The sequence below is a fragment of the Prionailurus viverrinus genome, chromosome B1, assembly GCF_022837055.1.
Source record: "Prionailurus viverrinus isolate Anna chromosome B1, UM_Priviv_1.0, whole genome shotgun sequence".
Classification (NCBI taxonomy): Eukaryota; Metazoa; Chordata; class Mammalia; order Carnivora; family Felidae; genus Prionailurus; species Prionailurus viverrinus.
Genome location: NC_062564.1, coordinates 137,714,187 through 137,827,987, shown reverse-complemented (window position 1 = coordinate 137,827,987; position 113,801 = coordinate 137,714,187). Strand labels below are relative to the sequence as shown.

General features: G+C 39.3%; 3 protein-coding genes, 1 non-coding gene and 2 pseudogenes across 10 annotated transcripts; 3 read left to right on the top strand and 3 right to left on the bottom strand.

The window, feature by feature from the left end:
- Positions 1–30,342: 30,342 nt before the first annotated feature.
- Positions 30,343–30,599, bottom strand: LOC125164843 (60S ribosomal protein L39-like; annotated as a pseudogene).
- An 8,022-nt stretch (positions 30,600–38,621) lies between these two features.
- On the bottom strand, positions 38,622–80,260 carry HELQ (helicase, POLQ like). 5 transcript variants are annotated; one of them, XM_047855005.1, is made up of 19 exons: positions 80,072–80,260; positions 77,629–78,343; positions 73,702–73,880; positions 72,204–72,404; positions 71,663–71,735; positions 69,081–69,178; positions 67,521–67,619; positions 65,855–66,000; positions 63,251–63,490; positions 59,093–59,234; positions 58,545–58,649; positions 54,304–54,356; positions 52,443–52,549; positions 50,314–50,471; positions 49,032–49,130; positions 45,989–46,162; positions 43,077–43,190; positions 42,039–42,173; positions 38,622–38,830 (listed from the first exon to the last, which is right to left on the bottom strand). In XM_047855005.1, exons 1-19 carry the CDS (start codon positions 80,258–80,260, stop codon positions 38,726–38,728), a joined length of 3,132 nt encoding a protein of 1,043 aa, XP_047710961.1. In that variant the 3' UTR covers positions 38,622–38,725. The 5 variants fall into 5 exon arrangements, 4 of the variants coding, with proteins under 4 accessions (XP_047710961.1, XP_047710959.1, XP_047710962.1 ...); XM_047855003.1 differs by lacking the exon at positions 54,304–54,356 and having other exon boundaries at positions 52,443–52,665; XM_047855006.1 differs by lacking the exons at positions 54,304–54,356; positions 80,072–80,260 and adding an exon at positions 76,737–76,973 and having other exon boundaries at positions 52,443–52,665; positions 77,629–77,762.
- A 261-nt stretch (positions 80,261–80,521) lies between these two features.
- On the top strand, positions 80,522–85,602 carry MRPS18C (mitochondrial ribosomal protein S18C). The gene is made up of 6 exons (XM_047855011.1): positions 80,522–80,798; positions 82,032–82,084; positions 83,639–83,722; positions 84,731–84,788; positions 85,324–85,383; positions 85,469–85,602. The coding sequence occupies exons 1-6, from the start codon at positions 80,699–80,701 to the stop codon at positions 85,543–85,545; spliced, it is 432 nt and encodes a 143-aa protein (XP_047710967.1). The 5' UTR covers positions 80,522–80,698; the 3' UTR covers positions 85,546–85,602.
- A 3,055-nt stretch (positions 85,603–88,657) lies between these two features.
- ABRAXAS1 (abraxas 1, BRCA1 A complex subunit) lies at positions 88,658–105,399 on the bottom strand. Of its 3 annotated transcripts, none has more exons than XM_047855008.1 (9): positions 105,232–105,399; positions 102,952–103,042; positions 98,746–98,782; positions 97,606–97,672; positions 95,886–96,079; positions 94,384–94,503; positions 93,355–93,439; positions 90,333–90,447; positions 88,658–89,945 (listed from the first exon to the last, which is right to left on the bottom strand). In XM_047855008.1, the coding sequence occupies exons 1-9, from the start codon at positions 105,316–105,318 to the stop codon at positions 89,512–89,514; spliced, it is 1,230 nt and encodes a 409-aa protein (XP_047710964.1). In that variant the 5' UTR covers positions 105,319–105,399; the 3' UTR covers positions 88,658–89,511. The 3 variants fall into 3 exon arrangements, with proteins under 3 accessions (XP_047710964.1, XP_047710966.1, XP_047710965.1); XM_047855010.1 differs by lacking the exon at positions 105,232–105,399 and adding an exon at positions 105,066–105,131; XM_047855009.1 differs by lacking the exon at positions 105,232–105,399 and having other exon boundaries at positions 98,746–100,495; positions 102,952–102,968.
- Positions 105,400–111,397: 5,998 nt separating this feature from the next.
- On the top strand, positions 111,398–111,504 carry LOC125164988 (U6 spliceosomal RNA). The gene has a single exon (XR_007151897.1). It is a non-coding gene; the product is annotated as a U6 spliceosomal RNA (small nuclear RNA).
- A 1,753-nt stretch (positions 111,505–113,257) lies between these two features.
- LOC125164663 (vascular endothelial zinc finger 1-like) overlaps positions 113,258–113,801 on the top strand; it is a 1,419-nt pseudogene continuing 875 nt past the window's right edge.

Sequence of the window (113,801 nt, the reverse complement as noted above, 5' to 3'; positions counted from 1 at the left end):
AGTTGAGCCTTCGTCACTCCCCCTCGCATCTGGCTCAGCAACACTTGCTTGTCACTTGATTAACCGTGTGTCCTTTGACCAGAGAGCTGTTTCCCAGGCGTATTACTTTTACGTGAAAAAATCTGACCTGGGCGTCGGCTCACCTACAGCTAGAAAGAGATCAACCCTCAAAAATTCCTCACCAATTTAACCATGGAAACAGTACTGGGCAGAGCCTTAACGTGTCAGGTGCTCCAGCACCTGAAACTCAGGCCGTGAAGCCTCCAGACAAGTCCGGGGTAGTGACTGTCTCTTGAATTTGGAGCCATTGCCAAATTCCCCCTCTGTACATTTGTCTTTAGCTGTTGGGCAAACTCCTTCAGTTTTCCCTTGATGCCTTACACTGATAAATAAGGGTGACTAGCACCTCGCACGTAGGGCTTACTCTAGGCCAGATGCCCTAAGAAGTGCTTTACTTGTATTCTCTTCATTCCCACAACTCTGCCAAGTGCACTTTATGCCCCGTTTACACATGAGGGCCTGGGCTCTGTCCAAGTGTCAAATTGGGACGTGAAGAAAGTTACACAAACCCCTAGCAAATGGCAGCCTGTCTCAGCTGAAACATAACTTCCTCAAAGAAGCTATGCCTGAACCTCCAGGCAGCTGAATGTCCCCAGGACACACTCTCACCGTACCCCGAATTGGCTAGAACTTACCACATTTGCTAGTATTGTGACTATTGCTCCCATATTGGGCTCATCTGCTACATTACAGACTCCATGAAAGCAGAGATGGGGTTTGTCTTGTCCATCGCACTCACTAAACCTCATGACTTTGTGCTTGGCACTTAGCGGGCTTCCAATAAATATTTGTTGAGTTAACAAGTGACACCAAAACCCTTAGAATTTTCTACTGAGATTGCACCACCTATAAAGCAATAAATAAAAATGGATTGGGGGCACCCGGCTGGCTCATTCGGTAGAGCATGCAACTGTTTCTTGATCTCAAGATTACGAGTTCAAACCCCATGCTGGGTGAAAAGCTTACTTTAAAAAATAGGTAAATAAAAACGGATTCTTTTAAAATGTATATCTAATTTGCATAGATGTGTATATTAGGGAACTTAAGTTTAACTATACAGTTAGTTGAGGAAGGTGACGGTTTCAGAATTGTGTGTATCAGTTACTACTTTGCAACTTGAATGAAATTTATATCCTGCAACTATACATAAGAAAAAAATTCATACATAAACCAAGTTACCAGGACATCACATGCAAGTGGAAAAGCAGATACCTTGGCTCTTTCTCTGCCTTGCCACGACATTGACCCTACATGCCATCCCAAAGGGCAAAAGTCACAACAGTTTCTTTGGAATATTTGGGTGATTTGAAAAGTGGATCATTGCCAGTTTTCTAAACAGTGAGTCCTCGTGACATCCTGAGATGTGGACCAATGCAGTTGACATACAAGTTACTAATATAGAAACTGAGAAAACATAAATGAGGAAGCTAAGGAGAGCAACTTGCACGCGTGATGGTCTGTGTTGTAGATGACATGAGTTTCTGGCTCCTGGATCTAAGTTAGTTTGATCCATTATGCCAGAGGAAAGGACTACATAGGCGCATAGCAGGGAGGGAATATGCAGCGAAATTAATAGAAATTATCATTTCAGAGACACTTTGTAATTGGATACCTTACTTTTTTTTTTCAACGTTTTATTTATTTTTTGGGGGGACAGAGAGAGACAGAGCATGAACGGGGGAGGGGCAGAGAGAGAGGAAGACACAGAATCGGAAACAGGCTCCAGGCTCGGAGCCATCAGCCCAGAGCCTGACGCGGGGCTCGAACTCACGGACCGCGAGATCATGACCTGGCTGAAGTCGGACGCTTAACCGACTGCGCTACCCAGGCACCCCTTGGATACCTTACATTTCGATGGCAAGTTCCAGCTTATATACATCCTAGCTAGAGCCCTTCTACATGCATCCTAGACCTGCAGCTTGAAAGGCTGGGTCACTTTTTCAAACTCCCAGAGCCTCAATTTCCTCATCGGTAAAGTGGGAATAATAATGCATATTTCACAATGCTTTTTTTTTTGAGAATTTACTTAATATATGTAACACTTCTAGCTCTGTATACAATATGAAGTAGGTGTTGGACAGATATGTTTTTATTATTACTCCATGTAATCTTTTTTTTTAATGTTGATTTATTTTTGAGAGAGAGAGAGCGCAAGCAGGGGAGGGGCAGAGAGAGGGAGACAGAATCTGAAGGAGGATCCAGGCTCTGAGCTGTCAGCACGTGGGGCTCAAACTCACAAACCACGAAATCATGACCGGAGCTGAAGTCGGATGCTTAACCGGCTGAGCCACCCAGGTGCCCTACTTCATTTGATCTTGACAATAAACTTGTGAAGTAGATTTAGACCCAGGTTTCTGATTCCAAGTCCAGAGTTTTTCCACTATGTCGCACAGATTTGGTGACTCACAAATTATGTGATGATAATGATTTAGAAATAAAAATCTCAGGGGCGGCTGGGTGGCTCAAGTGTCTTCAAGGACACTTGAAGTCAGTCAAGTGTCCGACTTCAGCTCAGGTCATGATCTCATGGTTCGTGGGTTCAAGCCCTGTGTCGGGCTCTGTGCTGACAGCTCAGAGCCTAGAGCCTGCTTCGGATTCCATGTCTCCCTCTTTGTCTGCCCCTCATCTGCTCATGCTCTATCTCTCTCTCAAAAATAAATAAATATTAAAAAAAAGAAATAAAAATCTTCAAATGAACTAGGACAGTTCATATGGATTATTTAATAATTATAAAGTGGTCTTTGGACTGACTTTCTCTAGTGGCATTGGATTTTTAGGGACTCACACAAGGTTTACATGGTCAATAACGATAAACACTCATAAGACAATAGGCTGATTTCAGGGCATCTTCAGAAAAGAATAATCTCTTCACTTGCCTATCTAGAAAACTAAGATTTTTCTAACGTAGAAATCCCTGAGTAGGGGCAATTTTTGAAGCATATTTTGTTCTCTCTAGGCTGTGTAAATTGTTCACATAAGCTATATTGCTTTGAGTTATTGGGTTAGACTTACTAAATTTAAGTTTTTGTTTAAATTTTCTGGTTATTGAACTATACTCTGAAACAAGGAGAAACTCCAAGCAAATGTGTGGTAGGGGCTGGAAAGAAGGACATTAACACGCATTCGGTGCACGCTGTTTGTTCTTCAAGGTGCTTTCACGTATTTGTCTATTCATCTCATCAAATATCTGTTGGGTGCCTACCATGTGCCAAGCACTCAGCTAAGTAGCAGTAAGCTTACATTCTCTTCTATTGAGTTAATGTCCATATGTATACCCTATAGATATATATTTTTCTGTAGGAAAGTGGCTACTTGGAGCCAGTAAGTAAGCCAGAGTGTGCCAGAGAAAGCAGGAATGTCCCTAGAATAAGGACTCCTAAGTTCCAGGGGTCACACACACACAATAGCCAGGTGGGTTATTATGGTGTAGGCTGAAAGATTATTCAAAAGTCCCCAGAGAAGAGCTGACTGCCCAATTCTGGTCACCTGTCTCTGGGATGATGAAGGCCCTGGAGACCCTATTAATTAGACTCATGCCAAAAAGGCACAATAATGTGAATTAAGCGGGATGTTATTTGTTGTTACTCCCAGGCTTGGTAAATGGTGTAAACAATATAAACATGGGGCAGAGAAGGGAGAGTTCCAGGAAATGCATTGGAAATAGGGAAGTGGTTGGGGTGGGGACATAGGGAGGAGATGTCCTATCCTAATATATGTAGGCAAGACTTTCTATTCTGTTCTTCACTTTTGACCAGGCAGCTAGGTAGTTTTGGGCTCCCTCAAGAAATAACTGCTATGCTACTAGGTATTTACCTAAAGACTACACAAACACTAATGCAAAAGGATATATGCACCCTTATGTTTATTGCAACATCACTTAAAATAGCCAAATTATAAAAGTAGCCAAAGTGTCCATTGATAACTGAATGGATAAAGAAGATGTGGTACATATATACAATGGAATATTATTCAGCCATAAAAAAGAATGAAATCTTGTCATTTGCAACAACATGAATGGAGTTAGTATAATGCTAAGCAAAATAAGTCAGTCACAGAAAGACAAATACCATACGATTTCATTCATATGTGAAATTAAAGAAACGGATTCGTATGTGAAATTTAAGAAACAAAACAAACAGCAGCAACAACAACGAAAAAGAGCGAGAGAGACACAAACCAAGAAACAGACTCTTAACTGTTGAGAATAAACTGATGGTTACCGGAGGGGAAGGTGGGTGGGCAGATGGGTGAAATAGATGATGGGGATTAAGAGTACACTTATCATGATGAGCCCTGAGTAATGATGTACAGAATTGTTGATACTAATATAATACTGTATGTTAACTATACTAGAATTAAAATGTTAAAAACTTAAAAAACAAAAAGAAAGGAATGCTATGAAGAGAGCTGAAAGTATTTCCTGCTTTGTTGGCTCCAGTTAATCAGGAAGATGAGGCCTATAGGAAATAGTCCTTGCAGTGGAAGCAATTTAGCGGGAGTGACTGAAGCCTTATAAAAGCTACTGTTTACATCCAGCAGAAGTGCATGTTGATTGGTCAATGAGTTGGGCAGACAATTGCTTCTACAACTTATTTTTTATTTTTTATTTATTTTTGGGACAGAGAGAGACAGAGCATGAACAGGGGAGGGGCATCGAGAGAGAGGGAGGCACAGAATCGGAAACAGGCTCCAGGCTCCGAGCCATCAGCCCAGAGCCTGACGCGGGGCTCGAACTCACAGACCGCGAGATCGTGACCTGGCTGAAGTCAGACGCTCAACCGACTGCACCACCCAGGCGCCCCGCTTCTACAACTTTTATTGAACAGTTGGTTCAGGCATGATTCTGCAATTACTTGAATATTGCATAAGGCTTTGTCCTTAGTTAATAAAATGAAAAGAAAATGGAAAATACTATGCATGAGAAACATGGTCTCATTCACTTCCTTCTTTGAAACAGGTGGGAAATCATTAGGTGTGCTGATGGAGACAAATCTCTATCCTTGATCTGATGTTCTTCAGATGTAAGCTGACCAAATGTGCATTTACTTCTGAAGGAAAAACTCATATTAAAATACTTACTCAAAAATGCTAGAGGGGCACCTGGGTGGCTCAGTTGGTTAAGCCTCTGACTTTGGCTCAGGTCATGATCTCATGGTTTGTGAGTTCAAGCCCCACGTTGGGCTCTGTGCTGACAGCTCAGAGCCCGGAGCCTGCTTTGGATTCTGTGTGTCCCTTTCTCTCTGCTCCTTCCCTGCTCACACTGTCTGTCTCTTTCTTTCAAAAATGAATAAACATCTAAAAAAAATTTTTAATGCTAGAAATAACCTTATTATAATTTCAACTTAGACAAATAAACTTTATTTAAAAATTTATGAGGCAATTGGGGAAACATGGACTGGATAGTTAATGACATCAAACAAGTTATTGTTAATTTTCTTAAGGTGGGATAATGGCATTGTGGCTATATTTCAAGATTCCTTATCTTTTAGAGATCTAGGCTGAAGTGTTTGTGGGTACACTGATGTGGTGTTTGGGATTTGCTTCAACATTAGCTCAGCAGGAGAAGGGAAGTGGGTACGGGTTTGGGTGAAAGAAGACTGACTGTGGGCAAACAATTATTGCAGCAGGGCAATACGTATGTAATGCTTGTGGCATCTCGGTTACCTGTGCGTTAGGAGGAAGTGTGTGTTGTCTTTTCCCAAAATGGAAATGGCTTTGTTTTGTTTCTGTTTATGAAGTGAATCTGTGTTCTTTCTTAAAAATTAGTATACCGAGAAGCAACTCAAATGTCCACCAATGGGTGAATATGATATAAACAAATGTCGTATATACTTACAATGGAACATTACTGAGTCTTAAAAAGGAAGGAAATCCTGTCATGTGTTACAACATAGATGAGCCTTGCAAGATAAGTGAAATAAGTTGTGTGATTCCACTCATTTGAGGTTCCTACGTTAGTCGAATTCATAGAGACAGGAAGTAAAATGGCGGTTGCCAGGGGCTGGGGTAAGTGGAGAATTGGGAGTTGTTTAATGGGTACAGAGATTCAGACTTGCAAGATGAAAAAGTTCTGGAAATCTGGTTCACAGCAACATGGATATCCATATCACTACTGGACTGTACACTTGAAGATGGTTGAAATGGTGAATTTTATGTGATTTTTTTTACCACAATAAAAAAAATTTAGCTAGTACTTTTAGAAAAGGAATAAAGAAGAAAACAAGTATCTCCCTAATCTTGCAGCCTAGAAATAATTAGCATTAATGGGTATGTATCCTTCCATACGTTTTTCCTGTGGATACACACACACATACATATACACACACACACACTATTTTAATTAAATATGGGATCATACCCACTTAACAATAAAGAAGATACCTTTTCATTCTGTAAATAGGTTTTCATGCTCTATTTCAATGGTTGCAGAGTTTTCCACCAAATTAGATGTATGGCAGAATAAAACTTTGGCAGTTGTTTCCAAAATTTTTGTTCTCAGGACTCCTTAATGCTATTAAAAATTATTGAGATCCCGGGGCGCCTGGGTGGCTCAGTTCGTTAAGCGTCCGACTTCAGCTCAGGTCACGATCTCGCGGTCCGTGAGTTCGAGCCCCGCGGCGGGGTCTGGGCTGATGGCTCAGAGCCTGGAGCCTGCTTCCGATTCTGTGTCTCCCTCTCTCTCTGCCCCTCCCCCATTCATGCTCTGTCTGTCTCTGAAAAATAAATAAAAACATTAAAAATAAAAATTAAAAAAAAATTATTGAGATCCCAAAGAATTTTTTGTAGGTTATATCTGTGATATTTAATGTACTATATATATATATTTTTTAATTTTTTTTTCAACATTTATTTATTTTTTGGGACAGAGAGAGACAGAGCATGAACGGGGGAGGGGCAGAGAGAGAGGGAGACACAGAATCGGAAACAGGCTCCAGGCTCTGAGCCATCAGCCCAGAGCCCGACGCGGGGCTCGAACTCACGGACCGCGAGATCGTGACCTGGCTGAAGTCAGACGCTTAACCGACTGCGCCACCCAGGCGCCCCTAATGTACTATATATTAAAACTGGTCAAGTAAAAAGACTTATTAATTAATTTAAAAATAACTATAATAAATACATTTCATATTAATATAACTAACATTTTTAGGATAAATAGCTATCTTTTCTCTAAAACAAGAACATTAGTGTGAAGGGTGGCATTGTTTTACATTTCTACAAATCTCTTACCTAGCTTAGTAGAAGACAGCTAGATTCTCATATCAACATCTGTAGTCAGTTATGACATTACATATGCAGCTTCTAGAAAATTGCACTGTACTCTTATGAAAGAACGAAAATGAAAAGATCAAATAACATCTTGATATTATTATGGAAAGAGTTTTGACCTTGCAAGAATGTCTGGGACCTTTCATGGACTGTGGATCACATTTTAAGAACCATTGTTTTTTAGATACTACTCTATGTCCTTAATTTTTTTTTTAATTTCAGCTTTATTAAAGTATAGTGACAAGTAAAACTGTAAGATATTTATGGTGTACTATGTGGGTTTTTGATATATGTACACACTGTGAAAAAATCCCCCCATCTAGTTAATTAACACATCCATCACTGTACATATTTACCTTTGTGTGTGTGGGGGGGGGCATTTAAGGTCTACTTTCTAAGCAAATTTCAATTATACAATATAGCATTATTGACTATAGTCACCATGTTTCACATCAGATCCTCAGACCTTATTCATCTTATAGCTGAAAATTTGCATCCTTTTACCAACCTTTCCATGTCCTTTTTTTCTTTCTAGCCTTCTCTTTTGAACAAGTAGCCAGCCAGACTCATTGTGGGGGCTGGGGGTTGGGGGTGAAAAGGCAGGAGAAAGGAAAGAAAGCTTTCATTTCCAAAAGCCTAAACCTAAACCCATGAAGGAGATTGTATGAGGAGCATCAGAGGTGACATTTCACTACAGTGCAGGCTTCCGACCTTGTACGCATCTTGACATACATAGACAATTACAGCATTTGCAGGGCATTCTGGGGAAAGTGAATGCCCTGGAGGAAATCTATATATACACTTGGTGAAAAATGCATTCTATTTTGGATGTTATATAATTACGGTAAGAAAAATAAGTACAGAGCATATGTTTGCTAAATATCTGATTTATATACAACTTGCAAATACTGTCTCTTCCATTTTTTTAACAAAAGACTGGAGTTTGATTTCATGGACAAAACGTTTGAATATGCACGTTTGTGTTTCAAATGGTTTCTCCCCATCTTGATCAAAAATTTTAAATGATAATCTCTTCAAATTATTTAAAAAAAATTTTTTTAATGTTTATTTATTTTTGAGAGAGAGACAGAGACAGAGTGTGAGCTGGGGAGGGGCAAAGAGAGAGACAGAATCCGAAGCAAGTTCCAGGCTCTGAGCTGTGAGCACAGAGCCCAATGTGGGACTTGTACTCATGAAGCGTGAGATCATGACCTGAGCTGAAGTCGGTCGCTTAACAGACTGAACCACCCAGGCGTCCCAATTCAAATTCTATTTTTATTGAAATATAGTTGACACACAATGTTACATTAGTTTCAGGTGCACAATGCAGTGATCCGACAAGTCTATATGTTATGTTGTGCTCACCGCAACTGTGACTACCACCTTGTCACCATACAACGCTATTAGAGCACCACTGACTATGTTCCCCAGGCTGAACCTTTTATCCCCATGACTTATTCATTCCCTAATTGGAAGCCCGTACCTCCACTCCCCTTCACCTGTTTTGCCCATCCCTCTACCTCCAAATTCTCGATAAAAATTTTTGCTCACATAAGTAGATAAGACGCAATTTTCATTTTTTTAAAAAAAATTTTAATGTGTATTTTTGAGACAGAGAGAGACAGAATGAGCAGGGAAGGGGCAGAGAGAAAGGGATACACACAATCTGAAGCAGGCTCCAGGCTCTGAGCTGTCAGCACAGAGGCCGGCGCAGGCCTCGAACTCACGAACTGCAAGATCATGACCTGAGCCGAAGTCGGACGCTTAACCGACTGAGCCACCCAGGTGCCCCGCAATTTTCATTTTAAAAACAGTTGTAATTATATTTAAAGAATCTCACAGCAATTCTTTCTCTTTCATGGCAAAGATAATGTTGGAATTTTCCGATAAAGAGAGTGGACTTTTAGATACAAAGAACTTTTTCACAGGAAGCATTTCAAAATCCGATAAAGAGAGTGGACTTTTAGATACAAAGAACTTTTTCACAGGAAGCATTTCAAAATAATGATGAAGCTGCAATTGTTAGAAAGAGCTTGCGGATGACCAGGCAGCGATGGCTCAATAGATGTTCCAGCTGACATCAGGGTGGGCGGATGCCTGGAGGACACGTCTTGCCCATCCCCTGTCTGCTCCCTACATGCACCGCACCTTGGCATTGCCTACAAGCACCCAGCACTCAGATATTACCCTACAGAAGAGGGAAAAGTCTTAATTGACAAGGATTGCATTTACCCACCTCCTATGCAATGGGTTCGAAATAAAAGTTGTTACAGAAAATGTTCTGAAGTTTTATATTTAGTGCACACCTCAGTTTGTGCTCTGAGACTCATTTCTGCCACAGTGTTTATTTAGCTGGTTTCCGAACATTTTGTTATGATAAACAACACTTTGGGAAACTTCTTTCCACACACTTGTTTTTCAGCTATATTGTGATTATTTCCTTAGATTCAGTTGCTGAAGCAGATTTGCTGGATCAAAGATTTGTGGCCTCTATCTATCTGTCACCTATCATCTCTTTACATTTTGCTTTTTTTTTAAAAGGTCTTTGTTACATGTTGGTCGAATAATCTTTAAAATTTTTTTTTCCAACGTTTTTTATTTATTTTTGGGACAGAGAGAGACAGAGCATGAACGGGGGAGGGGCAGAGAGAGAGGGAGACACAGGATCGGAAACAGGCTCCAGGCTCCGAGCCATCAGCCCAGAGCCTGACGCGGGGCTCGAACTCACGGACCGCGAGATCGTGACCTGGCTGAAGTCGGATGCTTAACCGACTGCGCCACCCAGGTGCCCCGGTCGAATAATCTTAAAAGTTAACTACTGGGTCACCTGAGTGGCTCAGTCAGTTGGGCATTTGACTCTTGATTTTGGCTCAGATTATGATCCCAGGGTCGTGGATTAGAGCCCTGAATTGGGCTCCTTACTGAGCATGAAGCCTACTTAAGATTCTCTCTCTCTTTCCCCCTGCCCTTCTCCCCCATGTGTGCTCTTTCTCTCTTAAAAAAAAAAAAAAGTTGTTAACTGCTTAAAAAAATAAAAATAAAAATTTAAGGAGTGCCTAGAGGGCTCAGTTGGTTGAGCACCCAACTCTTGATTTTGGCTCAGGTCATGATTCCAGGGTTGTGGGATTGAGCCCTGAAATGGGCTCCTTGCTGAGCATAAAGGCTGCTTAAGATTCTCCCTCTCTCCCTTTCTCTATCTCTATCTCCCTCTGCCCCTCTCCCCAACTTGTGCTCTCTCTCTCTCTAAAATAATAAGAAAAAAATGTTTTAAGTTGTTAACTACTCATATTTTTTTCTATCATTTTATTGAAAATTTGCAGATACATAGAAAACTTGAAAGACTTATATAGTAAACATACATGTAACCACCACCTCAGTTCTGCAATTAACATTTTGCTTTTTGTTCTATCATGTCTATCTGCCTAACCATCCTTCCAACAGTCCATCTTATTTTTCAGTTGGGATACAGTTCTCATATAAATTCACCCTAAAATGCACAATTCAGAGGTTTTTCGTATATTCACATAATTGTGTGGTCATCACCACTAATTGCAGAATATTCTCATTACCCCATTAAGCAGTTGCTCTAAATCTCCATCTGCTTTCTGTCTCTCTGGATTTACCTATTTTGAAGATTTCATACAAAAAAAATCATACAATATGTGACCCTTTGTGTCTGGCTTTTTTCACTTAGCACAGTGTTTTCAAGGTTCATCGGTGTTGTAGCATGAATCAGTACTTTACTCATTTTCACGGCTGAATAATATTCCATTGTATGGATATACCACAGGTATTTGTCCTTTTATCAGTTGGCAGACATTTGCATTGTTTCAACTTTTGGCCATTATGTATGATGTTCCTATGAACACTTACGCAAATTTTTGTGTACTTGTATGTTTTCAATTCCCCTGTGTATATACCTTGGGAGTAGAATAGATGAGTCGTACAATAACTCTATGTTTAACATTTTGAAGAATTGCCAAACGGTTTTCCACAGTGACTATATTACATTCGCATTAGCAGTAAATGAGGGTTCCAATGTTTCCACATCCTTTCAAACACTTGTTATTTTCTGTCTTTTTGATTATACTCTTATGGAAGTGAAGCGATATTTTCTCGTGGTTTTGATTTGTATTTCCCTAATGACAAATGATCCTGAACATCTTTTCATGTTCTTATTGGCCATTTGTATATTTTCTTCAGAGAAATATCTATTTAAGTTCTTTGCCCATAATCTTGTTCTTTTTTTTTTTTTTTGATATTACAATGTAAATTGCAGAATCCAACATGCATTATAATCATTTACCTAGAGTTCAGTATTTGTTTATGGTTCTTTTTCTTTTTAGGTAGAATTTACAAACAGCATGTTAAAAACAAGACAATAGGCCTCAAATGGAGTCACTTACACTAAATCCCATATCACCAAATCCAGACTTAATTGCAGTTTCAGCTTTCCCGGAGACGGAATCTTAAACCAATTAATCAGGAATCACATGATTGGCACTAGTTAGGTAATCTGCCTGAGAGACCCCTAGTATCCCCTAAAGAAGAATGACCTTGGGGCGCCTGGGTGGCTTAGTCGGTTAAGCATCTATCTGACTTCGGCTCAGGTCATGATCTCACAGTCTGTGAGTTTGAGCCCCACGTTGGGCTCTGTGCTGACAGTTCAGAGCCTGGAGCCTGTTTCAGATTCTGTGTCTCCCTCTGTCTTACCCTCCCCCATTCATGCTCTCTCTCCGTCTCAAAAATAAGTAAATGTTAAAAAAAAAAATAAAGAAGAGTGACCTTGCAATAACTAATGCACTTTTTTTTTTTTAAACCTGGTGTAAGTTCCTTGTTCCCACTCTTTCTGCCTATAAAAGTCTTTCATTTTGGGGACGCCTGGATGGTTCAGTTGGTTAAGCATCCAACTCTTGATTTTGGCTCAGGTCATGATCTTGCAGTTCTGGGTTTGAGCCCTGCCTGGGCTCCATGCTGAACAATGAAGTCTGCTTGGGATTCTCTCACTCCCTCTCTCTCTCTCTGCCCCTCCCCTGCTTGCACTTTCTCTCTTTCTCAAAATAAATAAATAAACTTAAAAAAACAAAAAAAGGTGTTTAGGGTTGCCTGGGTGGCTCAGTTGGTTAAGTGTCCAGCTTCGGCTCAGGTCAAGATCTCACGGTTTGTGGGTTCGAGCCCCTCATCCGGCTATGTGCTGAGCTCAGAGCCTGGCACTTGCTTCAGCTTCTGCGTCTCCCTCTCTCTCTCTCTCTCTCTCTGCCCCTCCCCTGCTCATTCTCTGTCTCTCTCTGTCTCTCAAAAATAAATAAACGTTAAAAAAAAAAGTCTTTCATTTTGTACTGCACCTCGGGATCCTTTCTAGATCCTTGCTAGATTGGATGTTACCCAATTCATGAATCATTGAATACAGCCATTAAGATCTTTAAAATGGACTCAACTGAATTTTTTTTTCCATAAATGCACAAACCCTAAGTGTAACATTGGATGAGTTTTGACAAATCTGTGAACCCCAACCTCTATCACTTCAGAAATTTCTTCAAAGCCTTTTTGGACAAACCCCTGCTCCCATCCCCAGAGGTAATCACTCTTCTGCTTTTATTCATCTTATATTAGTTTGGCCTGTTCTATAAGCACATATTACATAGTCCTGTGTAGTGATCCTCTCGCTCAGAATACTATATTTGAAATTAGGCTGTTGCATGTATCAGAGTTCAGTCTCTCTCTCTCTCTCTCTCTCTTTTTTTTTCCTAAGCAACCTCCATTATATGAATATATCCCAGATTGTTTATCCATTTTCCAATGGATGGGCATATGAGGTTGTTGCCCATTTGGGGCTATTATGAATAAGGCTGCTAAGAACATCCTTATCCCAGTCTTGTTGTGGACATATATTTTCATTTCTCTAGGGAAAATAGTTGGGAGTGAAATTGGGTCATAGAGTCTTGAGTGAAACCGCCAAAAGTTCTTCCCAGTGATTGTACCATTTCACACTCCCACAAACAATGTATCAGGATTCTGGTTCATTCTATGTCCCCACCAACACTGAGCATTGTCAGTTTTAAACACTGTAGCCTTTATATGCCTGGACAGAAGTATAGTCCTATCTCATTGTGGTTTTAATTTTCATTTCTGTGATGACTAATGTTTTTATGTGCTTGTTTGCTATTTGAATAGCTTCCTTTGTGAAATGACTGTCCAAACTTTAGTTAATTGCATAGCATTTTAACATATGTTGGGTTGTATGCCCTTCCAGATAGTAAAAATTAAAAAAAGAATACATGGTGCTATGAATTCACATTTTTAAATGTCTGAAGAGCCAAAGAAATGCAAAATGTATTGGCAAGATGGGCCCGCCTAGGTGGCATGTCAGAGTTCTGTAAATTAATGTTAAGAATCAGGGCCTGATAGAACTCACACCCAAGGATGTGGCCTGCGACTGGAGTTACATGAGGACTTTCAGAGAATCTGGGGCACTTTTGCCTTTGTGAGAAAAAACATTAGAAGTTGTATTCTACTCTTGTATTGGTATAAAGATGACTACAATCCAAGCTTGATTTGGTATTACATATTCACTATTATTACATAAATATTTTTCTTCTTATTTTAAAAGAAATTCCAATTAAAGTATATTTGTGGGCACTCAAAAGTATTGTAGGCCTTAGACCCTGTGCCACTCTCAAAAATGAATGTCATTCTTGTTATTGAGCACCTCTTTCTTAAATAATGGCAGAGAACACTATGGTAATTATAAAAGGGAACTCACCCTAGGTCTGGGTTGTCAAAAAAAAAAAATATATATATATATGTATGTATATGTATACATATATACACACACACACATACTGGCCTGGAGGTCTGTAGTTCAGGCTCACTGTCCAGGCTGAATCTTCTGGCTGTTCTGCCACCTTTCAAGCATCTAAGAAGGTAATTGCCTAAAGGGTGGGACAATGGAATCTTTTCCTTGGTGGGGAAGCATCAGTATCAGAAAGCATCACGTACAGGAATGTTTAGGAAAATCACACCTATACATGAATATTTCGGAGTGAGAAAATATTTGTACATATTTGTTACTTAAGGGTTTAAGCGATTTTGGCCTGTTGGAGTAATACTTTCAGCTTTGTAATTCCCAGTTAAATGTATCATCCAGCAACTGATTTAACTCATGATTTTAATTTCAGATGTTATACGGTTAATCTATTAGATTTTAACTTGCCTAAGAACATAAGGTTTGTTGGTTTAAGTAGTACTTGACAGAAAAATCAACTACATCAAATGTATAAATATAGTTGGAGATACTTAAGGGGATCTACTCACTCTAAAAGTCCTTCTTTAAGGTGAGGGTTAAAATTGTCTAGATTTATCAAGAGAATTATACATTTTTTAAAACTGTGACCTCTTAAAAGCTTAAGAAATCGATTTTGAGTAATTTGGATACTAACTTTTAAAATGAGAATAACTCTCTGTGCACAAAAACCACCCATGAGGACATTTAAAAAATGGCGCTGACCGTGTACATTGTGACAGTGAAGGAAACTTGCTATAGATAAGTGGTGAGGACAGGCTGAGTAAAGCAGGGATACCAGGAACCAAATGCAAATAGGAGCCTGCTCCTCCTCTTACCCAGGCCTCATATGTGCCATTTTTGAACCTTAGTCCCAAGCTCAAACACATGTATCTACGAAGTCATATGGCATATGCCCTAGATACTCACACCCCAATGTCAAAGTCCTGTGTCAATTTGCTATGGTCACCTTCCTACAAAATATATTTAAATCTTTCCATCAGTACCTGGTCTCTCAAATATGGCTTCCTTCTTGGCCCAGACTCTCTGCTTTTGTATTATTTATCTGTCTATTTATTCCACCCAAATTCTTCTTTTTACTCCCTGGGTGCAAATTAGAACTTTTTGAAGCAACCTCAAATTTTTGAGTCACTAGGGCCCTATTTACCCTCATTTAACAGAATAATGATTCCTTAAATGATGCCCTAGTGGCCTGAATAAATAGATGCCCCCTTCGAATTGCCTAATTTGCATCCTGAGCATGAGTTAGCCACCCAGCAACATCTAGAATTCTATTTTTATTTATCACATTAGTTAACTTTCTAGTTACTTCGAGAACTATTCTCAGAGTAGCCATATCATGTTGCTTGGATAAGGGAAATACTAAAGCCCCTGAGCCAATGTGGGTTAGTTTAAGTTGCTATATGAGGTAAATGTATATGTATAATACATACATATTCATATGCAAAAAGTATCATTTTTTAAATGTGCTGGTCATGATATTCCAATATGCAAGCACGTTAAGATATATTAATTTCAGGGGTGCCTGGGTGGCTCGGTCGGTTAAGCGTCCGACTTCAGCCCGGGTCACAATCTCACCGTCCGTGAGTTCGAGCCCCGCCTCGGGCTCTGGGCTGATGGCTCAGAGCCTGGAGCCTGCTTCCGATTCTGTGTCTCCCTCTCTCTCTGCCGCTCCCTCATTCATGCTCTGTCTCTCTCTCTCTGTCTCAAAAATAAATAAACATTAAAAAAAATTTAAAAAAAAGATATATTAATTTCACATTAAAGTTACCAAGTTTTTGTTCCCTGGGATATTGTCATGTGCACATACTCTTCATGCTTCTGAGAACTCCTCTTCCCACCTGTCCACAGAGTTGATTCTGTGCAGAAAATTTGCACCACGTGCTGGCCACTGTTTCTTGCCACAGTTGATTAACCAAGGATGAGAATGCAATCTCAACTTGGTCATTCCTTCTTGGGAAGTTTAGAGACACAGGAGAATGTTCTCTGGTATGCACGTGGAAGACCCCATGAACCGAGTTTGGAAGCTGCAACTGGAGGACAGCCAGCCTGTACCCCATCCATAGAGCCCAAGGAGCCCATTTACAGAGAGTGGGGAGAGAGAGAGAGAGAGAGAGAGAAGCAGATGTGTGGAGCAAAGTAAAGGTAGATAAGGTCAAGGCAGCAAGGGAAAGAGAGCAGTTAATTGCTGATGGTTTCATGGTTCACAATCCCTTGTGAACCTGAGTGCACATCTTGTCCTTGGAATCTATGAAATGACCCGGCATTTTATAATAAATTCTCCTGTTCATCCTAGGTTACTTTGTTTGGGTTTCTTTTACTTATAACCCAAATAATCTTGACACAGAAATAAAGGCCACTTACTACATAGTAGGTACAAAATCTGAATCATTTTTTAAAGTGTATTTATTTTGAGACAGAGAAAGAGAGAGTGCACGCATGCATGCAAGTGGGGGAAGGGCAGAAAGAGAGGGAGAGAGAGAGAGAGAAAGAGTCCCAAGTAAGCTCTACGCTCATCGCCGAGCCCAACATAGGGCTCTATCCCACAACCCTAGGATCATGATCTGAGCTGAAATCAGGAGTGGGATGCTTTAACCCACGGAGCCACCCAGGTGCTCCAGAATCTGAATCTTTTTTTGAAAAAAATTAACTTATATAGGAGAAGACTAATGCAATCTCTTTCTGGTGTTCTGTAGGCTTTTTGTTTGTTTGCTTTGTTTTGTTTTTATTACATTTTTAATTTTAATTCCAGTACAGTTAACATGCAGTGTTACATTAGTTTCAGGTGTACAATACAGTGATTCAACACTTCCATACAACACCCAGTGCTCACCACAAGTGCCCTCCTTAATCCCCATCACCTATTTCACCCATCCCCCACACCCTCCCCTCTGGTAACCATCAGTTTTTTCTCTATAGTTAAGAGTCTGTTTATGAGCAGTGCAATTTGAAATGAAAGAAAGATCATGATCTAAATGGTTTTATTAGGTTCAACTGTTGTTAGGATTTCCCTTCCTATCTTAAAGTAAATAAACTGCACAGTAAGTTCAACCTAAAATACTAGCGTGAACATTGCATAAATATAAGCACATTGTCATTTTCCCTTGGTTTCCTCAGAAGCTTTTCCTTTTCAGTGGAGATTTGTGAATTCTGTAATATACCCTGTTCAACAGCAAAGTTCAGATCTTTTAGCCGACGCTTAATAAGCAGATAAGAGATTGTGCTGATATTGGGGATACAAGATGAACAAGACTGGTTCTTGCCTCTATAGGAGCACCCAACACATGAAGAAAGAACACCAATGCTTGTAAGTTCCCTTTCTCCCCTTTCTCTGCTGTTGGGGCTCTATGGAAGATGGGGTGTGGTCACCAATGTCAGCTAGCTGGTCTAAACAAGCCACCTTCCTTGGAGTCTGATCTAGCAGAAAAGCACTGAATTAAAAACCTGCTTAAAAAGCTGGGCTTTGCCAATACTAACACAGCTCTGTGAATCCTTTTCCTAAGCCAGTTTCCCTGTTTATTTTCACAACTCTAACTGGGGCAAAGGGAAATTGAGAAAGGGGCTCACAGGGTTCGGTTGTAGGAAACAAATGACTCCATGTATATTTTGCAGAAAGGGATTTTTTTTTAAAAATTTTTTTTTTCAACGTTTATTTATTTTTGGGACAGAGAGAGACAGAGCACGAACGGGGGAGGGGCAGAGAGAGAGGGAGACACAGAATCGGAAACAGGCTCCAGGCTCTGAGCCATCAGCCCAGAGCCCGACGCGGGGCTCGAACTCACGGACCGCAAGATCGTGACCTGGCCGAAGTCGGACGCTTAACCGACTGCGCCACCCAGGCGCCCCCAGAAAGGGATTTTTAAAACGGCAAGTAAGCACTTACAGAATTGCTGCTGGGGCCGTAAGAGGGCTCTTGGCTGGACCTCTGGGATGATTCTCAAGGACATCTTGCGGAACTGGCTCACCGGGGAATCAGAGGCTGAAGCGGGACTTGTTGATGTCATGGACACACTTTTCTAGCCTTGGTCCAGGACTAAGTGCCTCTGGACACCCATGAAGCCAATGATGGACATAAAAATGCCGCTACGGAAAACCCCAGGACAGTACTCGCCAAAGGAAGAAGCTAGAGAGCAGGAAGATGGCCTGTACCTCACTTCCACCTTCAGAATAACGATTATAATAAAGCTAACACTTACTGATAACTATGCACCAGGCTAAGCAATTTGTAGGATTTAACTCAGTCCTCTTAACAACGCTATGAGGTAAATGCTTTCATTATCCACATTTTACAGACAAGGAACCTGAGGTAAAGAGTGAGTAAACATATTCGGGTCACACAGGTAGTAAGTAACAGTAGAGGTGTGCATGCATCCCATTGGTGTAACTGATTTCATGTCTGGATCCTAGCTGCAAGGAAGTCTGGGAAGCAGAGAATGACTTTTGTTTTTCCCACCCCTGCAGCTTTCAAGGGAGTCGGGAAGGCAGCAACAGGGTTCTTCACCACATCTATCCCCACAAGGCAGCTGCAGACCCAGGGCAAAAATGCCACAGCAACAGTGATTCAGCACAAGTAGATTCAATGCGTTGAATCTGTCATCTGTTACCCAAAGATTAGCTCCCCACAAAACCCTATCAAAGTGATACCAGCAGCTTCTAGATTGTTATCTGACGCAACTCCTGTTTGAACAAGGCTTCATGTAGTTGGCTGTGTTTATTTCATTCATACAAAGTTACGAACTAAAATTTAGTGTTTCAAATTTACTCATTCTTGGCAAAATACGAAGCGTTTTTCTTTAAAAACAAGCAAGCCAACTCTGAAAAATGATCACGAACTCATTGGATGTCAACAACTCCCCTTCATTTCTCAGAACCAAACTCAAAAGTTGTCTCTTTTGTGACAATTTCCTTCTAGTGTTGAGTACTTTTGTGCATTAATTATATTATCTTCTATGAAAATATAATGTCGGCATGAGTTTTCTAGGGCTGCCATAAAGTATTACCACAGACAGAATGGCTTAAAAACAGAAATTTGTTTTCTCACTGTTCTAGGGGCTGGGAGTCTGAGATCAAGGTGTTGACTGTGTTGGTGTCTATTGAGGCCTCTCTTTGTGGCTCATAGACAGTTGTGGCTTATAGACAGTTGTGTCTTCAGGCAGCCTTCCCTCTGCGTTTCTGTCCTAATCTCCTCTTCTAGAACCAGCCATATTGCATTAGGGCTCACCCTAATGACCCCATTTTAACTTAATTACCTCTTGAAATTCCCTCTCTCCAAATATAGTCATATTCTGAGGTACTGGGAGTTAGGGCTTTAGCATATGAATTTAGGGGGCACAACAGCCCATAACATGCATCCCATAACAACGTCCTTTGCCGGGGTACCTGGCTGGTTCAGTTGGAGAAGCATGCGATTCTTGATCTCAGGGTTGTGAGTTTGAGCCCCACGTTGGGTGTAGAGATTACTTAAAAATAAAATCTTTAAAAAACAAACAAATAAGAACAACAACAACAACAACAAAAACCAGTGTCCTTTGCCAATTAAACTATTGTACTCTCAGCATTTTTCATACCAAATGCATTTTTTCCAAATCTAATTTTATTTTTACATACAGGAGTTAAAATGTTTTATGTAGACAAACATGCCCGTCTTTCCTTCAATTCTTCAATTATAGTTTCTTGATTTTTTATTCTATTTATTTATATAACTAAAGTCTCTCGAGCTTGTTTTGGGATTATTCAAGTGAGACCCTAGATGGTTTTTATTTCTCTAAAATTTTAACTAATTATTCCAACATCACCTTTTGAACATGCCTTCCTTTTTTCATTTGTAGGTGATGATGTCTTCTTTATAATGTCATAAAGTTATTCGTATGTAACTCTATTGCTTGGAATCCAAGACCTACATATAGGTTTAGACTCGCACCAGAAAAGGGAGAGTGTTCTTCCATGTTTTCAGTTGGGGCACCCCTCAGCCTGTGAGGGGACAGCTGAGGAGGGTCACTGCAAATCTACTTCCCTCCTTGCTCTGGTCTCCTCTATTGTCCCCCGGGGTCCAGACTCCATTTTGCTACACTCTCAGTGGTTGAGGCTTGTGAAATCATTTGCCGTTTGCATCAGAGGCAGGCAAAATAAATTTTTCTCTCCATCCCGAAGGGCGATGGGTCTTTACATCCTTCAGAGATCTGATGGGGGTGGAGGTTCGAAATAGCCATTCTGGCAAGTAAAAGAGGGGACTAGTTGGTCAGAGAAATATAATATGATTCCCGGGCAGGACTGAACCCCATTTAAATTTGGTGGCCATCGGGACGCCTGGGGGGCGCTCAGTCAGTGAAGCGTCTGACTCTAGATTTCGGCTGAGGTCAAGATCCCACGGTTTATGAGTTTGACTCCCACATTGAGCCCCGCATCAGGCTCTGTGCTGGCAGTGTGGAGCCTGCTTGGGATTCTCTCTCTCTCTCTCTCTCTCTCTCTCTCTCTGCCTCTCCTCACCTCGCTCTCTCTCAAAGAAAACAAATAAACTTAAAACAGAAATAAAATAAATTTGGTGACCATCAATTATGGTGGAAGCCAGCAGCTCCATTATGTGCATGAGTCACTTTGGCAGGGACTAGGGAGATTTGAATTCCTTTGCCTGGGGATTGAAAACAAGAAGAGTGGAGAGGCTGAGATCAGAGAGATGGAGGGAATGGGACATTATCTAGTTCAAAAAGATAGGAATTAGGCATTTCAAAGAAGTCAACAGAGTGAGGACTGAGAACAGGCCACTGGATGCAGTTGCAGAGAAGCCGCTAGTGCTCAGAACTCCACGCTATTCTCTCCAATCTGCTCACCAGACTTACCTGTATCATCAAATTGACAAATATTTTATTTTATTAAAAATTTTTTAAAAATATTTATTTATTTTTGGGAGACAGAGAGACAGAGTGCAAACAGGGGAGGGGCAGAGAGAGAGGGAGACACAGAATCCGAAGCAGGCTCCAGGCTCCGAGCTGTCAGCACAGAGCCTGACGTAGGGCTCGAACCCACGGAGCATGGGATCATGACCTGGGCCAAGGTCAGACGCTTAACCGACTGAGCCACCCAGGCGCCCCAACAAATATTTTAAAGCATTTGTTTCATTCACAAAAGTAAATATAACTAAATAGAATAACATCAATGACATTTTCATTAGATATACTGTATTATGTTTTCCACTAATTATCACTAATCCTCTAAATGTCAATATTCCAGAAAATGTAAGAACATAATAATAATTTCTAAAGTCACCCAATAAAGATGAAGGCATTTAAAAATTTTTAGTACACTTTTTGTTGATCACTAGAAAAAAATGAATAGCTTTTCTCATGTTTGTAAGAGCACAATTAAAAGCTAAAAAAAAAAAAATCCAGCAGCACAAGTAATATAAAGATATCACCCTAATATATAGAAATAGGAAGTGTGTGGGGTGCCTGGTTGGCTCAGTTAGTGGAGTGTGCGACTCTTGATCTTGGGTTTGTGGGCTTGAACCCCACATTGGGTATAAAGATTACTTAAAAATAGAATCTTAAAAATGTAGGAAGTGTGTAATACCAGTAAGCAGTTTGGATTGTGTGTGTGTGTGTGTGTGTGTGTGTGTGTGTGGTTGACTATAGATGAGCTATTTGCCTGACAGGTTCACTCAGCTCTAAAGTCTAAGTTAAGGCTGAGCGCATATGAAAAACTGACTTTGGAAGTCAATTATCACAGACAACAGAAGGGAAAAGCCCTTACCCGTGCTTTACCCTCTGTCTTCTGTATCTTCTGGGGATAATAATGACAAGGCATTATCTTTATGACAATAGAAAAGATATTATTATTAGAATGTCATTGTATTTTCTTCTGCTAATTTCTTGGAAATTATTTTTAAATAAAATTTCAATTTATATTTTAATATAAATATAATTTTAAAATATTTTCATGAAAATGTATAACAACCCTGTTTGCATCGCAAAAATTCATAAGGATGAAAGAGAGACACTGGCTACTTTGATGACCTTAAGGAAGACTCCAGGAATGTGCCCAACAGCATGACCTTTGAGACCCAATCCAACAACCAGAAGTTCGTCATCTTAGTAAAGTTTGAGCAGCCATAACTGCTTGAACAATGTATGGCAGAACCTGGCTGTGTGGCTTCGATTCCCCCTTTCCCCAGCACCCCCAAAGCAGTTGGCCTTTGGGGCTGTGCCCAGATGGGTTTTCTCCTACTGTTTATCATGCCACACTGGTCCCATGGGTGGTTCAGAGCTTCCTGGCAGTGGGAAGACTGAACGTTGGCCCATCCGGTCCACATCGTAGGCTCCAGCAAAAGAGCCAGGCAGCACAGACTCTTCTTTGCTAATTTTTTTGGTTGAGCATAATGAACACTCAACAAGGATGGAGAGAAAGAAGAAAAGCAAAGGAAGGTTTGTTGTCCAATTGTGATCTTAGTGGCTGTGCCAGTTATCAATTTATTGTTACTCGCCTCAAAATCTACTCTTTATCGTCTGCTCTGTGATAGTGGGCTAGACTGTTTAAGCGCTTCTTGTTTGCAGTGAGCATTTGGTTAGATTTTATCAATAGAAGGAAGGTGCTGGAAGGACACTGCAGGAGGAAGGAGCTTCTCCTTCCTGTCTGTTTCTTCCATTTTATTTCCCCCAGATTAGACACATTTGCCCATCCAGGCAAAAGCAGCACTGGGCCACAGCAGGCTCCCTGAGGTAGGTGGTTGGTGTTGGGGGGCCCAGATCCCCCCTGCCAGCCGGCGTGCCTACCCCCCACTCTGTAGCATCCACAGTCGCTGCCTTGGCTAAAGTGACGGACTGATGAAGGGCACTCAACTCCATGATGCAATTTGTGCTCCAGAGCGTCTCCAGGGGATGAATCTGAGCTAGGCTTCCGTGGAGACCACATGCTTGCCTCACCGGATTCCCCTATTCTGCTCTGCTTCCCCCATTCTGCTTCTCCTGAGACGCTGTTTCCCCCATAAAGCACTTGTACGCGAATTCGCATCTCAGCTCTGTTTCTGGGAGCTCAGCCAAAGACCCACCACATAGACCCTGCCACATAGAATTCACTCACCAGATGCTTGTTGAATAAAAGTAGAATGATTCTAGGCTCTCTGATACAAATTGGCTCAGATTATAGGGTCTGTTGGCTTCCCTCTTCTGAGCCTCTAGTTTGCTATCTGTAAAATGGAATCAAACCTAACCTGTGGAACCGTTGTGGATAAAGCACCCGGCCCAGCCCTATGGTTCAGAGAGTGTTAGCTTCCAACCCCTCCTTTTGTTTCGTTTCCCTCTTTGGAGATGTGGGGACTCACTTGGTGCGTCCAGGGTTGGCATGAAGATGATTTTAAGCTGAAGATAGTTGAGATTCAACTGATGTAGAAAAAAGGCTTCTTGGAGCTTCCCTTACATGACTAAAAGCAGAAACTTCTAAGAAAGGAGCCTGCCATAAATTCTCTTTGGGGTGGCTTCTACTCCTAGGAGCAGGACCAGTAATAAACTTACCATAATTACCCCCTCCAGGGGTGTTTCAAGGCCACGAAGAAGACAGAAAGACCACTGCATCTGTATAAACACATAATATCACAGTTTTTCTTATCTCCCATTTGTTCTCCTAGAAATCCATTTGTCTTTGCTAAAGGAATCTATTTGTTCTTCCCATAGAAGCTGTTAAATATATAAAGCTTTAACTTGAACCATTCAACTAGCCAGCTGCTTCTTTGACTGGCTCCTGCGTATACGCTGAAAAACCTTTTTCTCCTGTTAATGTGTCTTTTGCCCATTGAATTCACAAGCCATGGGCACTAAACCTAAGAGACTAGAGGAAAACGTCTTTCCTCTCCTACAAAGGCTTTGGAAAAGAGCTATTTTTTTCATTTGTTGCTGTGTGGCTCGACTACGTACAAATACAAACATCCTGGAATATTATCTTAACAAGGATGGATGATTCTGCCAAAACAAAACAAAAAAGCAAAACCAGTGTGATCATTATTGTACTCATCAGCTTTTAGCAACTGCTGAACCATGTCGGAACCACAGATGTCCACAGTGACCCCTTTCTCCCTTACACAGAAGGAATAGGCAGCACGTTTAATTACATTGTTAAAATTTGCAGGGGAAGTTAACGTTTGCAAGGGAAGAAGGAAAGAATACAAACCAAAGTGTCAGCATGAGTTATTTTTGGATGAGGACATTTTAAAATTTCCTTTTTTTTGGTTAATTTTTCTTTATTTTCTAAATTTTCAGCAGCGAATGTTAGTTTTATGATAAAAATCCTCTTTCCTTCTTAATAAATAGTATAAAAACAAAAACAAAAACAGGGACACCTGGGTGGCTCAGTGGGTTGTGTCCGACTCTTCATTTCAGCTCAGGTCATGATCTTGCAGTTCATGGAATCGAACCCCATGTCGGGCTCTGCGTTGACAGCGTGGAGCCTGCTTGGGATCCTCTCTCTCCCTCTCTCTCTCTCTCTGCCCCTCTCCTGCTCAAAAAATAAAAAACAAAAGTAATTAGAAATACAAGGTAGGCAACATTTCCTAGATCACTCTTACTTGCTGGATTTTTGTCGTTGTTTGTTTTGTTTTGTTTTGACCTTCAATCCAGATTTGACATGGCTTTTTAAACATATGCTGCATATTTAGCATTCCTTGCTTGCTGGTTACATAGGCAGCAGGAGGTAAAGTCATTTCCTCTGCGATTTTGTAGTGGATGCAAAGGTTAAAAAAAGAGACAACAGGCCCCAAATGGAGTTGTAGCAAATGGAGTTTGCTCCAAATGGAGTTGTCTCTCTCTCTCTCACAGAGTCGTGACACCAAGACTTTTCTTTCCAGGAAGAAACTTTATTCATGCTGGCTGGGCTCAGTTGGGTGTGTACCTGAAGAACTGAGCCCCAAACGCCACATGGCCTACTTTTTTTTTTTTAAATATATTTTCTATTTCTTCATCTCCCATATATGGTAACACACAAACATGCGGTCTGATTAAATGGTCTCATGTTCCAAGGTCGCGAGGGACGTTGTCACGTATGCATATGCCTTGAGGTTTTTTTTTTTTTTCTTCACATTCCTTAGGGAGGGGACCCTACCACAGAGTCACTTGTGCTAAGCCCACATCACCAACCCAAGACCTAATACCTAACTTAACTTAGAGACCTAATACCTTAACTTAGTACCAATTATGGGTACAGATTAATTGTAACCAGATTAAAGTGAGTCTGCTCCTTGGTGAGTTTCAGGTAGAAAAGACTCCAGGCAGAGGGGTCACATGAAGGAAGAAAGTTTATGTGCATGCAGCAAGTAACGAGATCACAGTTCCAAAGCTGTGGAGTAAGTTCCAAAGCTGTAACTCCCAGAGCAGGGGCGAGTGGGTTTCTTTTATTTAGAGTCAGGATAAATATTCGGAAAGGGGAGTTTTGTTATCTTATGTCGAGGTAGGCACGAGGTTGTGCATGCGTCTTAAGGAAACACGACTGTAAATACGTTGTAGGTTGTGTTAGGGAGGCTTGTGCTCTCCTTGGGTGGAGATTTTAACATTACAATAAGGCGGAGGTAACTCTGACGACAGGATGTGGCTGCGGGCCTGCTCCAAGAGCAGGTATAAACTAGATGGGGTCTTGGGCTCCAGATCTCAGGTAAGGCAAGCAGGGCCTTGCTCACCTTTGAATCTGCACTTGGAGTTTAACCACTGGTTTATTGTCTCTGATCAGGTGTGGCTATTTCCAAGCCTGGTAGAGTCTTAGTTTTTGCATTCCCTTTGTTCCCTTGAAATCCTTTACTGCGGAGGTTTCTGCATTTCTTTGTAATTCAGCACCTCCTGGGAAGTTCTGCCAGCCTTGTGCTTGGGCAAGCTGGGCACAGACCTGGGAGAATAGCTGCGGGCCTAAAATGACTTCTTTTGTTTCACAAAAGCTTTGTCTCATCTTTTCTTTTTCTGGTTCACAGCCCTCTCGGGAGCTTTCCTGGTGCAATCTGAAACCTGCCGCAGCAATCAGAGGGCAGGGAGAGACCGAAGAAAGAGGCAGGCCGCCCTGGGTTGGTAGGTGGCAATTTAAATAATAGCAAAGGGAACTTACCTAGGAGGCTTGTCTTGGGCCGCAGCAAGATGAATAGATCCCCACACCGTCGCCCTCCAAATCTTAAGAGTTTTATAAAGAGGCCCTAACTGGGCCAGTCAAGTGTATCGTGCAGGTGTTTTCAACAGCACATCACCATCTCAACACTGTCCCTGGAGCAGCCTCTGGGAGCTGGAAAGGCAAGTGGAACCCGCATTCCAAGGACAGGGGAGGGGGGAGGAGTCTCCGGGAGCCCCAGTTCAGCTCACAGGTCTGTTGGTGGTCACATCTTTTTGATGATGTTACCCAACATCTGGGGACCACTAACTCTTTCTGCTTACATAATGTCTTAACCTCTCCCTGGAATGGAATCTTAGACCAGTCAATATGGAATTACCTAATTAGCACTAGAGAGGTAATCTGCCTGACAGACCCTTGTTGTTCCCAAAAGGAGGGGGGTGACCTTGCCACCAAAATTCTGCTCTTTGCTGGCAACTTCCTTGTCCTGCCCCCTTCTGCCTATAAAAGTCTTTCTTTCATTTTGCACAGCTCTTTGGAGCTCCTTTCTATCTGCTAGATGGGATTCTGATTCATGAATCAAATAAAGCCAACAAGGTCTTTAAAACGTACTCAGTTGAATTTTGTTTAACACAAGGGTTCAGCATTCGCCTCCCCAACCTGAAACCAGAGCTCATTTTGTTTTGTCTGCCAGAAATACTGCAGCTGGTCACTACTTCTCACTAGAGCTCAGCTCTGGGAGCTGTTTTTATCAAGCAGAGCTCCTATCAACAAAGGAAAGGAGAAATTTAAACAAGAAGGGAATAGAATGATTCCTTGGGAAGGACTATGAAATACTGACATGTCCTTTTGAAGCAAAGGTGATTTTAAGATCACATACGAGTTGTTTGAAAACAATACTAATGCTGATTGCAATTCGATTGAGGACAAGTTCTAAGACACTGATACAACAGAGAACTTAATCTTGAACTGAATGAAGATGAAAAGAAAAGAAGAATAAATTGGGGTCAAATAGCCTTATTGGGAAATGAGGAATGCGTGTCCACATCTCTGACAGACTTTGCTTTTTAACTATTCTAATAAACTAGCATGTGTTGTGGAAATGTAATTAAAAGTGAAATGTCTTCTCAACTCAGAAAACCTCTCTACAAAGAAGAGAAAGAAAGTAATTTTTTTTATTGAATAAGCATTAAACCAGAATGTGATATGCATCTCTGGCCATCTGCTAAAGAGATGGCAGACAGCGGGGAAATCTTGCGCCCTTCCAGCTGAGCGGATGCCCCGGTGACATTCGGCAGGTTTTGCAACGTGAACTCAGATGATAGTTGAAGTTAAGTTTGTCTTCTCCTAGGAAACTGCGAGGCAGGGCACCATCTTCCTTGAGGAGTACATTTCATAGAGATGGCTCTTGGTCCTCGGGGACACATTTCTGAGCTGTGAGACTGGCAAGAGGCTGATGCAGCCATTAAAAAAAAGAAGAAAAAAAGATTTACATACGTTTGAAAAACAGAGAAAGAAATTGTGAAAGAAAAGGGAAAGGAAGGTCTCTTTCCTTGTTTCCAAAAGGTAGAATTAAGCCCCTTATCTTTAAGCCCTTTACACATACGGTGGGGTAACTTCTCAATTCACCTAACTCGGTAGATAATGAGGCGGGGGGGGGGGGGGGGGGGGGGGGGGAGTAATTCAGCGAATGTCAGGTATGCAGTTTTTCCTCTTTGGCAAAACAGCAGAAACATACTCTTTTTCCGATTGCCTAGACCAGGGTTTCTTTTTTTTTTATTTTTTTTTATTTTTTTTTTCAACCTTTATTTATTTTTGGGACAGAGAGAGACAGAGCATGAACGGGGGAGGGGCAGAGAGAGAGGGAGACACAGAATCGGAAACAGGCTCCAGGCTCTGAGCCATCACGGACCGCGAGATCGTGACCTGGCTGAAGTCGGACGCTTAACCGACTGCGCCACCCAGGCGCCCCTGGACCAGGGTTTCTTAACCACGGCACTATGAGCATTTTGGGGGGCAGATGATTCTGCGTGGTTTGGGACGGGCCTGTGCATTGCAGGATGTTTAGCAGCATCCTGACTTCTCCACCCACTAGATGCCCGTAGGACAACCCCCTCCCCCAACTTATGGCAACTAAAAACGTCTTCGGTCATAATGAAATATCCTAAGCGGAGTGGGGGTGGGAATCGCCCTCGGTTGAAAAGCACCAGTGTAGACAAGTGATCAAAACACATGAACCAAAGAGGTAGGTGAGCCTGGGCTGGGATGCCAACAAGCCTTCTGCCCTCACTACCTGAGCCACACCTGTCTGAGGCATGCTGGAGCTGTGGCCTGAGCACGGATATCCCGTGGAACTGAGGGTCAGTCCGCTTAGTGGAAGACATCTCTGTTTGTATCACCCAGCCACCAGTCTCCTTCCCCCCCCCCTCCCCCCCCCCCCCCCCCCCCCCAGCACCTCTGGTCATTCTTTCTCAGTCCTTGTGATGCTGGGAGGGTTGACCTGAATCATTGTAGCTCCAGGGCTTGTCTTGTGTCCAAGGCCTTGTCAATCACCGCACTCTATCTTTCCGGCTATCGTGAAAAAGAGGAAAGAGGAATGCTTTTTTGGATGGTTTTGCCTGGCTGTGAGAGTATGATCCTGCAGGCAGCCGCCTGGCCACCGTCATGGGGGAGGCTGACTGAGAATGGAGCAATTCAGTGGGAAGCAGAATTAAGATAAAAGGCGAAAATATCCTGGACACAAAATTGGAGCCCTGGATCTAGCCATGTCTGAAACCATTGCTTCTGAATTGTCTGTTAATGTGAGTCATCAAAGCTGGGGCTGGGAATCTAGTGGCCAACCTGCACACAGCACTCACAGACCCTTCGAGCTTTCCGTTCTCCCCAAATGGATGGGGACGTGAGGTGGGTCTTAATCCTCTTTTTTTTTTTTTTTTTAGTTGCAAAGATTTTACCTCAAAATATTTACAGTTAATTTTTGTGGTGGTTTTAACACATTTCCACAAATACCTTGATACTTTGCCTTCAAGCAACGGGAGCTACAGCTGTCTCCCCTAAGTTATGAACTAAGTAGACAGGGTGACTCACTTGTAGTCAGTAGAGAATGGAAATGTCCCAGTAGTAACTACAATGTCAAGATCTGCAGACGTCACCTGAACTAAGTAGTCAAAGTAAACATCTCTAACAATAATGAAGGATGGTATCATGTCCCCTCCTCCCGATAGATGCAATGAGGAGGGTATTATACATGATATTTCTTCCAAAAATGTACTACCCCAGTCTAATCATGGGAAAATATGAAACAACCTACCATGTGCGGGCCTTTCACAAAATAACTGAGGTCTTCAGGTCAAGGTCATAAAAACAAGAAAAGACCAATAAATTGTCAGAAACCAAAGTTAATTACGCAGGCCGGATGACTAAATGCAATATGGAATTTCGTTTGGTTCCTGGAACAGAAAAAAATATTATTGGAAATACATTATTGGGGCCATTGGCGAAATTTTAAAAAGTTTTTAGTTTCATTAATAATTTTGTACCAGTATGAATGTATTAATTTTCATAAATGTACCCTGATTATTAACATTCTCTTCTAAACAGAGCCCATACTAGATAACCCAGTTGAGGGAATATGATGTAGGCAACTGCTTAAAAAAGTGTTGAAAGACTTGGAAAGTCAAAGAAAGGATAGGGGAGAAGGGAAGGAGGAGCAAGCCACATATTTGCAACAGCAGAGAGCTGCTACTACCCGTAGGACTAGAGACATCAGGGGAGAAGGTGGTACCAGGAAGCCAGGAACCAGACCCACCACCATCGGTGGGAACAGTAGGGGCCAAGAGCAGGCCACCCCAAGATGGGCCACTTTGGCATAAAGATTATTTTGAGTTAAAAGCAATCAAGACCCAGCAGATTCGGAAAAGCTCTTTACCTACCCCCCCCCCCCCGCAACTGCCTAAAAAGAATGTATTTATTTATATTTATTTATTTCTCTATTTATTTAATTATTTTCAGTCAAAAGGTCTCACGTGTTTATTACTGAACCAACCTACAGGTGCAGAAGCATAATAACAGAGAAAAGTCTTTTCCGTGATACAACAGATCAGGTAGTAGGGAGGTTTGGAGAGTGACGGAGTAGGAACACGTGACCTTCAGGCGGCATAAACGTGTGCCACCTCAGGTACAATCCCGTACAGACCCGGCTTCGTTCTTCTCCAATGCCACCTCTTGGAGTTGTAGCTGGTGTTATTACCAGTTTTCATCCGAATCCCCTGAGGAATGGGACGATTCTGCTTTTGGGTTTCTTGGCCAGGAATCGCTTGATCCTGAAAGTCTTGTGAGAAGACATGGCAAGAAACAGTCAGCAGCACACGCCATGATGGCGGAGAGGAGGAGAGACCTAAAAGGAATTCGGATTGAGGACCTGCTCCAGGTGGAGAGCTGTAACCCTAGATAACTACATTATACTGTGAACTAGGCGTGGTAGACAGGGAGGAGCCAAGCAAGGCCTGTTTGATGGAAGCCCTCCATGGCCCATTGTTTCTCGGTGACCCAGCAAACATTTGTTTACCACACATTTACCTTTTTTCATTCTTCCTAAAGACCCCATTCCTTCCCTTTGGAGACCCAGACCTTTGACGACCCCGTTCTGCTTGGTTCAGAATGACATATATACTTCATGCTGCCTGACTGTGTTTGGAATTTCCATGCCTATGTGGATGCTCCCCAGGTCTGTAACTAAACATGATTTTTCTCCTGTTAATCTGTTTCATGTCAGTTTGATTCTTTGTCTGGCTAGCAGGACCATGAAGGGGACAGGAATTCTTGCTTCCTGACAGAACTGGCCACACTGCCAGAGGAGCTGAGACTGAAGAGGGGGTGCCTGACAGAAGCTGGAGCCTCGGGGGAGCCATGGCCAGAGAGGCCGCCCAATCGCCTCCCAGTGACTTTCATCGGAGAAATTGGAGAAGAAAATCTTTACCCTCTCAGGTTCAGTAACTGGGGGGCTGAGAATTTAACTGATGAAAGGCAGATTAACAAGAAAAAAAGGCAGAGTTAGTTTGAGTGTGCAATCTGATTATATGCCAGAATGCTGTGAGGAGTAACTCAAAGAGGAGGTTAGAATTTGGGAGTTTATTTACCTAAGTTAGTAGGGGAAAGGGAGGCTGGAAAAAAAGCTTCTATTGGAAGAACAGATAGGTTTTTTTTTTTTAATGTTTATTTTTGGGAGAGAGAGAGGCAGAGTATGAGCAGGGGAGGGGCAGAGAGAGAGGGAGACACAGAATCTGAAGCAGGCTCCCGGCTCCGAGCTGTCAGTGCAGAGCCTGATGTGGGGCTCAAACTCATGAACTCGAGATTGTGACCTGAGCCGAAGTCACTTAACTGACTGAGCCACCCAGGTGCCCCAAATAGAGTTCTTTAAGAAAGACAAATGGAGGGGCTCCTGGGTTGCTCAGTCGGTTAAGCATCTGACTCTTGAGCTCAGCTCAGGTCTTGATCTCAGGGTCATGAGTTCAAGCCCCGTGTTGGGCTCCACACAGAGCATGACGCCTTCTTAAAAAAAAAAAAAAAAAGACACATGAACAAATAAGAGATAAGAACAAATAAGAGATAAGAAAATGTGTCGTGATGTTTGTTTATATAGGTGCAGGTGGTCTTTCCACCATGGAATTCCCCCAGAGAGGGGAAATATGGTAGGTTTACTCTTGGTCTCTCTCCTGGGAGCAGACCTGCCCCTAGCAGGAATTCATGGAAGTTAAATTTCTCAGAAGTTTCTCCTTTTAGTCAGGTAAGGGAAGTTCTGAGGGAGCTTCATGCTGTATCTGTTGAATCAAATATCTTCAAGTTAAGTTAACTCTGGGGTTTATACCAACTCTGGGGTTCCAAGCAGGTCCTGAGGGGGTTCAGGACATGCTCCTGTCAAATATGACACCCTAGCATATTGAATATTTTAAGCTGAAAGGGTTTGAGAAAACAGAAGCAGTAAGGTCACTGTGAATTTCCTTCTGCCCTTCTCCCAAAACAGGTAATAAAATCCCCATGTGAGAGTTGCCCTCCCTGTACCCCAGGAGAAGACATCCTTATCACCAAAGACAAAGGGACATGGAGAAGCATCTGAACAAATAGGCCTTACTAAGTTTCCCCTGCTGTACTTACCCCATACTCTTTTACCTGCCGTGTTTCTACACGACTGCCTACTCTTTGTTAAACCTACCATAAAAATACTCAGGTTTAACTGTTTCTTTGGGCATCACATAAAACCTATATTAAATAAATGTGTGTGCTTTTCTCCCGTTCATCTGTCCCTGTTGGTTTAATTTTCAGCCCCAGCCAGGAACCCTAGGAGGGTCGAGGAAAACTTTTTCTTTCCCTATGGTCCCCACAGGCTTAACCTAACGGAGGGCCGGTGGGCAAGAGAGCCCGGGAAAAGGAAGTATCCAGACTCTGGGCCCTGAAATTCAGAGAAACAAGAAGCAGGGAATGATTTTAAGAGCAAACGCACAAACGACTGGCCCATCTCTTTTTCTGTGGTCACCTGTGATCTTACCTTACCGTTTGCCCCATCTCGAGTCCTCCATTATGAAGGAAACAATGGCCACCCCTTAAACAGCAAGCCCAGTGGTTCATTTCTGGGTCTACTTAAATTGCTAACTTGGTGGTACTGCCTAAATAGCGAGCAGAGCTTTGTATTTGAGACACCTCCACCATGTCCCCAACAGTCATATACATGAAAACTACCAACTTACGTTGGTTTATAAGCAACACCAAACTGAGCGGTCATCATGAAACACCCGAATAACACTTGGAAGCTTCTTAATTCACAGTGTAGATGTGACAAGTGTGCCCAGAGATACGGAATGAAACCATCGTACCTATGGGACAATTGCCCTGCAATTCTAGCAGAGACCAGCCAGGGTACCTGTTTCAAGGTGGGATTCCACCTTCTCTTTCCCCAGAGATCACTGAAGTTCACAAGGGAGGAGCAGAAATCTGGAACGGGATTCTTCAGTCTTAGCCTGCTTTGTGGCTTGGATCTGACATAGGAATCCAACCAGCCACTGTGAATGAAACCACCAGCCATTATGAATCAGAAATATCCCAGGTATGCATTGGGATAAATAATGGGAAAGGCTCTCTGCCGAACTGACAAGAAAGAAGTTTTGGCAGCATCTGCTAGAACCTGCTCATTCTGCAGGAAGAGATAACAAAGCATGCCCTGCCCTCACTAACGCAAGAGCAGAGGCCGCCACTGCCCAGCTCGCTCTTCTCCTTCTGCTTCCGTCCTTACCTTTCCTAGGAGTGTGTGGATGTGGGCTTGTGTCCTTCGTGCTTCTCTCAAGGACTTTCAGCTTCTCCTGCAGGAACACATGTTCCTCCAGCCCAACATCTTGGCAAAGATGAGTCTTTTTGCAGCAGGGCCATTAATGATAGTAGGAGCTGGTGTAAATCTAGGAACCAGGGCACAGGGGAAGGCGGTGACCCAATTACTGACAGCTGTTAGAGCCTCGTTTCTCTGCGTTTTAGTTTCCCCAGCAGAGTGGCACAGACACCACCATCATTAACATTTAATTTTGATTTAGTATGTCTGCACTGGCTGGAACAACTAAAGTGCAGCCTGTTGCCTATAAAAGTTCAAGCCCCTTTGAGGTCAGTCTGATCCGCACCTGCTCAGGCCCAAGCGAGGGGGAGAGGACACCGTTCAAGGTCATTCCAATTTCTAAAGGCTTCTTCCTGCTGCAGGTGTCTTGAAAGATAACTAAAAAGCTATTTGAAGAGCTGGGATTACTTACGCAAAACCCTCTTCCTCCTCCCCTGTGGTCACGCTGAGAAAAAGAAGAACTAAGGTTGTGTAATATAGATAGAAGGAACCCAAATACCAACCTTAGTGATGGCAGTTTTTTTAGGTGGGCTAAGTGGTGCAATTTGAACATAACTAAAGAGTGATAAAGATCCTCTCCTTGACCATGCTTTAGACAGGCTCCTCTGAGCCCTCTTTTTGACCAGGCCTGCACTTTGACCTCTAGAACCTGCAGGCTCCCAGCACAAATGATTCCATCCATTTCCCAGCCCCCCAGAAGCCCCTGCCAACAGACTTGAATATACACATAGTTTCTAACTGCTGGAAGCTGCATGCTTAGGATGACCCCAGCCCCCTTTAAAGTATCTGCCTGAGGAATTCCTGTTTCAGCCCAAACCTGGTAACAAAGAGGCCCCAGGAATACCCCCACCCAAAACAGTTACTTTAGAAAGCTTGCAGTTGTGAATCCTTTCTTTCCAGCTTTGAGATGCAGACGTTCCACCACCCAGAACTGCAGGCTCAAGAACCCAGAGCTGTCGAAAAGCAAACCGGCAGGTAAACAACTCAGGCTCTCCCTCCCAGGCGCCGGGCGGCTTGCTCTAACTTGCACCACTACCTCCTGTCACAAAGATACTAGGAGTTAGCTTCTCCTCCAGATAAGCACCCAAGAGTGAGTAATCCCAGTCTGCTGGGACCCCAGCTTGGTCCCCTGGCTACTCCTTCATTCTGACTTTAATACATCTGTCACCTCTGCATGGATAGAAGTTGAGCTCAGTTCACACGGGCCCTCTTCCCCACTGCAGTGGTTATTAATGAATAAAGTCTATCCTTGTCACTTCAACTAGCGGCCAGCTTATCTTTGACAAAGGTCAGGTGGTAGGGTCCCCTCCCTGAGGGGAGAAAAAAAACTTCAAGGCAACCTGGCTATATGCATATATGTATGACAACATCCCTCACGACCTTGTAACATGAGACCACCTAATCAGGCCGCATGTTTGCGTGTTACCATATATGAGAGACAAAGAAATAGAAAATGTATAAAATACTACGCCAAGTGGCATTCAGGGCTCAGTTCTTCAGTGGACCCAACTGAGCCCTACCAGCACGAAAAGAGTTGCTTCCTGGAAAAAAAAAAAAAAAAAAGCCTTGGTGTCATGATTCTCTGTGCGAGAATCCTGCTACAGTCAAATCCACATGTTCTTGCCCTAGGGAGCAAGGGTTGTTAGATCGCAGTGCTAACAAGGCTAAGGTTATGAACTTGATCTCTGTATGGCTCTGTCCATATCATGGCCGCATGCACACACCTCTATCAGGTGTTTCTTTTTTTTAATTTTTTTTTAATGTTTATTTATTTTTGAGACAGAGAGAGACAGAGCATGAACGGGGGAGGGTCAGAGAGAGAGGGAGACAGAATCTGAAGCAGGTTCCAGGCTCTGAGCTGTCAGCACAGAGCCCGACGCGGGGCTTGAACTCACAGACCGTGAGATCACGACCTGAGCCGAAGTCGGACGCTCAGCCAACTGAGCCACCCAGGCGTCACCCTATCAGATGTTTCAAGAGTGCCTCTCGTGGATCAGGAGAGACACCAGATTAGAAAGTAGAGATGGCCCAGCACAAACCATTTACTGCTGGCTTTGTTTTTTTTTGTTTGTTTTTTGGTATCTCATTACTGCTTTAAGAGCTCAGATATCCAGATGGTGTGGCTTGCAGCCTTCACTCAGCTAGAAGACCACCTTCATGTCTGCCTTCCGCCAAACGCCCTTGTCCCTCTGTGTTAGACATTCCCAATTGCCTTGCCCTTTTAGCATCTAGCTCATGGTCTCTTTCACCAGGTCTTTCTCAAAAACTCCACCTCCACTTCTCTGCCTCTAGTGCCTATAAGCATTTATCTTTGGTACACTGTCTCATTCTGTTACCATCAGTGGCTCACGGTTCATGTAACTGTGTAAGAAACAAGGACCGAACATTCCACCTTTTGTTTTCCATCCATGTCAAGCATCAGGCTAAGTATATTGAAACCGATCAGTTAAATGCATTTAGATATTTTCATTGAGCTTTCGAACAGCTTTGACAAATCTCAACAAAATGAGGTTGAATTCCTTCATAGCTTCTAGGATGGGCAGTGGGCTGTTATTATAATGCTCAAAGTGCTTACAAAGTTACACAGAATCAAATGCCTGTTACTGCACTCTATATGGAGTAGACAGTCTATTGCCTGTGGAGTTTTTCCAATTTTGTGTGTGATCAGGCAATACTATAAAAAGACAATCATTTAGCATGTAGCATTGTAACAGCTAGGCTTTTACATTTACATTGTTGTTAGCCTACATTTTCATAGCTGTACACAGATCTCTTAATTATGATAACACACTTTATGCCCATTTAAGAGAGAAAAAAAGGGGCGCCTGGGTGGCTCAGTCGGCTGGGCATCCACCTTTGGCTCAGGTCATGATCTCATGGTTCATGAGTTCGAGCCCCATGTCAGGATCCGTGCTGACAGTTAGGAGCATGGAGCCTGCTTCAGATTCTGTGTCTTCCTGTTTAACTCTCCCCCACTCACACTCCGTCTCTCTCTCTCTCTCTCTCTCTGTCTCAGAAATAAATAATAAACATTAAAAAAAGAAAAAAAAAGTTTGGGAAGATGCCATAGACTAGATGGCTTGTGAAACTCCTCAGAGTTAGGGCTTCAAACTTCCAGTTTCCGTGGGAAAGTTGTTTTCTCTGTGTCCGTTTACTCATGGACATGGAAATAATAGTATGAGCCATACAGTGTTGTTGTTAGGATTAAATTAGTCACATGAAAGACTTACAACGTACTTGGCACATAGAAATTACTAGGTAAATGACTTAAAATAGTCGAAGATGTTAAGGCACGAAGAACTTAGAATGTGGGTCTTTTTGCAAAGTTTCCAATGGATGGCTCAGGTGAATAAAACTTTAAACTGGTCCGTTACTCCAAATCATTGCTACGGGCGCCTGGGTGGCTCAGTCAGTTAAGCCTCCAACCTTGACTCAGGTCATGATCTCACAGTTCATGGGTTCGAGCCCCGCATCGGGCTCTGTGATGACAGCTTGGAGCCTGGAGCCTGGAGCCTGCTCCAGATTCTGTGTCTCCCTCTCTCTCTGCCCCTGCTCATGCTCTTTCTCTCAAAAATAAATAAACAGTAAAAAAAAAAAAAAGCTAGAAGGAAAAAGAATCATTGCTACTTACTACCTTTTTTTCCTACAGATAACCAGCTACGTACATTCGAGCTATAAATCTAACAAGGGATGGGAGACAGGTGATATTTAAGTTGTGTTTATTTATTTATTTCAATATATGAAGTTTATTGTCAAATTGGTTTCCATACAACACCCAGTGCTCATCCCAAAAGATGCCCTCCCACTCCCCATCAACCCTCCGTTTGTTCTCAGTTTTTAAGAGTCTCTTATGCTTTGGCTCTCTCCCACTCTAACCTCTTTTTTTTTTTTTTCCTTCCCCTCCCCCATGGGTTTCTGTTAAGTTTCTCAGGATCCACATAAGAGTGAAACCATATGGTATCTGTCTTTCTCTGTATGGCTTATTTCACTTAGCATCACACTCTCCAGTTCCATCCACGTTGCTACAAAGGGCCATATTTCATTTTTTCTCATTGCCACGTAGTACTCCATTGTGTATATAAACCACAACTTCTTTATCCATTCGTCAGTTGATGGACATTTAGGCTCTTTCCATAATTTGGCTATTGTTGGGAGTGCTGCTATAAACATTGGGGCACAAGTGCCCCTATGCATCAGCACTCCTGTATCCCTTGGGTAAATTCCTAGCAGTGCTATTGCTGGGTCATAGGGTAGGTCTATTTTTAATTTTCTGAGGAACCTCCACACTGCTTTCCAGAGCGGCTGCACCAATTTGCATTCCCACCAACAGTGCAAGAGGGTTCCCGTTTCTCCACATCCTCTCCAGCATCTATAGTCTCCTGATTTGTTCATTTTGGCCACTCTGGCGTGAGGTGATATCTGAGTGTGGTTTTGATTTGTATTTCCCTGATGAGGAGCGACTTAAGTTGTGTTTAAAGAGAATCTTTGAATTGTTAATTCGGGTAGTACTCATTCTTAGCACAGGTTCCTACTTGGTGTGTGACACTGGGCTTAAGTGCCGGGTGGCATCCAAAGAGGATAAAAAAGGTCTTGGTCCTCCAGGAGGTTTCAAACTAGCAGTATGAAAAAGGACATGGGCATAATGAAGAGCTCAGAATACTTACAGGAGGGAAAGAAGCATGTATGGGGTGGGGATCAGGACGTACTTGGACAATTTCAGCCAGGAGGCAGTGTTTGCGCATCTTTAGTTGACAGCTGGGGCACACCGTACATATTAAAGATGCACTGGGTATAGCATTAAAGCAATTAGGAAAGGAAGAGTTTGGAAATCGTGGGAAAATTTTGGGATTTAGTCTAGTCTGATGAAAGGAGGTATTAAGAGAATAGTAAAAGGTCTAGCAGCAAAGGCAGGCCGGAGATATGCTGAGGCAATTGGATCTCATTTTGTGGAGGACACTAGATTTTTGAGCAGAGAAATAACGTGCAGGTATCGAAGAAGATGGATTATTAGTGGGAAGGGTGAGAGGTATATTCAAACATCATCCACAGTTCTTAATGTATAATTAAAATGTATTTTTTCATTTTTAAATTATAGAGTCTTTAAGAAAAATATGTCTACTGAGTCAGTCATCTTAGAAAATGCTTGTCAGATGGCTTCATGCCTTCTCGGTGGAAGAGGTAATTCCGGGGAAATCAGAAGGCAATCTCAGCAACTCTTCCACTTCTTCTTGCAAAGCCTCTGCTTTTTCGTGCAACAGCATCTGCAATAAAAAATCAAGGCATGAGACCAAAATATGCATTGCCAGAGAATAGTGAACATTTTTACCACCGTCTATTAGATACTTGAATCTTAATACATCAGCGATGTAGACATTAAAACTAATAATGAGACTGAAAAATAGCCACTTAAGAACAAGTGATTATAGTAAATGGAGCTGAGGCTTTGAGTTAAAGCCATTTTAGCTGAGCACTGCATTTGGTACACCAAAAATAAAGGAGGTTTAAGACCCTCAAAGATTTGTTTTATTGAAGACTCAGCCACTTAAAAATTAACTTTTAATCTATAAAATGTAAGACAATTTTGCAAAAATTTAATTAGCTCTTGAAAATGTTATCCTTTATATATGCTTTTTATTATTCCTCAAAGTTTAGTATGCTATCTTTTAAAAACCTATCAGTGTTTCAAAGAAAAATTTTATTCAAGCTTCTAAAATTAACATGGCTAATTTCAAAAGAAACATAAAGAGCCAAGAAAGTAGTTCTAAACGTGGCGCATAGTAAACGGCAATGAATATTTGCTGAGTAATGATTTTCCCTCTTTCTTTTAAAAACCACAAGTAGGGGCGCCTGGCTGGCTCAGCCAGTAGAACGTGCAACTATTGATCTTGGGGTTGTAAGTGGGTATAGACATCACTTAAAAAAAAAAAACAAACCTAAAACCCAAACCCAAACAACAACAACTTTAAGAACAAAAGCCCAGAAATCGAGTGTTGGTATTTGTGCAGCTGGGTTTTGTGTGTACTGGGGTGTAGTATTTGCATCACTTCTGTTACAAAAGTTTTATAATAAAAAGTTCCGCAAAATCACGTGGAGGAAAAAAATCATACGACAAACCCACTCCAAGCGTGGCATTACATAGCATTATATACAGAAGAGATTAAAATGCCATCAAGGTAAGCTTTCCAGTAGGTGAGGTAATGGTGATCACCTAAAACTAATCTCCCAATAGATCCTCTAAAAACGATACAGATCAACAAGACCAAGTAAATTGCCCAAAACTCACGTGTCAGCATTACTAGAATACAGAGAACACCATCAGCTTCAAATTACTTGTAGTTAAAAATACCTGCCAATTTCCAGCAGAACCATTTTTTTTTACAATTTTTTTTTTAGCTTATTTATTTTGAGAGAGAGAGAGCACGAGCAAGGGAGGGGCAGAGAGAGAGGGAGAGAGAGAGAATCTCAAGCAGGCTCCACACTGTCAGTGCAGAGTCTGACGCAGGGTTTGAATTCACGAACTGTGAGATCATGACCTGAGCCAAAGTCAAGAGCCAGACGCTTAACTGACTGAGCCACCCAGGTGCCCCAGGAATCTGTCGGTGAAATTGTGCTCAAGGAACATCACCTGCACCTAGACTTGATTTAGAATATTAGACCTTGAGCCTGAGTCTGATGCCATAAAGGAATAAATCTTGTAGGGATGAGTATATTTTGCATGTGAGAGAAATGTAAATTATCTGTGACCAGAGAGCAGACATTGCAGATGACTGCAGATTATTTGGCACTCCCCTCATGTACAGGTGGGGTCTAATTCCTCTTCCTTTCAATCTGGACTGATTTTAATGGCCTTCTAGTAACAAACAATATACAGCAAAAGTGACACTACACAACTTCCGAGGTTAGTTCAGAAGACGTCTTGCCTTTTCTGCCTCAATCTCTTGAAATGTTCACTCTCTGGACATTTCCTCTTGAAACTGAGCTGCCATGCTATAACAAAACCAAGCCTCATGGAAAGGCCATATGTAGCTGTTCCAGTTGAAAGCCCCAGATAACAGCCACTTTTCAACTGCCAGCCAAGTGAATGCGCCATCTTGGATTTCCAATTCAGTCAAGCCTTCAGATGACTACAGCCCCAGTCAAAATCTGACTGTAATTGCATGAGACTCCAAGTGCGAATCATGCTGCTAAACCTTTCCAGAATTAGGATTCTGGAAACATAAGCAAAGTAAAATAGCTGTTTTAAGCCACTAAGTTTTTGAGAGAGAGACAAACACACACACACACACACACACATACAGAGAGAGAGAGAGAGAGAGAGAGAGAGAGAACCAGTGGGGAAGGGGCAGTGAGGGAGGGAGAGAGAGAATCCCAAGCAGACTCTGCACTGTCAGTGCACAGCCTGATGTGGGGCTTGAACTCATGACCCTGAGATCATGGTTACTCAAGCTAGTTTCCAAGCAAGTTCAACAGCACACCCTTGGGAGTTTCCGGACAGTTTTGTCAGCATCCCAGCGGGCAGTTTCCTGCTTGCCAGCCTCGGCTGCAACACAAGGAAGGAACTTATCTGCTGTCCATTGAGCCACAGCCACACCCTCTCCAATGAAGTCTGAATCCCATCCCCAGGGGGTGGTGTCGGGTGAGGGTGAACATGCTCCTCATGATTCCTTCCCATGTTTGTTGAAGTTCTGTTTACCCCTTAGAAAGCAACCAGTAATCTTTGGTACTAGTTACTAATTCTTTATTTTAAATGTTCCTCTTCAAATTACTGTGTGGTTTCCGTTCCTAATAATTACAGCCTGACAGATATACCCCCCAAAATCAGAAAGTCCAATAACGATGGGGACAGGTCAACAAGACAAATTGTCCTACATCTAGAAAAGGGTAAGTAGGATAGTAAATCACCTAAAACAAGATTATTTAATATGGATGAAAGAAACAGAAAAGAGAAACCTTTGGAGGCAAAGAGAGCTGTTTTCAAATATGTGAAAAACCACCATATGAACAAAGATAACAGAACAGTACTTACAATGTAATGGTAGACATTGTAAGAAGACAACATTTAGCCTCACTATCTTGAGATGCTTTTTGTAACACTACAAGTGTCCAAAAATAGAACTGCCTAATTTTTGAGGTTCTAAGCTCCATGCCAATGTAGGTGCTCAAAGTGGGAAGGCCAGATGTCAGGGATGCTGAGGAAAGGACTTCTGCAAAAAAAGATGAGGAGGCAGAACTCGGTGAGATCCAGCCTTCCTTGTACTTCAGTGAACTCTTGAGATTGTCTAATTTTCAGGAGGTCTTTTTCTCTTTTTAGGAAGCCTTGTATCATAACAGATGCACAGTTTTTATCCACATATTGTGAGTATATGCCTTTGTGTCTTGTAGTTAAATGTTTTTGTTTTTATGTCCAAAGTATAAGGCGATAACACTACAAAATATCATGAAGGTTAAAAAAATGGTTTGTTTGCTTACCTTTGCTGATGAAACAATTTGCTTGGCCTGGCGTCTTGATAAATGATCGATTGTTCTTATTAGCACTTCAGGATTTGCATTAGCTAAGTGCGTTAGACTTTTATAACCTGCATTGTACAACTGTTTTGCTCGACCCTAAAAGGTATTACAAAAATCAGTAGGATCAGAATTTGGGATTAGGAAAAACAATTAAGTGTCTTGCTGAAGGGAAAAATTTCACATGCAAGAGACAGAAACAGACGAAGGTAATAAAGTAAATAGGAAGAGAGAACACAACAGAACCCTGAGAAATTTTAAAAGATGAATTTGGGTGGTTCCAAACTGCAAGATAGCTTTCTGTGTGGCTTAAGTCAACTGATGTGTGTTGCAATCAGGAATGAGAAACCCATTAAGGCACTCAGGTGAGGGGCACTGGTTCAGACTCCCCATCAACATGTTCTAGTCCAATAGCCTTAAAATGTGTTCACCATCTACTCAGGGGACCACTGGGGTCTGTGTGTGTGCGCGCACGCGCGTGTGTGTTCCCGAGCAGAAGAATGCTTCTGATTGAATAACAGAATAAGCTGAAATCAAGAGTTGGTTAAAAACACAGAGCTGAGAAAACAGCTGAGGATGCTTTCTTCTCACTCTCTTAGGAGACGGAAATCAGCCTTGTTGCCACCAAATCACCCCTTCCTGAAACAAGCATCTAGTCTAACCTGACAGAAGGTAATTCGTCATTAGAGTGGAGGAAGGGAGAGATGCTAAGGACGAATGGAAGCACACATATACTTGGGGAGTATCAGTTTTAGCCCTACTGTTACTCTATTTTCACAAGTGTGATTTTTCATCAGGGCTGCTGCCAGATTAACAGTGGATTTCTGGGAGGCCATGGCAGCAATTTATTTAAAAAGAAAAACCATCAACTCTCATGGCAAATGAGGAATAAGTCCGTTATTATGATTTACCTCATAATAACACTTCACAAAAGAGTAAAATCTGATTTTCCTGTTAGTTGAAATCATCCCAGTTGGGAAACTGGGATGGGAAGCTACTAACCTCTAAAACTCCAGTCACTTCCATGAGGGGAATGAGCTCTGCCTTTACACAGTAAGTCAACTTCTTGGTAAGTTCTACCAAAAGGGCTTTATAAACCCAAAACTCCTCAAGTTCCTGCAGAACACAAAGAAACATACAGAATTAAATCTGGCAAGTTATTTCAAAGTTTGGTTGGTGTGGTAATGGGCTCAGAGAGGATGTTTCCTTATGTAAGTTCTGAAACTTGGGGTAAGCCGGAGATGAACAATTCCAGGCAAAATTATTCTAAAGAAACACTGCAGAGACAGAGGAATCTGATGAAGTGGTTTTGGGATGAGGAAGAAGATTAAAAACTGAAAAATAGGTCAGTAAGAAGAGTTCTGTTCATTTTTATCAAAACACCAGCGAGTGAATGGATAGTTTTTCTTTCCCAAATGACTGAAAACAATTCCCACCTCTGGGAATTTATCCTGTAGACAGAATATTACATGTGGAAGAATTCTGATGCAAGATGCAGCAATATTTAAAGCAGCAAAAATATCAGAAGCAATATTTAAGACAATAAAAATAATGGAAACCCTGGGTCAATAACTGTTAAAGCTGGGTGGGTATTTATTACATTGTCTAATTTTATGTTTGAGATTTTCTAGAATAGTTTTTTTTTAAAGGTCACTTTCTAACCTTGGAGTGTCATTGTGAGCACATGTGATACATGGAACAGCATTAGCTGGCTATTTTGTGGTCCCTAGAAAAGCAGTCCGTGCACTAAAGATGACACAGTGAAGAGAAGAAAACCTTGGACAGAACTAGGATCCAGAAGCGCTGGCACCGCCTTTGCTCTAGCTTTCCTGTTACATTTGATAATCTTTTTTCCTCACTAAACTTTATTGGGCTTTCCCATTACTTATAGTTAAAGGTACCTTAGCTAATACTATTGATTTTATACTACTTACGTAACTTTTTAAAAAGAAAAAAAAAAACCACTTTAAAATACTGAAAATACACTCATGTGAGCACAAGTTGTCAGGTAGATCGTTTCCAGGATCAGACATCCAATTATAGTTGTTTTTCAAGTTCAATGTATACATTCTTTTACTTGAACACTTCTATGCAGCTGAAGTCCTTATAGTCCTAAGTAAACTAAGGATGGAATATTAGGGGAAGTGCCTTTATATACGAAGAACAACAAACATAGAAAACTCAAGAAAACACATTTTAAAGGCTAGCCTCTCCTTATTACCCATAGTTTTTGTCTATAGCTTAGCTAGCATGTGACTAGAGAATGTGAGCTAATATCTAAAACTCAGCATAAGTAGGAGATATTTAGAAATGTGAATTTGCTAAAATAATTATCATTCACCCCAAAGTCAAGTATTTTGGATTATTTACTCATTGGTACGTATTATAGAGTTAATTGCCATTATACATACACAGAATATGGGGATTTCAGATGGGGAAAGTGAAGATTTTAAATTTAAAAATAAAATTCATGGGGCAGCTGATTGGCTTAATCGGTTAAGTGTCCGACACTCAATTTGGCTCAGGTCACAATCTCATGGTTCATGAATTCAATCCCTGCATCGGGCTGTGTGCTCATGGTGTGGAGCCTGCTTGGGATTCTCTCTCTCCCTCCCTTTCTGTCCCTCCCCCAATCACTCTCATGCTCTCTCTTTCTCTCTCAAAATAATAAGCTTTTTTAAAAACCATAACATATATACTTTAAAAAATAAATAAAATTCATGGGAGGAAAATGTTTTTAAAAAATTGAGTATAGGAACAAATACGGAAAGGATTATTACACCGCTCAATTAGAAGAAATTTAAATGAGCAAAAAAAGGCTTATATTATAAATTCATCAATAAAATTATCCAAGAAAAAAAATCTGATAAGCTTTGTTGTGTTATTTAAGGACACTCTGAAAGCTTCTTTTAGGAAAGTCTTAAATCCATCCCAAATGCATATGGCCAAAATAGCTTTCTTCTTGAATTATCTTATAAACTAAACACCTGACATAGAAACCTAAAGCAGCTGCCAAATGCTGGAATCAAAAATGACAAAATACTATGGAAATCAAGAGAGCATGGTCCCACAGAGTCACAAAGTAGCTGCCGGATATTGGTAACACACTAATGAAATACTTTACATGGTTATCACTCATGAGAAGGAGTCTCCCACAGATTCTACATCAATGGAAAATTGTTGTTTTAAAAGTTGATTTCAAATACTTGTAACTATTAAAATTTTTTTTTAATGTTTATTTTTATTTTTTGAGAGACAGAGAGAGAGACAGAGACAGAGAGTGAGTGTGAGTGGGGGAGGGGCAGAGATAGAGGGAGACACAGAATCCAAAGCAGGTTCCAGGCTGTAAGTTGTGAGCACAGTGTGAGGCAGGGCTCGAACTCACAGACTGCGAAATCATGACCTGAGCCGAAGCAGACGCTTAGCCAACTGAGCCACCGAGCACCCCTTTAACTTTTTTTAAGTTTATTTATTTATTTTGAGAGAGAGAGAGAGAGTGAGAGAGAGAGAGACAGAGAGAGATTGGGGGAGGGGCAGAGAGAGAGGAAGAGAGAGAAAATCCCAGGCAGGCTCTGCATTGTTACATGGGGCTCGAACCCACAAACTGTAAGCCGAAACCAAGAGTCAGATGCTCAACCCAATGAGCCACCCAGGCGCCCCCAAATACTTGTAACTATTAACAGTGGTTCTAAGAGTAGGGATAACTAGGTGCTTTCTACTTGTTCACTATATATTTTAGTTGATTTTGTCATTTTTGTATCTTTACTGTAAGCTAGTATATGTAGTACTTTTTAAGCAGATAAAAACAAGTATAAGTCAACAATGAGAAAATAATGACTAAATGGTTTATGAGTTTGGTAGCAGTTAAAACAAAAAGATGCACAAAGCATGTGTCATCTGTTTAATAGAATTACCTCACAGAAATGTAGCACACAAGAGGAGAACGTGGCAGCTCCAGTAAGAAGACTCTGTATATATCCTCGAGGCATGTTAAATTTTTCAGACACACTCCAAATGTTGGTCTCTTTGAGCAGGGCATAAAGAACAAAAGACAGGTATAGTCTGTTGACAATGTCCTTGTCCACCTTCTAGAAAGACACAAATAAATTTATGTACTGGACCTGCTAAAAATGTACATTATATTGAAATTGGACAAAGGTAATGGGAATGAAGTTATACTACAGGAAAGTAAGAATAGAATGATTCCACAGAAATAAAACTAAGTTCTAACATATGTACTTTCTAGTAATTCAAATTACCATTTTTCCATGTATAAAAAAAAGAAATGTGCCAAATTATTTCCAATTTAAACTTCCTTCTACAGGGAAGGTGGAGTGGGCTGGATTGTGTTTGTTCCCCGCCCCCCCCCCAAAAAGATATGTTTAAGTCCTAACCTGTGGTACCTGTGAATGTGATGTTATTTGGAAATAGGATGTTTGCAGATGTAATTAGTTAAAGATCTTGAGATGAAATCATCCTGGATTTACGGTAGACTACCTTTGGGGCTTTGTATTCAATGACTGGTGTCTTTATAAAGAGGAGTGGACACAGAGTGACACAGACAAGAAGGCAATGTGAAGATGGCACTGTCCAACGGAGACACTGGGTGGGGGGATGCATTTACAAGCCAAGGGATGCCACAGATTGCCAGCAACCACCAAAAGCTAGGAGACAGGAAAGAGGTTTTCTTCCTCAGTGCCTCCAGAAGGAGCCATCTTGATTTCAGATGTCTGGCCTCCTGAACTGTGAGAGAATAAATTTCTCTTAACACACTGAGTTTGTGCTAATTGTTACAGTAGCCCTAGCAAAAAAGGACAGGAAGGGAAGGAGTTGGGAAGGCTTTTACATTTACTGTGCTATTTGTAGGTTGTATATATGTGTGAATGTGATTAGACAAATGCATTTATTTAGAAAGGTATGTTAATAAGTTGTCCACATTGTAAACTAAGAGTAAATGTTGGATTCTATGATTTCCACATGGTTATGATAATTAATGTTTCCAAAGTTAAAACACTGACAGGGAAAAAGGCCTCCTATAGTTGACAATTTGTGTACCTGCTTTTGCCTATGGTGTCTAGGGACCAGTTCATGTGTAAAGTATTTCATAGTCAGTATCAAGCTACCTTAGAAACTGGGTAGCTCATGCTTAAAGTCCGAGTAAAGAAAGGATGAACTTGAGAGAGAAAAAGTCAGTACAAAATATAAAATGATATCCTCTATGATAATAAAAGAATGTTTGGGATGAGAACTTAGGGTGGCATATCGAAGGCTGCATGAATTACAGATTCTGCATGTTGATACTGGATCACCTTTTAAAAAGCATTAAGCTGAAAAATCATGATAGCTGAATTGCCAGTAGGGAGAGATTGCTTTTTAATTTCCAATTTTAGTGCACCTTCATTATTAACTATAATTTGAGTCAAAGTAGATTTTGCTTAGAATGGATTTTCTAAGCCAAGAAAAGCGATATAATTATATTACATGGTAAGATAAGATGTTTTATGCCAATTTCAAGATCTTTTACAAGAAATGTGTAAAGAAAAGTGGAGATGTCATTTTCAATGTGGAGAAATAAAGTCGATTTTAAGTAAATATGTTTTCTAGAATTTAAATCAACTGAACATTTATTGACTATGTTTCATTAAAATGCAACAAAAATAAATTCTGATTTAAGTTTTAAAAGATGTATTATTCTAATAGGATTTTGTAAATGTTTATTATTTGGTAATGAGTTCTAAATTAATATGATTTTGTTTTCATTTTATATTTTAAAGTTGGATATAAAAGGTTTGTTTTAAGAAATATTTTTATTTAACATTTTAAACATTTAAAACAATGTAGCTATTTCTGAGGTAAAAGACCCAATCAAAATACTGGGATGACATGAACACTGAAACATATATTTATAATTTTATGATATAGTAGTACCTGAGACAGGGCATCAGTTAATTCAAATGTGAGTGAACACCACTTTCACTTTGCAAAATATAATTAGTAGTATTTATGTAAATTCAAAGATATAGGGGGAAATGGTAGGTAAGATAATTAGGTTTCAATAAAGATTGGATTACCAGAAAAAATTAAAAATGAAAAAAAGTATATTATAAGGTGGAAAATGATATTAACTTAAGGAATTTGAAGGTATATTTGCCAGAGAATCATTTCCATTCCTCTTAAAGTTAGTGTATTAGACGCTTCATATGTGTTGACTAAACTTCAAAACCCCTAAATATAAGATATTGCACAAAAAGTATTAAGTTATCCACTTCAACCTTCTACAGAAGATACTTCAAGTACTAACTAGACTGGGAGTTCTTTAAGGACAACAAACAACAATAACAAGACCCTCAAACCCATCCTGTCTTAGAAGCCCTGACACCAAGCAGAAGGCCTAATAAAAAGTTTCTAGGGGTGCAAAAAAAAATAAAGGTTTCTAGAGGGGCACCTGGCTGGCTTAGTCAGTAGAGTGTTTGATTCTTGATCTCGGGGTTGTGAGTTTGAGCCCCACGCTGGGCATAGAGATTATTTAAAAAAAAAAAAAGTTTCTAGAAAATACCTTTTTCTCCCTTGAACTGAACTTATTTCAGGATTATATACTATGATAAAAACATTTTATAAGTATTTTACAATTTTTATAATGTAAGGCATCAGTAGCTTAAGAAAAATAAGGCTTACTTTCTCCTATGACAAGAAGCTTATATGTGCATGACAGTGTTTCAGAAATACAAAGGTATACCCACAAAAAAAGAACATCACATCATCCAAAAATAAATACTATTTTTAAAAAATGCCCAAATTTCTGGTCCTGAGAATGTTTTAAAAAATAAACTGGGAATTATATTAACTTAAAGAAAAAAACCATGAAACAAAAAGATCAAATCAACAAAAGAGATGATATAACAGCATTAATTTTGTTAAATCAACTTATTTAGGAAGAGAAAAAAAAAACTATGGTACCTTCTTTATAGCTTGACCTGATGCTTTCTTCCCAATAAAGTTTTCAGAGACTCCAAGAAGAGCAGCTACATTTTGTTCTGCTGGACTGAGCTGGCTAAACTACATTAAAAAAGAGTAAACATAGAGAAAAATCAAACTGTAACTTTTAAAAATCCACCACTTGAACCAAATCCAGTATTTCCTGTGATATTACATTTTCATGGTTTTAAAGGATAGGAAGAAACAACACAAATTTTATTAACACATATTTCAAGCTCAAAAAATGTTACTAAAATATAACATATATTAGTAGAACATTTAAAGACAGAGTCACAAGCACTATGACCATGGACTATGGTTATGTTTAATACTGAGATGTTTGGGGGAGAGAGAGAAGAGAGTTAGGCTTTTGAAAGTAAATGCATTGTATAGTACCACTTAAAAAAACTTAGTTACAGGATGCATGGGTGGTTCAGTGGCTTAAGTGCCAGACTCTTGATTTTGGCTCAGGTCAGGATCTCATGGTTTGGGAGATTGAGCCCCATGTCCGGCTCTGTGCTGACAGCGAGAGGCCTGCTTGTGAGTCTCTTTCTCCCTGTCTCTCTGCCCCTCCCCTGCTCGTGAGCGTGTGCCCTCGCTCTCTCAAAATAAATAAACATCAAAAAAAAAACCCAAAACACACAACTTAGTTACAATTTAAAAATATGACATTAAAAAGAAAGCTAATTTCCTGCAATTAAAAGCCACATACTGCCTCTGCCTCATACATGTTCATGTCTGCCCTGTTATAGTAGAATCGTAACAAACCATACTCGACCACCTGGTTTTGTGACAAGCAGGATCAGTTCCACCTTGCTATTGGTGATAAAACTGACATTCCTTCTCAGGTGTTAACATCACTGGACCCATCATGCTTGGCTTTGATAGAGCTGTCATATAATTAAACTCTCAAAAAACAACTTTCACAATTTTCTTCACATTCTAGGCATTATAAAATTGAGTGGTCACCAAATCATAACAATAACTATCTTTGGGGAATGGGACCAGGGATGATCTTCTTTTCTTTTTTGGACCTTTCTTTATTTTTTCTATAATGAACATGTTCATATTTAACAGAAAAGTACTATTTAAGTTAAATAAACTAAAAATGCTATGGCCATATTACTATTTTAAAAACTGAAACATGAAAGGCCCAATTTCATATATATTTTAGCAGAGAAAAAAAAGTGAATAATCACTTAACAAAAATTACATCGTCATTAATAAATAAAATAGTCTATATTGAAGAACCTTGTATTCTCACCTGTCTGAAGTATATCATCCAGTCTGGGTCACACTGAGAAGCCATATCATAGGGAGTTGTTAGGTAAATTAGGTGAAGAAGGCTTTCCAGTACAAGTCCTTCGAGACCTTTCTTCAAGTCTCTGTAGAGAACGTCACAATAAGCTAAATCTATAGTTCCTAAAAGAAAGATACACACATTTATATCTCATAATTGCCAAAGAGGAAAAAAGGTGAATTTTAAAAAGGTCTTATTTAGAAGTTACCTAAATGTAGCAAAAAGTCCTTAAAATCTCTTTAAAAAATGTTTTTTGAGTCCAGTATAGTAACTGTGTTATATTAGTTTCAGGGGTACAATGTAGTGATTCAACAATTCTATATATTACTCGGTGTTCATCATGTTGAGTGTACTCTTAATCCCCTTCACCTGTTTCACCCATCTGCCCCACCAAAACCACTTCTTAACTAATTCAGCACATTTGGAGGCCATTTTGATTGTATATATCAACATTTAACAAGTACATACCAACTACTCTGTTTTTGGAAACCTAACCCAGAGAAACATTTCCACACATACCAAAAATACATACACGGAGATGCACACTGCAGCTTTGTTTATAATTGAGAAAAATAAAAAACAGTGCAAATGTCCGTCAACAGGAGAATGGCTAATTAAATTACAGAATTCACAGTATGGATGATTACAGTAGAAAAAGAAAAATGAGGTATATTTAAAGGGACTGACATGTTAAGATTCTCCTAATATTTTAAATGAGAAAAGCAACTGCCAAAAAATGCTTCCAGCTATGATTTCATTTTTAAAAATAAAATATAAAATAATATGTAAATTATATGCACAAATAGATGCATAAAATAATCTATACACATGTACACACACACACACATATATATACACATACACATATTAATCTATATATAAGATAATACATGGGAGGATACACATCAAATTACTAACAGTGGTTGCCCCTGGGAGAGTGGAAATGGGGCAGGAGAATGGGATTTTCCTTTACATAATTCTAAGTTCTAAGGATTTTTTTAAACAATAGAAATGTATTATTTTTGGGGCGCCTGGGTGGCTCAGTCGGTTAAGCGGCCGACTTTGGCTCAGGTCATGATCTCGCGGTTCATGAGTTCGAGCCCCGCGTCGGGCTCTGTGCTGACAGCTCAGAGCCTGGAGCCTGTTTCGGATTCTGTGTCTCCCTCTCTCTGACCCTCCCCCGTTCATGCTCTGTCTCTCTCTGTCTCAAAAATAAATAAACGTTAGGGGCGCCTGGGTGGCACAGTCGGTTAAGCGTCCGACTTCAGCCAGGTCACGATCTCGCGGTCCATGAGTTCGAGCCCCATGTCAGGCTCTGGGCTGATGGCTCAGAGCCTGGAGCCTGTTTCCGATTCTGTGTCTCCCTCTCTCTCTCTCTGCCCCTCCCCCGTTCATGCTCTGTCTCTCTCTGTCCCAAAATATAAAACGTTGAAAAAAAAATTTTTTTTAAAATAAATAAATGTTAAAAAAAAAAGAAATGTATTATTTTTCATTAAGTAAATTATGATGTAGCCATTAAGAAAAAACTATTCACTGTCATACCATGGAATAATTTCCAAGATATTATATTAAGCAAAAAAAGCAAATTCTGGAATACAAATGATTGTTTATTTAAAAGCAAAAGCTTAAGAAAATCTTAAATTTGTATATATGTATATATTATGTTTTGAAATGAAATGTACAGAAAATGTCGGAAAAGACATACACCAAATGGCTATTCTTGGTAGGATATTCAGATTTGTATGATTGCTAGGGGAGAGGGGTATGAAGGGGGATGACCATCTTTTCCCTCAAATACTTCTGCAGTACCCTAAATTACTTGTAATTCAACTTTTTATTTACTAAAAAAACTTTTTTTAAAAGTCAGCTCTACCTGCAAGAACTCATGACCCCAAGATCAAGAGTCGCATGCTCTACCAACTGAGCCAGACAGGCTCCCGTATTTTTCAACTTTTAAAAGCTAAAGTAGTTTGACAGTTTATAAACTTAATGTTATTAATATGAACTTACAATTCCAATTTAAAGAAACAGAATGATGTAATTTCTATTTTTTTTCCCAGCACATTTCCTCAGAAAGTTAGGGAAACTCTTACCCTTAAAAGAAGCTCGTCCCAGTTTTGTAATATGAAAATTATGTTGGAAATCTTCTTCAGACTTATCAGTAGTGTCTTTTTGTAGGAGTCCTTTTTCTGTCAGGTACCTAAGTGATTCCACAGTTATTTCCCACAGGCTTTTTTCTTTCAACAAAATTTTTTGCTGAACACCAAAAAATGTACCATTCATAAAGTGATATATGTCATCAAGATTTGTTGCAATCTGAAACAATTCAGGACATCATTGGGACATTGTCCTTAATTCAAGGCATCATTTTGAATGCATGTTAATCTCCATACCTCAAAATTATTGAAATAAATTATATAAAGTCAACATACTTGCATATATAAAGATAATTTTATAGTGGGATTTTGAAATTAATAAGAAACAAGTTAAAGAAGTTATCATATTCATACTTTTTATGAACATCTACAGTTTTCATTAAAAAACTGCTCAGATTTTTGAATAATTTTTCACAGTAATCTCCAAAGCTGTGCTCTCTGTTTACTCTCCAGCCAATTATCCCAAATTCCCACTCAACCTCCTTCAGAAATCCCTTCACCTCTTCCTTTCAAGCCACCTGTGCAAGCATTCTTTAGCAATAAAAATTGTATTAAAACACACACACACACACACACACACACACACACACACGTAAAACACAACTGAAAGTCTCCTCTGAAACAGGATCAGGCAATACCTCCAACATATCACCTAAAAATAAACAGTTTTCTCTTTTTGTCTCTCTTACCCCTGCTCTTTTGCTGCCTGTCTCTCCTCCCCCTCGTAGTCACTATTTAAAATCTATAATGGCAATTATAAGTAATACTTAACCCTCCATTTGGTATTCAGATGTAGAGTTGATGCTAAATTAGAATAATATTATATTAGCCAATTTCAATGAAATCAGCATATTATACTAAAATATAGTCAATCAATAAGCATATTTTTCTCACAATTCTGGTGATAGTTTCAATTGGAAAACTTAAGTAGTTATTTCATACTAAACCAATATGAGGGTTAACAAAAAAATATGAGGCACAGACATTTCCTATTGCTTTTCTTCCTTTTAATAAAACTCATTCTTTTTTTTTAAACATTTATTTATTTATTTGGGAGGGGGCAGAAAGAGAGGGAGAAAGATAATCCCAAGCAGGCTCTGTACTGTCAGTGCAGAGCCCAATGGGGGGCTTGAACCCACAGACCGTGAGATCATGACCTGAGCCAAAATGAAGAGTCTGACGCCCAACCGACTGAGGCACCCAGGCACCCCTTAATAAAATTCATTCTTAATATAGTATTCAATTAAGCCAAAACTTCAGTTTTAAGATATTCAAAACTGATACTCAAAACTTCAGTTTTAAGATATTCAAATCTACTTTGTAGATTATTACTTAATTCAAAGGTATGCAGGAATCAGAGATAAAACATACAGGGTGTCTGAAATATGGCTGTGATAAATAAATGATACCTAGAGGCTCCCTGAACGCGATGGCCCAACCACTGTTAGGTCGTCTCATTAATTCTGGAGTTTCCTTCTCTTCTACTAAAGCATGGATCTAGTCTCTCCAGGGCTGCTCATCTGTACCTCCCTGTACCTGCTGCCCAAGTCACAGACCTTGCCCTTCTTGCCTCTCACCCCTCTTCTACCTGGTTGTTCCTGTCCAGAGGACTTGATTTCTGCTTCAATTCCAACTCTAAAGGTTTTCCTGTTCTCTGCCTTCTTTCACAACTGGAGCCCTGTTGTGAACCCCTTCCCCAAGGTGTAAGAGGACCCCTGATGACCTGTCCCTCTCACGACTGGGTCCAGTTTCTTGAGTTCTGCCTCTTAAGGGCAGGCGTGGAACAACAGCCGCCTACCTGCTAGTCTCCTGAACCAACTGCTGCCTGGACTTCTTGCTGCTGTACTCCAGCTGTTAAAACAGAATTTAAATGCAACTGTTGTTCCCGGTAGATCTTGCATTGCCAGGCCCATAAAACCACACCCTTGTGGCCAAGTCAGGTCTCCCAGTCTCCCTGTTACCTGAGTGTGCTTGTCTTAAGTGAAGTCCCAACTCCCTCCCAATTTCACTGCTTTTTGCTGAGTCCTAACTCATATACGTATTTGTCAGGGTATGTATTATGAATATTTCCTCCATGCTTTTCATTTTTTAGCAGTGTCTTTTGAAGATAATTTAAAAAATTGTGATGAAGTCTATTTCATTCATTTTTTTTCTCTTCATGGTTTCTGTTTTTTGTTTCCACGTAAGAAATCTTAACCCAAGGTAACAAACAATTTACTCCTATATGTTCTTCTAGGAGTTATATTTTAGCTTTTATTTAGGTTTATGATCCACTTTGAGTTCATTATTTTGGACAAAATTAGAGTGAGGTAAGAGTAAAGGTTATTTTGTTGTTGTTCTATGCAGATATCTTGTCGGTACAGCACCATTTGTTGAAAAAAAACCCCTATCCTTTGTCCATTTAAATATCTTGGCACCTTTTGTTAAAAACTGATCATATATGAGGAATGCCTGGCTGGCTCAGTTGGTAGAGCATCGACTCTTGGTCTTGAGGTCCTGAGTTCAAGCCCCAGTTGGGTATAGAGATTACTTAAAAAAAAATTGATCATATATGTGTGGGCCTAATTCTGGACTTACTAGTCTATTGTTCTATATGATCCTTGCACCAATATCACACTGTCTTGATTACTGAAGCTTTATAGTAAATCTTGAAGTAATATGAACACTTGTTTTTTCACAATATTAAATTTTGGCTATTCTACTCCTTGCATTCCCAAATAAATTCTAAATCAGCCTCCAATTTCCACAAACAAGCTTGTTGAGATTTTGACTGGGATTGCACTAAATTTAAAGACTTTGGGATGTAACATCTGATCAAAACTGAAAATTCCAATTCTTGAATATGGTACCTCTCTCTATTTATTTAGGTCTTCTTTAATTTCTCTCAGCAGTTTTACAGTTTTGAGTACATAGGTCTCACACACAGTAGTTAAATTTATCCCTAAGTGTTGCATGTTTTGGATGCTATTGTAAATGGAGTTGTTTTTCCAATTATTTGTAGTGAGTATACAGATACAATTGAGTTTTGTACACTGACTTTGTATCCTATGACACTGCTGATTACACTCTAGCTTTTTTTGTACATTCCTTTGGGTTTTTCTTGAACCTACTATCAGCAAATAAGACAGTTTTACTTCTTGCTTTCTAATCCATGTACCCTTGTGTTTCTTCCTGTCTTGTACTGGCTATGATTTCTGATATATCCTGAAAAGCAGTGTGAAAGTAGACCTTTTTTTTTCTTTTCTGATCTTAGAGGGAAAAACATGTAGTCTTTCACCATTAAGTGTGACGTTACCAGCAGTGGTTTTTTGTTGTTGTTGTTTTGTTTTGTTTTTAAATAAACACCCTTTATTGAGTTGATGATGTTCTCTTCTAATTTGCTGAGTTTTTATCATGAGTAGGTGTTGAATTCTGTCAAAAAAAATAACAACATTGAATTCTGAATGTTAAACAACTTTGCAATACTGGAATAAACTCTGATTGTGTTGCTGTATAACTAATACTTTGATAAGGATTTTTATTATCTATTTTTACTATAGATATGTAGTTTTCTCTTCTTGTAATATCTTTGTCTGGTTTTGGTATCAGGGTAATGCTGATCTCAAAAGATGAGATGAGCAGTGTTCCCTCTTCCTCTACTTTCTGGAAGAATATATGTATGATTGGTATTATTTCTTCCTTAAATGTTTGATAGAGTTTACCAGTGAAGTCAGTTGAGCCTGGAATTTTCTTTGTGGTAAGTTTTAAGTTGTAAATTCAATTTCTTTAATAGATATAGGACTATTTAGACTTTCTGCTGCTACTTCAGTCAATTTCAAAAATTGTGTCTTCCAAGAATTTTCCCATTTCATTTAAATAATTGAACTCATTTTTCAGCATTCAAGGATACAATTATTTCAGGATTATTCATTACTATCCTTTTAATATCTCTAGGATCTTTAGTGATGACCCTCCTTTCATTACTGATATTGGTAATTTATGTGTTCTCTCTTTTCCCTCTGTTATCAAATCAGTCAATAATCTTACTGATCGTTTCAGAGAGCTAGCTTGTGTTTTCATTATTTTTATTCTCTAGTTTGTCTATTTTTTATTTCATTTTTGCTTTTACTAATTATTTCCTTCTTTCTACTTGGGCTTTCCCCCCCCCCCACGTTCCTAAAGTAAAACTTAGACCCTGAATTTAGATTTTTCTTATATTCTAATAAGCATCTAAAGTTATAAATGTCCTTTTCAGCACTTCTTTGGCTTCATGCCACTAATTTTGGTATATCTGTTTCCATTTTCATTCCATCGTAAATATTTTCTAATTTCCCTTGGAATTTCTACTTTGACCACTGGTCAAGTGTGCTATTTAATCTCCAAATATTTAGGAAATTCCCTGTTATCCTTCTATTATTGCTGGTATACTATAATTGCTTTCATTAGACACAATACTATATTGGATTTCAATCCTTTTAAATGTATTGAGACTTGTCTATGATCTCAGAATATGGTCTACATTGGTGAAATATTTCCCATGCACTTGAGAAATATTTCTCACACACACACACACACACACAATGGTATACTGGAAAGAGTACAGGCCAGCATGGCAGGGAACTAAATTATAGTCCCATCTAAACCATAATTCACTGAATGATCTTAGACTACTCACCAGTTTTCTGAGTCTGTTACCTTATCTAATATATAAATGGAATAAGACTTGATGATCTTTATGATCTCTCCCTCCTTTACTAATTCCTTAGCAACCTCCCTATTGTAAGGATTTATTACATTATACATGGATTACTACAATTACTTTTAAACAAGTCTTGCAATACTTCTGCATGCTATTATCCCCATTTTACAGATAAGGCAACTGAGCAAGGTTTACAAGAGAGCTAATACCTTACCCAGGGTAATAAGAGACAGAGTTGGGACTGGGACACAGGTATGTGTGATATCAGAGCTCTTGCTCTCAACCACCACACTTTACTAATGCTCCACTGATACGTGACAGTGTCACAACTCTTTAGGCTACTATTTAAGCATGCTCTCCTATCTTCCCCAATTTATAGCACACAATCTGGCCCAACTTTTCCCACCCAACCTTCACCTCTTCAGGATCTGTAGGCCTTCTCTAGAGCTACAGAATCTAGTCTGTTGACTGATACCCCACATCATCTTTAGCTTTCTCATCATTCATTCTATGTTAAGTACCTGGAATGGCTTATTCTTTCCCTCTGCTTATCTACAACTTCTACAACTTCTTCTTTTTTTTTGAGAGAGAGAGAGCATGCGAGCAGGGGAGGAGCAGAGAGAGGGAGAGGAGAAAGGGAGAAAGTCTTAAGCAGGCTCCATGGTCAATGTGGAGCTTGATGTGGGGTTTGTGGGGCTTGTGGGGCTCAATCTCAGGACTGTGAGATCATGATCTGAGCTAAAATTAAGAGTTGGATGCTTAGCCAACTGAGCCACCTAGGTGCCCTGACAACTTCTATCTCCTTCACTACCTAGCACTGATTTCTTTTCTTCCTTATAACCTTTCACTACTCTGAAAAAGAATTTTAACCCTAAAAAAGAATTTTAACTCAAGAGTAACCCTAAAAGAGAGCTAATCTCTAAGAAAAGGAGTGTTTTCCTAGTGTGCCTTTTCTTTTTAAATTTGTTGTCTGATAAAGGCTATACTGATCTCACAAATGTTTATAATATCCTAGAATGATCACAGGACAACAGGTGAACCTTATTCCTCACAAAGGTAGAGATGATGGATTACCCCACATCAGGACCCATGTCTTTACAGCTTCTTATAATCCCCAGAGTCTCCAAAAAGTCTCTCACTTGTAATGATGCCCAGTTATGATTTGTTGATTTTTCATATTTCATACAACTCAAAGCATTAAAAATGCACATATAAATCTAGATTCAGATTTAGCATGTCAGGCTGTTCTTTTCCACATTAGATTAGAGGTTAGCATTTTTTTCTACTTTACAGTTCTCATAACTTTTAAATCTCTATTATCTCACATAACAGTAATAAGATTTAAAAATATTGAAAAATACCTTCAAACCAATTAAAGAGAGAAACAAAGTTTGGATTCCCTTAGTGAATTCTTGAACAAGATGGCTATAACAGTTTTCCAATGGTCTGCTTATTAACTCCAATACCTACAAAAGTTAAAGCAATATTATGTTTTGTGTTATTATAAAAAAATAAAGTGTTCTATATAAAATTTTCTATTTTGCATAGATCTTGTAGAAGCAGGGGGAATTTAAAGACATAAAAACAAACAAATAAGAATTTAGCAGGTGTTTTCATGAAAATGGAAGAAAGATAAATAGGGAAAATACTTTTTATTGCTTGTCTGAAATACAAAAGTGTTCAAACTACTTGTTCTAGTTCTTAATCATAGAGGAGAAAGAAACACTATTTAAATAAATATTAATAAATTTTAATATTTTATAATATATTACTATTTTATATAATATTTAATATTATAAATATTAATAAAATTAATAATTTTTTAAAGGATGATATATATCATAAAAGAGCTACAACCAAAGACCAAAATGAGACAAAATGATTAACCACCAACTGGATTGATTATTACCTGTTGCTTGTCTTTTTCTTGCAGTATAAGGATACTCTCCCCAATAGAATCTATCCCAGCACGGCCAGCTCGGCCAATCATCTGTTTATATTGGTTCCTCTTTAAAAACTCCTTGGCAACATAGGGAGCTCTTAAAATAACTCTATGGAATTGATAATATTAATTAAAAGTGATACTCCATCTATGATAATAGCATCTATCTTTTAAATTCTGTATTATTTATCTGGTATTAAATTTAATGACATGTTAACTCAAAATAGTAAGTGACTACTATTTACCAAGAACCTGTGATGTCCTAGATTCTTTATGTACATTATCAGTAATTCTTACAAAATTCTTGGTAATAATATTCTTTATTATTTTATTTTATCTTATTTTTTTACAAAGGGGCTAACTGAAGCACAGACAAGCTAAGTGGATTACCTCAACCCACAAAACTAGTAATTACCAGAACTATGGTCTGAACATGTTGGCCTAGCTACAAAGCTTATGATTGTCACTAGAACAACAGTCTCCAAAGATTTTTGATTCCATACTTCATAAATGAAAAATCTGACCATGCACTATGAACATATGCCTGCTTATGTATGTATGTATATATTTATATTACTGTCAACTATATAAAATTACAAGTTTCAACCATTTTTGATGTACAAACATGGTACTTTCAATCCTGCTCATGTATATGAAAGTCTGTAGCTAGTTTTCCTGCTCAAAAGTGAGAGGAAACCTGTCATTTATCTACTAACCAACCTACTCTTTTATTTATAAATCTCTATGGACAGCCAAGATTATAAACACTTGAAGAAAACTAAGGACATAAAAGAAAGACAAGAATATGCAGAAACAGGGAACAGAAAGAATTCTTAAAAATTCTGATCAGTATTCACAGAAAATTCTAGAGGCTATTATATTCACAATATGAGAACAGACTATTACAAATGAAGAGCAATAAGAGAAGATAGTTCTTGGAAATTAAGAAAAAATTTTAAATTCATTAAAAAATTCAAAGACGGACTGAATAATGAATGAACACAGTTAATGGGATACAATAAAAAACTGATCTTGTCACATAGAAGTAAAGTTGAAGAAATCACATAGCTCATATAGACTGAAAACTGTGTAAGAAAACTTGAGAGATTTGAAAGCCCCATCTACCAGGCTTCAACCCTGTCCAAGGGAAGTTACAAAAACAGAGAACAGAGATAATGGAAAAAAAAGAAAAAGCCAAACAAAAAGTAAGATGAAGGCATAAAACTTTTTTTGGGGGGAAGGGGGGAGAGGGTGCAAATGAGTCAGGGGCAGAGACAGAGAGAATCCCACGAGAGGCAGAGAGAAAGAGAGAGAGAGAGAAAGAGAGAGAGAGAGAAGCGGGGCTCACCCGGGGCTCCTGTTTCTGTTTCTGTTTTTTTTTTTTTTTTTTTTAATTTGAAGTGGGGCTCATGCTCACCTGATGCAGCACGCATGCTCACCCAAAGCAGGGCATGAGCTCACTTGATGTGGGACTCGAACTCACCAACTGTGAGATCATGACCTGAGTCAAAGTCAGATGCTTAATGACTGAGCCACCAGGTGCCGGAGGCATAAAAGGCATAAAACTTTAGACTGAAAGCATTTTCCCAAGTGCTAAGATCTTCTATGAATAAAAAGTAGCTAAACTGGGATGGTTGGGATTAAGAATTAAATTTCCAGGGTTTCAAACCTTGGTTTTTGAAACTCATTTGTTGGCATGAAGTTGGGTACATTATTTAATTGTTCAGTGTCTCAGTTTTCTGTTCTATAAAATGTGGACAATAACATATAACCTTCTTCACAGAGTTGTCTATTAAGTCAATGCACGTAAAGCTGTTATGACACAGGGGAGGGAGTATAATAGCTGCAATTATAATTATACACTATGATGAAATTTTAAGGTAACAGAGAAAAATCTAAGTTTCTGGAGAGGAAAAACCAAACCTATGTAAAAACAAAAATGGGCAACAGTGGCTCCTAAAAGACATGGAACAATACTACAAAGTCCCCAAAGGGAAAAAATTGAAACTAGAATTCTTTTCCTAGCAAGATGTTCAAGTGTGAAGCTAAAATAAAAACACCTTCAGCTATAAAAAGACTCAAAAATTTCTACCCCCCAATCTAGCATTTAAAAAATAATTGCTCAGCAGTCAGAGAAAGACAAATATCATATGACTTCACTCATATGAGGACTTTAAGACACAGGGCAGATGAACATAAGGGAAGGGAAGCAAAAATAATATAAAAACATAGAGGGGGACAAAACATAAGAGACTATCAAGTATGGAGAACAAACAGAGGGTTAATGGAGGGGTTGTGGGACGGGCGATGGGCTACATGGGTGAGGGGCATTAGGAAATCTACTCCTGAAATCATGGTTGCACTATATGCTAACTAATTTGGATGTAAATTTAAAAAATAAAATTAAAAAACGAAGAAGATAAGAAGTCTGCCTGTAAGGAAAAATAAAAGGATGAAAGTAAAAGACAAGAAAGAAAGAAAGAAAGAAAGAAAGAAAGAAAGAAAGAAAGAAAGAAAGAAAAATTACTCAGGAGGTGCCTGGGTGACTCAGTCAGTTAAGCATCCGACTTCGGCTCAGGTCACAATCTCGTGGTTCATGAGTTTGAGCCCCTGCATCAGGCAGTGTGCTGACAGCTCAGAGTTTGGAGCCTGCTTTGGATTCTGTGTTTCCCTATCTCTCTACTCCTCCCTAACTCACGTGTGTGCATGTAGACGTGCTCTCTCTCTCTCCCAAAAATAAATAAACATTAAAAAAAATATTACTCAGGGCACCTAGGTGGCTCAGCAGGTTAAGCATCAGGCTCTTGATTTCAGCTCAGGTCATAAAATCATGGTAGTGAGATTGAGCCCCACTTTGGGCCCAGCACTGACAGCGTGGAGCCTGCTTGGGATTCTCTATCTCCCTCTCTCTCTGCCCCTCCCCTGAACTCTCTCTCTCACTCAAAATAAATAAACTTAAAAAAAAATTAACTACTCAAGGATGGCAAAATTAAAAGTAAACCACAGAAGGAATATGTGAAATATGAGGTAGTGGTAAACAAAAAACAAGTATAATTCACAGGATAGTTGGAATAATTATGAACTATAAGATGAAAGAAAATTAAAAATCTGAAACTAAAACTTTAGGAAGCTGCAACATACATGAGGCAGTATAGGAGAATATACAAATGCTAAGACTTGTTATCTTCAGGAGAGGACAAAGTTCTTGATTAAATCTAAAATGGCAGAAAAGCATGTTTGATTATAACTTAAAATTTTAAGAGTAACAACTGGAAATAAGAGAAATAGGATATATAATTTCATTTTAATTCTCCAATTATCTGAAAAAAAGGAAAATTTAATCAGTGACAGAGGTTGAAAATAAAAGAATGGAAAAAGATAAACTCGGCAAAGAAAACGTAGTCCTAGTGTCCAAAGTAAAATCACTCAATGAGAAAAACAAGGACCTATTATATTGATAAAAGGTATGATTCAACAATAAGATATTTGAAGTAAATCTTTGTATACTTCAACAGTTTTGAAATACAAAGTAAAAACTTCTAGCAATGCAAAAAGGAGAAATTGGCAACTCTGTAATAACAGTGGGAGACTAACACAGCTCTCTGAAATCCACCGATCAAAGAATCACAAATAGAAAACAGAGGAGCTGGTAACAAGATTAACTGCGGTCTCATGGAGATGTCCAAAACTGCATACCCAACAGAAAATACATGTGTTTGAAAAAATGTCACAAAGTTTAAAGTCACAAATTATAAAGATCATAAATCAATTATACAGGCCTATAGCTTTGGTAGTAACTGAAAAGATAATCAAAGACTTACTCTAAAAAGATACTAGACTCAGAAGTCTTTATGGATGAGTTCTCTAAGCTGTCAACGAAATCCCTATGTTAAATACACTCTTTCAGATCATAAAAATGGTAGAAAGGAATTCTAATATCAGGAAATCTACTAAAGTTATCTTTCATCAAAATAAAGGGAATAAACCACACAATTAACTCAGCAAATGAGGAAAAACATCTGATAAATTCTCACCCACTACCGAGAAAGAACAAAACAACAGAACTCCTGGCAAGCTAAGAATTAAAAAGTTTCAAGCCCGGCCAATAGTTTACGTGTGTCTTACCTTCGAGCTGGTAGATTAACGCCTGCTGCGAGGGTGGATGTGCAGGTAAAAAGGCACAGAACTCCCGTGGAATAGGCCTCTTCCAAGAGTTTCCTTTCATCACTTGTTAAACCACTGTGGTGATAAGCAACCCCAAAAGGGATGGTGCGCTTTAAAACAGGACACAAGTTGCCACTGCTGACATTCTTCAAGTTTTTAATCACCTCATGTTTTTCCTCCTCCCTGTGTTTCAGATACTCCCTAGGAAAAACGATCTGTTAGAAATATGAACCCTTGATCTTACGGTGACAAAGTGCCTACTGGTTTAACTTTAGTAGATGCGTGTAAAAGTTCTTTATTAAAAAAGATATTGCTTTCATTAATAGAAGTACATAAGATGTTCTTAGAATTCTGATTCTGAGTTCATCAATTATGAGCCACTCTCAATCTTTTTGTATATCACAGAGTCCTATGAAAATATGATTAAGACGAAGGAAAAGAAACATAAAATAAACATCAAACATAACACTTTGCTTATAAGTTCATGGACTTGCTGAAGTTCATTCCTGTATTGCCTATGAAGGCAGGTTAAGACACTTGCTGTAGATGTTACAATTAGTTTTTTCATTAGAACATACATTTTTATTGGCTTTTTAAAGAAATTTTAAGTCATTTGCTTCTGTGAAGATGGAAACATATTTGTTATCAAATCATATGTACTTATGTAAAACACCAATGGTCTAAACACTAGCATTTTAGAAGCTTCAATAATATCCCACAATGTCTCTGCATCTAAGAGTACCTATTATTTTAAACAGACATAGAGTCAGATTCTACTGCCCAGGGGATTTCATTACACCAGTTTCCCATGACACTTATGATAAGGAGGAACATAATTAAGATACAAGTGGATATCACAGGACTCTCAAGAAATCACATTTAAAAAGTTTTTTTTTTTTTCAACGTTTATTCAACGTTTATTTATGTTTGAGAGAGGGAGGTTGCAAGCTGGGGAGGAGCAGAGAGAGAGAGAGAGAGAGAGAGAGAGAGAGAGAGAGAGAGAGAGGCAGAGGTCAGTCAGCACAGAGTCCGATGCAGGGCTCAAACTCACGAACTGTAAGATCATAACCTGAGCTGAAGTCACACGCTTAATGGACTGAGCCATCCAGACACCCCTCAAGAAATCATGTTTTAAAGATACTCATTTAGAACCCATTTAGCTCTAGATTTACTTTATCTACATATAAATTACAGAATAAAGAAAGTATGCTCAAAACATGATTCACCATTTCTTAATCAAGAGCCACAAAAAGGGGTACTGAACTATACTCAGAACATTCAGCTTATGAAAGCAGCAAGTAATATGCAAAATATATTTTAGAGGAAATTTTCTTTCAGACGATGTTAAGTCCTATCTCTTTTAGAAAGTATCAAGTATCTACTATAATTCATTAACTAAGGATTCTAGAAAACCAAATTTTTAAGTGCTTCAGTGTTAAACACCAACATTTATGTCCCAAAAAACCTATTATCACCAAAAGCAAAATAAATCAAGGGTAAAATTAGTAAGTCTCATGTCTCCCAGGAAATGTCAGTCTCTAATAAATTTCCATATCGCTTAGCTGGTGCTATATTCCCTTATTCTATGAAAACAAATGATTTACTGAGACTACCTCAATGATAATTTAATTTCTTTAGGTTTTTATAATCAACATCATCATTGTAAAGGCAGACTATTAGTTACCAAAATGGGAAACTCCTTGACTTTATCCTAAACATCTACATCATTGTGCTGGTCAGTAAATTAACTATATTAGACCAATCCATGACAGTAGGACTGGATGGGGAGGTGAGGGCTGAATTAGAATCCATAACTGTCTATGAATGGTGATACAGCACTGGCTAAGGGGCAAAAAAGAAGTCTGAAAAATACGATAAAACTACACATGGGACAAAGATACAGAAAAAAACTGAATTGTTCATACTTGAAGTCACTTTATACCCATTGCTATGAGTATAAAAGAGCCAATATTAAAATACTATAAAGTTACAAGCTAATAAATTTCTTAATTACTTAAGAAATTCAATTCAAATTCAAATTTATTTACTTTAGTGTAAAGTTTACTAAGAAAACTAAGGCAACAGTATTTAATTAAAGAGAAGGTTAAGTTGAAGATATGATCCATATCCACAGTGATTAGTGGCTGGGCCTCTGACTACCATAGCCAGTGGGTGAACTTGCTGCAGGTTGAACCTGCCTGGAAAGTTTTACAAAATCCTGATACCTGGGCCCCACCTGCAGAGATTCTGATTTTCTGGGATGTAACCTGGGCACTGGGATTTTTAAAAGCCCTTGAGAGGATGCATTTGCAGTCAAGGTTGAGAATCATTGATCTAAAACCATTATATCAGTCAGCATTCTCTTCCATGTAACCTTAGAATTCTTCTTTGCCTATTTCACATATATGAATCTCACAGTTAAACTTTCTTCAAGGTTAGGACCTTTAAAATCGACTGTAGTTATGATGTTCTACAAGAAATAACCAGTGCTTGTTGAATAAACAGAATATATAGCATGTAAATCACGATAAAATAAAACAGAATATTTTTTAAAGATTAACATACTTGCTTAAAAATTTGCATATCATTTCTGCTACGTTTTCACAGTTCTTCTTAGTGGGACAAAACACTAAGCAGGAATAATTGGGAATAACTTCTGTCACCAATGCTACCAAATGATCAGGATCCATCTTTTTCAGAGTATCAGAATACTGTACAACAAGATGCAGGAACAAGGTAGTTAGCAACCATGAAAACCTGTCATTTTACCAGTGTGCTTTGAAAGGTAAGTAAACCATCCTTAATTTTGAAGTTCTCATTTAATAAATCTGATCCTTTAAAAGAAAAGAAGAGACCCAGATTAAATTTTAAAACGTTAAGTCCCACTTTTAGGTTATTAGGGCTTTGTTAGGCCTATTTAGTTTTAAATTACAGAAATGAAAATAGTAAATGTTGGGGCGCCTGGGTGGCGCAGTCAGTTAAGCGTCCGACTTCAGCCAGGTCACGATCTCGCGGTCCGTGAGTTCGAGCCCCGCGTCAGGCTCTGGGCTGATGGCTCAGAGCCTGGAGCCTGTTTCCGATTCTGTGTCTCCCTCTCTCTCTGCCCCTCCCCCATTCATGCTCTGTCTCTCTCTGTCCCAAAAATAAATAAACGTTGAAAAAAAATAATTAAAAAAAAAAAAAGAAAATAGTAAATATTTTAATAACCCCACTGCATGTTCAGCTCCACTGGAGCAAAACAAAAAGTCCACAGAGAGAAACACAGATTGAGCCTAATAATGATCAAAGGACCATATAGATAAGATATGCCTTTCACTAACAGTTTTCAAAAACACAGATTCAATCACATTACAGGATATATTTTCAGAAATAAAAAATGTATTCATCAAGTAGACATAAGAAAGTCAACAGGGAGAAAAATATAAAATTATTTAAAAATCTCACTTCCTTCAACTTTATTAAAAACTAAGATACAGATTTAGAATATACCTTTATGGAATTCTAAACTATTGTAAAATCCCTTTCTTCTCTTTTTAATATACTTTACATAAGTCACAAAACATTAACATAGTAGACATTAACATTTTATATACAATATCTGAACTACATAGCCCACAAAAGTTTCTTCTTGTTTTGTGCTTGTTACTGAATGAATAAACATTTAAGGGAGAGGTCTCCAGATTTTCTTGGTTCATGGAGCCCCAGGGCCAAAAGAAATACCTAACAGTTTTGTTTATTAGGTATTTAGGTGCAAACAACTGAAGTACGTATTTCCTCACAATTTCGTAGCCATTTGAATAAATAATACACATCAGTTGAGTGAAAAAGATACTGTTATTTCATTTTTAACCATAATAGCTAACGAACAGGATGTGCGCACAACTGAGCACCCCATAGTCTTCCAAATCTTAGAATCAGATTGGACCTGGCTACTCTTTTTTCTGTCCCACGTTGATTATCACACAGTATTTGTTTACAGTAACTACAAAAAACAAACAAAAAAAACTTCACTAAGATATATCATAGAAAGGAATACAGTGTGATCTAATGTTAAAACTGGAAACTACCTCAAAGTGGTAGTTTGTATGGTGTCCAACAGATGTCAAGCATCCACTGTTTCTCTCAAAAATCTAAACTATCCTACGGCACCCATGTGAATCTTAAGTGGTGCCCCAGGGCACCTAGGCACAAAGTTTGGGAACCTCGTATTCAAGGGATATTAAAATGTTACCTTATAATTCAGTAGACGTGAAAAAGTCATGCCATTCTCAGCTTTGCTGTCAACCTCATATATCGCATCATTTATTTTCAAATATTCTTTTAATTCAACCTTGCATTAAAAAGACATTTGCAATTAATACCACATATAAATTCCTCTTTCCAAGTTTAAAATTTTGTGAAGTATGTTGTAAAAAAGGACAGCTACAGAAAAACTGTCGCTTTTCTAAGGTATGCAAAACATGCTTCAATTTAAAAGTTTTTTCTTTACCATTTCTTTGAGACTCTTTTCCCTTTCAATCAAAATAGGGATTAATACCCTTAAAGAAATACTTCTGAATTGAATAGCCACTAAAAGGAAACCAGACACTTCTGTTATTTGTCACAGGAAGTATAAATAAGTCAATGTTCACACTCTTTTATTAAGGAGTTATTTGTGTTATTCCTCAAGATCTAAAATTTTCTGTCTCATCAGTCATCAGTTTTAATTCTACATACCACCATATTCCCTTTAATTTAAGTATTTGTAGACAAAAGATGTTTGTGAATACAGTTCATTGCATTTTTAAAAGAAGAGTGTCTAATTTGACTATTAAGGTCAGCCAAGTGTCTCGAAAATTCTCCTCTTTGATGCAAATGTAAAAACATCAAATTTTAAAATTAACCTTGGCGATTCTCAATAACTATTTTCTGAAAAGCTATTTAGACACTGAATATGCACATGGGTACTGCAGACAGAGCAGATGTTCACTATAAGCTACTTTCAGATAATTAAGAAATATATTTACTTTTTTAAGTATTTTGGGAATACCGTTATTAGGGAGTTTAAATTTAAATCCACATGAAGTCTTAGCTTATTAAAAAAGCATTGTAACTACCAATGCATAAATATATGAAAATATTTTAACTTTTAAGTTAAATGCTTTTATATGCCAATGACTCAAAATATGAATGACTAAATTCTGACCAAATGAAAAAATTTTTAAGAAGTAGAAAAATAGAATGTATCTGGAAAATTTCATTCAATAAATTTCATTGAAGGCCCATAAGCCAAGTATTGTTGAGGTGCTACAGATACGCAAGTGACCCAAGCTAAGATCCTGACCCCATGGAGTTTATGTTCTTTATACACAAACTCTTATTAGCATGTAGCTGTGGTGACTGGAATTATACCCCTTCTATGGTATACCTACTCTATGGTATTTTTTATATGGTATGTTAGCCACTTTTCTTTTTTTAAATGATTAATTAATTAATTAATTAATTAATTTCTGTGAGAGAGAAGGAGAGGGCACACACACATGCATGAGTGAGGGAGGGGCAGAGAGAGAGACAGAGAGAATCCCATGAGGTGCAAAGAGAGGAGAAATGGAGAGAGAGAGGGAGAGAGAGAGAAGGAGAGAGAGTGTGGATCCAGCTCACCCAAAGCGGGGCTCGAACTCACAAATTGTGAGATCATGTGAGCCAAAGTCATATGCTTAACTGACTGAGCCACCCAGGCGCCCCAGCTACTTTTCTCTCTGAGTAAGATGATATAAAACAAATCCATACAGCGCAAACCTTAGGTACATACTGGTCTAAACTGACTGGTGTAATATTCTGCTTGAAGGAATTCTTGAAGGTCTTCAACATTGTTCAGTGTTGCACTCATGCCAATAATCTGAGTTGTTTCTAAAAAAAAATCCAAAGGATTGAGGAAAATGTGTTATTTAGTGTATCAAAATAGTAATTTCAGCAACCTTTTAAAATTTTTATTTTATTTTTAAAGTTTATTTTTATTTACTTTGAGAGAGAGAGAGAGAGAGTGCGCTGGGGAGGGGCCAGAGAGAGAGGGAGACAGAATCCCAAGAAGGTTCTGCACTGTCACAGCAGAGCCCGATGTGAAGCTTGAACTCATGAACCAAGAGATCATGACCTGAGCCAAAGTCAAGAGTCAGATGCTTAACTGGCTGAGCCACCCACGTGCCCTTAGCAACCTCTTTGAGTTCTGTATTCTTCCTGAGTGATCTGGGAAAGGAGGGAGGGAAGGAAGTAAGAAAAATATGAAGATATTACCAGAGTATTATTCTGGCAGTCAAAGACTGAAAACTTTCAGGTATCTTGACAGCTACTATTTGGAATTTTACAGAATCTCACACTTGTCAAAAAGTCAGATCTTTATCAAGAACTTCTAAACAACAATAATGAGTATAAATATGCTTGTTGCTGACAATCTGGACCATTGTTAGGAAGAGTTATGACATGGTCCACAGGTATGGCTACAGGCAGATGAATAACGTAGGATGTGGGGCTGAGTAGGTCCTGAACTCTTGTCATATAAAGCTCTTTATGGGATCTTGCTATCAGGTTGACAATTATTTTTTTTTTTTAAATAAAGGTGGAGTGAAACTCATGTGGCTGCATGTCCTGGGCAGTATAAAATGGCTGCTTGCCATAGGAAAGCAACTCCGTCAGGCAGGTTTTATGACTATCACCCATTTTTAAAAATTTTTTTATCATTGAAATATAGCTGACATACAGTGTTATATTAGTCTCAGGTGTATAACACAGTGATCGACAATTCAGTACATTACACAATGTTCTCCACGATAAGTGTAGCTACCATCTGTCATTATCATGGACTATCTTGCCTATGCTGTACTTTTCAACCTCATGACTTGTTTATAACTGTAAAGTTTGTACCTTCACTTATTTCACCCATCCCATTATCAATTATTTTTGGTGCATAAGGAAACAGAGGCACAGTTAACATAACTTGCTCAAGGCCACATGTGTTGTTAAAAGTGAGTCAGGATTTTATTCCAGCTCCAGAGTCTGTCCTCAGCCGTGTGGTAACACATGACCCCCTATACAGACAGACAGTAGGGAAATCAAGAGAGAATGTTTCAGCACCTAAAAGAAAAAGGAATGATAAACAACCAAATGCTGAAGAAAAATAAGACAAGGACAGTCAGTATGCACTGGAGTTGACAAGCAGGTGACGATTTGTCTCTCTTCCTCTGCTTTATATTTTTCCATGGAATTTGTCACCATCTGATACACCATATGTTTTCTTTATCCGTTGACTGTCTGCTCACTTTCACTAAAACAGGTTCAGTGAAGGCTGGGACTCTGTGTTATTCACTGCTAGAGCCTTAGCATTTAAAATAGTGTCTGGCACAAAGTAGGAACTCAGTAATTGTTTTTAACGAATGATTATAAAGTGCTGCAACCTGCCTAAATAATATTGCTATCAAAAATTGTAAAATAATTCTTAATATTTGACCTTTATAATTAATCACTTTTCCATATATTAGCTCTTGTTAATATATGGAATTTATATATAATATAATTTAATAAGTCATTGCAACAGCACATCTATGAATAGGAAAGAAGACATTTAGAATAAATATTTCATATACATTGAAAGACTATTTGATGTTGCAAATAGCTCCTTCAAGTGACTACTTACATTCACTGGTCTGATGATGAGGATACTGATGGTGGTGGCAACAACAAACGTTTATCGGGTGCTATGTGCTAGGTAATTGTTGAATGCTTTGCCTGGTTAACTCATATAATCTTCACAACGATCCCATCAGGGTGGAACCATTATCCCCATTTTACAGATGAAGAAATAGGTTGAGTCACACGACTAAGTACACACAACTAGTAAGTGGAACAAGATGTCCTCAAACGTTAATTTCCTTCACATTCACAGCTCTACTCATATACCGTTTCCTCCAACAAAAGTTTATAAGTTTACTTTAGAAGTAAAAAAATCTAAGGGGTGCCTGGGTGGCTTAGTTGGTTGAGCATCTGACTCTTGATTTCGACTCAGGTCATGATATCACGGTTCGTGGGTTCGGGCCTGCGTTGGGCCTGCTGACAGAGCGAACGAAGCCTGCTTGGGATTCTCTCTCTCCCTGTCTCTCTGCCCCTCCCCACTCATTCTCATTCTCTCTCTCTCTCTCTCTCTTTCTTTCCAAATAAGTAGACTTAGAAAAAAGAAAGAAGTAAAACTAATGCAGAATGATAAACTTAAAAAAAAGGAAAGAAGTAAAAAGCTAATGCAGAATGCTTGAGTATCTTATTCTGTTACGTAATCTAACTAATGACACAAGTCTTTCACAGGCTTCCTGAGTATAAATCAATTCTATTTGAAAAAATACTTACTGCTAGTGTAGAGGACTTTTGCTAGGGTCATTTCCAGTATAGCCCCACGGCTTCCCTCACCAATCATGTGTAACTTTGAGATTTAAAAAAAAAACGGGAGAAAAGTAAATTTGCATATGCCTATATAGAACACGCATGTATTTATATGAAATCAAGTAATCTTTGCTTTAGAATTCTTAAGCATTTTGGAATATAGCAATTAGAGTACACATGCATTGTACCACTGATATTTTATGTTAATGAGGCTTGGGGGCAACATCCTGACACACCTGGAAATTGATAAGCATCATTATAAAATTGAATATACACATACATATATATTCACTCTTCAAAAAACACTTAACATAAAGCCGAATTTAAGATTACTAAGCGTGAAATGTATTCATCTGTATTGTCTACATATTAAAATAAATTACTTATCCTCATAGAGGTACTAAGTGGACCCACATAATAATACATGTTGATATTAATTAATTAGTAATAAAATATAATTATTCAAGAATTATTAATAAAATGATAAACTATAAAAGCAGTTACTAACCTCATCTACAACAACCAGACCCAGACTGCCAATCCTTCCAGTTTCAATCAAGGAGTTCACCAGACTATGTCCTTTTTCAATAGTGGCAATATAGAGAGATTTTTTTTCCCTTCTTTTAATTGGGGGAAACTTTCCTTTGCTTCCAGCATATTCTTCAACAAAGAAACCCAGTTCTATACCAAAACTTGACAAACCTGAAATCTAGAATATCAGTTAAAATAAGCAAAAAATTAGATAATTAACTCAATTATTAAGAGCTCATGTCTATTTTTTAAAAATCTAAAATAGTACATAATACCAATGAATGAGAACAAAGACACAGATAAGACACATATATCTAAGAAATGTCATAATTCACGTGTGGCTCTTTGCAAAATGAATGCAACTTTTACATTACATAATCAATGTGAAAATAAATTTCAAATGTTTCCTCTTGATGTAAAAAACAAATCAGCATAACTCACTTATTTTGATAAAATAATCGATTACTTTCTGCTTGAAGAGGCAGGCTAAATAGCGTAAAAAACATAACGTAAACAACATAACATAAAAAACATTTTTTTTAATATTTATTTATTTTTGAGAGACAGAGACAGAGCACAAGATGGGGAGGGGCAGAGAGAGAGGGAGACACAGAATCCAAAGCAGGCTCCAGGTTCTGAGCTGTCAGTACTGAGCCCGATGTGGGGCTCGAACCCACAAACTGTGAGATCATGACCTGAGCTGAAGTCATTCGCTTAACCGACTGAGCCACCCAGGAGCCCCTCAACGGAATTTTTAAAATGGAATTTAATCCACCAGTTTAGAAAAAAAATAAAATTCTTCTTTTAAGAGGCAATTAGTATTAGAAAAGACTTTTGGTAGGTTCTACATACTGCTTTGCACATCCCAAAAATATTAATTCTCCATCATTAATAGAAGTACCTCTTCTTAGTCAATAAAAAGTTGTTACAGGAATGCCTGGGTGGCTCAGTTGGTTAAGTGTCCAACTTCAGCTCAGGCCATGATCTCATGGTTTGTGAGTTCAAGCCCTGCATTGGGCTCTGTGCTGACAGCTTGGAGCCTGGAGCCTGCTTAGGATTCTGTGTCTCCCTCTTTCTCTCTCTCTCTGCCCCTCACCTGTCTGTTCTCCCTCTCCCTCTCCCTCTCTCTCTCAAAAATAAATAAATAAACTTTAAAAAAATAGTTGTTACATTTATGGTACCTTTTCTATCTTAGTATGAAAATGTTAACAAATACTGCTTGTTAAAAAAAAAATCGGGGCGCCTGGGTGGCGTAGTCGGTTAAGCGTTCGACTTCAGCCAGGTCACGATCTCGCGGTCGGTCCGTGAGTTCGAGCCCCGCGTCAGGCTCTGGGCTGATGGCTCGGAGCCTGGAGACTGTTTCCGATTCTGTGTCTCCCTCTCTCTCTACCCCTCCCCCGTTCATGCTCTGTCTCTCTCTGTCCCAAAAATAAATAAAAACGTTGAAAAAAAAAATTAAAAAAAAAAAATCGCACCTTTTCTTGGACAATTGCCACATATGGTAGGATCATTAGAACATCTCTCCGCCGGCAAAGCAGTTCTTGCAGCATTAAAATCTCAGCCACAAGGGTTTTCCCACCACTCGTTGGCAAGGAATATATTAAGTTTTTTCTTTCTTGCACAGAATTCAGTGTTAAGCAAGTATGTTGCCATTCTACAGAATTAAAAAAAAAAAAAGAAAGCATTCCTTTCCCCTTCTACAATTCAGTCTTAAGAAAGTTTTCTAAGAAGGAAAAACCAAATTCCATTCTGTGTATCAATCTCCTCATAATAGTAAGTGTAATTATACATACTTGTTAAATGTCAAACATCCCTAGTCCTCGATGGGCAAGCCAGTGAGAGTCTAATTCTAATTCAGGCCTGGGCAAAGAAGTGGGTGACTAGGCCACCTATTCGCCAGCTGCACACTTAGGTGTAAGATTCTAACAGAGCAGGTAGTGATCTCGGGTATCACCTGAGCCATCAGAGGAGCTAAAGGACAGTACAAAGATCTGTGTGAATTCTAATGCTTTGCTCTTATGCTCTGCAAGGAGATTGTGTAAGCTTCCCTTTCTCATCTACCCACACAACATCCTAGAGAGAAACAGGGGACGGAGGGGGAAAAAAAACCCATGATGTTTTATACATAGTTAGAAAGACTATTCAACCGGCTATTATGGGGAGCTGAACTCTGGCCTGAATACCATTTTGAGCTGTAAGAATATTGAAACCACAGGACTAGGATTCTTAACCGGCACATCTAGGAATTCCACAATGTAGCAAGGTGGAATTCACTAAAAGGACCAAATCAGATCCAAAACAAAACTAGAGTTTTGAAAACTAGAGTAACTACTCTCAAGGATAATCTGACAATGTGGACCATCAAAAGTCTTCAAAATATGCATCAGTACTTTATCACTAGGAAAATGGGCAAAGGATATGATAAGACATTTCACAGCAGGAAGAAATATGAATGGCTAATACATACGTGAAAAGATGCTCAACTGTTACCTACTCGGTTGGCAAAATAAAATACAAGTAACTACTAAAAACAAATAGTCCCACATATAGAAATTCTGGAGCTGACTGGGGACAAGGAGACATTCTTATGTGTGGCTGATGAGAGCATAAAATACTATAATCTTTGTAGGGGTGCCTGGGGGGCTCAGTCAAGTGTCCAACTCTTGATTTTGGCTCAGGTCATGATCTCACGGTTCGTAGGATCAAGCCCTGCATCAGGCTCTGTGCTGATAGTATAGAGCCTTCTTGGGATACTCTCTCTCCCTCTCTCTGTCCCTCCCCTCTCCAAAATAAATAAATTAATTAAAAAAACAACAACAACAACCCTACACACTGTCTTTGGTCTAGTAGTATTGCTTCTAGGTCTCTACACCTATAGAAATAAAAACAAGATTATGTGCAAGATGTTCATCATAGCATTACTTATATAAAACAAAGAGCCATCAAAGGGTAAAGGTTGGATAAATTATTGCAATCATATGATATTCTTTACAGCCTGAAAGCAGGTGGTAGACTGATTTATACATGCTCAATATATAATGAAAGATTATAAATGTGTGTTATACTGTAACTAACCAATTATGTACAGATTATTAGAAAAAAATATATACATAGAAAAGTTGTACTTGAATGTATTACATTTTCCAAAAAAAGTTAAATAAAAAAAGGTGACTACTAATAGGATATATTGCAAAGCTTTAAAAAGTTACATCTGAATAACAGCCAAATGACTAACTTCTTACATTTTGGTGATTCCCAAATATTTGCAAATGACTTCTTTTCACTTTACAAATATTTCAAAAGGGGGACATGGGTGGCTCAGTCAGTTAAATGTCTGACTCTTGATTTTGGGTCAGGTCATGATCTCACGGTTCATGAGTTCAAGCCCCATGTCTGTGCCAACAGCATGGAGCCTGCTTGGGATTCTGTCTCCCTTTTCCTGTCTATCCCTCCCTTCTCCCCTTCCTCCCTCCCTTCTCCCCCTCAAAATAAATAAATAAACATTTAAGAATAAAAATATTTCAAAAATACTTAAATACGTATGTTTAATATTTAATACTTACATATTAAAAATATTTCAGGCTGGTATTACCCATTATATATGAAACGGCAGGTATCTGTACAAAAATACAACTTGACCACATCCGCATTTCATACAACTCAGATTTTTTTAAAGTATAAAATGACCAAAATAACAAATACTTACCAATATCACTTATCTTCACCCATTAAAAAATGATTAACTTAGTTCTCAACATTTATGGAAAACCCATTAAGCATGCAATTCTATGATAAAAAGGCAAAAAAATAAGAACAGTGTAAGGTTGAGGTTCTCAAGCTCAGAGGTTCTAACTTCTGGCACACCAGGATCCACTGGAGGGCTTGTTAAAGCCAATTGCCAGGTCACACCCCCAGAGGTTGATTCAGTAGGTCTAGAGTGGAGCTTGAGAATACTTATTTCAATGAGTTTCCAGGTGCTGCTGCTGCTGCTGTCCAACAATTACACTTTCAAAACCACTACTTTAGCCCAATGAGAAGTGACACACATATTTATGCTTTAAATTGGTCATGTCATCGAACCAGATTGATTAGCAAAAAGAGCTTTAAAAACTTGTTATTTACTCAAGTTCTTACTTAGAAGCTACGAACATAACGATTGACAGTCATTACCCAAGTCTCATTTCGCATGTCCTTGACGCAGAACATAGCTTGCAAAACAACCACGATTGTTACTTACTTTTTAATAGACCAGGAACTAAGGCTCAGAGTGCAAAACTTGTGTTTAAGTGACAGGATCAGAATTCACAACTAGGCTGACAAGCCCCAGCAGTTGAGAACCAACAGGAGCCTACCAGGCACAGCGGTAGTTAATTAAGAAAAAGAGGAGTCAGAGATAGCCCTGTCCTCAGAGAACTTGCTCTGACAGAAGATGCGGATTAAACAAAGAACAAGGAGCTAGGAGAAAAGCAGAGGGAAGAAAGTGAACGCCTGCTTCAAGGGCAATACACACCTTTAGCTCTTTAACTGCAAACCTCACAATTTAGAATTAGACTCTTTTAGTTTTACATTAGACTTTGTGTCCTTTCTCCACCTGATTGTCTTCTCCCTGAGATGAGAACCGTGTTTTCATATGGTTCGTAAGGTACTAACACAGGAGTTTCAGAAACACTTATGAAGTGATGGGTTGATAGGCTCATCTTTTGAGGATGGCAGCAACCGTCCCTTCTTTGTCTAAAATGGCACATATCTGAAATACATGCAAAGACCCAGGATTTTTGAAAAACATTACAACATTTATTGTTATTGATACTATCTCTTTGCACTTAACTCTTAACTTCAGCTGTCTTCAGAGATGTTTAGTTTTAATCAGTGGTATTACTAATATTGATGCTGTCACTCAAGACATGAGTAGTAAAAGGAATTTCAAGTTTTGGTAGAGAAGACAGAGCCAGCCAAGGAAACACCAGCTAAGAAAACTGAGAAGCAACTAGACGATCAGAGATAAAAACAGGAGTGGAATGTCAAGAAGTCAAGAAGTCCGTGTTTCAAGGGTCTGGTTAATTGTGTCTGGTAAGCTACTAAGAAGTTAGAAAGAACTAAAAGTATCGGATTTAGACACCCTAGTCCTATCTCAAGTGAGAGCACAGAACCCAGGGTTGGAGTGGGCTGAGAATTGTGAGGTGAGGAAAGGAAGACAGCAAAGGTAACAGATTTGAGAAGTGTGACCATGAAGGGAAGAGGTTCAGTAGCAGCAGGATAGGAATGGAAGGCTTGAGAGAACTGATATTTTGATTCATCTTAAGATGAGATATGTGACCATGGGAGCATCTGCTTTCTATTGATTTGCACAAGTATTATGGTAATTATGGTAAACGTTTTTTCATTTCAGCAAAAAGCATTACCATATAATTTTCCAATTCCCTTGAACTGAACATAAAGGTCTCTCACTTTGCTGGGTAATGAATAAAAAGGACCAAGGTCATCTGATGATGACTCAATTGTTTTCTTGGCAACATTAATCTCCTCAGATAGGAGAGTCTCTTTGAGTTGTTTAGTCCTAGAAAATATTGGTGTTTGGGCCTTGGCATTTCCAGTCATGGCACTTTTTAGATGTTCTTTAAGGCTTTTTCTTCTATTCTCCTCTGAGCTAGTTCTGACTTTAGAAGAGGAATCATCAGTTTGCTGGTGTTGTTCTATGCTATTCTGGGGTAATTCCTCATTCACAGTCTTGTGGAAGGAGGAGTTGCAATCCCTCTCTTTGGTAGACTGATCGCCCAAATCATTTGAAGAATTATGCAAATTTTCAAAGTATAAAACCTGGGAGGAAGGTATATCATACAAAAGATCAGGTTCAGGTTCAATACAGACATCTTCCTGCCTACTCTGGTTCTTTGTGTGCTCATCCATTTTTAATTCAGTAAAGTTGTCTATGGTAGTAATGCTGAGTTTGTTGTGTTTGTCGCTTTCTGAACAAAGATCGTCAGTGGCAAGGTCTGAGGCATGTTTCCTATGTTCAGGAAGCTGCATACATTGTTCCAGGTCATCAACGTGAGCTAAAAAAGAGTTTTCAGCAAAGCTATCATAGTCACCAAACATGTCCTCTTCACTGTCATTATTCTGGAAAGAAAATGAAAAGATTTATGGTCAATTCTAGCTTCACTATAAATAAAAGTTTCAGTCTCAGGCTATACCAAGGTATAATTATATGGATCATAGACCTTAATGTAAATCACCCTATGAAATGGATATCATCGTCTCCATTTTACAGATGAAGAAATGGAAGCCCAGAGTGTGTAAGTGATTTGCCTAAACTGCACTCCTAGTGTATGGTGATACAGGGATCCTGATTTAGTCAGTGCTAAATCCTTAAAGGTAATCCTAAAAAGGTAGCAAGACCAACCGACATCCCTTGAAATGTCATCTCACTAGAAGTTTCTGGTAACTGCACTATCTTTTCCCCTCCCATACTCCAATCTAAGACCAGCTTGTAACAGAACCATGCTTGTTTCACTGGACATTCCAAGGAAATTCTGTTCCTAGGAATTTGGAATTGAAAGGAAGGGTCTGCATACGGACTTGGGATGATCTACTAAACAGAGGAGATGTAAATTTAGAGGTAGCAGTACAGTGAAGTGATTAAGAAAACAAGATCAGAAGGGGCACCTGGGTGGCTCAGTCGGTTAAGCTACCGACTTCAGCTCAGGTCATGATCTCATCATCAGTGAGTTCGAGCCCCATGTGGAGCTCTGTGCTGACGGCCCAGAGCTGGAGCCTTCTTCAGATTCTCTCTCTCTCTCTCTCTCTCTCTCTCTCTTTCTCTCTCTGCCCCTCCCCCACTCACTCTCTGTCTTTCAAAAATGAATGTCAAAAAAAAAAAAAAAAAAAAAAAAAAGCAAGACCTGAAGTCAGAAACCCAGTTTCTTGGGCGCCTGACTGGCTCAGTCAGTTGAGTGTCTGACTTCCGCTCAGCTCAGGGGTTTGTGGGTTTGACTCCCCAATCCCCCACATCAGGCTCCCTGCTGTCAGCAAAGAACTCACTTCAGATCCTGTGTCCCACTCTCTCTCTGCCCCTCCCCTGCTCATGTTCTCTCAAAAAAATAAATTAATTAACATTAAGAAAAAATAAGTGTTTCTTAACTTCTCAGGGCCTGATTAATGTTGTAAAACCAAGATAATGCAAATAGCTTAAGCTTAACAAAATACCCCGCACATAATGAGTGTGCAATTAAATGACTGGGTGGCGCAGTCGGTTAAGCGTCTGACTTCAGCCAGGTCACGATCTCGCGGTCCGTGAGTTCGAGCCCCGCGTCGGGCTCTGGGCTGATGGCTCAGAGCCTGGAGCCTGTTTCTGATTCTGTGTCTCCCTCTCTCTCTGCCCCTCCCCCGTTCATGCTCTGTCTCTCTCTGTCCTGAAAATAAATAAAAAACGTTGAAAAAAAATTAAAAAAAAAATAAATGGCAGATTCTATTAGCACAGTAGGAACAGCAGTAACCTGGAAATCTAGATTTGCATCTCAGTCATGCCACTTATTTGCTGCAAGTGTGACTTTCATACCTATAAAAAAATGAGGATAGCAAAGCAATAATACCTCACAAGTGAGGACTAACAGCGATAACAAAGACGAAGTAAGCAAATGAAGGCTAGTAGATAATTGGTCAATTGTTTGCATCTAAGAAGGGAACTGCCGAAATTTTTAAGTTTCAAATTCCATCACTTCTACAGCTGGTCTCCCAGGGTTCTTTCAGTGGGCATGCACGCTAGGAGACCTGGGTTTACATCATCGCTCCAAAAGTGGACAATGAGACCAGGACCTTGGGGGAATTTGAGAGCTGAGGCGGTTGTACCTCGACGGGCTGCACCTCCGCGGTTTTCTTCCGCCGACTTCCAGCCATCATCTCCTCCTCGTCCTCCTCCTCCTCATCGCCTGGCTGGAGATCGGCGGCCGTGGGGGAGGCAAAAATGCTCTCTAAGCTAGGCCGGTTCCTTTTGCGGACAGCAACCCGCCGGCGGATGCGGGAACCACCTTCATTCATGGCAGGGGCCGAGGACCCTGCCCGAACTTCGTCTCGCGTGACCCAGCTGCCAAACCCCCGTGGAAGAGGGAGTGGAGCACTGGGCGAGGGTAGCAACTGACGGGAAACCGCGCTCGCCTGTCCATCCACCTTAGGGTAATATCGCAAATCAATTGCCGGGAGGCGGGGGGGGGGGGGGGGGGGGGCGGCACTCAAACCGGAAGCGGAGGCCCGAGCAGAGGGGCCCGCCTTCTTCTTGTCCAATCATAGGTGTCCCAGGCTTGTGCCTGTGAAGGGGTGAACGAAAAGGTGCTGCGCAGGCGCATTGAAAACCTTACCGACTTCGGTTCGTCAGCGGAACCTTTGAATCGAGTTTTCGGGCCACCAAGGGAGGAACCCCGGAGGCGACTCGTCAGGACTATTTGGAAAGAGGATAAGGAAGAGGAGGAGCGAGGATCCATGGCGGCGCTGGTTGCTGTTTGCAGTGATCTAGGGAGGAAAAAGTTGGCGTACTTCATAAAGCCAGCTCTCTGCCTCAGAGATCCTAAGACTCACGCGGGTAAAGTTTCCATAACCTATGCTCTTTTGTGGCATTGCAGCCGTTGCATTGGCCCTAATTAGGTTGGTGGAGTGGTCACTGTTAGCCAAACAACGCCGGTTTCTAGGCGATTAAGAGCTTCTCCAGGATACGTGGGAATCTGTAATGGCCCGTGACTAGTGTTTTAAGGCAGAAGGGTGCGTGATTGTCGTCGAGTACACTTTTTTAACCACACGAAGAGAGTGATCTCCTGATTCTCAGAGTACTTGCTTGGGAGCTCTGTGTAGAGTTGGTTAGGAAAGTACATTTCCAGAGTCACCCAGCAGCAGATTATAGGGGATGTCTAACGTTCCAGATCAGGGCGAAATTGTGACATGGGCTCTCGAATCTATCGTTTCTGCACGTTATCTTTTCTGTCAATACTTTCTTTAGGGGGTCTGTTACTACATTTTCCCTATGGTATAACAATGCCTTTCTGTTGCTTTCCCGGCATTTCCATCGAAATCTGCCTCTAACCGTTGAGTGAAGGGAAAATAAACTTCAGGAAGAGAGCAGGTGAGAGGTTGTAGGGGTAGGGAAATATATGCCTTTTCCCCAAAGCCTTGGAAAGCACATTCATCATAAATCTTACTCTGCCTCACTTCTAAAGGTTTTTATCCTGTCGTTGTTTGTAAATATAAAACCTCTTAAAAAAAATCTTTTTTAACGTTTATTCATTTTTGAGAGAGAGCATGAGTGGGGAAAGGGCAGAGAGAGGGAGACAGAATCTGCTCCAGGCTCTGAGCTGTCAGCACAGAACCCCACACGGGGGCTCCTTACGAACTGCGAGGTCCTGACCTGAGCCCAAGTCCGACTGCGAGATCCTGACCTGAGCCCAAGTCCGACGCTCAACTGAGCCACCCAGGTGCCCCAAAACCTCTTTGTTCAATAAAAATTTTAAATGTTTATTTTAGAAAGAGAGAAAGAGGAAGAGTGTGAGTGGGGGAGGGGCAGAGAGAGAGGGAGACACAGTATCAGAAATCTGCTCCGGGCTCTGAGCTGTCAGCACAGAGCCCAGCCTGGGGCTCAAACCCATGAACTGGGAGATCATGACCTGAGCTGAAATCGGATTAACTGACTGAGCCATCCAGGTGCCCCCAAACCTTTCTTTTATATTGTATCCCTTGGTTCATCTTGCTTCCATAAAACAAAAATATTTCTTTAGTTACAGAGCTAACAAAAAGAATTGGTTTGTTTCTGTTTGTTTAATTGCAGTGCTGTGGAGAAGCTGTTCACAATATACGCAGGTAGCCAGCAATGAGGACCTGGTAAGGCTTTTTTTCTTCCCTTTAAGGCATTTGCAAATATGAGCAAATTCTTACATTTTAGCTATTTGAATAAAGTTCAGCTGGACGACAAAACAATTAAGAAAATAATCAAAGTTTGAAAATTATAATTCATTGGTGAATCAGCACTTAAGAGAGCTTTGAAGTAAGAGAATTTCTAAAGATCTACCAAGAAGCATCAATTGTGTAAGACCATACTTTTCTTCCTAGATCTTAAATTTAAAGATATGTGCTTTAGAAATTAAAGAAGGTAGTTTTGGTGTGTGCAATAATTGCAGAATATCCAACAGAGGAATTGGACAAAGTCTCTTCCCCATTTCAGATTCAGTTCTTTGTGCCATTCATTACTGGGGGAGTTTGGGGGGGAGTGGGTTTGGTGTTTTAGTGAGTGAGTGATCAAAATTAAAGTTTGACAACCAGGATGTTCAATACAGTTTCTTTTAGCCTGTAGATGTATTTTTATGGGTTTCAAGTGCTAGCTTTGGGCTTGGCCAGTATAGCTTTTCCTGCTATATGCAAAGATGATTTGACACTAATCAAACCATACAAAACATTTTAACACAGTGTAGAGAAGGAATGTAATCATTACATGTGAGCTGCATATAAATTGGATTAAGAGTCTGAAGGGTTGGAAAACAGAATTCTAGTCCCTTGAGCATCCTTCTTGGTCATTTAATGCACACCACAGTTCAAGAGAGTAAAGGACATTACTAGAGCTGTTTTATAGGTCATAAATTCCCCTGAGATGCTAATAAAATATGGGCTCTCAGAAAAAAGCTCACAATTTCATTCACTTGAAATTTTGCATACAACTACAGGGGGTTAAGGTCTTCAAAGCCATTTCTAGATAAGAATATCTTGATTGGAGACATGCCTGTACTGATTATAGATGGGAGGCATTGTGACAGAAGCATTAGAGGTAGTAGTGAGGACAGAAAAACCAAAAAGGTTGAGATATAAAGCAGTTTGGGGCCATGAAAGGTATCCTCCCATAAACAGAGATTGTATTCTATCCCAGAATCCTCCTCCATGATTTAATTCCTCCTCAGCCAAACCAAAGTACGCATACAAAACATTTATAAACACACTGAAATCCTTAAAATGGTGACTCTTTTTTTTTTTTTTAATTTTTTTTTTTTTTCAACGTTTATTTATTTTTGGGACAGAGAGAGAGAGACAGAGCATGAACGGGGGAGGGGCAGAGAGAGAGGGAGACACAGAATCAGAAACAGGCTCCAGGCTCTGAGCCATCAGCCCAGAGCCTGACGCGGGGCTCGAACTCCCGGACCGCGAGATCGTGACCTGGCTGAAGTCGGACGCTTAACCGACTGCGCCACCCAGGCGCCCCAAAATGGTGACTCTTTTTTAGAAACCTTGATTTTTCTTCTACAAGCCAAGCTGTCATTTATTCTTTTTCATATTAAGAAAGGTACAACTAATCCTTTGGATAGATTCAAATGTGGTAACCTTAAGATTTAATTCTATTTTAATATTAACACATTAAACTATTAAATTTTTTTCTTTCCTTTATCTTAGCCCATTCCAATGGAAAATCCTTATAAGGAGCCTCTTAAAAAATGTATTTTGTGTGGAAAACGTGTAGATTATAAGAATGTACAGGTGAGATATGGTTTTACTTCACTATGATACTTGATTTTAGGATTTTTGCTCCCTTGTTAGTCATAACTAAAGAGAATCAAGTCAGTTTTATAACAGGCTTTGTGTAGAGGCACCTGTTGTAGTAACTTCATAATTTCAAATCTGGTTTTCTATGTACAAGGCATCCCTTTTATTAAAATGAGAGCCCTTTGGCTCTCCCTCATCTATTATTTCAGCTCAGTGTTTTCTTCCTTTTTTTCCCCCCCTGCCTTAAAGGTCTTACCAGTAGCTCACTATGCAGGGATTCTTAGTTGGTAGAGTTAACAATTTGGAAAAAGCCCCTCTGCTGAAGTTGATCTCTGTACTGATACACTACCAATATCACCGCTTCAAAGGTATTTTTATTTCTTGTCCAGGGCTCAGCAAATTAAAAGTGGCAAATGAGGGGCAAGAATGGTTCTGGAGTTAAGTATCCTGACAGTAGCATAAAGTGATAGCTGCCTTAGGAGCAAAACCATTAAATTTAAAGCACGTCAGGAGGATTATGCATGGTGCCAGCGCAGTGCCTGCTACCTGAAAAGTACTGAAGAAGAATTTAAATTAATAAAACGCAAAATTATGGCAAGTAGCTTGATGTACCTGTTGAAGACCTCATTGTAGTCTGATAGAATAATGTGATAGCCTGTCATGATAGATGAAATGTTTAATGCTAAGCATAGTATTTTAGGAAAGTATCTGTGGAGGTCAGGGAAACAGCTTTAGCACTGAAAACAAGTGCTCATTAAGCTGTTGTATAGACTTTTTTTGACACACTGGATAAGAGATGTTAACTTTGGTAATTAGCTTTTTCATTTAAAAAGATGATCTATTAATAGAATGGACATAGTATTTTTATTTAATGAATTTTGCCTGAAATTAAGCCTTTACATAACTTGACAGTGATATATACATTTTTTAATTTACACAATCAAGGTTGAACAAATGTATTGATATAAATTTTTTTTCTCCTCCAAATAAAACTCAAAACAGCTTTTGTCCCAGTTTATATCTCCATTTACTGGATGCATTTATGGAAGGCACATAACAGGTATTTTGTTTTCTATTATACCAACTTATAAAAATTAGATAAATCTACTTGTTATTTAAGAAAAATGGCAGATATTCAGATTGTGCTATAAATCACTATTAGACCAGATATGACAGTACTTTGAGAAAGCCTCTTTGTAGTCCAAAAGGGCTATTATTTTACATGTCTTCTTATGCTCAGAGCTAACTACAGGCGGACATGTAAAAAAAAAAAAAAAAAAAAAAATGAGGGCTTAAGAAAATTGCATTGATGTTTTGGAGTATACTATAATCATTCCTATTTATTTAAACCTGGGGCCAATTGCCTCTAGGCCAAGTTGGATCTACCACTGGTTTTTGTAAATAGCTTACTTTACGTAGTGTCTATAGCCACTTTGTGAGCTACATCAGACTAAATTAGGACACTGTATGGCCCACAGAGCCTAAAATATTTACTACCTTGCTGTTTACAGGTTTTTTAGCCTTTCCTTAAGATAGTTGTTGTGCGTTTTGAGTGCTGACATTTTTTTATGAATATGAAAGCATTTCTTTCATAGGTCTTTGTGGGAAGAAACAGAAAGAAATCACAAAAGCAATTAAGAGAGCTCAAATAATGGGTAAGAGCATCTGAAAAACTGAATTGGGCTAATCGAAAGTTTTTGCTCGTTATCTTTTGTGAAGAACTTTCATTCTTTTTTACAGGGTTTATGCCAGTTACATACAAGGATCCTGCATATCTCAAAGACCCTAAAGTTTGTAACATCAAGTATCGGGAGTAAATTACATGTCTTATCATCAGTAAATGTATTTTACAATAAATGGTTGTATGGTTTTAATATTGACTCAAATTAGAAGATTTAATAATCTTTGAGTAGAAAATAGGCTAAATCTTGCCAAACGCTTGTAAGTTTTAAATTCTTAATAATTGAGATCTTACAAGGAAAAAGTGCTTCCACTGCTCATTAAAGAAACATTATTTAAAATGTTAATACTCATCACATTTTACATACATACAAACTTTAAAAATTGGTACTGTAGGATTGTCATTTTATCTGGTCCCCACTTAGCTCATACCATATACAACTCATATTGGGATTTTAAGTATGGAATAGAGGACTTGGAATTTTACTTGAGTCCCAGATTTTGTCTTGTAAATGGGATTTTAGGCATATGGTTGCATCAAGGTAGAATGCTTTTATTAATGCCCAAATTCCATGTGACAGAGTGTAGACTTGAAATTGCTTAGATTTTCTAACTACCAATATTTAAGTATGCCTGGCCAGGACAGTGGGTGTTCCCTTTATAGAGACATTAGTTACACGGGTATGGATAGTGGTGCAGTCAAAGGCCCTAACATTTATTCCTGGGCTAGTCTATCTTGAAACTGGTAGTGTACTTTGATTTTTTTTTTTTTTAAACATTTACTTACTTTTGAGAGATAGAGACAGAGCATGGATGGGGGAGGGGCAGAGAGAGGAAGACACTGAATCCAAAGCAGGCTCCAGGCTCAGGGTTGTTAGCCAGAGCCCGACACGAGACCCAAACTCATGGATGGTGAGATCATGACCTGGGCCAAAGTCGGACACTTAACCGAGCCACCCAGGTGTCCCAGTAGCATAATTTAAAATGATCCATAAACAAATGGTCTAGTAACTAATTGCCAAAAGATGAGAGTAACTGGGGGAAAATGGTATAGAAGGACCCTTTTCCTTCTTTTCATTTAATACCAAAAGGTGGGTCATCAAACTTAATTATGGAAATTCAGCTGGTACTGACCTTAGCATGCTTCTCTATGACTGGAAGTTTAGCATTTCTTTCTTCAAGATGGATGATTGTGCCAAAGTATGAACTAAATACATTACCTCTCTATAATGCTTTAGCAAACTGAACTTTGTATGAAGGCCTGTTTCTTTTAAGGAGTCTGAAAAATCTTTCATTACTGTCTTAAGACATTTGCATATGTTGGTTGCTTATTGCTCCTGCTGGTCCTAGTCTAGCTTATTTTTTTTTTTAACGTTTATTTATTTTTGAGACCGAGCATGAACGGGGGAGGGGCAGAGAGAGAGAGGGAGACACAGAATCGGAAGCAGGCTCCAGGCTCTGAGCCATCAGCCCAGAGCCTGACACGGGACTCGAACTCACAGACCGAGAGACGGTGACCCGGGCTGAAGTCGGACGCTTAACCGACTGAGCCACCCAGGCGCCCCTAGTCTAGCTTGTTTTATCTGTTGATTAGTAGACTGGTACATGGAGGGCAGGAAAACACTAAAGAGGCAGATGACTCCAAACTGGTAAGTAGCAGCGTAAATAAGCAAGAGAACTTACTTACAAAGCTGGTCTTGGGTGACCACAAGACAGATCTCAGAAAAACAGATCTCTGCACCTGCCTGTCAAGAGTCTTAAAAGTTTATATTGAGGCCTTAACTGGGTTTAGTCACACACAATCCATATGGTCTTAACAGCTTGCTTTCTCAAGTCCATGTCCTTGGAACACTCCCAATGTGGTAACAGTAGGCAAAGTGTACATTCCAAGGATGGGAGGGGGTGAGGAACCTTTGTCTCAGTCCAGCATACAGGTAAAGTAAGTGATGTGTGCTCAGTGACCTCCAGCAAATCATTGTTGGCTGCATTTAGTCATTATGTTCTATGTGATGCTCTATATGCTCTAGTGATGTTTGTGGTTATTTTAATTTTAGTGTGAGTGGGGTGGGGAGGGGCAGAGGGAAAGAGAATCTTAAGCAGTCTCCACGCTCAGTGCAGAGCCCAACACGGGGCTTGGTCCCACAAACCCAGGATCGTGACCTGAGCCAAAATCAAGAGTCAGAAACTCAACCGACTGAGCCACCCAGCTGCCCACCTGCCCCATTTGTGGTTATTTTTAAGTCAGGTTTCAGACTGCCAACCTATTTCCCCTCCCTCTGCCCTGTGTTGTTACACCACAGTGCTTCTTAGGTAACCAGTTAAACAGCCCCAACAGAAACTCTTTATACAAAACATCTCAGTTGTTATGTGGGCTTCATTAGCACCCCATGGGTAACTAATACATGTTAACATAGATAAAAGATAATTTTGATAGTAGCTAGGAATTTGTTCTGCCACTAGGAAGTAGCAGATGGAAAAGCTATGCTCAAAGTTTGTGTTCAGCATTTCATCCAGTGAGTGAAACATGAAGGCTTCATATAATGTGTAGGCCTTGTGGAAAATTCTCACAATTATGTAAAAGAAATAAAACACACAGTAAAAGCTCTCTTAGACAACTTCCATTTAACCAGCTCACTGGATCAAACTGGAGCTTTACATCCTCAAATATCATACTGAAGCCCATAATTCTTCAAACCTGTTGAGTTCTACATTGCCAAGAGTCAGCTATTTTGTTCCCAAGTCTGTGTCAGTTTCGTCACTGTATTGAAGGAGCATTAAAAAGTTACTGCAATGAAAACTAAGTAAATGCTTTCTAACTGACTGCACCACCCAGGGTGCCTGGGTGGTGCAGTCAGTTAAGTGTCCCACTTCGGCTCAGGTCATGATCTTGTAGTTCATGAATTCAAGACCCACATCAGGCTCTGTGCTGACAACGGAGAGCCTGGAGCCTGCTTCAGATTCTGTGTTTCCTCTCTCTGCCCCTCCTCTGCTCGTGTGCGCGCACTCTTTCTCTCTCAAAAATAAATTAAAACATTAAAAAAAAATTGTCAAGTTAGGTGTGGTTAGGACAACTAAAGAAGGGTGGAAGTAGGAGGATGCTGTGAAATGGAAAAAAAAAAAAGTAGTAGCATTTTGTACTTAGGTTGCTTTGCAAGCTTCTTTAAATTCTTTATAAAGAAACTAAAACTGGGAACTATAAAAGTAATGGATGTGACTTATATAGGAACACCAGTATACTCCAACAAAAGGTTGACAAAATGAATGTACAACTCCACTTTATGTTAAAATGAAATCTGCGATAGACATGTATATATAAATACATATACACATATGCACCATTTTTGGTTCCTACTTTAACTGGTGTTTCTAGCTACTTGACCAGCTACTGACCTCAGACACACCATTACCAGACTTGTCCTGTACTCAAGTACTGGATTCACTCAATTTTGTGTAGAGGACTCTAGACTAGGAAGAGATTATTTGTGCTGTATTTTAGTTGTGCCATAATCAGAACTGCCAGATTTAGCAAATAAAAATATAGGACATGCAATTAAATTTGAATTTCAGATAACCAATGAATAATTTTTTAATGAATGTCCCTAATATTGCATGTTTCCAGCGTTTTATCTGGCAACCCTAGCCACCTATAACTTAAGGAGTAGAAACTGTAATGACTTAAAATGAAATACCTCTTCATATTTTTAGACATCTTCTTCTATTGTGTTCTAATGCTAGTCTTTCTTTTCCAATTCTAAAGTATGCTATATAAGTTTAAAAGAACCATCTACTTAAATTAAGCCTTTCCCTCAACAGTTTTGTAAAAGGGGCACCCGGCTGGCTTGGTCAGTGGAGTGTGTGACTCCTGATCTTGGGGTTGTGAGTTCAAGCTCCTTGCTGGGTGTAGGAGATTAGTTAAAAATAAAATCTTTCAAAAGAAAGATTCTGGGGGGCAGAAAAACGTTATGGTTTTAAAATAAAGTGCCTTAAAAAATAAATGCACTAGAACTTATGTATTACTGCAAATTGCTGAACATAGTAAAGACAATATAAATGTCTGGCTTTACCCTTCAGCCAATCAAAGCTCTCCTTTTGGCCTAAAAAGATCAAAATGTAGGAGACTGTGGATATTCACCAGAACCCTTCATTCTTTCAATCTCTTCATCTGTTTCAGGGCTGCTCAATGTATATGCTTTTTCTTGATTACTACTATCAGTATCTGTTTTAGATGGTTTGTTTTGTGTCTCTAACAGCCGTGACTTCTTGAACTGCCATCCATCATCAGTATCTAAAGCTTTATGTTTAATCATTTGCAGTGTACTGCTAGCTGGACTAGCTTCAGGAATGTCGGTGTATTCTACCATTAAGGTCAGGTTGTCTATCACATCAAGATGGTGGTTGGCAGTACAGCTACTTTTAGAAATATGCCTATTTTTCAAAGAGATAACACATGAATGAAGAAATTCGCAATCTGGAAAAAAGGTCCGTAAAGCTTCGCAAAGAAAAATGTTCTCCTGAGGGTCTTTTTCGACGGTCTCCCCTAAACAAAATAAAATTAACAGTTCAACATGCGATATTTGTTTTACAAAGCTTTTGTAGTGATCTATTTGTTAAGTCAAAAAGAGCTTAACTGAATATTTCTATCCTCTAAACTCAGAAAAATAGTGTGCATAATCCCAAATTCTAATTTACATGCCACTATATTCTAAATGAGAATTTAAGTTGTATTTTTTAATATCAACAATATAGTATAGCTATAATAATACTGAGTTCTTTGTTAAGTAGGATTTAAGAGTATTAATAAAACAATTATTTTTAATCCTAAGGTACATAAGTTCATCAGTTAGTTTAGTGGGCTCATCCATTGTTCAATCAGGATTTTTTTTTAAAAGCACAGAAGGCAGTGATGTGTGAACTTTTTACTTACGTGCTACTTGAATTTGTGCCTGTTTTCTTTTTTTAATTTCCCATTTCAATCTGTGTACATCCTTTAGTAGTTTCTCTACTGCTCGCTCACTGTGTTCTACTTTTTTGCATATACTCTGCAAAATAAAATAAGGGTGTAGATAAAATTCTAAGTGGTGTACTACAGCCTAGGTTCATAAATAACAGAAAGCCCTTTGTGGATTTTATATTATTATTAGCCTTTATAAATATATATTTTTTTATTTTGCTATTTTCTTTTTTTTTTTTAATTTTTTTTTCAACGTTTATTTATTTTTGGGACAGAGAGAGACAGAGCATGAACGGGGGAAGGGCAGAGAGAGAGGGAGACACAGAATCAGAAACAGGCTCTGAGCCATCAGCCCAGAGCCAGATGCAGGGCTCGAACTCACGGACCGCAAGATCGTGACCTGGCTGAAGTCGGACGCTTAACCGACTGCGCCACCCAGGCGCCCCTATTTTGCTATTTTCTGAAGGAATGCAACAAGCACTTGTATGGTGCTTTATAGGTTATAAGATGCTTTCCAGATGTATTAACTTCCCATTTATACACACACAGCTTTATCACACCTGTTATCTGCATGGTAATACACAGAAATAAAAAACAAAAATATTTAAGTCATTTACTTTGAAAGAAAAAGTACTGTAGTATTTTGAGAGATGCATATTTACTCCAAACACAACATTAAGAAACTGACAATAGGGGCGCCTAGCTGGCTCAGTTGGTAGAGTGTGTGACTCTTGTCTGGGGTTGTGGGTTTGAACCCCATGCTGGGCGTAGAGATTGCTTAAAAATAAAATCTTAAAAAAAGAAAAAGAAACTGACAATAGCAAGTAACTATGTTTTACTGGTACTATGAAAGAAACCAATGTGCAGACACAAAGGGAAGAAAGTTCTGATAGCATTTTGGCTCCTGGTTCCAATTCCTTCCCGAAGTTCAGCTGCTTTCTGCCTACAGCTCCTGTAACATACCTCTACATCCCCTATTTTAGCCCAAGTTAGTACTTTTGACATAAGAGTTCTAATATATTGCTATATGAAATATTCTGCCATTAAAAAGAACTAGACTATGTAGCAACATGAAAAATGCTTAGTGACATCAAATAAAAATCATGACAGTCCCCAACATCATCAACTACATAAAAGCATGTGTATATATATTAGGGAAAAACCAGAAAATATGGTAAAGTGAAAATAGTTATGTTACAAGTTGGGATTCTGGACATGTCTGTTTTCTAAAATTCCTGTATTATCATTCACATTAAAAACCAGTGTGCATTAGTACTATAAAATGTATTAACCCTATTTCTTTCAGTGTGGTGTGTGTGTGTGTGTGTGTGTGTGTATATATATATATATATATATATATATATATATGTGTGTATATATATATATATATATATATATGTTTTTTTAATGTTTAATTTTGAGAGAGAGAGTGAGAGCACATGGGGGAGTAGCAGAGGAAGAGGGAGACAGAGGATCTGAAACAGGCTCCACACTATCAGCACAGAGCCCGACGCGGGACTCAAACTCATGAACCACGAGATCATGACCTGAGCTGAAGTTGGATGCTTAACCAACTGTGCCACCAGGTGCTCTCCCTTAGTGTGCTATATTGAGAAGTACGGTGGCCATGGAATATACTACTCAGATCTCCACTGGAGGAAGCATAGTTGACTGACAGCCCCAGCTACCAAACTTTCAGGTCAGCTACTGAAGCCACACTTCCCCTCAGCCACTCTTAACCAATGACTAAACACAGTGGGTATTAGTACAAATCCATTCCTGTAGGACAATTTTGCTTAGCCACCTCTCTAGCCCTGTAGTCTTTTTTTTTTTTTAATGTTTATTTATTTTTGAGACAGAGAGTAACACAGAATGTGATTGGGGGAGGGGCAGAGTGAGAGGGAGACACAGAATCCGAAACAGGCTCCAGGCTCTGAGCTGTCAGCACAGAGCCCAATGCGGGGCTCGAACCCACAAACCGTGAGATCATGACCTGAGCTGAAGAGAGACGCTTAACCGACTAAGCCACCCAGGTGCCCCTCTAGCCCTGTAGTCTAAAGCTCTCTCTACCCAGTTGTCCTCCCATCCTGTCTCCTCTCTCAGGTGTCAGACTCAGCATTGTAAGTCTCCCTGCCTGTTCTTGTTCCTCTCCCTTTTATCCTTCTCAAGCCTAATCTCTTACATGTCTAATCCCATCCTGAAGTCTACTTCTCAACTGATACAATGAAACAGAATTTAGTACTGTGGTAGATTATTCTGTTCTCAAATACATGCTTCCCTTTTTATCCTGTAAAAGGATTATATATCCCTGCCTACTTCCATGAAATAGGGATATATAATCTGGCCCATGAAATGTGAGTGGACGTGTCATGTAAGCTCTGAACAGAAGGGTGTTTTTTGGTTTTTAATTAAAAAAAATTTTTTTTAATGTTTACTTATATTTGAGACACACACACACACACACACACACACACACACACACAGCATGAGCAGGAGAGGGGCAAAGAAAGACAGAGACAGGAGACAGAATCCAAAGCAGGCTCCAGGCTCTGAGCTGTCAGCACACAGCCTGATGCGGGACTTGAACTCAGGAGCCGTGAGATCATGACCTGAGCCAAAGTTGAATGCTTAACTGAATGAGGTACTCAGGTGCCCCTGAACAGAAGTTTTAAAGCTGTTGTGAATTTCCACCAGCTCTTGCTCTTTTCCCTTTGTCATGAGAAGAGCATGTCCCATATAAGGAATGCTCCTTCAGTGTGGATCCTAGAATAAAGATGACATTTAGAACAGGAGCAGAGCTCCAGCCAAGATATAATGTGAGTGAGACTAAACCTTTGTTTTTGTAGGCCACTGAGATTGAGGTCTTTGTTACTGAAACTAAACCATTAGAAAAATACGAATCTAATCAAATGTCAAGTTATCCCTAAAAGATTTGTTATCAATTTGATATGAACTCTAGAAGTAGTCTTTAAAAGTGTTTGATATGTGAACTTACCTTTAATTCCTCTTGTAAAGAAGCATACATTTCATTTATTTTATGTACCTCCTTTAAAGATCCATCTTCTTTAAAAAATTCAGAGCTGTAAAAATTACCATTTTGTCAAGCAAATGTATAGAAGTCATTTTAATACTATGACGAAAACTTATTTGTAGTTGAGGAGCAACAGAAGATTCTTTTTACTGGTTTTGCAGGGACATTTCGTCAACCTACTTGTTCACAGCAAAACCAATCAGAAAACTTAGTTCATGTATCTTCACATTAGCAGACTTCAAAGCCTCTTACGTACTACTGCCAAGACTCAAAAGACGTTAAGAAAAATAAAGACTGAAGGAGAGAGGGGGAGAAAGGTTTTCAATTTTTAAAGTATTTTACTGAATTTAAGTCATCATTGATTAAAAGAGGCAACAGTATTTTATATACCAAAAAGACAACAACAAACAAAAAACTCGGTAAGGCATAGTTTGTAAATTATCCCAATTAGAGATAAATGTAAAACTGTGCATCTCAGAATTAATATATTTTCTTTAAAACTGTTAATTCTTGTGGAACACAAAAATAAATAAAATCTAGTCTCTTATTCTCCAGTAAGTACCCTGTAGTACCAGTGTTGTTATTTCTGACATTAACTATTCCCTTAACGAACACACAACAGTTCTAGCTATATAGCTGTAGCCTATAGTATGAGTGAGTCTTGGCTAAAGCCTCGTATTTTTGTTGTTACTTAATATCCAATCTAATTTTATGCCTTTATGATCTAAATTGCTGCCTTAGAAAATTATTTTCAGGCCAGCTACTTACTCTTAGAATATATATGTTGACATACACAGGATATACAACAACCCTTCTCTTTTCTGTGTATTATAAATGGCCAAGTGCTAGAAAGAAATACGGAAACAGTAAAAAATAGTCTAGTTTATTTGAAATATGTGGTTATTACTTTTCCTTTTTTATTTTGTTGTGTAATAAAAATTAATTTCAAAAAATGAATAGTAGTTTAGTGGGAAAGCAGCTGAAGAATCTCACCTGTGTGTTTTTATTGCTCGGCTAAAACCAGTGGACTCACAGGAACCTGATACGGTTTTATAACCCAGTTGTTCAGACATGCCCAGATTGGCCACCACTAATGGTATCCTGTGAAAAAGTCTGAAATAATAAAATTTTAAAATATAAAGTTAGAATAAAGTAAAATATTAACCTCTCCTTATTATATACCTATATATACTTATACATATTATATATAGGATACCTTTCCCCTACAAGATAAAAAAATAAACAAAAACCCCATTCCATACTACTTACCTGAGATAAAATTTATTGACTTGAAGCAAATGGTATTTAAAAGTGATGAAATGTGCATCGTGCAAGGTAATTTTGTGAAAACAATACCTTTCTAAAAAATTTTTTTATTTTAGAGAGCACGAACTGGGGAGAGGAGCAGAGAGAGAGAGACAGAGACAGAGAGAGAGAGAGAGAAAGAGAGAGAGAGAGAATCCCAAGCAGGCTCTATGCTTAGCATGTAGCCCAACATAGGGATCAATCCAACAACCCCGGGATCATGACCTGAGCCAAAACCAAGCGTTAGACACTCAGTCGACAGAGCCACCCAGGCGCCCCTAAAAGAAGACTGTAATGTCTATTTTAACATGTAAAAATAGGCAGTATTGTTGAGATTCATCCTGTCTTCCATGAATAATAAAATTAATCTTGGCACCAGGGTGGCTCAGTTCGTTAAACATCCAACTTCAGCTCAGCTCATAATCTCACGGTTCGTGAGTTTGAGCCTTACATCAGGCTGTCTGCTGTCAGTGCAAAGCCTGTTTCAGATCCTCTGTTCCTCTCTCTCTCTGCCCCTCCTATACTCTCTCTCTCTCTCTCTCTCTCTCTCTCTCTCTCTCTCTCCCCCCAAAATAAGTAAACATTAAAAGAAATTAATCTTAGGGGCACCTGAGTGGCTCAGTTGGTTAAGTCTCTGACTCTTGATCTCAGCTCAGGTCTTGATCTCAGGGTGGTGAGTTCAAATCCATGCACTGGGGGTGGGTGTCAAGCTCACTTAAAAAAAATAATAAAATTAATCTTAGTTGGTACTCTTTTCACTTAATCCTCATATCCCATGAGAATGTTGTTTACATAACCTGTTGGGAGTCTCTGTTAACTCATTTTGGTGGACCACCAAGAACAACCTTGTTTCTTTCTTTGCAGAGGTTATAGAAAAGCTGCTCAAGTACCTAGGATTAGTTCTATATTACGTCCTTTAGGAACCATATCCAAAGTACACATATTTTTTCCACCTTATAACAAATCCTCTGTGGCAAAAACACAAGTCATCATTCCATATTGGGCTTCTAATTTCCTTATGCAACCTTCATCTTCCCCATCTATAAGAAAATATGGTACACTAACTTCAGAGGGTTATTGTAACAAATGCAACAGTATTTGAAATATTTGTTAGGCTGCAAAAAGTACAATGAAAACATTGAGTATAGTTTTCTATTAACTGAAAACAGCCAATGACTGGCCAACATTACCCCTTCTGAGGTTTATATAAGGCATGCTCCAGCCGATGAGTAGAGCAGCTTTCTGTTATTATACTTGGTGTTAACAGCAGAAAAACCAGTTCCCGGCTTGAAAGATGCTTCTGTAAGTTTTTATGAAGCAGTCTCTCTCTAAATGTCATGATCTGGTCTGAATGACGTCGGAATTTGTACCAACCAACCACAGCCTGAGGGAAAATACAGAAAAATATCAGGTGTAGACCTTAGTGGTTACAATTATTATGTGTCTTACTGTCATAATCAAGCAATAAAATTGACAACCTTTAAAATGGCACTCTTAAATTTAGCAAGATTTTGGCATATATAAACAAAGTACATACTTAAGTATATACTTTACATTTATAAAGTATGTAAACTGACTTGTGTAGTCAAATTATTTTCCATTCAGTTATGGAGATACTATTTTACTCATATAGAGAAAAAAAATTCCTAACTTCTTCTAGTTTCTTGGTATCATTTGCTATTTTAAAATCAGTCTTTAGTCAAAATTTAAATGAAGAAAATGTCAGTGAAAACAAATTTACTTCCTATATGGATATTTGGTTTGCTAAATAAATTGAACCCAATAGCTTTTAACTGAAATTTATATGGGAATGATACCACCTTTAGAAAGTGGGTTTCAAAATTGAGTAAGATCATATGAAATGGTTTTACAAACTGTAACATTTGCTGAACAAATTTGTTAGTATTACTAAACTTTTTTTTTTAAAACTGGAAAAATAAAATCTCATTTAGTAATTATAGTTTAGTAATTATAACAAAGAGCAACTACTTTGCTTAAAGGTCTGTGTATGACAATGTCAGCAACTAAGTTTTGTATCTGCACATTTAAACTAAGGAAATTAAAAGTTTTCTTCTTTTTAAAACTAAAAAATTTTTATAAGTACATTTTTAAATACCCAAATATAATCAGGGGGCAAGCCCAAAGCATTTTCAACAAAGGAAGTTTTTTAAAAGAAACTTACTGAATCTACTTTTATTCTCAACTCAGAGACCAAAAAGTTTTAAGAAGTACCCCCCACCCCCCGCCAATTTTGTATCTGGGGGGAAAAAAACCTGTTTTGATCATTCAACAAGTCTTACCTAAACACCAAGTATACTAGTAAAGGTTAGGTGCTATATAGCAAAGCGCTTTAACTGCAGCTATGTAAAAGAACAGTAATGAGTTAAGTCCTGGAATAAATGGTATGGGAAGGGGTATGGTAGGAATGTGGAAGAGGAAGAGATCAATGCTAATTAGAATAGTCAAGAAAGTGGGGTGCCTGGGTGGCTCAGGCGGTTAAGCATCCCACTTCAGCTTGGGTCATGAGCTCAATGGTCTGTGGGTTCAAGCCCCGCAGGGGCTCTGCGCTGACAGCTCAGAGCCTGAAGCCTGCTTTGGATGCTGTGTCTCCCTCTTTCTCTGCCCCTCCCCCGCTCATGCTCTGTTTCTCTCAAAAATAAATAAAAGTTAAAACAATTTTTTTTAATTAAAAAAAAAAAAGAATAGCCAAAGATGAGAACAAGATTAATATTTTTAATGACTGGTTTTGCTCTCAGAGCAATCCCTTTGAACTTCTGGAAGGAAAAAGCCTTTCTTTCTTCACTTGCTTTATAGAACACTGTGAAGACAAATGTTGCCAAAAACTTCTGTTAAAGTATTACACAGTTTTAGGATATAATACCAAAAAAACCCCAAAAAGTCAGGGAATACCTTTTTGACACTTGATAATATTTTCTTCAGTGCTTGCTCATTTAATTCACCAGAAGAATTATAAAAGCTGTAAAAGCCAAAATTAAAGGCATTTCAAATAGGCTAAAAATATGGATTTTATTAGCATTTTTAACTTTAGTTACTCCTTACCCACCCAAAATCCATATACCTACTTGCTGGTCATATGAAGTTCTAAAAATAAGAATAAAGTTCTCAAATTAACAGACTTAAAGTGGTAGAAATAGCAGATCCATAAGCAATGAAAAAGGCAAAGGAGTGGAGAATCCAGGGATCCTTCATTCAACAAATATTTCTGTATGTCCGTTGTACGTAGAACACTATACAAGCTCTAGGTTTTTCTGGCAGAGCAGTTTAAGACCACGCAAAAGCCTTCATTTCTATCATCCCCTACCACAGATCTTTCTCACCTTTACCATACGCTCCACTGCAGTTCTTATACAGCCTTAGCTATGTGTACATACAGTGTGACTGTAAGATAGTAATGTTGATTTTTCAAGTACAATTGATATAAATCATAAAACTATACCATGTTGTAGTTGTTTGCTTTATGAAAATTTATCTAACTTATGTGTGTATTTTTCTACACGTATGTTATACCTGAATGAAAAGTTTTAAGAAATATCATAGCCTATTAGGGCTACAGTGCTATTACTACCTGTAGGACTAAAAACACAAGTTTTCACCATAGAAAGGCAATAGGAAGCAGGCTGGATAAAGAACCTAACCAGGCAAAAGATTACATTAGAATATGGTAAGTGAGGACACAAATGATCAAATAAACTGGAATGAAAGAGTAGAAAAAAGGGCTGCTGTTGATATATGAGAATGTGTCACTGAGTTTAGAATATGCAATGAGGTGACTGGGTGTGAGAAAAACCCTCTAGGTAAACTGGTACCTGGGAGAGGCAGTGGAGACCAGCGAAAGCAAGCATATAAATACAGAGAAAGAACTATTAGACAGGGCTGAAATGAACAAGTGAATTTTCTTTAAAAAGTCTTTTCATTTTTATCAGTACCACCATGTATAACTGACAATTAAGATATCGTTAGTTTTAAAATTTACTTCATTCACACAGAATAATTTTCACAATAGATCATTTACTTCCTCTTGCTACTTACCTAAAGAGCTGATAGCATGGAATATATTTCTGGATGTCTGGAAAAAAGGAATTTTTTGCTATGATTATGTAAGTTATCATTTGAATAGCATACACCAAGCACCTCATATATGAACAGCATATACTGAGGGAGGAAGTACTTTACCATGATCTCATTTAATCCTCACCACAAAGCTATGAGACCAATCGTTCCTTCCATTTTAAAGATGTGGTAACAGGTAGAGAGAGTGGGGGGCCAAAATTCAAAGCCTGTGCCTCGGTCTTAACTAACACACTACTCTCCCTCTCAATAGGTTTAATAATGGCAACACAAGAGATAAATTTAAAGTTGCTATATTTTCATTGGGTTCTAAAAAGGTCATGCTCTAATTCTACCCAATTGACAACAACAGCTGTTAAAGGGATTATCTTTTGTCATTCCAAGCAGCTGCTTCATAAAGGATCTGTTAATGTTAACTACACACACACACACACACACACACACACACACACACACACACAAAGCTAGTATCCTTTAGGAAGTAACTTTTATTCTCTTTCCAGTAGAAATACATCAAAATACATCTGAATTCTGGTAGCTACAGATGCTGTGCAAAACAGATTAAATTCTATTGCATTAGACATTATTATAAGTCTTGTAAGAAATATCCAGATGAATATGGTGTCCCCTCTATTATTCCAAACTTCCAGATCTCTCAAAATTATTCAAGGAGCAGTATGAGTGAAACATCCACATCTGATAACAAAGAAACTTATCCAGTGCACACAAGTCCAGGGGCACCTGGCTGGCTCAGTTGGTAGAGCACGCAACTCTTGATCTCAGGACTGTGAATTCGAGCCCCACACTGGATGCAGAGAATACTTTAAAAACAACTACAGAAAAAGAGAATACAAATCCTTCTGGGCTTCCCACTTTTAATTGTAACTTGTGTCAAAAATCAAATTTTACCAGACAGCATTTACTGGATTACTGTAATAGCAATCACTTATTTCAGATAGTTCCTGTGACATGTCCTCTTTGCATATCTCTTAGCTGGGCAGATCCTAGCCAGATTACTAGAATTTTTTTTAGTTACTTAAATCAAAGACATCAGTGTGATTACAGAGAATTTGTGAATCTTCAGCAAGGTGAGGAAACCCACTATCAAACTGCTGTTGAATCTCTTCAAGTAAACATCTGAAGGCTGTAGACATCTCTGCATCTTTGTACCTGCAAGTGCCATCTTTAAAGACAAAACTACATGAAATCACCATTTCAATAACTTTATGTGTATATTAATAAAAGTCATTCGGTCTATTTAAAAAAGGAAAAGTGATCATCCTCTTGAGACATTTTTCTTCTAGAAAATGTATGTCACCCTCAGACAAATCCCTGTTTGAGAAACAACAACAACCGAACAGAAACAGTCTTTGTAACTGATAATTGGTCAAACATACTCTGGTGTAGATATGGGAAAATACAAAAATGATGAAAATCTCACTAACCAAAGCAATGTAATAATTTGTAGATCCTGGATTTTACTTGTTGTCATCTAATAATCCAACATTTTAAAATAATTTGAGCAAATACTTAAGTGTTCCTATAGCATTTGCCTAATACCTCGATGCTTAGCATTGTTCCAGCACGATGGAGTTGCTCAGTAAGTGGTTGCTTAAACTCCTCAAAATACTTTTGCTTACTTTGGGTGGTATGCCAGTTACAATGTGGGGGAGGGGGGAATGCCCCAAAGGCTTGTTTTTAAAGCTTCTGTCTGACAAGGAAAAAAAACACATTAACAAAGTAAAGCTACAAACTGTATCAACACCTGTAACACATAACAAACGGCCAATTTCCCTAAGTTGTAATTTGGTATTACAAATCAATTAAGAAAAAGCAAAACAGTAGAGTAGAAATATAGTCAAAGTATGCAACAGTGCTGTCCTTTCCAACAAACAAAAGCTAAGAAATACAAATTAATATAATTTCTTTTGATTTATTGAATTGGCAAAGATGAAAAGATTGGAAAATACCTAGTGGTGGCACCAGTATGGGGACCCAGGCACTTTTACATATTATGAAAGAGTCTTAAGAACATGACTTTTCCCAAGGCAATGGTCTACCTCTAGGAATTTGACTTTCCAACAGACTCGAAGTCATAGAGATATATGCACTACAAAGTGTTATTGTATTGTTTTGTATTAACAAAAAAAGTCATTTGTAACTGGTTTAAGTAGATACAGTGGGAATATAAAGCCATTAGAAAGAATGGCAAACTATACATATTGATACTATTCTACACTAACAGAACAGTATCAATGGAGATATTTATCTTGAAGATATTTACCCATTTATAGTATAATCCCTTTCGTGTAAATAAAAATACACATTTATATACATGTGTATTATTCATGAGCAAAAAAATACTCATAAACAGTGGTGACCAGAGAAGACTCTATTGAGCGTGAATTTAAATTTACTTAATATATTTACTTTACACATATATACTACATTTATATACATATATAAATCCACATATATACTTCCATTTTTAACCTTTTATTTAAAAAAAAAATTTTTTTTTTCAACTTTTATTTATTTTTGGGACAGAGAGAGACAGAGCATGAACGGGGGAGGGGCAGAGAGAGAGGGAGACACAGAATCGGAAACAGGCTCCAGGCTCTGAGCCATCAGCCCAGAGCCCGACGCGGGGCTCGAACTCACGGACCGCGAGATCGTGACCTGGCTGAAGTCGGACGCTTAACCGACTGCGCCACCCAGGCGCCCCCATTTTTAACCTTTTAAAGTGGCAAACAAAAAATGACATATAAACCGGTACAGTATTTCTGGAAAGCAATTTGCTAATACAGATCAAGAACCTTAAAAATGTTCATACCCTTTGACACTATAATACCACCCCCAAGAATCTATCCATAATAAATATAGGAAAATATTTATGTACAAGGATGGTCACAGAATATAATTTATGATAATGAAAAACTGGAAACTACTGATTATAATTTAAAGGGCTGCTGAAACCACATGGAGCCATTAAGAGTAAGAAAGCTAACAGAATACACTGCAGTTATAAAAAATGATATTTAGAGAATTGTTTAACATACGGAAGTGGTCATGACACAATATGATGTCATGATGACACATTTTTTATACAGCATACTACCAATTTTGTTTTTAGAAATATGCTTAGATAAAACTCTGTTAGGTAATCAGAGCCTCCCCCCCACCCCCCATATATTTTAAAGCTCCCTTTTCCCTTTCTTCCCTGAAAGAACAGCTGCCATCTGCTGCAGGTGTTTCACCACCCACTCGTCAAACCCTTCACAGTCTTGCCTTTTCCACATCACACTCCAGAAGTTACTTACAATGATCTAAAACGGAGTCGAAAAAACTGAGTTTTTCAGTTCTCATCTTCCAGTTTTTCTGTAGCACTTAGTGTTTGTGTCCAAACTGTTTTATCTTTTTTATTGGTCTTGCTTACTGGTTCCTTCTCCTTTTGTAGGCCACCTTCCTACCACTTAAATACATGCAGGAGCTAGTTCAGCCGCGTTTCCCCACAGTAATCTTACCGCATCTTATGTTCCACACTCTTGCTTTAGGCCAGAGCCATGATTTTAATTGAGAAATGAATACAATGCATCTTTTAAAATCTGCATTAAAAGGTTTTATCTATTTTTTAAAACAATTTACAAACTAATTTATGCTGATCCCATTTAGTATAAACCATCAACTATAGTAGATACAGAAATAAGTGATCACAGGGGCGCCTAGGTGGCTCACTCGGTTGAGCATCTGATTCTTGTTTCTGCTCAGGGCATACTCTTGCGGTTTGTGAGACTGAGCCCCACATTCGGCTCCATGCTGACAGCGTGGAGTCTGCTTGGGGTTCTCTCTTTCTGCCCCTCCCCTGCGCTCTCACTCTCTCTCAAAATATATAAAGAAAGTTAAGGGGCGCCTGGGTGGCTCAGTCAGTTAAGCGTCCGACTTCAGCTCAGGTCATGATCTCAGGGGTTGAGTTTGAGCCACACATCGGGCTCTGTGCTGAGAGCTCAGAGCCTGGAGACTGCTTTGGATTCTGTGTCTTATTTTCTCTCTGCCCCTTCCCCACTTGTGCTCTGTCTCTGTCTCTCAAAAATAAATAAATGTAAAAATAAAAATTTTTTAAAAGGTATAAAGAAAGTTTAAGGAAAAAAAAGAAATTGAGTGACTCACCAATTGTATAAATAACTTCAACATCATCCATTTGGGAATCAGTAATACTATTCTTGGCTTCACCTTTCACTTCCCCAAGAAGAAAACCTTCCTATAAAGGTAAAAAGCAATCTATGGAATACCATGATAGAATTACTACTCAATCACTTAACCAATATATCCCAAGATCAGGTGAGGGTCCCTGGTGAGGGACCAGGTACACTTTCAGTTTTGTTGGGAAATATGAACAGTTCACTAAAAATGAATAGAAGAGATTGTAAATACTGCTGTGATTTTAGCACACCTAGAACATAAAAGGCTTAAAGCCAGAAATGAGTACATAATGTCTGAAGAAGGAAGAGCAGGGTAGTTTGTCTTGGAACAGAAGGCTCCCCTTTCTGAGTAATGAAATTATGGATAGATGGGAGTAGCGCCAATAATGAAACATCCCAAATAACTACCCAAGGACTCTGGATTAATGGCACATGCTTCCGGGAGCCAGTGGGTGCTTCTGAGCTATGAAATGACACAATGATCAGTGGTTTTAGACTAAACGTTATACAAAAATATTAAAGATTTGGAATTCAGTATCAAAGTCTAATTTCTAAAAGGGGAACTAGGAGCCCTAATTGTTTTTAAAATGCAGGCATTTTGCCACAACAGCAGTGATGTCTTTGAATTTCAGAGAATTCGATATTTTCATTTGGCACATTTAAAGACCCAATATGCTTGATGGACAAAGATTTTACCTTCTTTATAATTAGGTAAGAATGCCCCCTCCCATTCCATTAAAAAAAAAAAAAAAAGACAAAAAAAAAAGTTTCAATAATGTGAATCTTTACTGGAATCTAGGGGGAACAATCCAGAACTCTATAGTCCAGTTTTTTAGACAAACCCTGGGAAAGGAAGCAGTGTCAATGCAAGAACAGCTATCCAGAAAATCACCTTTTAAAGATGTTAGGAAAAAGATGTAAGAGTAATGGCCTCTCTAACACAATGCTATTTCCCAAGGGCTAATCCTTTAAACTACAGAGACTTAAGGACCCATTTTGTTTATATTCACACAAAGACTTTCCAAAATAATTTCCACAGCCACACACATTATAAATTGTCATATATTTGCTCTTAGCTAGGTATTAATCTACAAAGTTATTTAAAATTGTAGGGGTGTCTGGGTGGCACAGTCAGTTAAGTGTCCAACTCAATCTCACTGTTCTGAGTTCCAGAGCTGATGGCACCCAGCCTGCTTGGGATTTGGTCTTTCTCTCTCCCCCTCCCCTGCTTGTGCTCTCTCTTTCAAAATAAAGAAAGAACACCCCCCCCCCCACTTTAAAACTGTATACATGAAAGGTATCAACTCCAACCTTATTAGGATTGTGCCAAAAAACAATTTTGGAAACAACATGAAATGAAATACACAATATTTAGCAGAAATCAGTAGGCTGTGTTCAGTATGGTATTCTCTAAACTGTACTAGCATACTAAGCTCTTAAATCTAAGCCAGTATTTCTTGGGCTCAAAGTTTTATAGTCTTTTTCTGATTTCATAAGTTTTTCAAAACGTGTACTGTATTTAAAAAACTACCTCACTACTTCATCCAGAGATTTTTGAACCTGGCAGAAGTATGAAATAATATCTAAATTTGAGGATAAATTTAAATGTTTCTATTGTAACTGACGGCATCAAAAAGGAACTAGCTGAGGCCTTACAATTTCATAAACTTGACACCAATGCAAACAAAAATCAGGTATCACATACTCCAAATTAGGCTTTCCCATCCACTAAGCTTTGCCCCAGAACAGCCACTGGATGCATCTTCTATTCCTTCACTAGCCTACAATTTCAACAAACGCGCAGAGCAGCTGCTCTGCACGGAAAAATTCAGCGGCCTCTGAAAACCACTATCGGTAGTTAGGAGGAACGGAAAGTCAACCCCCAACACCTTCCTACCGTAGTGGGAGAACGCTCTGTGAACTCTCCATCCTTTCACAACTAAGTTTAATCAGAAAAAAAAAGGGGGACTGCTGGAAAAGAAACGCGGGTGTGTGGGACACTCCGGTCCGGGCGAAGAAATAAACACTGGTTAGAAAAGGAATGGCTACTCCTGGAGAAAACTTGCCGGACGGGAGACACACCTACGACCGCCCGGGAGAGGGACAAGGCAAAGCCCCAGGGCAGAGAACCAGCGCGGCGCCGTCGGGAAGCTCATGGGCGGGGGCCGGGGTAACGGCGGCGAAGGGCGCCCGCGCTCGGGGTCTCTCCCGAGGCGACGCGGGAGCCCGCCTCGCCCCTCGGGCTCACCGTGTCCGAGTCGGTGTTGAGGTGCTGGAAAGCGAGCGCGCCGAGCACAAAGCCGGAGAGCACCGCCGACGTACTCTCCCCCTCCATGCTTCCGCAGGCTCAACGCGCAGGGGGGATCGGGAGAAGCGGCCCGGGCCCGGCTCCTTGAGCGTCGCGGCGGTGAGGCGGGGCCGAGCGAGGAGGTGGTGCCTGCGCCGGCGCACTGGACCCTGCGCGCTCCGCCGAGGGGGCGGGCCCGGGGAGGCGAGGGAGCTCCGGGTGGAGGAGGGCGCGGCCAGGCGGAGGCGGGGCGCGGCCAGGCGGCTGTGGAGGGCGGGGCCGGGGCGCTGTGGGTTTTTCACCTGGGGCGCGGTCCCGGTCGCATCGTGGCTTCCGCTGACGACTTCGCAGTAAAGGCGGCTGGTTGTTGGCCACCACGAAGTGCGTTTGGGTGGCCAGCTGCTGCCAAGGGCCCTGTGGCGTATATGCAAACTATAAAAAACGAACAATGCTGACAGAATAGAAACAGTGCTTATGTCGCTGTAATAGCACAATGGAAATACCCTGGGTATGGATTTCAAAGTGCATGATACTGCCATTTACCCATTGAGACCTCTAGCATACTGGCACCCTTTTCATAGTCTCTTCTAGAACTCTCCAGTGATGTTACATCGTGCGTGTGTGTGTGTGTGTGTGTGTGTGTGTGTGTGTGGTGGGGTGGCGGCTTCGGTTTCTTTGAGGATTTGCTATCTTTTAGAAAACTAAAGAATCAGGTTAAAGAATATGCTGATTATAAATATTGTTTAATGATATGTATAACCGTGTTGTGTTGAGTCATTTGATATAAATGGTAAGGGGAGTGGGAAGACCAGGGCTTGACAATATTCCACACACAATATGTAAAGCTATGTTTCTTAAATTATTAAGTCAGCAAAATATCAGACTACTGAATTGAGTTACTGTTGCATATTTCTGGGTTTTGTTGTGTGGTGGCTGTGCTTGGCTGAGTAACACGTTGAAGACAGATGTGTAGAATTACATGTTTATTACCTGAAATTAAGTTTCTTGCCTTCAGTTTAGCAAAATCAGTTAATATGAAAAGATTTGTCACATAATTTCTGTTTTGTGAATGGTAATCTAAAGGATTAAAAAATAAAATGCAACACTATTCCAAGAGATCAGAAATAAACCCTCAATATAAAGTCGAGTAATTTTCAGTAAGTTTGCCAAGACTGTTCTTTAGGGAAAGGACAGTCTTTTCAACAAATGCAAAAGAATTAAGTTAGGCCCTTTCCCTATACCACAGACAATAATTAGCTCAAAACGGATCAAAGATGTCACAGTAACACCTGAAACTATGAAACTCTTAGAAGAAAACATAGGGGGAAAGCTTCATGATGTCAGATTCAGCAATGATGCTGTGGATGATACCAAAGGCACAGACACTAAAGGAAAAAATATAGAAATTGCATTTCACAAATTAAAAACATTTGTCCATCAAAGAACGCTATCAAGGGGTACCTGGGAGCTCAGTCGTTTAAGCATCCTACTTTGGCTTAGGTCATGATCTCATGGTTTGTGAATTCGAGTCCTGCATCAGGCTCTGCGCTGATATAGTTCAGAGCCTGGAGCCTGCTTCTGATTCTTTGTCTCCCTCTCTCTCTCTGCCCCTCACCTGCTCACGCTCTCTGTCTTTTAAAACTGAGTAAATGTTAAAAAAAAAAAAAAAGAACACTATTAAGAGAGTGAAAAGGCAACCCACAGAATGGGAGAAATATTTGGAAACCATATATGTAATAAGAGATTAGTATCCTGAATATATATAAGGAAGAACTCAACAACAGTAAAATAACCCAATTAAAAAATGAGCAAAGAACTTGAATAAACATTTCTCCAAATAAGATATACAGATGACCAATAGGCACACAAAAAGATGCTTACCACCACTAATCGTTAGAGAAATGAAAATCAAAACCACAAAGAGATACTACTTCACATGCATCAGGATGGCAACGGTATAATAAAAAATATGTTTGGTCTGTGTCCCTGCATCCAGGAACAATGCTCCTATAACTCTTGGAGTCTCCAAAGTGATAAAAGTATCTTTTTGCTAATGTGATCTAGGGTTGGGGGAGCTGGATAGCACAAGGATGGGAACTAGTTGCCAGAAAGACCAAGCCTTAATTAGATTGGAATTTTTAGCTCCACTCCAGACCTCTTAGGTGACAGGAACTAGAGATTAACTAGAGATTAACTGTGAACGGCCAATGATTTGATCAATCTAGCCTAGGTAATGGTGGTATCAACAACTGTTGGTGAAGCCTTACCAGGGGCTACAGTTAGATTGAGAGAATATAGAAATGTAAGAGTTGATAAGATTAAGGTGAAAGTTTGCCTGATAGAGCTCTGCCATCCCCCTAAAGGAAAGCAATCTGGCAATAATCAACATTTTTTTTGTCTAGTATAACTTCCTTGTTTCTGCTCCCTTCTGCCTATAAAAGTCTTTCATTCTTTACAGCTCCTTGGAGCTCCTTTCTGTCTGCTAGATTGAATGCTGCCCGATTTATGCATCTTTGAATAAAGCCAATAAAATCTTTAAAATGTACTCTGTTGAGGGGCGCCTGGGTGGCTCAGTCGGTTGAGTGTCCGACTTCAGCTCAGGTCATGATCTCATGGTTCACGGGTTCGAGCCCCGCGTCGGGCTCTGTGCTGACAGCTTGGAGCCTGCTTCCGATTCTGTGGTCCCTCTCTCTCTGACCCTCCCCCCATTCATGCTCTGTCTCTCTCTGTCTCAAAAATAAATAAACGTTAAAAAATTTTAAAAAAATAAAACAAAATTTACTCTGTTGAATTTTGTTTTCTAACTATATTATAACTGACTGGGGAACACTTCCTACTTAGTGTGGAGCAATCCAGTCGGGTGGAGGCAGTCGTCCAGGAGTTGAAAGAGTTCACCCAAGGCAGAACAAAGGAGATAGAAGTTTATTGAATACACTGCAAGCAAGCAGTGGGCAGGACAACAAAGAGACTGTCTGCCAGGAGGCAGTGGTGCGGGGCTATAGTTAACAGGGGAAGGATGGGAGGTATGGGAACGAATAGAATTTTCCTTTTTTGGTCAGCTAGGGTTTATGGACATTTTGAGGTGGGTTGCCTAATGGCTTGTTTGTATTCAGCCTGGGGGTCACTGTGGGCACTTTTACTTTACTCAGATTTTCATTGCTCAGGTTGGTTGCCTAAAAGAGGCCTCTAAACTTAGTACTGTAAAACCAAAAATCTGCTAAGGTTTTTACTTTACACCATCAAATTGTCCTAGAGTAAAACTGTTGTAATTTATAATTCCATGAGAAATGACTACCTTGAAAAAATAAATTGTCACTAACTGGAATCTTTGCCAAGGTTATATGTCAAAAATTTTCTCTTAGGTAGTTTCAATTGTTATGATAGGTAGTTTGCTTGCTCATGAAGTTGAGACATTATTTGGCCATTTTTACTTGTTCTCTCATGAATTACATCAATGTATATTTGCTCTTTATCTATTGTTGCTTACATCTTATTGATTTAAAAGAGCATTTATAGGGGCTTCTGGGTGGCTCAGTCGGTTGAATGTCCGACTTTGGCTCAGGTCATGATCTCGCAGTTTGTGTTTTTGAGCCCAGCATCGGTCTCTGTGCTGACAGCTCAGAGCCTGGAGTCTGCTTCTGATTCTGTGTCTCCCTCTCTTCTCTGCTCCTTCCCTACTCATTCTCTGTCTCTCTCTGTCTCTCAAAAATGAATAAACATTAAAAAAATTTTTCTAAAGAGTGTTTATACATTAAAGATATTAAGTTTTGTCTGTCAAATATTGAAAGTGTTTTCTTCTCAGATGGTTTTTAATTTTTAATTTTAATACAGAAAATTGAAAGCTTTGTATTTAAAACTTCCATTCATGTCTTTAATCTTTCTAAGGCATCATGTTTAGGAACACCTCCCTAAGTTATGATAAAAAAACATTACTTGGAATTAGAGGCAATTATTAGTTATGACTAATCACTAATGCCATTGGCTGCATGGAACCATAATAGAGATCATTTACCAAAAGTTTAAACACTAGATTCACACAAACAATAGTATTGTTTTTAAAAGACTTTAGGGGCGCCTGGGTGGCGCAGTCGGTTAAGCGTCCGACTTCAGCCAGGTTACGATCTCGCGGTCCGTGAGTTCGAGCCCCGCATCGGGCTCTGGGCTGATGGCTCAGAGCCTGGAGCCTGTTTCCAATTCTGTGTCTCCCTCTCTCTCTGACCCTCCCCCGTTCATGCTCTGTCTCTCTCTCTGTCCCCAAAATAAATAAACGTTAAAAAAAAATAAAAAAAAATAAAAAAAAAATAAAAGACTTTAAAAAATGATAATTGTTGCCTTTCTTCACTAATTTTTTTTGGGGGGTGCCAGATAGTAAAGATGGGCTCAAAGAATGATGGAAACATGTCACCTTGGCCTAAGAGTCAGGTAGAAAAGGGTGATACTAACCAAATCTGAGGCAATTTGAGTATTAAAATAACAATAATAATGGATTATGTCCCGTTAAATAAAGTAAGAATATTTGAGTTCATACTGATGTAAATGAATGAATGAATAAATAATTAGGGTTAAGAGGAAGCTCTTACTTTCAGTAAAATATCAACTAATAAATGTAGAAGAAATTATGAAATTAGAAAATCTCTTTTGGGAACTCTCCTCCTCCTCCTCCTCATCATCATCAATACAGGCAACAGGGGGGCCTGACTGGCTCAGTTGCTTAAGCCTCGGTCTCTTGATTTCTGCTCATGCCATGATCTCAGGGTAGTGAGATGAGGCCCCCTGTTGGGTTCTGCTCTGGGTGTGGAGCCTGTTTAAGATTCTCTCTCTCCCTCTCCCTTTGCCCCTCCCCTGCTCACATGCTCTTTCTCTCTCTCAAAAAAAAAAAAAAAAAAGCAATTACTGGCAACTGATACCACCACTGGGCAATGTTTGAGTAACAGGCTATTAATGTAGTCTCCAAGTATCTTCCCTAAAGATTTTTATGAATGGCTGGAGGAAATATACCTCCACAAACATCACCTTAACCAAAAAATGAAAGTTAACATCACCAATAAAGAGACAAATCAAGATCAGATGCCTCATGACATGATGCTCCGAGAAGAGAACATCCTGTCTGTGATATTCTTGCCAAAAGTGCATAATCTTTATTTTACCATGAGGAAACTTCAGACAAACTCAAATTGAAGAACATTTTATAAAATAACTGACCTGTACTCTTGATAAATGTCAAAGGCATGGAACACAAAGTGTGAGAAACTGTTCTAGGTTAAAGAAAACTTAAAAAACAGGACAACTAAATGCTGTAAGAAATAACCCACAATGACAGGGACAAATTGGTTTAAACAATATTGAACTGTTGTTGAAAAATACTTTTACCTGATTTTTCTTTGCTTTTTTCCATCATTAGCATATGATAACTCAGGAAAACCTGAAAAATAGAGCAACTTTGGAATCTCCACTTTTTAAAAAAATTTTTTTAACATTTATTTATTTTATTTATTTTTTTTTTAATTTTTTTTCAACGTTTATTTATTTTTGGGACAGAGAGAGACAGAGCATGAACGGGGGAGGGGCAGAGAGAGAGGGAGACACAGAATCTGAAGCAGGCTCCAGGCTCTGAGCTGTCAGCACAGAGCCTGACGTGGGGCTCGAACTCTCAACCACGAGATCATGACCTGAGCCAAAGTCAGACACTCATCTGACTGAGCCACCCAGGCGCCCCGATGTATATTTTAATAATAATATTATATTGATGTATATTTTTGAAATGGGGGAATTCATCTACACATTGGTCTATGAAGTAATCAACGGTAACATTACAGTTTTTCTTCTAGGGAAATAAACCCGTAATGAGGTATAGTCTCATTCTATGTTTGGAATTCCTGTGAAAACTAGTAGGTATCTTACTTGATAAGAGAAAAAGATTTATGCCCTCTGCACTATAACAATTTCGTGAATAATATAGCATATTGACCTAGTAGTTCAATACCAGAATATAGAAGATAACAGTATAAGAAAAGCAGTTCAGCTGCTCCATTAGAATCATGTTAGTTAGAGACTTGATGCTTCAGAGGGATGTACTTGCTTACTGAAATTGGGATCCAATAATATTCATCTCTATTAAATAGTTGTAGGGCTCACTCCGGCAGCACATATACTAAAATTGGAATGATACAGAGAAGATTAGCATGCCCTCTGCGCAAGGATAACACGCAAATTCGAGAAGCGTTCCATATTTTTGAGATCTTTATGTAAAAGAAAAACCTATAACTTATTTTTGGAAAGCTAGATGAACAATCTTTTGGAATACTTGTGTTAATTCTTTTCCTGGATAAAACACATGCCAAGCATTTATTGATCAACTCGTTAATTAGGTTTTCTATTATTTAATTTTTTCCAGCAATTAAAATCTTTTTTTCCACCTGCTGGAGAAGTGTGAAAGCTAATATTTGATCCTGGGCTTGGCGATGTGCCCAGTGAAAATTGTTGGAAAAATAATATAGAACCCATGATAGCTGAATGGGTAAAGAGACTATTTCAGTCTTTTCTATGGAAAGGTATGAATAGACTCACTCAGCTTCAGTCTTGAGTAGATTTTCCTGGAGAAATGAGAGTGTTAAATTCTCTCATTTTTTTTTCCTAGAGCATACTATTGAATTTATATTTTAAAACAATTTAATACCTGCTTGCTTTACAGATAACCTGGTAGAAAGCAAAAGCCACAGCTGTTAAGATGTTTGATGGATTCTCCTAACAAGACATTCAAGGTATGACTCACTGATGCTAATTTGTTTCAGTACAATTTTTTGTGCCCTCTGGCACTGGAGATTTCACGTTGCTACATCCTACCACCCTGGGTGATGAAATAGCATTTCTGTTCTGTTTTTCGCCAACCCCAGAAAAAGGAAAGCTTGCGCAGGATTAAAAAAGCCTTAAAGGGGCGCCTGGGTGGCTCGGTCGGTTAAGCGTCCGACTTCAGCCAGGTCACGATTTCGCGGTCCGTGAGTTCGAACCCCGCGTTGGGCTCTGGACTGATGGCCCAGAGCCTGGAGCCTGCTTCTGATTCTGTGTCTCCCTCTCTCTCTGCCCCTCCCCCGTTCATGCTCTGTCTCTCTCTGTCCCAAAAATAAATAAACGTTGGAAAAAAAAATAAATAAATAAATAAACGTTAAAAAAAATTAAAAAAAAAAAAAGCCTTAAAGTTGAAAAAGATGTGGGGGGGGGGGCACCTGGGTGGCTCAGTTGGTTAAGCATCTGATTCTACCTTTCGGCTCAGGTCACGAGTCATGAGTTCAAGCCCCACGTTGGGCTCCACGCTGACAGTGCAGAGCCTGCTTGAGATCGTCTCTCTCCCTCTCTCTCTGCCCCTCCTCTGCTCACTCTCTCTGTCCCTCTCAAAAATGAATAAATAAACTTAAAAAAAAAGTTGAAAGAGATGGGAGATAAAATTAAAGCTTTAGTTTGATGATACTAGTCAAAAGTCTACCCAGAAGTTCTTTTTTTTTTTTTTTAATCACTTAACTGAAGGCAGGCGATGGTTGTTATTTTACTCCGTCTCTTCCTCAGAGAACAAGTTGGGGAAACCCAGTTCCCCTGTTAGAAGACTTCATGTAATGGGGCGCCTGGGTGGCTCAGTCGGTTAAATGTCCTACCTGGGCTGAGCTCATGATCTCACGGTTCGTGAGTTCGAGCCCCACATCGGGCTCGTGCCTCTCGGCACAGAGCCCGCTTCAGATCCTCTGTCCCTCTTCCGCTCTTGCTCTCTCTCTCTCTCAAAAATAAACATTTAAAAAAATTCTATATAAAAAAAAGAAGGCTTCATGTAGAAATGTGGGGATCCTAAGAATCCTGAGAAAGTGATTCCTGTGGTGGTCGAGGCATTCTACAGCATTTCACTCAAGAAGCAGAGACCTGGTGTAACCTGTGCGTGAGAGTGAGCTTCAGCAATTCTGTAAAAATACTTTATGCTGCCACAGACATCTGAAATTGTAAAATGGCAGCCCATGAAGCCTCCCATCGCCACGAGCAGGCAGCACAGAACGGCTTGCTGCCCCTCCAGAGCCCTGCTGCAGAGCCCCCTGATCAGAAACCATTGCTTCCAATCTCCATAACTCAGAAACCTCAAGTGGCACCAGAAACATGAAAGGATGCCATCAGGATTAAAAAAGAAACATCCCAAACTTCATTTGTGTGCACTGACAGCAGTAAAGCTTTCAGGGACAGCTATCATCCGAGGCACCATGAGTCCTGCCACACAGGGATGAAGCTGGTGTCCCGGTCAAAGAAAACTCCCACTACATGGTTCCCCTCATCTCCACCATCACCGGGGACAGCAGCAGAACTTCGTTGGTCTCTACCATTGCTGGCATCCTATCAACAGTCACTGTGTCTTCCTCGGGCACCAACCCCAGCGGCAGTGCCAGGAGCACAGCTATGGCCGTGGCCCCGGCCGTCAAGAAACCCAGTAAGCCTGTCAAGAACCATGCCTGCCAGATGTGTGGGAAGGCCTTCCGGGATGTGTACCACCTCAACCGGCG

Excerpts from the sequence above, each read along its gene's own strand:
- HELQ (XM_047855003.1), bottom strand. The coding sequence starts at position 80,260 with ATGAATGAAGGTGGTTCCCGCATCCGCCGGCGGGTTGCTGTCCGCAAA. Across the intron at positions 58,650-59,092 it reads AAGAAAAAGACAAGCAACAG|GTATTGGAGTTAATAAGCAG; the intron begins GTAATAATCAAT and ends TAACTTTTGTAG. Across the intron at positions 38,831-42,038 it reads AAATTGTTTCATCAGCAAAG|ATGCTGTTGCACGAAAAAGC; the intron begins GTAAGCAAACAA and ends TTTTTATTGCAG.
- MRPS18C (XM_047855011.1), top strand. The coding sequence starts at position 80,699 with ATGGCGGCGCTGGTTGCTGTTTGCAGTGATCTAGGGAGGAAAAAGTTG. Across the intron at positions 83,723-84,730 it reads TAGATTATAAGAATGTACAG|CTTTTGTCCCAGTTTATATC; the intron begins GTGAGATATGGT and ends AACTCAAAACAG. Across the intron at positions 84,789-85,323 it reads TTATGGAAGGCACATAACAG|GTCTTTGTGGGAAGAAACAG; the intron begins GTATTTTGTTTT and ends TTTCTTTCATAG.
- ABRAXAS1 (XM_047855008.1), bottom strand. The coding sequence starts at position 105,318 with ATGGAGGGGGAGAGTACGTCGGCGGTGCTCTCCGGCTTTGTGCTCGGC. Across the intron at positions 97,673-98,745 it reads CCATGCTATCAGCTCTTTAG|CTTTTATAATTCTTCTGGTG; the intron begins GTAAGTAGCAAG and ends TGGCTTTTACAG. Across the intron at positions 94,504-95,885 it reads TTATATAAACCTCAGAAGGG|ACTTTTTCACAGGATACCAT; the intron begins GTAATGTTGGCC and ends TTATTATTTCAG.